The sequence below is a fragment of the Toxotes jaculatrix genome, chromosome 15 (assembly GCF_017976425.1).
Source record: "Toxotes jaculatrix isolate fToxJac2 chromosome 15, fToxJac2.pri, whole genome shotgun sequence".
Lineage (NCBI taxonomy): Eukaryota > Metazoa > Chordata > Actinopteri > Toxotidae > Toxotes > Toxotes jaculatrix.
Genome location: NC_054408.1, coordinates 25,359,077 through 25,502,598, shown reverse-complemented (window position 1 = coordinate 25,502,598; position 143,522 = coordinate 25,359,077). Strand labels below are relative to the sequence as shown.

Below are 143,522 nucleotides of genomic sequence, written 5' to 3'. Positions count from 1 at the left end.
ATTGAATTGTTGCAAAATATTCCATTTAAAGTTACACAGTTTAGATTCAGCACTCGCTATTGCAAGGACTGCAATATGTAAAGCAGGTAGAATCCAAGCCAAAAGCAGCAAAATACTCACAGTGGTTTGTCTCATGATAGTTGGATATTGCAGAGGTTTACATATAGACACATACCTATCATAGGCCATGGCTGACAACAGAAAGAATTGGAGGTGCCTGTAAAATAAACTACAAAAAACTGAAAGACACAAGCTGAATATGATACGATCCGTTTTTCTGACAAAACGTCAGTCAGAAGCTTTGGGTAAATATTAGTGCTGTAAAGGACACAGTTCAGTAACAAAGCTGCAATGAAAATGTACATCGGCTCATGGAGGTTTCTGTGAATCACAATAAGACACACAATAGTAGAATTACTGCAGATTATTAGAATATAAACTGTAAATATAATCAGAAAATAAATATATTTGTATTTGTTAACTTCCACATACCCATTAAGAGATATGTATGTAACATTTAACTCATCATCCATGAATGTTTTCTCAAACTAAAGTAATAAAACAGGCAGGCATGTAACCACTGTACATGAATAATGATCTGAAAAAGAGAAGTCTCACTGTAACAATCTGGAGTGTCTCATTCATTCACAGATACCAGACCTTGAAATGCATTTGATGAACGTTCATGTCCAAAGTTCACAAAGTCAACAGTTTGAGTCTGTGGAGAGTTTTTATTAGGTTGCTTCAGCCTCCATGGATCAAATTAAACACAACTGTAATATGTTAAACTTCATCAAACTCTGGAGGCCTGAAGTCACAGAATTATTTGACCTCTTTCTACTTTTAACACGTGCCCCATTACGCCATTGATTTAGCAACTGATTTAGTTTCAGTCTATTGAAAAATGTGTATTAGTTTCAGTCCAATTTTAGTCCCGTTTTTGTCAGTGACTTGTTCATATAATTTTGTTGTGATCAGCCCTAAAGGGCTCTGTTTTTTAACTGTTTTGGACTTTTAGATTACGTGGGACTATTGGTGGTTTCTTGATTTCTTTGGGCATTGTCAACCCTGCGTAAGCTGTGAATTCTTTCAGGCCTTTACGTTTATTACTTTATTAAGTTGGGGAAATTTATCTCTTTACCCACACCAAGTGAATGAAACACACACACACAAGCATGCACAAGCTGCTTAGTAAGGCTCCCAGGGAGCTGGGGTGGATCGGTGCTACCACCTGTATGCGTTGTGCTTGGTCAATGAATCGAACCAGCGGCCCTCCGATCTCCGGGTGGCCCAAAGTCCAAAGCCGAACTCATAATCTGCTGTGCAACGGCTGCCGCTTAAGTCTTTTTAGTACACCTTAAAAACAATAGTCCATTGTCTGTGTCAGCTCGAGGCTCAGAAAAGTATAAAAAAGTGAGAATACAGGGGGGTTTAGAGGTGAGAACCAAACTCCGAATACGAATGTATTACAGTACGAATGTATTACACATTCTTGTGAACCGTCCACACAAGAAACGATAGATCTGCCCCTTCCAACCAGTGCCTCCATTCCTCCAGAAACACTTTGATGGCTTCTAGCTCCTGGTCCCCAGCGTCACAGTTCCTCTTTGCTGGGAAAAGTTTACAGGACAAGTATGCACATGGGTGGAGTCTATTGTATTTTACTGACCTTTGCGACAACACTGTTCCCACACCCACGTCCGAAGCATCCACCTCAACCATGAACTGGAGCTTGGGGTCTGGGAGAGTCAGCACAGGTGCCAAAGTGAAGCTCTCCTTTAGCCTTCTGAAGGCATTGTCTGCTCCAGGAGAGCACCTAAAAGGATCCTTGGGGGAAGTTATCTCATGCTTAGGAGCAGCTACCACACTTAACTTTCTAATAAACTTCTTGTAAAAGTTTTATGGTTCATATAGATTATGAACCAAACCTCTGGTTTGGCAGGGAATCACCCATGATCCATGATCCATGATCCTCTTGTTGATTTTAATTGTGTCAATGATTGCAATGATTGAATTGTTGCAAAATATTCCATTTAAAGTTACACAGTTTAGATTCAGCACTCGCTATTGCAAGGACTGCAATATGTAAAGCAGGTAGAATCCAAGCCAAAAGCAGCAAAATACTCACAGTGGTTTGTCTCATGATAGTTGGATATTGCAGAGGTTTACATATAGACACATACCTGTCATAGGCCATGGCTGACAACAGTAAGAACTCTGAACCACCTAAAGAGTAATATATGAACCACTGAAAGAGACAGGCTGGATAAGATATGATCTCAGATAAAAAGAAAAGCTTTGGGTAATGAAAATGTACATAGGCTCATGGAGGCTTTTATGAATCCAGATCAGACACACAATGGTTGAATTACAGCAGATGATTAGAACATAAACTGCAAACATGATTAAAAAAATAAAGAGATCTGTTTTTGTTCACCTCTACACAGCAAAATCAGCAGTGTCAATTCAACTCTAATAGAGTTAAATTCAACACTTTAAAAGTGTCTATATTGGTCCACACTAAATCGAGTTAATGCGACACTTTTGAAATTGTTAAAATATTTTTACACTGTGAGAGTTGAAGCAACACTTTCAGTAGCTGAAATTTAACAGGTAGTGTTGAAGTTACACAACACTAGGGTATATTGTCAAAATTTAACTCTGTCAGTGTTCATTTTTAACACTAAATAGGGTCAAAACTATGTTAACACTATAGACAGTGTGAAATATAACTCAATATTTAACTCTTTGATATAGTATTTATTATATATAGTATTTATTTATTATATATAGTTATTTCTATTTTAAACAACACTCCTGGGAGTTCCTTAGTAATCCTAATTTCACTCCCCAAAACATTACGTACTGCTAAAAGTTATTAAAAAAAAAAAAAATACACAAAACTTTATAGTCTGAATCGACTTGTATTTCAAACAAGCACAACATATAAACAGCTCTACTTTTGCTATAATGTCCCAACAACAGAAGCACTCTAAAACAACAGGTTTCACAATATGACCATGTGGCACAATGTATGTTTTTTCATCCATCTCATTAGAAAACTGTTTGTCTTAGGGTCTGTAATCAATCAACTCCTTCATCGAAAAATCAGCAAATGAATCAGCCCTGTCCTCAACACATTATACATTGACGTGATCATCAAAATAAAGAGTGCCCACTCTGCAAGAGAAAATGAAAGTTTGATCATCATTTATAATGATGTTTGGGATCTTTCTGAAAATTGGAATTTCCATACTTGTTCTGATACAAACACAGGGTGTCCGCGGGTTTTTAAAAGTATTAAAAGGTGATAAATCAAAATTACCAAATTTAAGGCCATTAAAAGTGTTAAATGTGGTTTAGAGGTATTATTTTTTTATAAATAGGTATTATTTTTTCAGACTATGAGGTGTCCTATTCTGACTGAAATTCTACCTACAAAAGCTTGTGTTAGTCTCAATCGTTAGTCGTCTCAATCCTGAAGTCTCAACTTTGTATGATTGATGCCGACTGATGATGACGTCATATTCAGTGGTCGTTCAACATCTCAAATGCTGTGCGCGCTCAGCTCACCTGGGTAGTGAACTGGCCGGTTTATGTTTCTGACGAGTTTAGATATATCAATCAGCGTCCAGGCAACCATTGTCGTCGTTATGGGCAGATGCAAGTTTTCTGACAGCTGGGTGGAAGACCCAGCGTTTAAGGACTGGCTCAGGCCTGTAGTAGGGAATAACCGGCAGGCTTATTGTTCAGTTTGTAAAAAAAACCAGTGTAAATTGGATGAGAGCTAACGCACTTCGCTCGCATATGCAATCGACAAAACATAAAAATGTTTCTGTGCTGCTGCACCACCACCACCGCAAACTACTGCCACGGGACAAGCCAACGTTACGGCTCCAGCAACTACGTCTGACCTGCGGGTGACTATGGGCGCCACACCAACACTGCGCGCGGAGGCTCTGTGGTGTCCAAACACTGCAGTTAAACACCACTCGTTGAACTCCAACGAAGGAATTGCGGAGCTGTTTAAAGAAATGTTTCCCGACTCTGACATCGCGAAGTCATTCACGTGTGGTAAAGACAAAACCGGGTACATTATCAGATTTGGATTAGCATCGTTCTTCAAAAAACAACTTATTGATGGCATCAACAAGGCTGGGCCATTCGTGTTAATGTTTGATGAGAGCCTCAATCAGGCGTCAAGGAAAAAACAGCTTGACATCCATGTTCGATACTGGGAGGAACATTCCTGTGGCAGAGAGAGCAGTTGAAGTTTGGCCAGTGATTAAGATTAACTTTTGTCATTTAGTAGTACTACTACTGCTGCTACAATGTTTAGGCTGCTACTACTAATAAGAAGAAGAAGAAGAAGAAGAAAATAATAATAAGGAATAAGGATAAAAAAGTAAAACAGATTATTTTCCAAATCATTTGCAGTGAACATTCATTAATGTTCCTCATTTGTTAGGAACTTTAGACCACCAGTTCATTTAGTGGATGCCAGTTTGTGAAGTGATATCAGCAAGAGTTCATATAGCAGATGCCAGCTTGTAATGTGTCAGCAGTTCGTGCAGTGAATGCCTGCCTCATGGAACTGTACTCTTCATTGCACATTTTATGTAGTTTGTTTTATTTTTATTCACAAAGTGAAATAAATGTGTGCAATATGAAGTCAACATCAGTGAGTCTCTAAATCTATTCTGTTGTGAATAGTGTTATATATGTCAAAATCTGTGTCAATGTTAATAAGGACGCTGATTAACACTTGCAACTCAGTGTCGTGATGGTTTTAAAAGAAAATCCGAAGGTAGTAAAAAAGGTATTAAAAGATATTAAATTTAACTTAAGGATTGCTGTATATACCCTGAAACAAACATACCAATCAGATATTCTGTTCCATAGTTTTTTTACCCAATTAGTGGTTGACACACACAGAGTATATATTCACATTAAAAAGAGCACTTAAAATGTCACCACCCTCCAAGCTGTCAATGATTACCTTCTTCACTGGACCAAACTCAAATTTCTGAAAATTACAATTTTCCCAGTGGTAAGCTAACTCTTTGGTGTTGTTTCAACAATGCTTTTGTAATATTTTTGAAATTTTTCACAGATCTCTTAAAAAACATATGTTTGGCCTCAAACCTCATGCACCATACATGAAGGAGGGGACCTATTTTACAAATGCAGCGCGGATAATGTATCATAAAATGTTGCTTTGGAATCAACCTTTTCTGAGGAAATAAGATTTGAACCATCTTTCTCCATGTAATATCCTTCAATGCCTTGGTTTTGTAATATTCACCCAAAACATCTTGTCCCCCCGGCTTGGACTGGAGAGCATCTCTAACCATCTAAAAGAGAAAGAATCAGAAAGGTATAAATGAATTTTGCCTGTCCAACAACAAATCACATCTCATCTGCACAGTATCTGAGAATTAATAACCTGATATTCATTTAAAAAAGTGGAGGCAGTTACACACCTCTTTTGCAGATTCCCATTCAGCATGTGTTCTTTTTTCTCCGTTTGTCTGAACAATCACAGTTGCATCTGATGAATCAGAGGATAGGTGCAAAGAGGACGAGTCTGACACATTCAAGAATGAAATGTCTGACACAGGTGACTCTAACGAAGCCTTGTGAAAGACAACTGTAACACAGTTGAAAGAAATATATACACTCACAATGACTAAATAGTCCTCCACAATATTCACCATTAGTGATCCACTGTTTCCAGCGGATAGCAGATTTCCAGCAGATTTCAAAACGTCTATTGCAAAATGCGAATGTATTGAATGAAGTAGAGGAAATTTTCTTTAAAAGCAGAACAAAATGCTCTCAGACCCTTAATTGAAAAGGATGTTTTTGTCATACTTTCAACAGGGTTTGGTTTAATTTACCAACTGGCCAATTGCGTTAAGATGCATTTCAGTAGCGGCACGCGTTGATATGGCCTCTCATCAACCACTTTGCCTCAGGCAAACCTAACCTGAAGCACCTTGGCTAAAAATGGCTAAAAAATTTATCGTGACAGGAAGATCTAACAAGTTTGGATTATAAATCTATCAGGGTTTGATGTGGGGAAAAAGCACAGGTGAACACCTTGATAAATGCTGCATGCAATACATACTGTAAGTCTGTTTAAAACTGAAACTATATTTGCTTATTAACAAGTGCTTCCTGGGCATCAATCCTGTAAGAGGCTCAAAGACCAAGAAGCGGACAACAATGAACCCTCATTTGAGCACCGTTTTGAGGAAACTTATTGACATTGAGTGGGCATCATAGGTTTTTTTGCAGCAGTAGTTGTCAGGCTCAGTGAGTAGCCTAGTTCTTTTTGTAATTTTTTAAGACAACTTTGCACTACAAGAATTTTACACAATGCTGTTGCGTGTGGACTCATTATAATGTTTGAGACTGAGAGGAGCGCCTGACCCTTTTACGACATCCCTTCATCGCTCTTCCTCTCTTATCTTGCCGTGAAGGCCTCATTCCCATCCTGTCCATTACTGTTATTGTGACACAGCTAGTTGAATAGTTGAATTGTGAGACAGGTAGTTGAATTGCAAGTTTGCACAATTTCTCTGCATTTTCTGCATTTTAAGATGGCTTTTATGACTAGAAAGTTGAATTTCTTGAATTCTTGAAGTTCTTGGCATCTGCTGTACATATTGTACTGTACTGCTGTACAATATTTATTTGTTATCAAATATGCCATTGGGCTAACATTGACTAACATTACCTCAGAGTTGTTTGTTTGGTGGGGGTTAATTGTACAATGATTGTAAATTCACAGTAAATTATTGTCAACTTGTACATTACTTTCACAGTACACAATGTAAAAGTACAGGGCCTTGTTGTAATGATGTACAGCAAAAGGTTGTAATTCCCCAGTAATGTACTGTAATATCACAGTAATTGCTTTGTCATTTAAGCTGTAAAGTTACAGTATACAGTTGTGCTTTTACAACAATGCATTGTAATATCACAGATATAAAATTACAGTAAATTGCTGTGAGTATATTTCACAGTATATTGCTGTAATCCTTACTGTGAAAGTCCTGCAAAACTTATCCAATTATTTATTGTAAATTCACAACGAAAATTTTTGCAGTGTACCTGTTTAATGATGTACAGTATGTCCAAAAGGTTCTGGTTTGTAAAACACAGTGGAACCACAAGGCAGAACCTAGAGTCCAAAGCCTTTACTGTTATGGTCAGCAGATGACTACACAGGCAGAGGACGACCCACATGCAGATAGACAGGCAGGATAATGCAGGGAAGTAGATTAACATCCGGCGCTGCACGGAGTGGCAGCCTGTTACTGCAGCTCCGTCTTCATCATGTGATTTTTCTTTTGTGTACTTTTGTTACATTTAATTCTTTACACAAATCTCAGTACCTGGACACAACTATGGGTGTGCAAGTTACGAGATTGATTTTCTGGCTTTTTCTACTTTTGGACTGTTTTTATCGACATCAGGAGACCCATTCAGCCATGGCTCTATTGTGTACACCCGTGAACAGCTGCTTGCATTTGCTGGCACACTGGGCTACCCTATGTGGAGAGACCAGACATCCCCGTGGAGATCAGGAGAAGAAGAAGAAGGGGATGCAGTGCCGGAGTGAGGCGATGTGATAGGAGAAGTCAGTATAAACCATGTTCAGGTCAGGAAAACCTAAGATCTCTCCCTAACAAGTTGGAGGAGCTAACGTCGCTAACTCGGCTACACTTCGAATACCGGGAGAGTAGCATCATGTGCTTCACAGAGACTTGGCTGAATGAACTCACGGCAGATCAACACGTCTCCTTCAACGGATTTCACCTCGTGAGAGCGGACCAGACAGCAAGAGAGAGTGGTAAGAAGAAGAGAGGTGGAATAGCGATGTTTGTGAAAAATAAATGGTGCAACCCCGGACACATCAGTGTTAAGGTTCACGGGACATTGAACTGCTCGCCATCGGACTTTGGCCATATTCGACCAGTTCTTGCATGTCATTGCAATAACTATTTATATCCCCCCATCTGCTGATGCAGCGGTGGCCTGTAAACTCCTTCACACTGTAGTGTCCCAGCCACAGACATGATACCACCACTCTCTTCTTATGATCTCTGGAGATTTCAACCATGCCTCCCTGTCCTCCACTCTCCCAATCTTCACTCAGTATGTTACATGCCACACCAGAAACAACAAGACTTTAGACCTACTGTACACTGTAAGAATTTTCACTGTGAAATTACAGTAAATTATTGGTTAATAATTGCATTACTTTCACGGTAATTAAACATAAATATTTTCACAGCAGTTTACTGTAATTAATTCACAGCATGTTACTGTAATTATTTCACAGTAATTTATGTCAAAACAACAATACTTTACTGCAAATTCATGGTTGTCACACCCAAGGAATTACCGTGATATAGCAATAATTAGCTGTGACATAAATACAGTAAACTGCTGTGAAAATATTCACTTTGAATTACTGTAAAAGTAATGCAATTATTAACCAATAATTTACTGTAAATTTACAATTTAATTAGCAGAATAATATATTGTAAAATCCATTTTTAATTAGAAATTTACTGCACCCTCTCGCTTTATGCTCAAAAAAGAAAACAGAACAAAGATGATGATGATTTGTTTTCACTTTTTAATCAAGCTTATAAGTGCAAAGTACAATTACATTCAACAGCAACATTCATAGGCAGTTAAACATGCCCCCAACTTATTCAGAACAAATCGTAAATATTAAAAACAATAAATGAAATCAAAATGGCTGCAAATGGAAACAAGGGGTCATGACAAATGGGACACCCTTTACAAACAGCTTTAAAAATTAAAATTAAAATGTGCAAAAATGTACAACAGTACAACGATTCCAACTAATGTATGGATAGTTCAACTTTTTTTGGATACTCTCAAGTTGAAAAAATCCTACACTCCCTGCCACTCAAAATCTACCAGTTTGCGCATTAGAGTGCTTACATGTGCATTGATGCCTCCACGCTTCCTCTTTGTCTTGGATCCACTTTCTGGATTGATACCCAGGAAGCATCTGTAAATCAACAACAACAAAAAAAGCATTAATATCAGGTAATCTTTTATGTTACTTCAACCCTCTGAAATTTTCACTTGCTTTTGGCCATATTTTTTACTGAATCACTTTTAGCTGGCACTTTTAGCTTTATGTTACTCGTAAAAATATTTCACATTTCTTCCAAGGTCAGAAATATACTGTTTGCAAAAAATGCATAGTCTTGGATAAGTTAAAGATAATAAAACTAAACATGATGTGGATGTGAACCTGGATGAGGATGAGGAAAATGAGAGGTCAGAGTCTGAGTCAGACACAGAACCAGAGGAAGAGTCAGAGGAAGCAGGTAAAGGTGTTTGCTAGTCAGAGACTTGGAAAGGGTGTGTGTGTTAGGTTTATATTTTTGAGTGAAAGGGGTTGTCAACTGAGGATCCAATAAAATGTTAAGTTTGAAATTATTATACTGTACCTCTGAATAAACTCCAAAGTACAGGAACTCTCTTCAGGGTACTGAAGATTAAAATTGTAGAAGCTGGAAAAAAGCGCAGCCAACCCGTTTAACATGTTCCTGTGTGGTCCCATCACCACTTGTTCCTCGATCGACAACAGCCATGCCCTTGGCTTCATCAGGTCACCTGAAATGAGCAGATGTGTACTGTCATAACGATGTGGAATGCTGAATGTGTCATTGAGATTATGTTTCATTCAGAAAAGTTTAGAATCAGAAGAGATGGAAATAAGATTAACACTAAATTGAGCAAAACAATGTTCAACACATTTTTCTACAAAAACACTACGTTGTACAATCAAGCAGGGGGTGCTTGGCAGCTCCTGTGTCCTTTGCACATCCGCAGCAGTGGCACATGGCTGTAAAATAAGATATGTGTATCATACATCTGTTTACTGTTACTTGTGTAATGACAAAATGCTTATTTATCTGTTTTAACAACTTACATCGACCTCAAGTATGATGGATGTTTTGGGTTCTTTGAAGTACGCCATCAGGAGTAGAAGAACACATACAGCCTTGTTTGAGGTCTCTGGCTCGTAATCAGCTAGGATTTCTTCAATTTTGGGATGACGGCTGAGTTCCTGGCAAAACCGAATGATGGTACTGCCTTTGTTGTTCATGGCCTCTTGCATTTTAACAAGGATGGAGACATCTGTCAGTAGGCCGAAGTGGTTGTAAAGGCCTTTCTGTGAAAAAAGAAAAGGCCACTCCTTCTGAATCTCTGCAACTGCTGGTGCAGGGACACTGTTAAGGTACTGGCGTTGAATAACATATGTCTTCTCCATCAGAGGTTCTGCTGTCTCTTCCCCGCCAATTCCTTTCTCCGAATAGATGTTAGACAGTTGTTTTTTGATTTCATTCAAGCTCTCCATAGTTTCTCCAGATGGGAGTTCTGCAGGACTCCACCTCACACAGCCATACTGATCCACAGGGCCTCTTGCTGTTAGTCTGCCCCCCTCTACCACTGCAGTGCGTGGCCGTTTTTCTCTGCGACGCCGTGCAAGGGAATTTTTTCTGTTCTTGTATTCCACTCTTGCTTTAATTTGTTGGAGGAGAGAGTAACTGCCATCTCCAACAATGTCACCTTTCTTCCCAACATCAGCAAAACATTTAGGGTATTCCCGTACAATGCTCCGGGCGATGCTGTGACATATTGCTCTTGTTGGGTTGAGATCATGCTCAAACATCTGGTCAACAACTGCCCTTACCATGTCTTTTCTGTCCCCTGGTGATGGTCTTTTGTGATTTGACAATGCTCTTCGAATTGCTGCTGGCATCATGTTCCATCTGACCTGAAAGTCTGTATACCATGGCCTGCCAGCATGTGGAGATGAAGGCAAAGAGGGGCTTGAACTTGTTGCTGAACTCAAGGATTGGGGATCAGGAGTACTTGTGAGAGGTGAAGAGGGGACAGCTGCAAATTCCATTTCAACTACTGGAAGTGCTGGAAATGAGAGTACAACAAAATATCAATAAGTAAATGGAAAGCATGACAATATACTGCTGAAAAAGTAAATTGTAAATGTGCATTTACCTTCATTCTTAAGGCCATTCAGCAGCTTGCGGAACTGAATTGGTCGAAGACATCTCACCAGATCATTCTCTTGAAGAAAAATAAGGTCTGCTCTACTCTCAACACCAAGCCCTTCCAACACCTCCAGGAGGGATGTAAGAGTTTGAGCAGCCAGGTCAGGTAGATATGTTGAGATTGCTTCCTTTATGTCTTCACGATTCATGTTCTTTAACACAGGAGAGAGTGACAGACAAATTGATTACAGCAATGTACAGTCTTCAATTAATGGAGCTTGATTTATTATAACAGTGGGGACCCTAAGAGTGCCACCACTAAAACAATTCCCATCTTAGTCTGTTTCCAGTTGCACTACTATTCTATATTCTATTGCACTTCTATTAGGATGGCTGCTAAGTGCATTCCAAAAATTGTAAGTACAAGTCATATTAAATAAATGGCAACTTTGTAGTAAGTTCTGAATATACCAAAGAATAATTTAGTTTGATTCTCCACCAAATGTCTAACCAAATTATACACCATAAACCTATTTTTCCTCGCAACTTAAAAGTTATTTTTACCTCAGCAGCCTGGTCCAGAGTTGAGGTGTTCTGTCTGCTTTCATCACTTGCTTGTTTATACTGCCTCTGAAAAAGAATGGTGAAGAGCAATTAGTGACAGGTCAAACACTTCATAAGCTGGAAGAGGATAATAGTCAAGCAAATCATCATGCTTGATGCAAACATAATGCTCTTGGGCTTTGCCTAGCTCACAGTAGATTCCCATGTCTCTCAACTTTACATAGGTGTGCTTCTCTGTCACAAAGTGCACACACTCATGGCAAATAATGACTAGGTTTATTTCTCCAGCATAAAGTTCTTCATCACTGCTCCCAAGCAAAACAAACATTCCTTTTTTGTAAAGAGTACCTTTAACTGTGACACTGTTACAAGCCATGGCAGACTGTGATTCGAACTCGTAACTGGCAACAGATGACCTAATCTTGTCATTGTAATCATTTACATAAAACTCTGTGCCCTTCTCAACTTGTATAGGTGCAGGAAAAAGGTTGCCTGCACTCAAATATGCTTGCAGAAGTTGGTGTCTCTCTGCCATGGTCTTGCAAATACTTTTGAAGTTATGTAATTTTCTGACACATTGCTTGAAAAATGTGTGTTTGCTTTCAAATCTGAGAGTCCACAGGCGAATAAGTGGGCCAAATTGTATGATCAGCTCTGGATAGTGGCACAAATAATGGTGCTTAGGCTTCAGGGAATGACCAGGGAAGAGCTTCTTCCTGTGGAATATGTATTCTTCAATGATGACTTTCAGATAGGCTATTTGGCCTGCAGTAATGGCTGGTGCACAGACAAGCTCCACTATCTCTCTCAACTGCAAAACAAGCTGCCAAACATCATTGTTACAAGGATCCTTAATCCTGTCTCCCACCAAGAGAGGTAGCAATCGGAGCAGGCACCAGTTTTGAACTGCATGCCCACTTAATCTCTCACTTCCAGGGAGGACATCTGCTGGTTTGTCAAAGCCATCACTTCCTTGGTACTTGAACTGATTCTTGCACCGATTTAATTGCAGGTAAGTGAAATGCTTATCCTTGACTAAATTGCTGATGAACAATGCAAGGTCATAAGAGACAATGCCCTCAAATAAGTCATGGCCTAAACATGGTGGAAGGCCAGGCTGACAGACATGGAAATGAGCCAGCTGGTTAAAAGGAGAGTCACACTTTATGCCACATACTGAGTCAGTGACAGTAGTTGTTAGATGTTGCAAGTGACTTTGGTAAGATTGGGCTGTTCTGGGGGAACCACACAAGAGGGGTTCATTCAAAAATGTGGCTCTATCTACCTCACAGTAGCGACAGAAATTATCCGCCCGGCTGAAATTTTCTAAAAAGCCACCAATAGAATGGGATCCCAAGTTATCTCCTGAAATGGCAACCAATGTACCTTTTATAGCAGTACCATCACTTGTCACGATACCTCTCTCCTCAAGGACTTTAAGGTCCTTGATAAGTGGTTCCAAAACTTTGCTCATCCCAAAGTACTTGAAGTCCTGCTCCCTACATAGGAGGACAAGTTGCATTTGATTTAAACTGGATCTGTTGTGAGGCAAAATGTCAGTCAGAGTTGAGTATACAGCCAGCACTTTGTGTTTTTTTCTCCCAGAGCCAAGCGGATTGACCACTTCAAATGCATCTTGGTACAGTATCACGCCGACTGAGGACGGCTCAGTTTTCAACAGAAGATTACTTTTAACTACCTCTCCATCCCTAACATCCTGATAGACATTAACCGTGGAGGTTTGCATATGCGTTGTTGCATACTGTTCTTGCACAGACTCATTTGTAAATAGGGCAGCCAATGTCTCCTGTACCGGTACATATTGAGCAAAACATTCTTTACCATTTTCATCGTTTCCCAAGAATACGGGCACAGGCTCAACATAGTGGAAAGTCTTTTTAAAAGCATTCTTCCTCTTAAAATCTGTGCTCAAAACTCCTTTGTTATAGAGCTTAAGTAGATCCCCTTTGTTAATTTCATCAATAATGTTGCTTATTGTGGACTCAGGAATTTCAAGAACCTTCAATTTTTCTCTAAGAATGTTAAACATGTGTGAAAGGCCAATTTCATGAGCATTTTGAAAGTCCTCAATGATCGTTTGAATAGTGCTTGCTGGTAACAATAACTTGGCCTGTAATTTCAAGTAGAGAAGTGTTAGACTGTGTAGGAATAGGGCTTCATCAACAGCAAAAGAAATGTCTTGTTCATTTTGTTCATCAGAAACCTCTGAACATGAGGGCCCCGGCTCAGGCTCAGGCTCTGTGGGAACAGACTTGTGTAGAATCAAATCAATTAGATCCTCTACTTGTCTGCCTCTATGCTTCCTGGAAATGTGCGAGTCAAAACTAGATGAAACTGTGAAGCTGCAGTCACAGCCTCTGAATGGACATTTGATTTCCAATCCCTCTTTTGTGTGTGTCTTCAAATGCTGTATAAGAGAGGTTACAGTATCACACTTGAATGCACAAGGGTGAGCCACACACTTTAAGACTGTGTCCACTTTTTTGCATGGCAATCTAACTGATTTGTGCTCTCTATACATATGCGTTTGTAGAACAGGAGCTTTGAGGTACATTTGTGTGCAGTCAGGCGCACCACACTTATAGCGATAATTGTGAGTGTTACTGTGCAGCTTTATGTGCTTAATAAAGTGACTAACGTTATCAGACACATAAACACACCCACTAAATTTACAGTGGAACATTATTCCTCAATCAACAATCCAAAATACAGGCAATTAAAATAACTTGCTATGTAAAGAGGAAAATGTACCGCTGCCTATGCAAAATGTCGTTAACTGAAAAAACAGGACGACCAATTCACATCAAACGCTACAGCATATGAAGGGTTCATTTGCTAAAACATACGTCTCAAAGTTTGACCGAGTTTTCAACAGAAGATTTCGGTTATTGCACTACGTTTAATGCAACGGATTTGGGCGTTGAAAACAACGCAAGAAATGCTTGAAAAAAACACTTTATTTTAGCTTACGTGCTGCTCTACTGAGAATTTTACACATGAGAGAGAAACGTCAGCGTGGGTGTCTTCGACAGTGCTAAACCAACTATCTAACTTGCTAACGTTACCGCAGCATAGCCTCAAATCAAAATGTGGAGCAAATATTCATTCTACCGTGACACAACACGTCCTTTTAGCTCACACAAACAGTTAATAAAACCAACTGAACTAACCTGTGTGGTTTCCACTTCGGTGAGGTGGTGGGTGTCACTTGGTGTGACTGTAGAAATAAATGGTCAGAGAATAACAATGAATATGACAATCATCATGACAACACTTAAAATGTCAATATGGAGCGAATGCAAAGGGGAAAAAAGAGGGGAAATTACCTTCTCAGTGGTTTCTCTCTTGTTCTCCTGCGGGCGGGTAGTATTAAGTCCAGGTACTGCTAACGGTTGATATTTGAAATAACTGGCGGTAGCAGGTCCCACAATTCATTGCAAATCATGTAATTTGCTGTGTTGTTGCCTGTTGCCTGGGATACGACGCAAAGACACCAGGGTCTTCGATCTTGATGAAAATCCGTCGAAATCATGGAAAAAGTTGTCACCTTAGTCTGTTATATAATTTTCAGTATTCGTCGCCAAGAATCTGTGTTCATGGTTTCAACAAAGTCCTCCTAAATCATTTAATTATTCAGTATTTCCCCGATGATAGCCCACGTGAGCATACTTTAAAGAATTGGTGACATGGCTAGTTAGCTAACTAATAGCAGGCAGCTATCTGAAAAACGAATGCTTATATGGCAGTCTACGATAGTGTATTTGCCTCGATTATATTCATATCACGTCTAAACAACAATCTGTGTTGATGAACAAATTTCTGGTCAACAAGAAACGTTTTAATCGTGTAAGTGTTTTCACACTACTGACTCCGCTTATGACCGCCATGATGGCCAGACTTTGACTTCTCCCTCGCTGTATTGGAAACGGCCTGTTATACAGTATTTTGCGGTGAAATAACACAATAAAATACAGCGAAATCCTGGTAATAATTAAAACAGAAAATAATACCGTAGTTTAATGTGATGACACTGTTTTTATTGTAAACTTTGAAAGTGCAGTCTCATACTGTGGACATTACAGTTAAATCCTGTAAAGTAAAAATATGGCAATTTAGTGTGAAATTTTACAGCTGAATATTGTGAAATTGTGGTAATTATTTACAGTGTATGCAAATGTGAAGGATGCATACAGCTGCTCCCCCCTCCCTCAACTCGGCAACCTTATGCCTGTCTACAAACCTGTGGTTAAACAACATTCTCCAATTACAAGGTCTGTGAGGCGATGGACAGAGGAGGCCAGCAAAGAGCTGAGGAACTGCTTTGAGACCACCAACTGGGAGGTGCTGTGTGGACTCACATGAGGACATTGATAGCCTGACACACTGCATTACAGACTATATAAACTTTTGTTTCTCTAACAGTAAGCCAGGTGACTCCTGAGCTGAAAGCCCTGCTGAACTAGAAGAGGGCTTTTAGGTCAGGAGACAAAGAGGAGCTGAGGAACGTGCAGAGAGAACTCAAAAGGAAAATCAAAGAAGGCAAGGACACCTACAACACACAGGGCAACTACACCAGAGGAATGTAAGGGAGATCTGGAGAGGCCTGAAAACCCTCTCTGGACACAACACAGACAACGAAAGGGGCCCTGAACGAGGAAGCCAAGAGTGGGCAAATGAACTGAATCTGTTTTTCAACAGATTTGATTCAGGATCCAATCCCCCGACTACCACCCAGGCCCAAGTCAGGTCTGCAGCCCCAACATGTCTCTCTCAGTTTCTGCTCCCCACCTCCCAGTCAACGTCCATGCCATCCTCTGAACTGTTACCACCTCCCTCCCCCATGACGTTCACATTTCCCCCCACACCCCCCTTACACCACCCCACTTCCCATTGTTCACCCATCAGCACTCAAACCCCCCAACCCCACCCAGCCTCAACATAACAGTGGAACAGTGGTTCCTGTTCTGTGGAAAACTTACTGCGTGGTTCCGGTCCCAAAGACTGCACAGGCCAGGAGCCCAACCATCTCAGATCTGTGGCTTTAACATCTCACATAATGAATTGAATGGAATTGAATTGAAGACCATGGAGCGACTGATCCTGAACGACCTCCGACCCCTGGTGAGCCCCAACCTGCAGTTCGCATACCGGCCGGGTATTGGAGTGGATGACGCTGCCATCTACTTAATGAACAGATCTGGTAAGGCCAGATGAAAGTCCACAAGGCCTTTTTCCAGGATCCTCTTCTCATTAAGGAGTGAATTAAAGCTGTGATACCAGTAAATAGGGCCAACAAGAGTTGTGACCTCTTTAGTACTAATGAAATATGCTACTGCATTTATTCCATGGTCTGTACATTTATTTCTTATTGTTGGTGATTTGTTGCTTTTCCTTTGACTCTGACTGTTGGAGTCTGTTTCCCTCAGAGAGCTGGTTTAGTGTGTGTCCCACTGTGTTTGCTGAGCCCATGATAGTTGACTCTACATAAATAATAATAATAATAATAAAGTAAAAAACATCTGACAGCAACAATATGGTTTATTTCCTCTTTACTTTTCAAATTATGTGTTAAAACAATGTTTTGTTGAAGAAACCTGCCATTTTCCTCTGACATGACAATCATCACAGTTTCTGGAAAACCAACTACCACACAGACACACACACACACAAACAAAGTCTTTCTTCCCCCGTTTGCCCAAGCACACAGGATCTTTCAAGTATCAGCGTGAAGTCAAGAACAATCATTTTCTCTGGAGTCACAAAAACAGGGAACAGTAAATGTCATTGTTACTCAACATGTTTGGAGAAGAAAAAGAGACTTGGCAAGGTTGAAGAAGACAGAATAACTGCAGCAAAATAATCAGTCATGAACTATAAACAGGCTCAAGATCCTCTTTACTGTTTCCATAATGAACAGTGACAGTAAAGCGACTGTACATTATTCATATGTGTTAATACATCAGATGATTTTGGCTGAACAAAACAACCTTCGGAGGTGTTTGGAAATTTCTTTCATTTTCAGTCCGTATATCAGTGGATTAAACAAAGAAGGATAAACAATTGATTGTAGTGTCATTATTAAACGAGCAGTTTTTGTAAAGTTGGATTCCACTCGAGCTATAGTGATATCAAATACAGAAAAACAGGAGAACGTGATTAAAACCAACAGGTGAGGTAAACAGGTCTCTGCAGCTTTTTTCCTGACTTCTCTATAACTTCGATATGATATTATAAATATCTTTGTATATGTGAAAATTATGAAGAGCATAGGGAGGAGTGAAAGATCTAATAAACAAACCACCCCATATATAGTAATGAATCTTGACCTCACACATTGAAGCTGGTAAATTGAATTGTTGCAAAATATTCCATTTAAAGTAAAGTTACACAGTTTAGCTTCAGCACTCGCTATTGCAAGGACTGAAATATGTAAAGCAGGTAGAATCCAAGCTAAAAGGAGCAAAATACTCACAGTGGTTTTTCTCATGATAGTTGGATATTGCAGAGGTTTACATATAGACACATACCTGTCATAGGCCATGGCTGACAACAGTAAGAATTCTGAACTGCCTGAACAATAAAGTATAAAAAACTGAAAGACACAGGCTGAATATAATATGATCTGTTTTTCTGATAAAAAGTCAGTCAGAAGCTTTGGGTAAATATTAGTGCTGTAAAGGACACAGTTCAGTAGCAGAGCTGCAATGAAAATGTACATCGGCTCATGGAGGTTTCTGTGACTCGCGATAATGTACACTATAGTAGAATTACTGCCGATTATTAGAATATAAACTGTAAATATAATCAGAAAATAAACATATCTGTATTTGTTAACTTCCACATACCCGTTAAGAGATATGTATGTAACATTTAACTCATCATCCATGAATGTTTTCTCAAACTAAATGTTCAGTAATAAAACAGGCACGTATGTAACCACTGTACATGAATAATGATCTGAAAAAGAGAAGTCTCACTGTAACAATCTGGAGTGTCTCATTCATTCACAGATACCAGACCTTGAAATGCATTTGATGAACGTTCATGTCCAAAGTTCACAAAGTTAACAGTTTGAGTCAGTGGAGAGTTTTTATTAGGTTGCTTCAGCCTCCATGGATCTAATTAAACACTCCACCAAAATAAACTCTATGTTAAACTTCATCAAACTCTGAAGGCCTGAAGTCACAGAATGATTTGACCTCTCTCTAATTTAAACATGTGCCCCATTACGCCATTGATTTAGCAACTGATTTAATTTCAGTCTTTTGAAAAATGTGAATTAGTTTCAGTCAAATTTTAGTCTTTTGATTTCTGGTAGTTTTAGTCCAGTTTTGGTCAGTGACCTGTTGTAATTGTAATTTAACATGTAATTTTGTTGTGATCAGCCCTAAAGGGGTCTGGTTTTAGACTTTTAGATTAGGTGGGACGGTTGTGGTTTCTTGATTTCTTTGGGCATTGTCAACCCTACATACGTTTTGAATTCTCTTTGGGATATCTGTTAATATCGAAAATCTGTAGACTCTGGTTATAGTTTCTTTTAGGTGTTTTTCAGCAATTCCTGTTAAGTTAAAAGTCAGATTATTCTGTGTTTCTTGTTTGGTTCTCGAGCGTAGTAGACTTCTGGTTCATTATGTTGTTATGTACACCCGTTTTGATTCTTGAGGAACCAACTGCCAGTTTGGGTTTGGGAAGCAGACACCCTCTCTAATTTTAAAATTAAGCTTAAAACCTTTTTGTTTGACAAAGCTTATAATTAGTTGTAGTTACAGTCTTAGTTATTATGACTAAACCTCTAGTTAGTCACAATTATCTCTATTGATACTGTTACAGTTAAGAATATAGCACTTAGTAGGTCAGGCTCAGGCAACTAAACCATCCCTTAGTTATGTTGCTATAGGCCTAGGCTTCTCATGATCTTCTGCACACTTCTTTTCTCTCTTTCTCTCCTCAGACCCACTCTCACATGTATTTTTTTTTTCTCTCTTTTCATATTGTTGTATAGCTTTCTTTTTATATATTTTCGACTTGCACTAAACTTTCTGTCCTGTAGTCCTGTGCTTGTTTCTCTCTGGTCTCTCTTTCTTTCTTTTACCCAACCCGGCCATCGACAGGAGGCTCCCCCATTTGAGCCGGGTTCTACTCAAGGTTTCTTCCTGTTAAAAGGGAGTTTTTCCTTGCCACTGTTGCCTTACGTGCTTGCTCTGGGGTCAGGCTCTGGGTCTCTGTAAAACGCTTTGAGACAATTTTGATTGTGGAAGGCGCTATATAAATAAAACTGAATTGAATTGAAATGGAATTTAATATTCCTGGGTTTAGTCTTTAGTCCTTTTTTCTTGTCTTTTTTTCCTGGGTTTGCTCTGTATTTTCAGTATTGTTTAGAAAACCTTGTCACTCTTGTTTTGGTTTCTGAAGTTTGGTTTAGTATTTTCCTGCTTTATTTTAAAATCCTAGAACTTGTGTCCTAGCACTTTGTCTAGTTTCCCTCCTTTTGTAATTGTCACCATGGCTTGACAAAGTTGTCCTAGTCTGGCTATGAACCATGGCAAATTATTGTTGTATGTGCAACGGGTCTTGGTTGGCACATGTCTTCACAAAAGTTCATGTATCGTGTCCCAGTGTTAGTCAGTCCTTTCAGGTTTCTGTTGCAGCTTCAAGAACACTTCAGTCTATTCAGTCAAAACAGTCTTGCAGTTCCTGCTTTGCCTGACGGGTTTTTTCAGTGTTTTGACCACAGGCATTGCAGATTTTAGTTTCTGCCCGCAGGTTAGAATCAGATGAACTGAGCAGTGAGAGTGCCCCAAAACTGCCAAACCATCAGGTCAAAATTTCACTGTGTCCAGTCTTTTAGTTTTAACCAAGCTTTTTATCATTAGCATGCTAGCATTGTCTCTGTGAACTTGTTAGTATTCTGTTATTAGATGTTAGTTAAAGGACCTGTGTGTAGGATTTAGGTCACTGATCAGTGTTTTAGTGTTGTGCTGTGAATCAGGAGGAAGAGCAGGCTGTCCACTAATTGGAAGTAAGGTGGTTAGAGCCCTGGCTGCTCCAGTCCGTATGTCTAAGCGTTCGTGGCAAGAGGACCCTAATTTGCCCCTCATGGCTGTTCCCACAAGGTGTCTATGTTTTCCCACTATGACTAGTCAAAATGTGCACTGGGACTCTGTATTCCTTCGCCTCAGTCCAAACAACAGGCAGACAAAGCTAGCACCTGGCTAACAGTTAACTACTTGGAGCAATGCAAGTTGAAAAGTTTGGAGACCAGAACATTAAAGACTGAACTGAATCAGGTGTAAGTCAAAGCTTTTAAACTACACTACAGGAAACATGCAACAGCTAAAGCAATTTTCATAAACAGCAGAGATTCCCACACCTCTGCTGGATAATTGCGGTGACCAAAGTGCTCAAAAGCATCAGAAGCCTGAGTGGCGGCCATGTCTTCTATGCCTCCTGGAGCAGTCCATGTGTATAGCCTCTGTGGTTTACCTGAACAGGTGGGCCTGCATCATTTCCTGGACATTAGAAATTGCACCATTTTACATGCAGTGGTGTCTGCTGATCAACCCCACTTGCAGATCTTGGACAAACTCAGCAGAATATTATGGACAAGATGGGACAGAAGGACACTGACAACCAGAGGCAAAACCAAACACAGATGCAATCTTGTTCAGTGATAAGTAGAACATAGAAGGAACTGTGTAGGGGATGTAGCCCTTTTAACAAGTGCCTGACACATGCGATTCAAAAGCAATTGGACATTTGCTTGCTACATTTTTCTTGGTCATCTGTGTATCGTTTCAATGTCAGTTCATGCACATGACTGAGTTCATGGACAGTTGAAAGTTGCTCTTTAGATTGTGCTGGAGCTGTCTGTCAATATAAGGAGTAAAAAGGTAGAAGTGAAGACAAAACTAATGAGGCTGAAAAATGCAAGAACCTTTCAGAAAATATCAACAGCAATTAGTTTGCCATAATCAGCAGTTGGGTACTTTCTAAAAAAGCAGGTGCTCACAGGAATATTAAAAAATATCAAATGAACTGGTAGACCAAGGAAAGGAACACAAGTCTTCTGGGTCTAGAAAAAGCCATTTCCTTGACTCCACAGCAAGTCAAGAACGCTCTCCAGGTTGTTGGCATACATGTTTCCCTGTCAGCGATCAAAAGAAGACCTTGTGGCCATAATCTCAGAGGATCCATTTCTTAGAGTTTTATGTGTATGTATTGGAAAGGCTAAATAGAAGACATCACACTCCAGACTCTGTAAATGAGATTGTTCTTCTTGATACTTTCTTATGAGTTGATGAGAATCAACGGATCCTTTAGTTAGTTTCAGGCCTATAAGTTTGTTACTTTATTGAGTTGGGGAAGCTGGAGAAATTTATCTCTTTACCCACACCAAATGAATGAAACACACACAAACATGCACAAGCTGCTTAGTAAGGTGCCCGGGGAGCTGGGGTGGGTCAGTGCTCAGGAGCACTGGAGCCATGGTCGCAGAGGCTGGGGGGCGCGTCTCCTTCACCACCACCCATATCCGTTGTGCATACCCTTTGTGCTTAATCCAGGAATTGAACCAGCAACCCTCCAGTCTCCTGGCAGCCCAAAGTCCAAAGCTGAACTGTTAACTTGGTGCGATACGGCCGCCCCATAAGTCTTTTAAGTACACCTTAAAAACAATAGTCCATTGTCTGTGTCAGGTCAAGGCTCAGAAAAGGACTCAAATGCATGACTCCAGAACACAGGGATAGGAGGCAAAAACTGGTCTTTAATACAATGTCTGTACACAGGATGGCAGTCCAATATCCCTATGGAAGTCTGATGAGACAAGGGTCCAAAATATTGTTTGCCAAAACCCAAGACCTCTCTTCTGTGCCTTTCCCAGTCCACTAGATACTGAAACCCCTGCCCCTGATGTCACACCACCAATATGCGACGAACAGAGTAGACTCCATCGAGGATATGTGGGGGAGGAGGAGGTTTAGAAGTGGGAACCAAACAACTCTCCAGGGCCATGGCCAGACTCGATTGCCGGGTTTGTAGTTTGGGGCAGAGTTTCTGTGGCAATCTGCAGCCATTTTGCAGCAATCTGAATTCCTTAACAGCACCTGGTGAAGCAGGGCCCAGGTGTGTCTACATCAGCAAGCCAGAGCCTAGGCAGAAGGCACTTTGATCTCCTTCTCCATGGTTGGGAACAGGGGAGGATGGTAGCCATAGGCACACTGAAAGGGAGCCAAACCAGTGGAGAAGCAAGGCAGTGTGTTATGGGCATTTTCCACCCAAATGACATGCTTACTCCATGTAGTGGGGTTCTGGGAAGAGAAGCAACATAGTTCCTCTCTTCATCCCTAGTCCCTCGTCCCGTGAAATGAGGCCCCCTGTCAGAAACCTCATCCCTGGGAAAACCATGGATACAAAACACATGGCAAAGCACAGCCTCTGCCGTATCCTTGGCAGAAGGGAGTGAGCCTTGATGATTATGAACCCCAGAAATGTTGATCTTAATTGCCAGGGCAATGAGAGCATCCAGGTCACAGGGAAGCTCAAGCGGAGCCAACTGGTCTTTCATAGAACTGGAAAGTTGTGTAAGAATGTGTTGAAAAGCACTCACCTCTTTCCCTGACGGAGTCCAACTAGTGCAATGGCTGCCTCACACCCTGGAGTGATATGTTTAAATTTTATTTTTCATCTTATTATTAGTCTTATTATAATCATATTTTACTATTGTTATTGTTACCCTTATTATTAGTCCTGTCATTTTATTATTAGTCTTATTATTATTGAACCCTTTTGTTCAAGGTTTATACCTGTTAAAGGGAAATTTTCCCTAACACTGTTGACAAGTGTTGCTCACGTAATAGATGTTGAGTCTCTGTACATACTATTATGTAGAATTCAGTCTAAACCTGCTCTGTATGAAAAGTGCCCTGAAATAACTTCTGTTATTATTCAGTGTTATGTAAATAAAATTGACTATATAACTATTCAAGGACCTGTCCCTTGGTTCATAAAAAAGGCCCCAGGCTGCTGAACTACACTTGCTCAGAGTCTTTCTTCAAAGTCTTTCTCCCCCCGTTCGTCCAAGCACACAGGGTCATCAGCCTGAAGTGAACAAATTTTCTCTGGAGTCACAAAAAACAAAGAGTCAGACTTGACAAGGTTAAAGAAAAAGACAGAATAACTGCGGTAAACTAATCAGTCATCATAACCAGGCTAAAGATCCTCTTTACTGTTTCCATAATAAACAGTTACAGTAAAATGATTGTACATTATTCACCTTAAATCTAACCCGTCTTAAATTGCCCCCCCGGGAAAATAAAGTTCTCTGAATCTGAATCTTAATCTGTGTTAATACATCAGATGATTTTGGCTGAACACAACAACCTTCTGAGGTGTTTGGAAATTTCTTTCATTTTCAGTCCATATATCAGTGGATTAAACAAAGGATGATACAAAACCATTTGCAGTGTCATCATTAAACGAGCAGTTTTTGGGAAGTTCAGTTCTACACGAGCTATACTGACATCATATACAGTCAAAGAGGAGAAACTAATTAAAACCAACAGGTGAGGTAAACAGGTCTCTGCAGCTTTTTTCCTGACTTCCCTACAACTTCGATAGGATATTATAAATATCTTTGTATATGTGAAAACTATGAAGAGCATAGGGAGGATTACAAGATCTAATAAAGCGACCACACCAAATATAGTAATGAATCTTGATCTCACACATTGAAGCTGGTAAATTGAATTGTTGCAAAATATTCCATTTAAAGTAAAGTTACACAGTTTAGCTTCAGCACTCGCTATTGCAGGGACTGCAACATGTAAAGCAGGTACAATCCAAGCTAAAAGCAGCAAAATATTCACTGTGTTTTTTCTCATGATAGTTGGATATTGTAGAGGTTTACATATAGACACATACCTGTCATAGGCCATGGCTGACAACAGAAAGAATTCTGAACCAGCCAGAGAATAAAATACCAAAAACTGAAAGACACAGGCTGAATATAATATGATCTGTTTTTCTGACAAAAAGTCAATCAGAAGCTTTGGGTAAATATTAGTGCTGTAAAGGACACAGTTCAGTAGCAGAGCTGCAATGAAAATGTACATCGGTTCATGGAGATTTCTGTGAATCACGATAAGGTACACTATTGTAGAATTACTGCAGATTATTAGAATATAAACTGTAAATATAATCAGAAAATAAATATATCTGTATTTGTTAACTTCCACATACCCGTTAAGAGATATGTATGTAACATTTAACTCATCATCCATGAATGTTTTCTCAAACTAAATGTTCAGTAATAAAACAGGCAGGCATGTAACCACTGTACATGAATAATGATCTGAAAAAGAGAAGTCTCACTGTAACAATCTGGAGTGTCTCATTCATTCACAGATACCAGACCCTGAAATGCATTTGATGAACGTTCATGTCCAAAGTTCACAAAGTCAACAGTTTGAGTCTGTGGAGAGTTTTTATTAGGTTGCTTCAGCCTCCATGGATCTAATTAAACACTCCACCAAAATAAACTCTAATATGTTAAACTTCATCAAACTCTGGAGGCCTGAAGTCACAGAATTATTTGACCTCGCTCCACTTTGAGCACGTGCCCATAACGCAATCAATTCAGCAACTGATTAAGTTTCAGTCTTTTGAAAAACGTACATTAGTCAAATTTTAGTCATTTGATTTCTGGTAGTTTTAGTCCAGTTTTAGTCAGTGCCTTGTCCATGTAAATTTGTTGTGATCAGCCCTGAATGGGTGTTTTTTTTTTTTTTTTTAACTGTTTTGGACTTTTAGATTATGTGGGACTATTGTGGTTTCTTGATTTCTTTGATAGTTTTAGTCCAGTTCTGGTCAGTGACTTGTTCTTCTCATTTTCATCAAGCTTTGTTGTAAGTTTTATGTCTTCACTGCATTTTGTGGTGATAGCTGTCTCTGTCTTTGTGTACTCTCATCACGGTTTCAGATGTTTATTATTACTATCTTTAATGTATGTTGGGCGCATTCACATCTGTACTCAGAGCTGTTAATTCCAGGTGTGAACATGTCCAGATGCCTCTGGCCTGCTTGTGCAGGACTCTGTCCCCACTTCTGTAGGCAGCCTCCTTGGCTTGACGAAGCTATCTCAGTCTGGCTACGAACCATGGCATGTTATTGTTGTATGTTCAACAGGTCTTGGTTGGCATACATCTTCACAAAACTTCATGTATCATGTCCCAGGGTTGGTCAGTACTTCCAGGTTGCCAGTTGCAGCTTCAAGAACACTTCAGTCGGTTCAGTCAAAACAGTCTTGCAGTTCCTGCTTTGCCTCACAGGTTTTTTCAGCGTTTTCACCACAGGTTTTGCAGATTTTAGTTCCTGCTGGCAGGTTGGAATCAGATGAACTGAGCAGTGACCAGAGTGCCCCAAAACTACCCAACCATCAGGTCAAAATTCCACTGTGTCCAGTCCTTTCGCTTTAAACAAGCTGTTTATCATTAGCATGCTTGTATAGCTACTTTATTCATCCCCAAGGGAAATTCACAGTTCCAGCATTGTCCAAAAAATAGGCACCAACTTTTTGTGAGCAGAAAACAGTATAGAACTGTAATGAGTGTTCATGCAACTGATACGTTCGCCCCCCCCCCCCCCCCCCCCCCCCCCCCCCCCCAATTGGAGTTGACGAGCCACGTGGCATGTGGGAGGAGCGATCTCCTCAGTCTGTCAGTAGAGCAGGACAGTGACAGCAGCCTGCCTCTGAAAATACTCCTTTGCCTGGAGATGATACTGTGCAGTGGATGCAATTGTCCATGATTGTTTGTTCGCTCTTCCACAGATGTCAGGCTTCCCAGCTCTGTGCTCAAAACAGAGCCCACATTCCTCACCAGTTTGTCCAGACGTGAGGCATCCCTCTTCTTGATGCTGCCTCTCCGGCACACCACCGCATAGAAGAGGGTGCTCGCCATCACAGTCTGGTAGAACATCTGCAGAAGCTATTTGCAGATGTTGAAGGATGCCAGCCTTTTGAGGAAGTACAATCCTCTCCTGCACAGACCATCTGTGTTGGCAGTCCAATCCAGTTTGCCATACAGCTGCACTCCCAGTTGTTTGTAGGTCAGTACCACCTCCACACACCTTTGATGATCACTGGCCTGGGCCTGGTCCCTCGCCACATAGACAATGGCATCCTCCACTCCCATCTTCTCCTGGTATGCAAATTGCAGAGGGTCAAGGGTGTGGTGGACCTGTGGCCTCAGGTGGTGTAACAGCAGCCACTCCATGGTCTTCATCATGTGTGACGTCAGGGCGACCAGCCTGAAGTCATTCAGTTCTTCAGTGCATGGTTTCTTTGGTACTAGGACAATGCAGGATGCTACTTTAAATAAGTTTATCGCCTATGGACTCGTTAATCCAATCCTCTTACTGTAGTATATGACAACAATAGTTGGAGCTGACATCCATGTCTGTGTGTGTTTAGGTTTAGGTTAGCCTACCTGCTGCTTCCAACGCTGTTACAGCCTTTGTCAACTATGTGGATTAATTATGTGTAGCTTGTGCTTGCCACACATTTGACTGTCCTATATTTTGTTTATTGTCCATCACTAGCACTGCTTCTTGCTCCTACACCCGGACATCTTACATGTGCCTTGATAGAAATACATTCACTGTGGCTCCCATCAGAACTTTCGGTATGACAAATCCAAATCCATCCAAGTCATTCTGGTCCACTGCTCAATGTCCACTGAGAAACACCGGTCGCCGAGCTGATCGCAGTGTGCTAGCCCGCCTAGCTAGGTTGGCTAACACGGATGACAAACTCAGCAGCACTACTGTCAGCTTTGGTCTTCTCAACATCTACTCACTCACGAGTAAGGGCCATCTCGTGCAGGATCTCCTAGTTGACCATAAGCTTGACTTTTTATGTTTAACTGAAAAATGGCAGCAGCCAACTGACTTTACTTCACACAATGATGCTACTCCTCCAGGGTTTGTTTACATTTCTCAACCTCGTGATATTTCACCAAAGATTTAACATTCTGTTTGGACAGCTTTGGACTGCAGCAATATTCTAACTTTCCCACACATATTAAAGGACATATTTTGGATTTAATCTGCTGCTCAGGGGGAAAGCTGCTGCTCAGGGGAAAGCGATAGGACGTGAACTTGAAAGACTCTACAGAAAAACTGGTCTCACTGTGCATAAAGACATGTATTCAGACCATATTCTCTACTACAAAGACTGTATTTCTGAGGCTAAATCCATATACTATTCTGGTTTAATCAGTTCTAATGAAGGAAACTCTAAGGCCCTCTTCTCCTTCCTTACAAACATTACAAAACCCCCAGATTCACTTCCTCCTCACCTGTACTCTTCTGATTTCATATGGTATCATTTTTCTCTTCCAAAATTGAACATATTCACTGGCAACCCACCTCTGCTCCAAATTCACCTGCCCCAGTTCCATTTTCCCCCACACATTCACTCTCAACATTCACCGTACCCTCAGTCAATGAAATTTCCAAACTCATTTGAAAATCCAAATTCTCAACCTGCCAATTAGATCCCCTTCCTACTGCCCTTGTAAAGGCCACCCTCCCTTCTCTGTCCCCTCTCATCACAGACACTGTTCACTCTTCCCTTAAAACAGCCACTGTAACTCCAATACTCAAGAAACCTGGTTCAGATTCCAACAACCTCAATAATTTTTGTCCCATATCAAATGTTCCATTCATCTCCAAAATTCTTGAAAAAACAGTTGCCACTCAACTCCATACTCATCTATCCTGCAATAATTCATATGAACAATTCTTGTCTGGTTTCTGTCCGCGCCATAGCACTGAAACAGCACTTGCTTCACTAATGACCTCCTCCTTGCCACTGACTCCGGTTCACTGTCCATTCTCCTCCTGCTTGATCCAAGTGCGGCCTTTGACACAATTTCACACAACATCCTTCTGGAGAGACTCTCCTCTATTGTGTGAGTGTGCCCCAGGTGCCCCTGTTGTTCAGCATTTACCTTCTCCCCCTTGGTCACATTTTCCGCAAACATCATATTCTCTTTCACTGCTACGTGGATGACACCCAACTCTACCTTTCAAACAAACCAAACATTACACTCCCGCCTTCCTCCCTTACCAATTCCCTTCTTGAAATAAAATCCTGGTTCACCTCAAACTTCCTCAAATTAAAAAGCAATAACACAGAACTTCTTTTAATAGGCACAATCATCACAGATACCAGAAAACCAGCTACCACACACAGACACACACACACAAAGTCTTTCTTCCCCTGTTCGTTCAAGCACACAGGGTCTTTCAAGTAACAGCCTGAAGCGAAAAATAATCATTTGTCAGACTTAACAAGGTTGAATAAAAAGACAGAATAACTGCAGCAAACTAATCAGTCATGAACCATAACCAGGCTTAAGATCCACTTTACTGTTTCCATAATGAACAGTTACAGTAAAACAAATGTAAATTATTCACCTGTGTTAATACATCAGATGATTTTGGTTGAATACAACAACCTTCGGAGGTGTTTGGAAATTTCTTTCATTTTCAGTCCGTATATCAGTGGATTAAACAAAGGATGATACAAAATTATCTGTAGTGTCTCTGCAGCTTTCTTCCTGACTTCTCTACAACTTCGATAGGATATTATAAATATTTTTGTATATGTGAAAATTATGAAGACCATAGGGAGGATAGCAAGATCCAAAAAACCAACCACACCATATATAGTAATGAATCTTGATCTCTCTCTCTAATCAGAAAATAGACATATCTGTATTTGTTAACTTCCACATACCCGTTAAGAGATATGTATGTAACATTTAACTCATCATCCATGAATGTTTTCTCAAACTAAATGCTCAGTAATAAAACAGGCAGGCATGTAACCACTGTACATGAATAATGATCTGAAAAGGAGAAGTCTCACTGTAAAAATCTGGAGTGTCTCATTCATTCACAGATACCAGACCTTGAAATGCATTTGATGAACGTTCATGTCCAAAGTTCACAAAGTCAACAGTTTGAGTTTGTAGAGAGTTTTTATTTGGTTGTTTCAGCCTCCATGGATCTAATTAAACTCTAATATGTTAAACTTCATCAGACGCATGATTTGACCTCTGTCTAATTTGAACATGTGCCCCATTATGCCATTGATTTAACAACTGATTTAGTTTCAGTCTATTGAAAAATGTGCATTAGTTTCAGTCAAATTTTACTCATTTGATTTTTGGTAGTTTTAGTCCAGTTTTGGTTAGGGGTGTGCCATCTAGGTCACCTCACGATTCAATTTGATTATGATTCACAGTGCTATGATTCGACGATTCACCGATTATCGATGCATCTCGATTAATCTTTTTTTCCCCACACAGAATGTTTCTTTTCTCACTCTGTAGTTACTTGTGAAATAATGTATATTATCCATTCATTGAAGTAAAACACGTTTATCTCTATCTTTTCTTTATTATTAAATGAAAACATAGAAGGTGCCATTTTTCAACTTAAGCAATTTCCCAGCATTTAGAAAATATAAAACTTCTTTTAAACAAAATGTCTCCACACTGTCGCTTTTAAACCTGACGTGAACTGCACGCTGTGACACATTACACGCCGCCATCTCTTGGACTGAGGTCCGTCTCCTAATATTAGATGTTTATATTAGTTTATATTAGATGTTAATATAACATCCACAAGAAAGTATTAGTTTTCAACTCCTATGATAAAAGAAGAAAAAAACATTAGCTCGCACATGTAGTTCTAAATGTCCGTTTCATTTATTGATGTAGATTAAAAACTAATAATAATACTAAAATATATATTGTGTGGCTGTACTGACATGATTTTGATTTATTTTATTATGAGCATGTAAATTAAAAAAAGTATCTGTATTTGCTTACATTGTTTTGAAGGGGAAGGGGCTTAGTCTGTGGAAGGGGCTTGTTGTGCCACCCAGATTTGCTTCCCTGTGTGCAGTTTTCCCCAGACACACGTTCCTTTTCTACACGAAAACATCATTGCACTCAAATTCTGTGATATTCCACATAAGATAGATAGATTCCGTTTTAATCGGCCAATTCCGCGATTCCGATGATGATGATGATCGCGGAAATCATAGGGCCCTATAATATGTCTGGGGGGCAGGCACGCACAACTTTTTTTCGTTCCGACCACTGCACTTTCGTTCCACTATTAAAAGAATCGATTTTTGAACATTTATGAATCAATGCTGAATCGTCAAGTGTCGCATCACAATTAATCTATGAATCGATGAATCGGACACACCCCTAGTTTTGGTCAGTGACATGTTCATGTACTTTTGCTGTGATCAACCCTAAAGGGGTCTGGTTTTTAACTGTTTTGGACTTTTAAATTATGTCGGACTATTGGGCATTGTCAACCCGGCATAAGTTGTGAATTCTTTTTGGGATTTCAGTATTGTTTGATTTGTCACTCTTGTTTTGGTTTCTGAAGTTTGGTTTAGTATTTTCCTGATTTATTTTGAAATTCTAGCCCTTTATGTATCTTGTCTTACTCTACTTCCTGTAATTGTCTAGTTTCCCTCCTTTTGTGATTGTTTACCCTACCCTAATAGGTTTCCCCTTTTGCTTGCTACCCTTGTGTATTTAAGTCTTGTGATTCCCTCGTCCACCTGTCAGTTTGTTTGTGTCATACCTGTGTCTGTTCCTGAGTCTATTCATACCTGAGTCTTTCCCAGTGTTTATTCCGAGTCTGTTCCTACCTTGCTCCCCCCAGTGTACTCCCCATGTTTGTTCCTGTACTTGTGTCTTGTGTTTTCCCCCTCATGGACTTATCTTGGTTGCCTTTTGCTCTTAAGCCTAAAAGGAGTTTCCCTTTTGTTTAATGTTTCCTGCCTTTTTCCCCCCTCCTTCGTGGATGATTTTTACTTGCTTTTGTTCTCTGGCCCTGGACTCTTCAAGTGATTCTGAGTTTAATTAAAAGACTTTTTTAGTTTACTCATCTGTCCGTCCTGGGGTTTCTGCATTTGGGTCCTCTTCTTCCCCCTTCAGTTTGCATACCGTCCCAACCGTTCCACAGAGGATGCAATATCCACCACCCTGCACTCAGTCGTCGCTCACTTGGACCACAAAAACACCTACACCAGAATCATGTACATTGATTTCAGCTCAGCGTTTAACACCATCATCCCACAGACACTAGTGGAGAAACTCCTCCTACTCGGCCTGAACACCGCCACATGTCTCTGTATCCAGGACTTCCTGACTGAGAGACCACAGTCTGTACGAGTTGGAAAAAACATCTCTACCCATAACCCATAACGCTGAGCACCGGTTCTCCTCAAGGGTGTGTACTCAGTCCACTACTGTTTGCACTGCTGACACACGACTGTGCAGCCAGAAATGAGGGGAACCTGATCACAAAGTTTGCAGATGACACCACAGTGGTGGGACTCATCAGGGCAAACGACGAATCAATGTACAGGGAGGAAGTAGATCACCTAGTGGACTGGTGCAGACTGAATAACCTGATGCTGAACGTGGACAAGACCAAGGAAATGATCATTGACTTCCGGTGGACTCAGCCTGAGCACGCTCCCCTCAGCATCAGGGGACATCCCGTTGAGAGAGGGGAGAACATCAGATTCCTAGGAGTGCAGATCTCACAGGACCTGTGCTGGAAGAACAATACCTCAGCGATAACAAAGCGGGCCCAGCAGAGACTGCACTTCCTGAGGAGGCTGAAAAAAGCCTCTCTCCCCACTTGCATTCTCTGGAGCTTTTACAGAGGCGTGGTGGAGAACATGCTGTCATACTGCATGTCCACTTGGTACTCCAACTGCAGATTATTTGAACTGTTGTCTTCGTGCAAAAGATATCAAAGCATAAAAGGCAGAACCTCCAGACTCATCAACAGCTTCCTACCACAAGCTGTTAGATTACCGAACAGCTGAATCACAGTCATATACACCAAAGACAGCTTAAATGGGTGTTTTACCTGGTACTGGACACTTTTATGCACAGCACTGGCACTTTATTGACAGTTTGCTGCTGTGTTCGAGTGTGTTTGTTTTCTTGTCTTTTTCTTAGTACTTATTTAGTATTTATTATTGCAATTTTATTTTTTTTATGTTGACCTTCACTCTCCTGATCCCAGGAAACGCTGTCTCATTTTGTCTGCACTGCAGTTGTATGTACGGCAAAGTGACAATAAAGCCTGATTTGATTTGATTTCTCTTGTGTTCCTAGCTGCTCAGCACAGCACTACAACTAATTTTTGTCAAGTTTAATTTTAAGTTTTATGTCTTCACTTCATTTTGTGGTGACAGTTGTCGCCACTTTCATGAACAGTCACCATGGTTTCAGGTGTTTATTGCGAGGTGTCCTTGTCACTGTGGTCTGCAGTTGTACAGACTGGCTCCCTTCAGTAAACCCAGTTAGGATTTCCAGACTGTGTTTGAACATAACCATTAAGTCATTTCTTCTAACCAAGCATCACCTGTGCTGTTCACTAATTCAGAAACTGGTTTCAGCACTGACTGGGTCTTTTCCTTTGGTGTGTTCCAATAAAACCATATCAGCCAAGATGTTTGATGCACACACAATCTCGCTTTTAAAAACAATTTCAATGCCAGCTTATACGATTTGTACGACTTGCATTTTGTCTGTGAATGAGTACATACATCTATGCAGAGGACATTAGCTGAGTAGTTGATCCTTCAGCGTGGACCAGGACACATTCACAAATATGAGGCCCAGCCATCTCCAAATGTGATCTGAGTGATCAGATCTCAATGCGTCCTCAGTGTATCTTGGGTGCATTCACTGTACTCAGAGCTATTAATTCCAAGTGTGAACCAAGTGTTACATCCAGTAAGCCCCTGGCCTGCTTGTATAGGACTCTTGACAAAGCTGTTTCAGTCTGGCTATGAACCATGGCACGTTATTGCTGTATGTGCAATGGGTTCTTGGTTGGCACACATCTTCACAAAAGTTCATGCATCAAGTCCCAGTGTTAGTCAGTCCTTCCAGGTTGCCAGTTGCAGCTTCAAGAACACTTCAGTCAGTTCAGTCAAAACAGTCTTGCAGTTCCTGCTTTGCCTGACAGTTTTTTTCAGAGTTTTGACCACAGGCTTTGCAGATTTTAGTTTCTGCCGACAGGTTGGAATCAGATGATCCCCACTACCTCCTTCAGCATCTTTGCACATTTTCCCCTACCTCACTTCACCGTCTCTTTTTATGTTTTTTGCACTATAACCTGCACTATTTCTCTCAATAGCCTGAATATATATTTATAATAGTCTGAATATATATTTATATATATGTAAATAGTTATATAGTTATCTTCTGGAACAAATTGCACTACCCACATTCAGACTGTCCCATTGCACCATTAGTGTTCCGTCGGTTGTGTGTTGTTGTTGTTGTTGTTGTTTTTGTTGTTGTACCGCAGGAGAGGAAGAAAAACCGGAGTCAAATTCCTTGTTTGTATGTACAAACTTGTATGTACAAACTTGGCCAATAAATCTGATTCTGAGCAGTGACCAGAGCGCCTCAAACTGCCCAAACATCAGGTCAAAATTTCACAGTGTCCAGTCCTTTTGTTTTAACCAAGGTGTTTATTATTAGCATGCTAACATTGTCATTTTAAGCTTGTTCGCATGCTGATATTAGATATTAGTTAAAGGACCTGTGTGTAGGATTTAGGTCACTCATCAGTGTTTTAGTGTTGTGCTGTGAATCAGGAGGAAGGACAGGCTGTCCACAAATTCAGTGGTCCCCAACCCCCGGGCCGGGGACCGGCACCGGTCTGTGGGCCAATTGGTACTGGGCCGCACAGATATTTTATTTTGAAAAATTACCGGATTTTCTCCGCCACATCTGTCTATGATTCACTCTTGATGCATGTCAAGATGCTTGCCTCGATCACTTCTTACCTTAACTACCTTTTTAAAGGGGCTGCTCCGGCCAGTAACACATAATACATTACCACTAAATTGAAACCCCCATGCTAGCAAAATGAACAAAAAACAAATGTCTTTGGAAAGGGTAAAAGAGCCAGTGAGGAGACAGAAGAAGAGCCTACGACTTCAAAGAAAAAGAAAGCTGCATTTAACAGACAGTACCAGGAGTCCTACTTGAAATGTGGATTTATTGAGACAAGTTGTTCCCATGTACCAAGCCCACTCTGCATAATATGCGGCGACCTCTCTAATGAGGCAATGAAGCCTTCAAAACTGTTTCGCCACTTGGAGACCAAGAATTCGTTTATTATTATATTTAGAAATTACCAGTTTTTATGCTGGTCGTATCATTATATTTTGTTGTATTTATCCACCACACCTTAAAGGCCGGTCCGTGAAAATATTGTCTGACATTAAACCGGTCTGTGGAGCAAAAAAGGTTGCACTAATTGGAAGGGAGGTAGTTAAGGCTCTGGCTGTTCCAGTGTGTATGTCTAAACGTCCTTGGGCAAGATACTGAACCCCAGTTTACCCCTGATGGCTGTGCAATCAGTGATTGGGTGAATGTGGCATGTTTTGTAAAACACTTTTGGTCGTCAAGACAAGAAAAGCCCTGAGAGATTCTGATATACCATTTTAGTGTATAAAGATTCAGCATTGAGTGATTTCATATTTTAGCAAAGATTACTGCAGCAATGGGCAATAAATGTCAGTGCAGGGGAACATTTATGACAACATAGCTGTCTTACCAATGTGCAGAGTCAGTTGATAATCAGCTGTTGACATTGTGGTTCTTGGTTTGCACCGTAAACCCACTGGTCACATGGGCATCAGAGTTGTGGCTCTTTCTTTAATGTTTTGACTGGCATCGTTGCCAGAGCTCTTTGGTTTGGTTTGGAGAAAGAAGGTGAAAAAGCCATGTAATATAAACTGTCATAGACAAGCAACAGCAAACATACTACATTTAATAAAACAGTTCATTGTGCAGGTTATTTTTCATATAAAAGTCATCAGATGGTATTTGTGATTTATTTACTGTTCATTTAGGATTTTAAATATGATTTATATGATTTTAAATAAAACTAAATAAAAACGTTGGATATTTCAATACCTGCAGAAAATGTATCAATAATTCCATTTTTAAAGGTAGTGCCTCTTCTCACTGATTTTAGTCAGAGAAATAAATCCTCACATTAAACATCATCCAAGAATCGGACATCATCACCTCACATCTCATTATTTCACTACTATCACAATGGAAAAGTCTGTCAGTGAAGAAATCAGTGCTGATACATTAGTTCACTTTGGCCTGACAGAACAACTTTTTGAGGTGTTTGGAAATTTCTTTCATTTTCAAACCATATATGATTGGATTAAAGAGAGGATGATACATTACAATTTGCAAAGTCATGACAAAACGGGCAGTTTTTGGAAAATCTGATTCCAGTTTCACTATAATGACATCATACGTAAGCAAACAAGAATAGTTGATTAAAACCAGCAGGTGAGGTAAACAGGTCTGTGCAGCTTTTTTCCTGATTTCACCACAACTTCTATAGGAAATTATAAGAATCTTTGTATATGTAAAAACTATGAAGAACATAGGGAAAAGTGCAACATTAAGGAGAACAACTAGACCATATATAGATAGCGCTCCTGAAGTCACACAGTAAAGATAGTTGACTGAATTGTTGCAGAAAATTCCTTTCAAAGTAAAACTACAGTTTGTTATTAACATTTAGTGCAATTGGTACTGCAACCTGACACGCAGGCAGAAGCCAAGCTAAAATCAGCAAAATACTCACAGTGGTTTTTCTCATGATAGTTGGATATTGCAGAGGTTTACATATAGACACATACCTGTCATAGGCCATGGCTGCCAGCAGTAAGAACTCTGAACAGCTTAAAGAATAAAATGTAAAAACCTGAAAGAGACAGGCTGAATAAGATATGACCTGTTTCTCAGATATAAAGTCAATGAAAAGCTTTGGGTAGATATTAGTGCTGAACAGAACAGAGTTCAATAACAAAGCTGCAATGAAAATGTACATAGGCTCATGGAGGTTTTTATGAATCACGATCAGACACACAATAGTAGAATTACAGCAGAGTATTAGAATATAAGCTGTAAACATGATCACAAAATAAAGAGATCTGTATTGTTGCAGTTCCACATACCCATCAAGAGTTATATATGTAACATTTAATTCAACAGCCATTAATGTTATCAAAAGTAAATGTGACCAAATCAAACAGATAAGAAAACAGGTAAGGATGAACACAAATTATGTCCCACTCAGAAGACTGCAACAATCTATAACTTGCATGTGAAAATACATTTGGTGTGTGTTTGTGTTGAGAATCCAGAAATCCAACTGTCTGGGTGTGTGCAATGATTTTATAAGACTGTCTCTCCCCCTGTGGATCTCATTAAACTCTCCAGCTATGACGTTAACGTAGCATCAGACTCTGGAAGCATGAACCTACAGGTTTCAGAGGGCCCACAGCTGGACTCCGGTCCATCAACATGCCAGGAAATATAGCTGACATATTTACTTTATCATAAAAAAGAAGTGAAGGTGGTGATAGTGGGGCTCTTGCCCACAGGCGTCCATGTTTTCCCACTATGACTAGTCAAAATGTGCACTGGGACTCTGTATTCCTTCTCCTCAGTCCAAACAACAGGTAGACAAAGCTAGCACCTGGCTAACAGCTAGAAACGTGGAGCAACGCAAACTGAAAATTTTGGAGACCAGAACATTAAACACTGAACTGAATCAGGTGTAAGTCAAAGCTCTTAAACTACACTACAGGAAACATGCAACAGCTCAAGCAATTTTCATAAACAGCAGAGATTCCTCCACCTCTGCTGGATAACCACGGTGACCAAAGTATAGCCTCGATGTGGTTTACCTGAACAGGTGGGCCTGCATCATTTCCTGGACATTAGAAATTGCACCAGCTTACATGCAGTAGTGTCTGCTGGTCAACCCCACTTGCACAGCTTGGACAAAGAAGGCAGAATATTATGGACAAGAATGGGACAGAAGGACACTGACAACCAGCGGCAAAACCAAACTCATATGCCATCTTGTTCAGTGATAAGTAGAACATAGAAGGAACTGTGTAGGGGATGTAGCCCTTTTAACAAGTGCCTGACACATGCGATTCAAAAGCAATTGGATTTGCTTACTACATTTTTCTTGGTCATCTGTGTATTGTTTCAATGTCAGTTCATGCACATGACTGAGTTCATGGACAGTTGAGAGTTGCCCTTTAGATTGTGCTGGAGCTGGTGCTGTGTCTGTCAATATAAGGAGTAAAAAGGTAACTGTACAAGTGAAGACAATACTAATGAGGCTGAAAAATGCAAAAACCTTTCAGAAAATATCAACAGCAACTAGTTTGCCAAAATCAGCAGTTGGGTACTTTCTAAAAAAGCAGGCGTTCACAGGAAAATTAGAAAATATAAAACAAACTGGTAGACCAAGGAAAGGAGCACAAGTCTTGTGGGATGAGAAACAGCCATTTGCATGATGAAGGAAAACCTCTTCATGACTCCACAGCAAGTCAAGAACGCTCTCCAGGTTGTTGGCGTACACGTTTCCCTGTCAGTGATCAAAAGAAGACCCCGTGGCCATAATCTCCAATCCATTTCTTAGAGTCTTAAGTTTGTTTTGGGTTTTGCAAAGGCTAAAAAGAACTGGCTGACTGCTTGTGGGAATAAACAGCCATAACAAGCAGCCTGTGTCTCTTTTAGGGGGACAAAAGTATTTGGGATATACTACATGAGTTAGGTAAAATGTGAGTCATGGTCTTTCTTTCTATAATCCTTGAGAAAACTGAACTTTATTAATACACCCAAAGCCTGATGTGAAAGTTGCCACTCAGAAATAGGCTTTAATTTTGCTTATTAAATTCATGACAGTGAAACAAAATACAGAATAAAATTCAAACTTACAACCTTGAATAAAAAGACAGAATAACCTCAGCAAACTAATCAGTCATGAACCATAACCAGGCTCAAGATCGTTGTTACTGTTTCCATAATTAACAGTTAAAGTAAAGAACATTATTCACCTGTGAATACATCAGATGATTTTGGCTGAACACAACAACCTTCTGAGGTGTTTGGAAATTTCTTTCATTTTCAGTCCATATATCAGTGGATTAAACAAAGGATGATAGAAAACCATTTGTAGAGTCATTATTAAACGAACAGTTTTTGGAAAGTTGGATTCCACTCGAGCTATACTGACATCATACACAGTCAAAGAGGAGAAACTGATTAAAACCAGCAGGTGAGGCAAACAGGTCTCTGCAGCTTTTTTCCTGACTTCTCTACAACTTCGATAGGATATTATAAATATCTTTGTATATGTGAAAATTATGAAGACCATAGGGAGGATTACAATATCTAATAAAGTGAACACACCAAACATAGTGATTAATGTTGATCTCACACATTGAAGCTGGTAAATTGAATTGCTGCAAAATATTCCATTTAAAGTAAAGTTACACAGTTTAGCTTCAGCACTCGCTACTGTAAAGACTGCAATATGTAAAGCAGGTACAATCCAAGCTAAAAGCAGCAAAATACTCACAGTGGTTTTCCTCATGATAGTTGGATATTGCAGAGGTTTACATATAGACACATACCTGTCATAGGCCATGGCTGACAACAGTAAGAATTCTGAGGTGCCTAAAGAGTAATGTACAAAAAACTGAAAGACACAGGCTGAATATGATATGATCTGTTTTTCTGACAAAAGATCAATCAGAAGCTTTGGGTAAATATTAGTGCTGTAAAGAATAGAGTTGATTAACAAAGCTGCAATGAAAATGTACATCGGCTCATGGAGGTTTCTGTGAATCACGATAAGGTACACTATAGTAGAATTACTGCAGATTATTAGAATATAAACTGTAAACATTATCAGAAAATAAACATATCTGTATTTGTTAACTTCCACATACCCGTTAAGAGATATGTATGTAACATTTAACTCATCATCCATGAATGTTTTCTCAAACTAAATGTTCAGTAATAAAACAGGCAGGCATGTAACCACTGTACATGAATAATGATCTGAAAAAGAGAAGTCTCACTGTAACAATCTGGAGTGTCTCATTCATTCACAGATACCAGACCTTGAAATGCATTTGATGAAAGCTCATGTCCAAAGTTCACAAAGTCAACAGTTTGAGTCTGTGGAGAGTTTTTATTAGGTTGCTTCAGCCTCCATGGATCTAATTAAACACTCCACCAAAATAAACTCTAATATGTTAAACTTCATCGGACTCTGGAGGCCTGAAGTCCCAGAAGTATTTGACCTCTGTCTAAATTGAGTATGTGCCCCATTACACCATTGATTCAGCAACTGATTAAGTTTCAGTCCTTTGAACGTGAATTAGTTTCAGTCAGTTTTTAGTCATATTTGATTTCTGGTACTTTTAGTCCAGTCAACAAAAACTGGCGACATCTTAGTCCAGTTTTAGTCAGTAACACGTTCATCTCATTATCATCACACTTCACTTTGTCTTCACTTTATTTTGTGGTTACAGCTTGACTTGGATTCACTAAAATAGTCTTAATTTTCTGGATTCAGTTTGAGAGGAGACACTATATTGTCAAAATAACATCAGTTCCGTGAATTTTGTTGAGGGAACATCTAGAAAACGATTTCGATGGCCTGTCAACATTAATCCTGGTATTTCCTCACCGGTCCTTAAACAAAACTAGAGATGGCTGACTGAAAGTAATGTTAACATTATTTCCACAGCACGTGACAGTTACATTAGCTCACCTTTCTATGAATTTCAGCATGCTGCTTTCATGTTGTCATAGTTTGTCTCAGCTTGTCTCAGTTTCATTTGCTCACTAAGTTGCTTATGAACAGTCATATATATACATATATATACATATATGTATATATATATATATATATATATATATATATATATATATATATATATATATATATATATATACACACATATATGTATATATATGACAAAGATATATATATATATATATCCCCTTAACGACTCACAAATGCGACAAACCGTTTGACTCAATCAACCAGCCGAGATAGCGTCTGCATTCCCCCAATACCGGTTAATGCACATTTGCTACGGTCCTAGGAAACTTCTACAAGCACTTGTTTCTAGTGGGACCGCAAAGTGACGGACTTATTTACTTCTGACGCTCGAGGATTACTACGGTTGCGAAGCTATCGATATGAGTCGGGAAAGTTTGATCCTGAGGTGTATGTAAGGTAAGTTGTGCTAAGGTAAAAATACTCACCTGCTTATTGTGTGCTTATAGTGTGTGCTTATACACTCGAGGTAATGAGGTGAAATATGTGTGACAAGTATTTTTGAAGTTATTATAATATTTTGCTTTGTAGCATATTAGCGACAGTAGGCTATGAGCCTAATACTAACCGCTAACCAGCGCTATATAGAAAAATGAGGAGGAGGAATATATTCCCAAGCCAGGTCAATCAGGATTCAAAATTAGCACCAGCACCAGCCAATTGTTGGTAAATTTTGATGTTGGCTGGTAGATATTAGACTGAAAATGCTGATTTCCTATTGAATTTCACCAGTTTATCCATAGATTATCCATAGATTTTCACATTTCTAAAAGTTAATTTTCACCCCTGCAGGTGATGGTGAGAGCAGTTGCGACAGGAGCAGCAGGGAGGAGGAGGTTCAAGACCAAGATGCAAATTCCCCAAGTGCACGGGCCACACTGGCATCAAGTGTACAAAATGTGACGTTCACCTGTGCCTAAACAAGAACAAAAACTGCTTCTGTGCATTTCACGAATGAGAAAAAGAAAAAAAAACACATCGCTTTTTTTTTTTACATTATGTTACACTGTAATAATAATCAATAAATAAAATATTGTTTTTTACTGTTATACTACTGTGTTATTGTTATATTATTATGCCTGCTGTTGCAAATTTGCAACATACCCAAATTGACCATTATTGATCATTATGCCTATTGTCGCAAATTTGCAACATACCAAAATTCCTATATATTTTTTGTGCAAAAGTAAAATTAATAATCTCAACATTATTTACCATCTAATTAAAGGCAAAAACGCACATAAAACATTTTTTTATATACAGCTATATAAATTCAGGTGTTAATGGGTTAAAAAAAAAAATATATATATATATATATAAAGTTATTGAATATTAAAAGTGAAATTACAAAATGTGCCAGTTACTGCTACTATCAGTCCAGAGTTTCATCTGTCATACACAGATGGGGAGTTGTACAGTCTTATGTCTGTTCATTCATCCTGTTATGACTGAGTCTATTAACCAGGCCTGGACCCAAAAGTAGACAGGAGAAGAGTTAAACAGTTTAACCAGTTTACTATCAAAATCCAAAAAAAGTAAACGGAAAGAAAAAAGAACGGAGGAGGGATTCCGAAGCTGTGTCGGCTGGAGTGGCGTTCTGAGACACATGGAGATGAAAACTGCAAGTGGAGAGAGAGCACAGAGTTTAGTGGGAGTCAGGAGAGCAAAGTTCAAAAAGGTAAGTAAATCCAGAAAAGTGGTAAAAAAAATGGTAATGGTAATGAAGAGAAGAGCACAGAGATCTAGTCACCACAGGAGATGACAGAACAAACTGGTGAGGGTTGACAGGGACACCGAGCCTCTTATCCTTTGTGAAGGGACTGATTTCGCACAGGTGAGCGCAATCAGCCGCCCAGGAATCCACAGCCTGAAAACACACCCACACCAAAGAAACACACACTCACACATGCACACAGAGAGATAGAAAAAGAAAACAAAAACAATAACACATGCCTCATAACACATCCAGGTCATCATATCCTAAGGGTTGATTGAAGGCAACTGGACTTCTTGTTTGAAGCTCGAAGTCGTTTCACCAAACTTCAAACAAGAAGTCCAGTTGCAATCAATCAACCCTTAGGGGTACAGTCTTTTGGCTTGTGGTGGGAAAGATTTCCTGTAGCGTTCCTTAAGACAGTGAAGCTGTCGGAGCCTTTTGTGCTCCATTTTCTGTCCAGTACATGGTGGAGAGGGTGGTCAGGGTTATCCATGATCGATAACAGTTTGTTCAGTGTCCGCCTCTCCACCATTGCTTCAAAGGTCTCCAGTCTGCAGCCAATGACAGAGCCAGCCTTTCTAATCAGTTTATCAAGTCTGTTACTGGCTGCAGTGCTGCCGCCCCACCGGACCACAGAGGAGAAAAGAGTGCTGGCCACAACAGATTGGTAAAAGGTTTCCAGCATCTTGCTGCACACAGTGAAGGACCTCAGCTTCCTCAGGAAATAGAGTCTGCTGCACCCCCTCTTGTACACGGCTGTGCTGTTGGTTTTCCTGCTCAGTCTGTTGTTGATGGTCACTCCCAGGTACCTCCACTACCTCCACATTCCCACCAAGGATGCAGAGGGGCCGCAAAGCTGTTTCTTTCCACCTGAAATAAATCACCGTCTCTTTGGTCTTGTCCACATTAAGCAGAAGGTGACTTCTTTCAGCTCTCTCCACAAAACTGTCCACCAGCCTTCTGTACTCCTCCTCTCGTCCACCACTTATACACCCCACAACTGCAGAGTCATCAGAAAACTTCTGTAAGTGACATGATTCTGAGTTGTACTGAAAGTCAATGGTGTATAAGGTGAACAGGAATGGAAAATGCACATTGCCCTGTGGGGCTCCACTACCACTCACCACCACATCAGATAGGACACAACCCAGACAGATGAACTGTGGCATGTCTGTCAGGTAGTGAGGGATCCAGGAGACAATGGTCGTGCCGACACAGCAGCTGCAGCTTCTCACCAGAGGGTGGATGGTGTCGAAGGCACTGGAGTAATCAAACTATGTGATTCTCACCAAGCCACTACCACCATCGTGAGTGAACTCTCTGCAGCAGATAGATGACAGCGACAGGGTCACAACAAAAAGGGAGACAACACCATGTAACTGTTCAAATAAATACTTTATTTAACCAAATGAAACCAAGTAAGACCAAATTAAATAATCAAATTAGTGTTACAGGCTGTGTACTTGTAGCTGGTGTGTCTCTTTTTCTCTTTTTTTTTTCTCTTTTTCAGGTAGACTCCCATGAGGCACCTGTGATTATCTGCAGGTGTGGGCGGCCTATAAAAACCTGCCACACCTCCCCACTCTTTTGTTAACCCCTATTTTTGATTTAATAAATGCAGTAAACTTTATGTACTTTGGTGTACTCGTTGTGTTGCTTCCCTTTGAGCCAGGGTTTGTAACATAATGGGGGCTCGTCCAATTTTTCTGATTTTCTTGGTTCATAAGTGTTTGTTTTGTTACTTGGTGGAGTGTTACAGCTTTGTGGGTCCCTCATTGTTTTTGGCTTTCCTTTTGTTTGGTGAGTATGATTGTTTGACATGCTTTATTTTGATAAATTCAAGTATCGCTTTGGGCATCAATTTCTGAGCTCCCTGGTTAGAGAGGGTGAGTGTCCCAGCTGGACATTAGTCCTTCCAACGGTTCACTCTTTTGTTATTTTTCATTTTTTGTTTTCGAGGCTATCCCAGGTGGGGGCACGCTTCGAGGCTGTGGTGAGCTCTGTCTTTGGTTCACTATGGCACCTCGAGTTCAGCGTTTAAAGTTGCCTCGGGCCTGGTAACCTCAGAAGATAGTCAGGTTAAGTTTTGTTAGGCACGTTTCCAGGGCTTGCTCTCTTTGAATTTACATACATTTTTTTTATTTTTTTTTTGAGATGCGAGAGGAGCAGTTAACAATCATACTTACCATATATATATATATATATATATATATTTTTTTTTTTTTTTTTTTTTTTTCTTCTGGGAGGAGGGGAGAGTGAGCATTTGTGTAGGGTTAGGTGAGTGTTGTGGTTTTTTTTTTTCGGTACCGTGTTGGGTCCGTGATCCTAATCCTAGAGTTTAGTGGCTAGTGTGTTCTAGTGTGAACTTGTGTAGGTGAGAATTACCCTGAGTTTTCTTGGTGTTTTTGATTTAGCTTTGACTGCCAGCAGGTTGTGTCCTTGCTTGAGGGGCATGGTAGTCTTTTGGGTGTGGCTTTCATAGCCTGATGGGTAATAGCTTGCCTTTGTTAGTGTGTGGCATCACAGCCATTTTCTTTTGTGTCTAGCCACCTTTTGTGTCTGTTGGGTTTTTTACCTTGGACCCAGAGTGTGTGTGTTAAGTTAACTGAGCAGCAGTGGTTGTTTTGGTGCCCCATTTATTAGTTTTGCTTATTCACTTATCTTTTCACCAATTTTTTTTAAATTTGAAAATTTGTTGGAAACAATGGCAACACTTGATACTTTTCTTCAACAGCCTAGTGAAGAGCTGCTTGAAGAGTTTAGTAAAGAACAACTTCTTCAGCTTGCTTCTAACTATGAGATTGAGCTTTCTAGTGAGGTTAAGAAGTTAAAAATGAACATTAAGGACACTATTAAGCAGGTGCTTGTTGTTAGAGGGGTTTTAAAGCCACCCCCTCGTCCAGAGGTCGAATTTGTGATGCCTAAATCACCAGTGTTGTCGGACGCTGCTATCCATTTGAGACACAGGGAACTGGCTTTAAAGGAAAGGGAACTGGAGGAAAGACAGGATCAACTTAGGCTGAAGGAAAAGAAAATGTTGGAACATGAATGGCTTCTGAAAGAGATGGAATTAAAATATGCTTCTTTGTCATGTAAACCTGAGTTTGACGTAGCCAGTCACATACGACTAGGTCCTCCTTTTAGTGAAAAGGATGTTGAGCATTATTTTCCTCATTTTGAGCGAGTGGCCCTTACATCAAAGTGGCCTAAGCAGTCATGGACACTGCTTTTACAGAGTGTCCTTGTGGGAAAAGCTCAGGAGGCATATTCTGCCCTGAGTTTAGAACAGAGTTCTGATTATGACTTGGCTAAATAAGCTATACTTAAAGCATACGAACTGGTTCCAGAGGCTTATCGTCAGCTCTTCAGAAGCCATGTTAAATCTGATAAGCAAACCTATGTTGAGTTTGCTAGAGAGAAGGGAAATCTCTTTGATAGGTGGTGTACATCTCAGAAAGTTGACACAAAAGAACAACTCAGACAGCTGATTTTGCTTGAAGTGTCACACTCTGCTCCAGCCCATGGACTCAGTACTTTTCCACTGCCCTGCTTACACCACACCCACTGATCACCACACCCACTCTCAGTCACTGATCACACACCTGCTCTCACTTACTAATCACACACCTGCTCTCACTCACCAATCAGCTCACCTACCAGTATATATTCTCCAGCCTCACACTCACTCAGTGCCAGATTGTTCTCAGCGATGCAAGACTTTCCAGCGTTTACCTGCCTGTCTTCCCGGTACCGACCCTGCCTGAGTACGACCTGCCTGTTTTGCCTGACCCCCGGTAAATTACCTCTGCTTTCTGTTTTGACCACGAGCTCAGCCTGTCTCTCTCTGGACTGTTGGCCTGATTCTGCCTGCCTCCCTGTTACTGAACTTTTGCCTGCCTCGACCAAGCCCCCTGCCCAGCCCGTGAACTGTTTTGTGTGCCAGTTAATAAACCTATTAACTGATCATCAGTTCATTGCCTGTTTTGTACTGCACTTGGGTTCATACTATACTCGTCACATGAAGAGTTTAAGAACTGTGTGCCAGAAACTGTCTGTGTATTTAAATGAACAGAAGGTGACAACATTGGATCAAGCTGCTGTGTTTGCTGATGAGTTTGTCCTCACTCACAAAACCAGTTTTGTGGGCCAGACCCCCCAGAGTAGGGGGAGGAGCTCGCTTCCCAAGTTGCAGCCTTCAAAACAAACTCCTGTGCCAAGGTCAGGGTCCAAAAAGTCCTCTTTTGTTTCCACATCAGAGAGGCTTTGTTTCTATTGTAAAAATCGTGGGCATGTGATTGCTGATTGTGTTGCTCTGAGGAAGAAAGGGCAACCCCCCAACCTGTTGCCTTTGTAAAAACTATTAAAAATCAAACAGTGTCACCAGTTGATGTTTCTTCTGAGAAAGAGCTTCCTGGTTCCTCAGCATTCTTACTAAAAGGGTTTGTGTCGTTGAGTTCAGTTCCTGAGCATAAGTGCCCTATTAAAATCTGGCGGGATTCTGGAGCTTTTCAATCTGTGATGCTTCAGGGGGCACTCCCATTTACTGAGGAGTCTTTTCTCGGCTCCTATGCTTTGGTGAAGGGTTTTGGTCCAGGCTTTCTGAATCTACCATTACATAAAATTAAGTTAGACTCTGATTTAGTATCTGATGAAGTTGTTGTTGCTCTCTCTTCACAGCTCCCAATAGATGGCGTTTCAGTGCTCCTTGGGAATAATCTAGCTGGAGGTCAAGTTCATGCTGCTCCAAAAGTAAGGGTTGATCCTCATTTAGCTGATGCTCCAGATGAGTTGGCGCAAAAGTACCCAGACACTTTTCCTGTTTGTGCTGTCACTCGCGCCATGTCCAGGCAAGGAAATAAAAAGGTAAAAACGTCTGACTCAGAAATCAATCTTTCAGACACATTTCTGGCAAGCAGAAATTTATATCTCAGTGGATTTGGCACAATGATGCCCTCTCATGATCAGCTGGTACTAGAGCAAAGAGCTCACCCCACATTAAATGCTCTCCTTGAAGAGGCTGTTTCAGAGGATGACATTCCTGAGGTGGCCTGTTGCTATTTCCTCAGTAATGGAGTTCTGATGAGGAAGCGGACTCCTTCTAATATGTCAAGTGAGGATGATTGGAGCAGTGTGTACCAGATTGTGGTTCCAAACCGTTTTCGCACTGAAATTTTGTGTTTGGCTCATGACCACTGTCTTTCTGGACATTTAGGGGTCAGGAAGACTTGGGATCATGTGGTGAGACATTTTTATTGGCCTGGTGTTAAATCCGATGTCTCCCAATACTGTCGATCTTGCCACGTGTGCCAGATGGTTGGTAAACCAAATCAAAAGATCCCTGTTGCACCTCTCCATCCTATTCTTGTCGCTGGTGAACCATTTGAACGTGTCTTGGTTGACTGTGTCGGTCCTCTTCCACGTTGCAAGTCAGGTAATCAGTACCTTTTGACAATTATGTGCGCAGCAACCAGATTTCCAGAAGCCATCCCTTTGAGGAAGATAACAGCAACGGCTATCTCTAAAGCTTTGATTAAGTTTTTTACAGTGTTCGGACTCCCAAAGGTTGTTCAGTCTGATCAGGGCTCAAATTTTATGAGTCACACCTTTTCTCAAGTTCTTAAACAGTTGTCTATTCAGCATTGCACCTCTTCAGCATATCACCCAGAATCTCAAGGTGCCTTAGAGAGGTTCCATCAAACTCTCAAAACTATGCTGCGGACCTACTGCATGGAGTTCAAGAAGGACTGGGATGAGGGGGTCCCACTGTTACTTTTCGCGGTCAGAGAAGTGACCCAGGAGTCTGTTGGTTTCAGTCCAGCCGAGCTAGTGTTCGGGCATACTGTGAGAGGCCCTCGGAAACTCCTGAAGGAGAAATGGTTGGATTGGAAATCCAGTCCGGCAACCAACTTGCTAGATTATGTTAGTGACTTTCGATTCAAGCTTACTAGAGCCTGTGAGCTTGCAAAGCATGACTTAAATGTAGCCCAAGGGAAAATGAAGAACTGGTTTGACAGGAAGGCTAAGCAACGTGTGTTTTCCCCAGGAGACCAGCTTCTTGTGTTGTTACCTCTGCTGGGATCTGCCCTACAGGCTCAGTACAGTGGACCATATGTCTATATGTGTATATGTTCATATTGAACGACAGGTTGGCGAGTATGATTATTTGGTGACCGTAAACGCAAGACTCGTCTGTGCCATGTTAACCTTCTGAGGCCATATTTTGTGCGCAGTACTGATTTGCCTTCCAAGGTTAAGACAGTAGCAGTGCTAAGTGCAACCACTGCTCTGTGTAGTGATGTTCCTGGTGAATCAGCTGATTCCACTGACGACCTAGAGTTTCCCACCTCAGTAGAAGTCTACCAGGTTAGATTGCCAAACTCTCAGATATTGGCTGATCTTGACACCCATCTGTCTTACCTGAAGCTTCCTTTGCGGGCTGATATTATTAAGCTGATTGAACAGCACCTAGGCCTCTTTTCTGATGTGCCAACCTGCACCAATGTACTTCACCATGACATTGATGTAGGTGATGTTGCTCCTATCAAGCAGCACCCATATAGGGTGAATCCAGCTAAGCGCCAGATTCTGTGTAAAGAAGTGAAGTACATGCTTGAACATGGAATTGCTGAGCTCAGTTCCAGTGCCTGGAGTTCACCCTGCTTGCTTGTAGATAAGTCTGATGGTTCGCCACGTTTTTGCACCAACTTCCGAAAAGTAAACGCTGTAACCAAGCCAGATTCTTTTCCTCTTCCTCAGCTAGATGACTGTGTTGATCAGGTTGGGTCCTCTTGCTTTGTAACAAAGTTAGACCTCTTAAAAGGTTACTGGCAGGTGCCGTTGACCCCACGGGCTTCTGAGATCTCTGCCTTTGTCACCCCTGATCATTTTTGTCAGTCTAAGGTCATGGCATTTGGCATGCGTAATGCACCTGCAACTTTCCAGCGGCTGGTTAACAGGGTCCTGGAGGGAGTCGCAGGGTGAGCTGCATATTTGGATGACCTGGTCATTTACAGTGATAGTTGGGTCCAGCATGTTGCTCAACTTGAAGAGGTATTCAGGCGACTTGTAGCAGCAGCTTTGACTGTGAATCTTTCTAAGTGTGAGTTTGGTCAGGCCACAGTCTCATACTTGGGTAAAGTGGTTGGTTGTGGTGTTGTCAAGCCCATTAAGGCTAAAGTGGAGGCCATTTTGAGGTTCAGTACTCCATCTTCACGCAGGGAACTTAGAAGGTTTCTCGGCATGGCTGGCTATTACAGAGGGTTTTGTTGTAATTTTGCCACCATTGCTGCCCCCTTAACCAACCTGCTGAGCCCAAAGGTTCCTTTTGTGTGGGACATGAAGTGTCAAATTGCTTTTGAAAATCTAAAAGCACTTTTGACCTATGCACCTGTTCTCTTAGCTCCAGACTTCAACAAGCCCTTCAAATTAGCAGTGTATGCTAGTGATGTGGGAGCTGGAGCTGTTCTGTTGCAGGATGGTGCTGATGGGGTGGAACATCCCTTGTGCTACTTTTCCAAGAAGTTTGATGTCCACCAAAGGCGTTATTCCACGATTGAGAAGGAGGCCTTAGCACTCATTCTGGCCTTGAAGCATTTTGATGTTTATGTTTCAGGTACCTCACTGTTGGTTTACACCGACCATAACCCACTGGTGTTCATCAACAGTATGCACAGTTCCAATCAGCAACTGATGAGGTGGAGTTTGTTCTTGCAAGGGTATGACCTGAAGCTTTGCCACATTCGTGGCCAGGATAATGTCTTGGCGGATGCCCTTTCCAGGTCATAAGCAGTTTTATGTTGCATTGTTTACTATTGGGTTGGTTACCTCTGAGCAACCATTTTTAAGAGTGGGGGTGTTACAGGCTGTGTACTTGTAGCTGGTGTGTCTCTTTTTCTCTTTTTTTTTCTCTTTTTCAGGTAGACTCCCATGAGGCACCTGTGATTATCTGCAGGTGTGGGCGGCCTATAAAAACCTGCCTGCTGCTCACTCCACATTTTTTCTTTTGTTAACCCCTATTTTTGATTTAATAAATGTAGTAAACTTTATGTACTTTGGTGTACTCGTTGTGTTGCTTCCCTTTGAGCCAGGGTTTGTAACATTAGATAATCAAATTAGATATTTGCATTGTGGGTTGTGGAAAATCAGTGAAGTCAGTAGTGTAACGTGCATAAGTGAAGAGTGGGAGTATGCAGGTATTGAATGATGTAAAACAGAAGCAAAGGGTTAACTCAAAACAACATAACCAAACCAAACACATGGTGTGCCTGTGGACAGAGAGAGAGAGAAAGCAATTGATTGCAGTGGCTTAAATAGACTCTCTACCAGCGCCCAGGTGTGTTGAGCCACTCAAGACACCTGCAGGCAGGAGGAATAGACACACCCACAGGGTGTCACACATGAAGACAAGACACACCCAGAGGATGACACACATGGGCGCATCACTCCCCCCAAGACGGGGGCCCCAAAGGGATCCCTGAAACCCCCAATCCTGATGCAACAGGACCACACAAGAAAAACTCTAGAGGTAACTCACTAGACAGTGGCATTTCTACCCCACAGGTGCACATGAAAGGGCATCAGCCACCAGGCACAGAACCAATGGAGGCACCACCGTCCACACAAGGTTCCTCTGGGAGGGAGCTTCCCCTCTTGGATTAACTTAGAAATATCCGAGTCCAACTTCATCCTCTCAGTGTTCTGCTGTAACTGCTCCAACTCCAGCTTCTCTTCCCTATCCCACACTCCAGTATCCCAGTAATTTCTCCTGCTCAAAGTGCAATGCCAACAATTCCTTTTGTTGCTCAAAAGCAAACCAGCTGTCTGCATCACTGTTGGTGCAGCCTCTGACATGGGTGCCGGTTCCATCACAGACGATCTCACCTACGGCCTCAGGTGGGCCACCACCAACCTCTCCAACACCTTCATCACATGGGATGTGAGGGCAACTGGACGGTAATCACTGAAGCCAGATGGAGACGACTTCTTGGGCACAGGAACTAGGCAGGAGGTCTTCTAGTGAAGCAGCACCTTCTCCAGGCTGAGGCTCAGGTTGAAAAGATGCTGGAGATCAGCAGACAGCTGGCTGGCACAGTTCCTCAGTGTCCTGGGGCTGATGCTGCCAGGGCCTGCAACCTTACGTTGGTTTAGTCTCTTCAGCTGTCTCCTCACCTGGCCGGTCGTCACAGTCAAGTGGGTGTTGGTGGGGTGAGGTGTAGTGAGCTGTGGTAACATGGTCTAGTCCTGTGGGTTCACCACGGGGGGAGGAGGTCCTGTTCTGCTGAAGTTTGGCCTGCAGCTTCCTCCTGTAGAAGTCTTTACACTCCCTCTGCTTGTCCCACAGTTGGTGCTTCACACTGCTGTAGCTCCTCCTTGTCTCCAGACCTGAAGGCTCTCTTCTTGATCAGGAGAGTCTTCAGGTCGCTACTGATCCATGGCTTGTTGTTGAGGAAACACTGAAAAGTCCTGCTGGGGCGTCACAGTATCCTCACAGAATTTGATGTATTCTATGATGCAGTCCGTCATGCTGCTGATGTCCTCCCCATGAGGCTGGCAGAGTTCATCCCAGTCTGTGCACTCAAAGCAGTCCTGCAGGACATCCCCAGCCTCCTGTGTCCACCTCCTCACAGTTGCTGTGGACACAGGCTGCCGCTGGACAAGAGGGACATACTTTGGTGTGAGCAAAACAAGCTTGTGATCTGACCTGCCTGGGGGGGAGGGCAGTGGCACTGTATGCATCATGTGCATTTGTATAAAGCAGGTCCAGTGTTCTATTGTCACGAGTGTGTAGCAAGATGAGATGTTTCACCTTTCATCTCCCAGTGCGAGTTTGTGCAGTTTTGTTCATCTCGGTCTTCGTTAGCCTATCGCCACGTGAGGGCACTCTATAAAAGGGTGCTGTGGCCATCTTGACCCTCTCTTGCTCCTGGCTCCGAGGCCCACTTCCTGGTCACCCGCTTCCTTCCTCCCTGTCGTCGCTGTTGCAGGCCTTCCACCGACGTGCGCGGCTCGTGGGTTCATACCCAGTGCTGCAAATTAGCCGCAGGTTGCTGCTAGCCTCCACTGCCGCCGAGTGGACACGCGCTCGCTTCTCTCTTCCTCAGGTGATCACGCAGAGCCTGAGCGGTATGTACGCCTCGGTGTGTTTGATGCATTTAACCTGTTTGCGCCACGTAAATGTAGCTTGGTTAACTTTATTTCCTTTTTGCTAAATACAGAGGATTATTTGCCAGCTGCTTTGTCCTGCACGGAGCAAGAAATACTGCTTCTTGCTGCTTTGCCTTCTTCTGTCTTGTTCTGCCTTACCAGGGTGTTTCTGCCGCGCTTCTCCGCTGCGGTTCTGCCGGTCGCTCGGGTGCTCCAGTGTTGCTGCAACGCAATCACCCCTACCTACGCGAGTATTGAATGGGCAGTTTCGCCTTGGGCCTGGACTTTTAAAAATTGAATGAATGCACGGTGGGGTTGCTCTTTATTTAATGCCCCCATTTCCTTTGTTGCATTTAGTTAGTATGGGTTTTGGGTTATTGTTTTGATTATTTTGTTTTCTTTATAGCTTTGTTTCTATTAGGTTAGGTTATTTGGTTTATAAACTATTCTGTTTAACCAGGTTCTGTGCTGTTTGTTTGTTTTTTTTCTGTTTCTTTCTTTTCTTGTTTAATTTTTGATATTCTGTTATTCAATTAGCCCTGGTATTCATTTGGAATTTGTATTTTTTGGTTTTCTGACCGTTTGTTTCTTTTGTCTGTGACAACAATTTTGTGTTATGTTTAGTTATTGATATTCTTAGTGCTTTGGTTGATTTGTAAGCATTGGTTTATTGTTTTCTTTTGTTAGTATTTGTATATTGGTTATTTGTTTTCCTGTGTTGGGCGTGACCCCACTAATTTTATTTCCTTGTCCGCCTTTTTTTTCAGTGGCTGAGAGCTGAAGGTGGTGGCGGTCGTGGTGCCTGTGGTGGTTTCCCTCTCCTTCCTGTGTCCTGTGCTTCCCCTGGTCCTGGGTTCCTTTCACTATGTGTGTGTGGGTGTGTGTGGTTGTCACGTGTGGCTGGGGTGATAATTTTTGTATATTATTTGGGATCCCTCACCCCTCTCCTCGAGCTGGCCCCCTGGTAAGCCTCAGCCCTGATAAGGCCCCCCCTTTTCCTCACGTTCCCTATGTTTATAATGTTTATAATGTTTTAAGACAATTTTGAAATAAAGTATATTGATCATTACTCTGGAACTACGTCTATGCCCCTTGTAAAATGAACCTGGGTGCCTTGGAGTTGGTACAGTTGACCATAACTATTTCCTTGGGCAAAATTCCCAAGGTGGCGTTGTCTGGCTTCGTAGGTTGTTCTTAGTTGGGTGTTGTAGTGACCGACACCATCTGCTATCTGCTACCAACCCCATCATATCTATCTCATCTCCCTCACTCGCCACAACTGGAACAGTCCACATACTGGTTAAAGTTTGTGAGTGTTCTGTCCAAAGTAAAATGATTAAAGTCCCCAGTGATCACCATGAAGGTATTTGGCTGCTGCATCTGCAGACGGGAGACGGTGGTGTTGATAATGTCAGCAGCTGCTTTGGCATCAGCTGATGGGGGGATGTAGACCATGATCACTATGATGGAGGTAAACTCTCTTTGCAAATAATAGAGACTTTGGGCTACAGAGACGTTCCTTCACACAGTCATGTCCGGGATTGCACCACCGCTCACTCACATACAACACAATCCTGCCTCCTTTCTTCTTACTGCTGTCAGTCACGTGTCTGTTCGCCCACAGTCACAAAGCCGGGTGCTGCCACTCTGTGGTCCGGGATGTGCGAGTGCAGCCATGTCTCCGTAAAACTCAATAAGCTCAATAACCGCGGAACTCCCTCTGAGTGTTCAGCTTCTGTTAATGCTCTGAATTCACAGCCTCCACTTCCACCTACAACCCTTCGTGCCCTCTGGCTGACATTACCATCCACACTCCTGACTCACTTTTATTAAGCCTCAGATGAACTAAGATAGACCAGCTTGGCATCGCTCCTTCCATGTTTCTAAATTCTTTTCTGAGTTCTTTTAAAAATGATATTGACTCTAGTTCACAAGGCCTTATTCCAGGATTCTCTTCTCATTAGGGAGTGAATTAAAGCTGTGATGCCAGTAAATAGGGCCAACAAGAGTCGTGACCTCTCTAGTACTGATGAAATATGCCCATGATTTTATTTCTAGGATTTATTCTCTTTTAACCAGACTGCATTTAATCCATGGTCCATACATTTACTTCTTATTGTTGGTGATTTGTTGGTTTTCCTTTGACTCTGGCTGTTGGAGTATGTTTCCCTCAGAGAGCTGGTTCAGTGAGTGTCCCACTGTTTTTGCTGAGCCCATGATAGTTGACTCTAAATGAATAATTTTCATATACTTTTATAATAATTTTCTGCCATTTTCATCTGACATGACAGTCATCACAGTTACTGGAAACTGGAAAACTAACTACCACACACACACACACACACACACACACACACAAAGTCTTTCTTCCCCCGTTCGTTCAAGCACACAGGGTCTTTCCAGCATCAGCCTGAAGTTAAAAATAATCATTTTCTCTGGAGTCACAGAAAACAGGGAACAGTAAATATCATTGTTACTCAACATGTTTGGAGAACAAAGTCAGACTTGACAAAGTTGAATAAAAACTGCAGCAAACTAATCAGCCATGAACCATAACCAGGCTCAAGATCATCTTTACTGTTTCCATAATGAACAGTGACAGTAAAATGACTGTACATTATTCACAGTGTTAATACATCAGATGATTTTGGCTGAACACAACAACCTTCTGAGGTGTTTGGAAATTTCTTTCATTTTCAGTCCATATGTCAGTGGATTAAACAAAGGATGATAGCAAACTGTTTGTAGCGTCATTATTAAACGAGCAGTTTTTGGAAAGTTGGATTCCACTCGAGCTATACTGGCATCATATAGACTTAAAATGGAGAAAGTGATTAAAACCAACAGGTGAGGTAAACAGGTCTCTGCAGCTTTTTTCCTGACTTCTCTACAACTTCGATAGGATATTATAAATATCTTTGTATATGTGAAAATTATGAAGAGCATTGGGAGGATTACAAGATCCAATAAAATTACCACACCAAACATAGTAATGAATGTTGATCTCACACATTGAAGCTGGTAAATTGAATTGTTGCAAAATATTCCATTTAAAGTAAAGTTACACAGTTTAGCTTCAGCACTCGCTATTGCAGGGACTGCAACATGTAAAGCAGGTAGAATCCAAGCTAAAAGCAGCAAAATACTCACAGTGGTTTTTCTCATGATAGTTGGATATTGCAGAGGTTTACATATAGACACATACCTGTCATAGGCCATGGCTGACAACAGTAAGAACTCTGAACTGCCCGAATAATAAAATATAAACAACTGAAAGATACAGGCTGAATATGATATGATCTGTTTTTCTGACAAAAGATCAATCAGAAGCTTTGGGTAAATAGTCGTGCTGAAAAGGAGACAGTTCAGTAGCAAAGCTGCAATGAAAATGTACATCGGCTCATGGAGGTTTCTGTGAATCACGATAAGGTACACTATAGTAGAATTACTGCAGATTATTAAAATATAAACTGTAAACATGATGAAAAAATAAACATATCTGTATTTGTTAACTTCCACATACCCGTTAAGAGATATGTATGTAACATTTAACTCATCATCCATGAATGATTTCTCAAACTAAATGTTCAGTAATAAAACAGGCATGCATGTAACCACTGTACATGAATAATGATCTAAAAAAAGTCTCACTGTAACAATCTGGAGTGTCTCATTCATTCACAGATACCAGACCCTGAAATGCATTTGATGAACGTTCATGTCCAAAGTTCAGAAAGTCAACAGTCTGAGTCTGTGGAGAGTTTTTATTAGGTTGCTTCAGCCTCCATGGATCTAATTAAATACCAAAATATACTCTAATATGTTTAACTTCATCAGACTCTGGAGGCCTGAAGTCACAGAATGATTTGACCTCTGTCTAATTTGAACATGTTCCCCATTACGCCATTGATTTAGCAGCTGATTAAGTTTCAGTCTTTTGAAAAATGTGAATTAGTTTCAGTCAAATTTTAGTCTTTTGATTTCTGGTAGTTTTAGTCCAGTTTTGGTCAGTGTCATGTTCTTCTAATTATCACCTGTTCACTAAAATACTTTTTTCATTTTCTGGGTTCAGTTTGAGAGGAGACCAAGTGGAAACCCAAGGTGACTTCATGTGTTGGTTTGCGAACTGCTGGGGGAGACTGAGAGTTTATTTATTTTGTGTGAGTGTTCAACAGTCTTATGACCAGGGGGAAGAAACCGCCTCTGAATCTGGATGTCGTACTGCAGATGCTGCAGCACCTCCTGCCAGAGATCAGCATGGTGGGGGTGGGTGGGTCAGCGTAGATTTGTTGGGCTCTGGTTAGGCCCTTGGTTACACTTATGCTCAATATCTCAGATGGAGGGGAGCAGGGACCCAATGATTCTCTCTGCTGTCCTCACCACTTTCTGCAGAGACTTCCAGTCAGAGGCCTTGCAGGCCCCAAACCAGACAGAGATGCAGCTGGTCAGCAGACTCGATTGATGGTGCCTCTGTAGAAGGTAATCAGGATGGGAGGGGGGAGGGAGGCTCTCCTCATCCAGTGAAGGAAGTGCAGGAGCAGTGCGCTGCTGTGCCTTTTTTGCCAGGGAGGTGGTGTTGAGGGACCAGGTTAGATTGTCTTTGATTTGCAGCCCCATGTACTTTGTGCTACTGACGATCTCTACCACAGTTTAATTGATGAGGAGTGGTGTATGACTGGGCCGAGATTTCCTGAAGTCAACAATAATCTCTTTTGTCTCGTCAGCAATGAGGTTGTTGACTTTACACCATTCCACTAGGTGTTTCACCTCATCCCTGTAGGCCAGTTCGTTGTCGCCCTGGATGAAACCTACTACAGCCGTGTCATCCGCAAACTTCACGAAGTAGAGCCGAATCTTGGGAGGTAGTGGAGGTAGAGTGTAGGTCATCAGGGTGAACAGCAGGGTGCTGAGAACACTACCCTGGGGGGAACCGGTGTTCAGAGAGATGTTATTGTTCACACATACAGACTGGGTTCTGTTGGTGAGAAAGTCCAGTAGCCATTTGCATAAAGGGGTGCCGAGGCCCAAGTGACCCAGTTTGCACACCAGATGCTGGGGGATGATTGTGTTGAACGCTGAGCTGAAGTCCAGAAACAGCATCCGCACATGGGTGTTCTTATCCTCCAGGTGTTCCAGGCTCAGATGGAAAACAGAGGAGATGGCATCCTCTGTGGAGCAAACTGGAATGGGTTGAGTGATGGTGGGAGTTTGGTAATGATGTGGGTCTTCACCACCCTCTCGAAGCACTTCATAATGATCGGAGTCAGCACTATGGGGTGGAGGTCACTCAGGTTTCTGGTGTTAGATTTCTTAGGCACTGGTATGGCAGCTTTGAAGCATGCTGGTACAACTGCCTGGATCAACAAGGTGTTGAAGATGTCAGTGAGGATGCAGGCCAGCTGGTCAGCACATTCCCTGACAACCCATCCTGGAATGTTATCGGGGCCTGCTGCTTTCCGTGCATTGACTTTCCTTAGGGTCCTCCGTACATCCGCTATTTCAAGTCTGAGTGCCTGCTTGTCTGGGTGAGGGATAGCTTTCCTTGTGGGGGTGGTATTTAATTACACAAACCGTCCAAAGAACTGATTCAGTTCGTTGAGGAAGCTGATGTTGCCCCAACAGCTGGATGGGGCGGCCTTGTAACCAATTCAATTCAATTTTATTTATATAGCGCCTTCCACAATCAAAATTGTCTCAAAGCGCTTTACAGAGACCCAGAGCCTGACCCCAGAGCAAGCACTTAAGGCGACAGTGGCAAGGAAAACTCCCTTTTAACAGGAAGAAACCTTGAGCAGAACCTGGCTCAGATGGGGGACCCTCCTGCCGATGGCCGGGCTGGGTGAAAGGAGGAAAAGGAGGAAGATAGGACAGCTAGGAATGGAGGAGAGGGGGAGAAGGACATGCAGCATAATACAGACAATGTGGGTCAGTATTTACATTACAGTTAGTGAACAGTTATTGGATAATGTGTGCTCAGCAGATTAGAATTATGAAACAGAGCACAGAGGCAAAAAGCTGTCATGACTGGTAATTATTTACATTACAGTTTGCAAAGAATATTAATCAAATATTTATCTGTAGCAGAACGGAACATTAAACATGTTAGAAATAGATCATTGTAAACAATAAACAGCAGCAGGTGGGTGGAGCCAGGACCATAGGACATGCAGCTCCGGAGCCAGAGGTACCTGCAGTAAGGTACAGAGAAAGAGAGACCAGAGAGAAACAAACACAGGACTACGGGACAGAGAGGACACAGTTAATGACATGTAATAAAGGCTAATAAATTTGAGAGTGGGTCTGAGGAGAGAAAGAGAAAGAAGAAGAAGTGCGCAGTAAATCATGGGATGTCCCCCAGCAGCCTAGGCCTATAGCAGCATAACTAGGGGATGATTCAGTTGCCTGAGCCAGCCCTACTAAGGGCTATATCCTTAACTGTAACAGTGTCTATAGAGATAATTGTGATAATTGTGATAAGTTTAATTGTGATAAGTTTAACTGTTTAACTGTAACTACAACTAATTATAAGCTTTATCAAACAAGAAGGTTTTAAGCTTCGTTTTAAAATTAGAGAGGGTGTCTGCTTCCCGAACCCAAACTGGCAGTTGGTTCCATAGGAGAGGGGCCTGATAGCTAAAGGCTCGGCCTCCCATTCTACTTTTAGAGATTTTGGGAACCATAAGCAAACCTGCATTCTGGGAACGAAGCAATCTGTTAGGATGATACGGTACTATCAGCTCTTTGAGATATGAAGGAGCCTGGCCATTGAGGGCCTTATATGTAAAGAGAAGGATTTTAAAATCAATTCTGGATTTTACAGGAAGCCAATGAAGAGAAGTTAGTACAGGAGTAATATGATCTCTCTTGCTAATTCCAGTCAGTACTCTCGCTGCAGCATTTTGGATCAGCTGGATGCTTTTTAGAGAGTTAACTGGACATCCTGATAATAGGGAATTACAGTAGTCCAGCCTAGAAGTAACAAAAGCATGGACTAATTTTTCAGCATCACTCTGCGACAGAATGTTCCTAATCTTACTGATATTGCGCAGGTGAAAGAAGGCGGTCCTAGAGACTTGTTTTATATGTGAGTTAAAGGACAGATCCTGATCAAAAATAACTCCAAGGTTCCTCACAGTCGTACTGGAGGCTAAATTAATGCCATCCAGAGTAACTATATGATTAGATAAACTGTTTCTGAGGTGTTTGGGACCAAACAAAATAACCTCAGTTTTGTCTGATTTCAGAAGAAGAAAGTTACAGGTCATCCAGGCCTTTATGTCTTTAAGACATGCCTGAAGTATGGCTAACTGATCTGTTTCGTATTATAATTATATTATATAAAGATAATTATAGCTGGGTATCATCCGCATAGCAATGGAAATTTATTCTATGCTTCCTGATAATATTGCCTAGGGGAAGCATGTATAAGGTGAACAGTATCGGTCCAAGCACAGAACCCTGTGGAACTCCATGACTTACTCTGGTATAAATGGAGGGATCATCATTAACATGAACAAACTTGTATCTATCTGATAGATATGATTTAAACCAGCCTAGTGCTGTTCCTTTAATCTCAATAACATGTTCCAATCTTTCCAATAGGATATTATGATCATGCAGCACTAAGATCTAGCAGGACAAGTATAGAGACGAGTCCATTATCTGATGCTATAAGAAGGTCGTTGGTAACTTTCACCAGTGCTGTCTCTGTGCTATGATGAACTCTAAATCCTGACTGAAAAACTTCAAACAAACCGTTCCTATTTAGATGATCACACAACTGAGTTGCAACAGCCTTTTCAAGAATTTTAGAATTAAAGGGGAGATTGGATATAGGTCTATAGTTTGCCAAAATGAGTGTGCCAATCAAAGGCAGCACATCTTTAAGAAGTCTGGTCGGGATAGGATCCAAAAGACATGTTGATGATTTAGATTTAGAAACTATTGAAGTCAATTCAGCTAGCTCTATGGGAGAGAAACAGTCTAACGACAAATCAGGACTGGCAGACATTTCTAAAGATGCTGTTCTAGACATACCTACATCATTAACAGTTGTAGGCAGGATGAGATGGATTCTGTCTCTAATGTCTACTATTTTGTTGCTAAAGAAGCTCATAAAGTCATTACTAGTGAGAGCTAGAGGGATGGATGGTACAACAGAGCTATGGCTCTTTGTCAGCCTGGCTACAGTGCTGAAAAGAAACCTAGGGTTGTTCTTGTTTTCCTCTATTAATGATGAGTAATAGGCAGTTCTTGCCTTACGAAGGGCTTTTTTATACATTATAAAGCTGTCTTTCCAGGCTAGGCGGAATTCCTCTAAATTAGTGGATAACCATTTCCTTTCCAGCTTTCTTGATATCTGCTTTAAAGTACGTATTTGTGAATTGTACCATGGAGCTAGCTTCCTCTGATTACTGACCTTCTTTTTCAAAGGGGCAACAGAGTCAAGGGTTGAAATGAAGCAATGAAGCAGTAGTATTATCAACTAGATAGTCTATATCTGCTGGAGTAACGTTTAGGCCATTGCCCTCTGTAAAACTGGCACATGGCAGCGGAGATAATAAAGATGGAATAGCTTCCTTATATTTGATAACAGCATTATCAGACAGAAATCTACAGTAGTTAATTTTTTTCCCCAGATGCTGTGCAGTTCATTATTGTAAATTCAAATGTTACTAAAGAATGATCAGATAAAACAGGGTTCTGAGGGAATACTGTCAAATATTCAGCTTCTATGCCATAGGTCAGTACAAGATCAAGGGTGTGATTAAAACAGTGAGTTGGTTTGTTAACATTTTGTAAAAAGCCAATTGAGTCTAATACTGAATAGAAAGCAGTCTTAAGGCTGTCATTGTGGGTATCGACATGAATATTAAAGTCGCCCACTATAATTGCTCTATCCGTACTAAGCACTAAATCAGATAAAAATTCAGTGAATTCAGACAAAAACTCTGAGTAAGCAGCAGGTGGACGATACACCACAGCAAATAGTACTGGTTTTTCTGTCTTCCAATTTGGATGTGAGAGGCTGAGGATAAGGCTTTCAAATGTACTATATTTCGGCTTAGGTCTGGGATTAATTAATAAACTTGAGTGGTAGATTGCTGCCACTCCTCCTCACCGTTATTCACCGCCGACGTGAATAACGATCTTACCAAATCTACGTTTATCCTTAGCCAGCAGTTTTAAATACGATTCAACGTCGCCCGCTCTGGCCCCAGGAATGCATTTAACTATGGTCGCTGGAGTCTCTAACTTCACATTTCGCAAAATGGAGCTGCCAATAACCAGAGTTTTTTCCTCAGCGGGTGTGTCGCTGATTGGGGAAAATCTGTTTGAAACATGAAGCGGTTGATGGTGAACCACGGGCCGTTGTTTCATGCTATGTTTCCTTCGGACTGCCACCCAGCCGCCCTGGCTGGGAACGGCTGACAGGAGCTAACGTAGGACGGCTAGCTGTAGCTAATTTAGGCTGGTCCGCATCAGCTACAGGGGACTGACTAGCTAGCGCTGCTGCGGGGTGATTATCTATGGTGCGGAGCCGAGCCTCTACTTCCCTAAGTCTCGCCTCCAATGCTACAAAAATGCTACATTCATTACACATACCATTATCGCTAAAGGAGGCAGAGGAGTAACTGAACATTTCACACACCGTGCAAGAGAGAGGAGAGACAGCAGGAGAGACAGCAGGAGAAAGAGAAGCCATTGCTAACAGCTAAGCTAGCGGACCAGAGATAGAGTGATTAGAGTGTAGTGTTAAATCCCGAGGGACACGTGCACCACAGATGTTTAACTAAAGCAATATACGTGTACAGGAATTCAGAGATTGACCACAGAACACGGCAAAGTAAGAGTTGATTAATAAGCTAGGATAACACTCGTAACACCACAGTGCAGAAGCAGCAAACAGGAAGTGACACAATACGTTACCACCACGTCAGCCACGTCAGTGGTCAGTTTCTCAGTGATGGACTGGATGCCCTGCCACAGGAGTCTAGTGTTACGTGGGTCCTGGAAAAAAACATGAATCTGCTGACCTTGGGTGCCGTTTGCTGCCTTGGTACAGTTCAGGTTTTCTGCTTGCTTCTCTGAGAGCCCCAGCATCGCCAGATCTGAATGCGACATCACACTCTCTCAGCGCTGCTCATACTTCCTTGGTCATCCATGGTTTGTCATGGGCCCGAGTTACAACAGTCTTGGTAGCAGCGACATCTTCCGTGCACTTCCGAATGTATGCACAGGTGGTTGAAGCATACTCCTCCATGTCCATGTGTTCATTGTCAGTTGCAGCCTCTTTGAACATGTCCCAGTCAGTACTCTCAAAACAGTCCTGCAGCGCTGACATAGCTCCTACAGGCCACACTTTAACTTGTTTCAGTGTGGGCTTACCTCTTGTGAGCAGGGTCTTGTATGCTGGAAACAACATAACAGAGAGGTGGTCTGAGGAGCCAAGGTGGGGAGAGGGGGCTGCTTTGAAAGCCTTCTCTATGTTGGTGTATACCAAGTCCAATGTGTTCATTCCCCTGGTGGCAAAGTCCACATGCTGGTAGAAATTAGGAAGGACAGTCTTCATGTTGGTTTGATTAAAGTCCTAATACGACAAAAATGCCCTCCGGGTGTGAGGTTTGTAGGTTGCTGATGGCGTTGTAGAAAACACACATGGCTTCCCTGGTATATGCACTGGGAGGGATGTACAGGCAGAAGTCAACCTGATCTTGAAATTGAACTGGTCGACATAGCTTATAAAGACGTATGGGTGTCTAAGTTCCAGAGCCTCACAACTGATGTTGAAGATGTTGCCCATCAGAAGGCCATTCTTGTTCGGAATCACAAATGGAGCAATCAAAAACCTCCCAAAACCAAACAAACTTGAGTTTGAAACATGGAATGCCATTCCCGACACATGGACATGGAAAAGTATGCATTTGGAGCCCTGTCCACATACCTATGCGAGCAGGTTTTTTTCAGCATGAACTACATACACATCCTGTGTGAAGATGAAAGTCACATCTTACAGCCCTGATATAGATAAGCTCTGCAGTGATATTCAGGAAAAGAAATCACATTAGGTGAAAAAGCCATAATTTACATTGGACCCTGAACTGATGTAGTTATGAAGCTTAGCGAAAGTTCAGTCAGGAAGACTACATCTTTGTGCATGCCTTCTTAGTCAAGTTCAGTGTCCCGCTAATTCCAAGTGCCACCACCTCTCTCCTGCCCTCATCCAATGACAAACTGACATGCTCACCTCTAGCCAATCACTTATCTGTCAAACTTTAAATGTGCTCTCCTTCTCTGCTGTCATTCAGCTGTTCGTTCAGCAATGCTATGCTCATCAACCCGCCTCCACCTCAACGTCAGGTGCTGGCCATCTCCAATCAAACGCTCCACTCCGCAGCCCATTGTCATCACCACCCGTGTCTGGGCTCCAGAGAGGAGGGACCAAATCATCAAGATCGCATCTCATGGGGATCTGCTTCCTGCCGGGGTCTAAGCACCAAAAGTCTTTTCTACCTATATTCAATAAATCCTTTTAAACTTTCTCATTCCTTTTGTTCCTTGTAGTCTCTTCTGATTGAAATGTTTTATGTTCAGGCTCTACGGTTGATAGCTGTACATGACTGAGAAAAAAAAAGAGGAGGATGATGGGACACATAAACTGGCTGATTTTTATGTTTGCTCTTTCTAATATGCTGCTGCTATATTAGAAAGAGCTGCTATATATATGCTATATTTATTGTTTTTGTTTTTTTTTTACAGTGTGATGCTCTTTATTTTATTAATTTCACACAAATAAGGCACATAAGACATGCCCATGCTTTCTTTTTTTTATTGTTTATAACTGTTTGGTGTTTTCCTTTGTCACAAACAGCAACTGTGTATTGTTTTCTTTCTTTCTATAATTTCATAAATGCAAGAAACTACAATTCTTTTATATCTAGCATAACTGGATATAAACCTTTATATGCCACCTATATCTATCTTCATTTTAGGGGTCAAATAGGTTTTATTGCTCCATGTGAATTTTATTCGGTGGGAAAGGAGCCAAAATGGCTCTTGATTCTGGCTCTGATGTTGAAGGTTACAGACCCCTGGTCCAAGAACACAAGGTCTTTAAGTATCAAAAATAATCATTTTCTCTGGAGCCACAAAAACAGGGAACTGTAAATATGAGTTACTCAACATGATTGGAGAGCAAACTCAGACTTGACAAGGTTGAAGAAAAAGATAGAATAACTGCAGCAAACTAATCAGTCATGAACCATAAGCAGGCTCAAGATCCTCTTTACTGTTTCCATAATGAACAGTGACAGTAAAATGACTGTACATTATTCATCTGTGTTAATACATCAGATGATTTTGGCTGAACACAGCAACCTTCTGAGGTGTTTGGAAATTTTTTTTCATTTTCAGTCAGTGAATTAAACAAAGGATGATACAAAATTATTAGTAGCGTCATTATTAAACAAGCAGTTTTTGGAAAGTTGGATTCAACTCGAGCTATACTGGCACCATATAGACTTAAAAAGAAGAAACTGCTTAAAACAAACACACCAAACATAATAATGAATGTTGATCTCACACATTGAAGCTGGTAAATTGAATTGTTGCAAAATATTAAAGTAAAGTAAATAAAGTAAATAAAGTAAATTTAAACAGTTTAGCTTCAGCACACACTATTGCAGGGACTGAAATATGTAAAGCAGGTAGAGTCCAAGCTAAAAGCAGCAAAATAGTCACAGTGGTTTTTCTCATGATAGTTGGATATTGCAGAGGTTTACATATAGACACATACCTGTCATAGGCCATGGCTGACAACAGTAAGAATTCTGAGGTGCCTAAATAATAAATTACAAGCAACTGAAAGATACAGGCTGAATATGATATGATCTGTTTTTCTGACAAAAAGTCAGTCAGAAGCTTTGGGTAAATATTAGTGCTGTAAAGGACACAGTTCAGTAGCAAAGCTGCAATGAAAATGTACATCGGCTCATGGAGGTTTCTGTGAATCACGATAAGGTACACTATAGTAGAATTACTGCAGATTATTAGAATATAAACTGTAAATATAATCAGAAAATAAACATATCTGTATTTGTTAACTTCCACATACCCCATGTATGTAAAATTTAACTCATCATCCATGAATGTTTTCTCAAACTAAATGTTCAGTAATAAAACAGGGAGTTTTGAATTCTTTTTGGGATATGTGTTATATATTATATTATGGAATGTCTGGTTATAGTTTCTTTTGGGTGTTTTTCAGCAAAAGTTGAAAGTCAGATTATTCTGTTTCTTGTTTGGTTCTAAAGCTCTATAGTAGACTTCTGGTTCATTTTGTTGTTGTGTACACCTGTTTTGATTCTTGAGGATTTTAGTATTCCTGGGTTTAGTTTTTAGTCCTTTTTTTCCTGGGTTTGCTCTTTATTTTCAGTATTGTTTGGGAAGCCTTGTCACTCTTTTTTTGGTTTCTGAAGTTTGGTTTAGTATTTTCCTGCTTTATTTCTGACAAATCCTAGCCCTTGTGTATCTTGTCTTGCTCTACTTCCTGTCATTGTCTAGTTTCTCTCCTTTTGTGATTATCCGCCCCGCCCTAATTGGTTTCACCTTTTGCTTGCTACCCTTGTGTATCTAAGTCTTGTGATTCCCTTGTCCACCTGTCAGTTCATCTGTTTCGGTACTTGTGTCTGTTTCTGAGGTTGCACCTGAGTGTGTGTGTCCGTTCCTGAGTCTTCATCTGAGTCTGTTTGTACCCAAGTCTGTCCCAGTATTTGTTCCGAGTCTGTTCCTGCCTTGCTCCCCCTAGTCTACTCCCCATGTTCTTTCCTGTACCTGTGCCTTGTGTTTTCCCCCTCATAGACTTACCTTGGTTACCTTTTTCTCTTAAGGACTTTTGGAGTTTCCCTTGTGTTTTATGTTTCCTGCCTTTTTTCCCTCCTTTGTGGATGATTTTTATTTGTTTGAGTTTTGTTCTCTGGCCCTGGACTCTTCCAGTGATTCTGTGTTTAATTAAAAGACTTTGGTAACACTTTATCAATCATTCATAAGACATTTATAAGCTATTAGTAGATATTAGTAGATAGTTAACTAATCATGAACAAAACACATATAATTTGTAAATGATTATTAAATCATTTATTACTTAAGTTACAAGACGTTTATAAGGTATTAGTAGATATTGAACTAATCATAAATAAACCATTTGCGCACACAGGCCAAGGAAAAAGATGATGCACAATCCAGAAAAATAGAGGAGTTGACCTAAGCAAAGGAGGCCCTGTTGGCAGAACAAACAAACAATTTTTAATCTGTATTTGTGTTTTGAATGTGAGGGCTGTTGAAAAGCATTTCATTGTTATTGCTATATGTGATGAAAAAGTCTACAAATCTTTACCAAACATTATTAGATATTTGTTAATGATGAATATGGTTCACTTTAGATTAAGGGACATAAGAACATCTGCAAATGATTTATAGATGTTTTATGAATGTCTAATAAATAATTTGTTTCAATATGAAAGGACAAGTTAGTAATTGCTTCGTATCTGTATTTATTAAAGCCAGTACGACTGTGAGGAACCTTGGAGTTATTTTTGATCAGGATTTGTCCTTTAACTCACACATAAAACAAGTCTCTAGGACTGCCTTCCTTCACCTGCGCAATATCAGTAAGATTAGGAACATTCTGTCGCAGAGTGATGCTGAAAAATTAGTCCATGCTTTTGTTACTTCTGGGCTGGACTACTGTAATTCCCTATTATCAGGATGTCCAGTTAACTCTCTAAAAAGCCTCCAGTTGATCCAAAATGCTGCAGCGAGAGTACTGACTGGAATTAGCAAGAGAGATCATACTACTCCTGTATTTACTTCTCTTCATTGGCTTCCTGTAAAATCCAGTGTTACGTGCCAGGCTAGATTGTTTGTGTGTGTGTTCTTTTTTCTTTCCTGGTTTTCCTTCTCTATCCTGGTTTTTCTCTCCTCCCCTGTTTGTTTTCTAGGTGCCGCCTAGGTGATTCGTGTCCACCTGTGATTGGCTGCCTTCGTCCAGGACCTTGGAATAAAAGGACCAGGCTCGCAGAGTATCACCATCACCTCTCTTTGTTTTCTCCCTGCTGCCTGTATGCTGAAGTAGGGAACTTTGATTTACTGTTTCTTATAAAGAGGTATGTGGAGGGAGGTTGAGAACATTAGGTGAATTGGGGTACCCTCTACATTATTTCACACACCTAGATTCCTTTAGCGGTTGGTGCCACCCCCTGTATTGGTTTTGGTTAAATCCCCTTTTATTTAGAGAAGCTAGTTAGACCTTTTTTTTGGATCTGCTTTTTAGAGGTAGGGGTAGTTAGGCCTGGTTTTGTTTTATTGGTTTCATTTATTTGGCACAACCTCATTTTGCTCATCCTCCCCCACAGTGTTGTAACCCCTCTGTGATGTGAGAGCGAATTGGATTAAAAATAATTTTGCATTGTTCACTGCTCTGACTCTCTCAGTTTTCGTTGTTCTGTTGTGGCCATCCTACTTCCCCTTGGGGACGTAACATCCAGAATTGATTTTAAAATCCTTCTCCTTACATGCCCTCAATGGCCAGGCTCCTTCATATCTCAAAGAGCTGATAGTACCATATTATCCCAACAGATTGCTTCGTTCCCAGAATGCAGGTTTGCTTATGGTTCCCAAAATCTCTAAAAGTAGAATGGGAGGCCGAGCCTTTAGCAATCAGGCCCCTCTCCTGTGGAACCAACTGCCAGTTTGGGTTCGGGAAGCAGACACCCTCTCTAATTTTAAAACGAAGCTTAAAACCTTTTTATTTGACAAAGCCTATAATTAGTTTTAGTTACAGTCCTAGTTATTATAACTAAACTTATAGTTAGTCACAATTATCTCTATAGACACTTACATTTAAGGATATAGCCCTTAGTAGGGCTGGCTCAGGCAACTGAGTCATCCCCTAGTTATGCTGCTATAGGCCTAGGCTGCTGGGGGACATCCCATGATCTACTGCGCACTTCTTCTTTCTCTTTCTCTCCTCAGACCCACTCTCACATTAATTAGCCTTTATTACATGTCATTAACTCTGTGTCCTCTCTGTCCCGTAGTCCTGTGTTTGTTTCTCTCTGGTCTCTCTTTCTCTGTACCTTTCTGCAGGTATCTCTGGCTCCAGAGCTGCATGTTCTATGGTCCTGGCTCCACCCACCTGCTGCTGTTTATTGTTTACAATGATCCATTTCACATTTCACCAACACATGTTTAATGTTCCATTCTGCTACAGATAAATATTGGATTAATATTCTTTGCAGACTGTAATGTAAATAATTACCAGTCATGACAGCTTTTTGCCTCTGTGCTCTGTTTCCTATCATAACTGTAATCTGATGAGCATACATTATCCACTAACTGTTCACTAACTGTAATGTAAACGCTGACCCTCTAACATTGTCCATTGTTTATATTATGCTGCATGTCCTTCTCCTCCTCTCCTCCATTCCTAGCTGTCCTGTCTTCCTCCTTTTCCTCCTTTCACCCAGCCTGGCCATCAGCAGGAGGGTCCCCCATATGAGCCAGGTTCTGCTCAAGGTTTCTTCCTGTTAAAAGGGAGTTTTTCCTTGCCACTGTCGCCTTAAGTGCTTGCTCTGGGGTCAGGCTCTGGGTCTCTGTAAAGCGCTTTGAGACAATTTTGATTGTGGAAGGCTCTATATAAATAAAATTGAATTGAATTGAATTAAATAAGAGGTGAGTAAAAGGTCCACAAATCATTTATAAACATTAACAGACATTTGTAAATAATGAATAGTATTCACTTTATATTAAGGGACATCTGCAAATGATTTATAGATTTTTTTTTTTTAATGAATGTCTCACAAATCATCTGTTAAACATGAATAAACAAATGGTAGTACAGTGGGTTTTTTAACACATCTACACTATTTCACCAATAATTTACAAATAAGGTTGATCATATTGAAAATTAGTTGATGATGAATAAATCATGTATAAACAATGTTGACACCGCATTTTTAATAATGTCTAAATCATATATAAATGTTGTACAAATTTAGTTATAAATGGTTTTATAATATTTACAAATGTCTATAAATGATTTATTCATTAGTTCAATATCTACTAATAGCTTATCAATGTCTTGTAACCTAAGTAATAAATGATTTAATAATCATTTTTCAAATTATATAAGTGTTTTTTCATGATTAGTTAACTATCTACTAATAGCTTATAAATGTCTTATAAATGATTGTTATTCTGAAGTGTTACCAAGACTTTTAGTTTACTCATCTGTTTGTCCTGGGGTTTCTGCATTTGGGTGCAGAAACCCCATGACGGCAATAAACCAATCTTGCCACCTTATTTTGCTCGCCTCTGTTTTAGTGGGAACAATGAGTCTGTGTTTTTGATGCGCACAGGCGGTTGATGCGCGGATTCACTGTGGAAAGGAATAAACGCAGATCATCCTCTACCCGCAGCCGTGACCGGTACTTGCTTTTAATTATTGTCAATGCGGAAAACCCGCACTCACACAAGTAAGTGGAGGTGAAGGGGATGAACACCTTTACAGCCTTTTTGGTGAGGTGAGGGAACTCGGTCTCCACAGACAGCCAGAAGTGTGCAAGTGACACCTCACTCATCTTTTGTTTCAAGTCCATATTAGCCCTGTGAGACCTGAACTATGAAAGAATGGTCAGAAAATTCTAATTTTTCAAATATGAACTCTTTATTTGTCCCTTTGACAAAATGTAAAAAAAAAAAATTAAAAAAAAAAAATTCTAAGTATATTTTTTGTTTGTATCACACATGTCAAAACATTTAGAAAAGTGAGGAGTGTCTACCAGGAGTCAGTATACGAGCATAAGAGTTCATCTAAAAGGGTTAAATGCAAAGTTTATGCTTGATGGTGATGCAATGAGTCCCAGAAATGTGGGTATCATATATGATACGTACGGGCTCACAGGGTTAGAGTTCAGCTCGACAAGGGCCTCCTCCTCTTGCAAGGTCAGTCCATCACGGGGTGTCACTGGGAAAGAAAACGGATTTCTCACCCACTGATTTGCCAAGGTCTCCTCCCCAAAATAGTCTCCAAACTGCTCACGCAACCCCTTCAAATGTTCAATGACCACTTGTTGCACACAGTCCAGTTGCAGTCCTGTCTTCTCCACAACATCCTCCAAGGTTGGGAACATTTCCACCGAGCCCCGTTCAACACGAGCACACCACAGATCCAACTTTTTCCTGAATGCAGAGACTTGATCATGTGCCAAAAAGACATGGCACTCTTTGCCTTGCAAAGAGGTGTTTAGTGTGTTTATCCGGTCGAAGATATCCGACAGATAGGCCAGCATTGCAACCCACTTTGCGTCCTCCATATGCTTCACCAGTGGGGAGTTGATTTCGGCGAGGAACATGTGGACTTCCTCGCGCAGATCACACAAGCTGGTGAGGACCTTGCCCCGCGACAGCCACCGGACCTTGGAGTGTAGGAGCAGCTGATGGAAGTGAGCGCCCATCTCATTGCAGAGGGTGGAGAAGAGACGGGCATTCATAGCACGTGATTTAATTAGGTTGACAATTTTTACTGCCTCATCCAGGACCGCACGCAGCTCTTTGGGCATCCTCTTGGTCGCCAAAGCCTGGCGATGGATGATACAGTGCGAGCGGGTGCAACCGCTTGCACCTGTTTCACCAGACCGCTGTGGCGGCCTGTCATTGCCCTTGCGCCATCAGTACATATTCCACAACAGCGGCTCCAGTCAATATGATTTTCCTGAATGAAGTCATTCAAAGCCTTGAAAATTTCTGCGGCTGTAGTGCGAGCCGGCAGAGGATGGCAAAATAGAAACTCCTCCTGGACACCGAGCTCTTTAATAAAGCGTACATACACCATTAGCTGTGCACAGTTAGCAACATCAGTGGACTCGTCCAGTTGAATGGAGAAGAAAGGGCTCTCACGGATAGCGTCCAGCACCTGTTCTTTCACATCAGCTGCCATGTCAGAGATGCGGCGCTGGATGGTGTTGTCAGACATCGGGATGGCATCCAGCTTGGCAGCAGTAGCTTCACCCATTAGTGCCGAACACATATCTTTAGCAGCAGGGAGGAGCAATGTCTCACCAATGTTGTGGGCTTTCACCGCCTTCGCAATGCGTAACGCTACGCGGTACGATGCTTCAGTTGCCTTGGTAGTCACAGTGCCAAACGCCTCAATGACTTTCTTCTGTGACCGCAATTCATTAAGTTTTCGATCAAAAAACTCCCGCGGCTTGGTCGTTAAACTTTGGTGCTTTGTTTCGATATGACGCCGGAGTTTACATGGTCGCATACTGTCGTTAGCTAGCACCTCTTTGCAGATAACACACTGTGGCAGCGGAGCATCGTCAGGACCAATATACGAAAAGCCAAACTTTAAATAATCAGGGTCATACTTTCTCCGTTTTCTGCTCGCCCCAGACTCTGTGCCCTCTCTCACTTTCACTTGAGAGACTAAAAATCGATCCATTTTGCCCCTCGATGTTTACACTCTTTTTCTGTCTTTTCAGGTTTATTTTTTCCCTCGCCGCGCCTCCCCTGAATCCCTCTGGCGTCCCCCAGGGGACACTCACACTTTGAAAACCGCTGGCCTAAATAACTGGAACTGAAAGAGGAAATTCTGAGAAATCCTTCCTCTGCAGACAGCTCGACTGTCCATGACTGACAAACAAAGCAGCAACTGATAAAAAACTGAAAAAAAAAAACTACATTGTTCAAACTGAAATGCTAACAAATATCTTTACACCATAGGAAAGAAATACTTATATTTAACATCTTCACAATATAAGAAGGTGATATTCTTATATTAAAATAATCATTATTGTACCATTATTATTACAGAAAAAAGTAAATTAGCATCACTAACACCGCTGTTACTGTAGCATCACTTTGAATAAATTAGATGACTTTGGTTTGACAGAACAACCTCTTCAGGTGTTTAGATATTTCTTTCATTTTTAGTCCATATATAATCGGATTGAAGAGAGGATGATACAGATTCGTCTGTAAAGTTATAATTAAATGTGCAGTTTTTGGAAAATCAGACCCCAGTCGAACTATAATAACATATGCACATAAACAGAAGAAGCTGATTAAAACCATCAGGTGAGGTAAAACAGTTAAAGTCTGTGGAAAAGTTCTTATTAGGCTACTTTAGCCTCCATGGATCTCATTAAACTCTCCACTAAAATAGATTCTATTGTGTAAAGAACTTCCTCAAACCCTGGAGGCCTGAAGTCACAGCATTGTTTGACCTCTTTTACTTTTATTTACTTTACTTTTATTTGCCTCGTTATACAACACTACACTTTATTACACTAAACTGCATCACTATGGTAATAAGTTTATATTTTTTCTACCAACTGCTGTTCTCTTTTGTTGAAAATAATGTAAACTATAGAAACAGTAACTACGTCCACGTCAAATGAACAATATCAAATGGACAATACATGCGTCCAGCTTTTCTCAAGGTCAAATAGGATTGTTCCCAAAGAAACCAGAAGATGGCAAACTCTTTCAATCCATGAACTAAATAGATTGTTGTGGCGAGTCCAACAGCGTGCACAAAGACTAGAAGAGCACTTTTTCACATAGAGAATCATTCCGACACATTTTGTAGTTTATTTGACACAATGAGAGAGAGGACCTTAGGTAACAAACCTGCAAATATCTGCATCTGCGAAATGTTGAGGATAAGACAAAGAGTTTCAGAACTTCTCTCCATTGTGATCCTTGATCAAGTACAGCAACAAATGGGTGGTGTGTAGCATGGCCCATGATCATCCACAAAAAACAAACCCAAATTCTGGCATCTAATGGTTGGTATGGCCACCTCACACAGATAAATACCAGGACTGTTCTGCACAATAATCCTCACTTTGACATTAAGAAGCTCATCAGATGAACAGAGACTCTCAAGCATCATCATGTCGCAGAGTCATGTTGCTGGTAACCAAGTTGACGTGAACAGTAGGTATATTTCTTTGAAATATCACATCATTGTTCATTGATTCTTTCTGTGTTACCATTATTTCCTTAATTCTCAACCAACAGTCACAAGATCTTAAGCCCAGAGTTTCCCCTCTTCCTGCTGATGAAAGTGCCGTGCAGTCCACACAGGTGAGGTGCTGAAGCAGCATGTTCAGCTTCAGGACAACATGATTCACACTCCAAAACCAGAGCTAATGCCACCAGGGATTAAAACATGGGGTCGTTGCTGCACTGGGTGAAAATTTTAATTGGTAATTTTAACTGCTATGACTATGGAAACATGAAAAGGTCATGTCAGCTACAACCACTACACATTTCAGTGGACTGATTCACATGAGTGAGAGAGAAAGCACCTGATCTATGCTAAAATCTGCACATGTAAAGGTGACTGAATTAACTGCCACTTGTGCAGCTAATTTCATCAGTAAAAGTGCTCAGGAAACTGGAACATCTCTACCCGAACAAATGTTCCTTCTAGTTCAGTCTCCATATGGGATGCATTTTGCTTCTGACAGCTTTATTGGCCTTTTACAGAGGGACATATCTGTCTCAAGAAATAGTCCCTGCTCGTATCCCAAATGAAATGGTACCAATTGATGCAGTATGAGCAAGAAGCTAAGTGAGAGTAAGAATTGATGCAAAAACAGATCTAAGTGCAACAGTGGATTCAGGCCTCCAGAGTTTGATAAAGATGTTTACATGTTCCTCACTTGAAGTGGAAAGTTTAATGAGATCCATGGAGGATGACACTGTCTGATAAAAACATTTCAAAGGCTCCCACTGTTAACTCTGTGAATTTTAGACATGAGTGTACATTGAGAGCTTTTCAAGGTCAGGTAACTGTGAATAATGGATACCACTACAGGAGACATGTTACTGCAATCTTCAAAGTGACACCTTTCTTCAGGTTTTATTCACATATTCCTGTTATATTATCAGACTATTTCAATAATCAGTTTTCCATATCTGACTTTCTTAATGGATGAAGAATTAAATGTAACATATATAACTCTTGGTGGGCTTGTGGAGGTTCACAAACACAGATACCTTTATTTTATGATTATTTTTATAGCATATGTTCTAATAATCTGCAGTAATACTACTATTGTGTACCTGATCTGGATTCACCAAAACCTCCATGAGCCTATGTATATTTTCATTGCAGCTTTGTTAATTAACTCTGTTCTTTACAGCACTAATATCTACCCAAAGCTTCTGATGGACATTTTATCTGAAAAACAGATCATATCTTATCAAGCTTGTCTTTGTCAGTATTATATGTTTTACTCTTTAGGCGGTTCAGAGTTCTCACTGTTGTCAGCCATGGCCTATGACAGGTATGTGTCTATATTTAAACCTCTGCAATATCCAACTATCATGAGAAAAACCACTGTCTGTATCATTCTGGCTTTAGCTTGGCTTTTTCCTGCTTGTCATTTTGTGTCAACAGTAACAATGAGCGCTAATCAAAAGCTCTGTCACTTTACTTTGAGAGTAATTCTTTGTAATAACGCAATTTACAAACTTCACTGTGTGAGCTCAAGAGCAATATATATATTTGGTGTGTTCAATTTGCTAAATGTTGCACTTATTCCTGTGCTCTTTATAATTTTTACATACACAAAAATATTTATTATAACCTATCGAAGCAGCAAAGAAGTCAGGAAAAAAGCTGCAGAGACCTGTTTACCTCACCTGCTGGTTGTAATTAACTATTCCTTACTGTCCACTTACAATGTTATTATTGTTCGACTAGAATCTGATATTCCCACAATTGCTCTTTTAATAATGACTTTACAAGGAGTTATATATAATCCTCTCTTTAATCCAATCATATACGGACTTAAAATGAGAGAAATCTCTAAACACCTCAAGCGTTTGTTAAGTCGAGACACAATGAACTGATGTCATGAAGATTGATGAGTTCCTCTGTAATAACAACAAAGAGATGTGATTTCTCTGATCTGATCCTTAGAAAGTATTGAATGTTAGGATGTCCTCTTATAACTGACATGCAACTTGACATGACTACTATCTTTATATGCAGCATTCAAGTTTGACATAACATCCACAATCAGTCATAATGAGAGTTTTTGTCATGACTAGCCCCTAAGGGGGCTGATTTTGGAACTCTAGTTTAAGCTTTGGTTATAGTTCCTGTTTTATTTTGAAATTTCTGCCCTTGTGTATCTGGTCTTGTTGTACTTCCTGTCTTTGTCTTGTTTCCCGCTTTTGTCATTGTTTTCCCCGCCCTAATTGGTTCCACCTGTCCCCCTTACCTGTGTGTGTATATATAGTCTGCGTTTCCCTTTGTCCAGTGTCAGTTCGTTTTTGTCTCATGTTTCGTCCCATGCTTTTGTCTCATACCTTTGCCACGTCTCGTTCCTCGTCTTGCCTCTCGTATTGTTTCCCCAGTCAGGTTGTGTATTTATTTGTTACTTTGTTTCTTGTTTTGTTCCTGGTTTAGTCATTTTCCTCGTAAGAGAGATTTTGTGTTCTAGTTTTGGTAACTTTTGTTTTAGTGCCTTTTTCCCCTTAATGGGTGATCTTTTGTTTGTTACTTTGTCCAGTTAGTCTTCCTCCTCCTCAGTGAGTGATTTTCTGTTTGTTACTTTGTTTGAATAAATAACTGTTATTTTTGATCTGAGGGGTCTTGCATTTGGGTCCAAGTCCTTGCCTTCCTAAAGCCGTGACAGTTTTGTGAGAACTAGCATAACATGAAGGATAGGAACATTCAAAGGACCTCTTTGTGGAGGGAGTCTCTTTGGGACCTAACTATTCTCAAGCAAGAAAGTTTTTTTTTGACTTGTGGATTTATGATCTCAACTCTAAAGTAGAAATCTACATATTTATGCACACATAGTACACGAATCTGTGAGGTAACTGTAGTACTGCTGCATTCGTTTGTAGGACAGTCGTCATCATTGCAAGGTAGTTGACCCTTACAGCCATTAACCAACTCATAGCCCATCATAGCTATGAGTCATCTGTGCATTTCCGCATTTCGAATCACCTAACTGTCACTGCTGTGAGTGACCTGAATCCCCAATCACCAGCCAAGTGATTCCAGACCACAGCTCCCAGCTGTGTGCAGCTGATAAACCAGTACCATCAGACAGCTGTCTGTTGACTTCTGATCTGGACTTTGATGCTGATACTGCTGATGCTGGAGTGATCTGAATATGGACATATGGATGAATTATGCATCCTATTGCCATGGATCAATCACATCAGGTTTACAAAAGTATCAGGAAAGTCATTGATTAGCTTTGCCCCTTGGGTTTTCGCATCTTAGTGACTGTTTCCTCGTGTCCTTGTGATGCCCGACTGCCAGGAAAGCTCCATGAAGTCTTTTATTACAAAGGTGCCAACTTCACATGTAGAACCACAGCAGATCAGATCCATTAAGGCTGCCTGAAGCATCACTCTAGGAGCTGGAATGGTCAGACAGTCCAATGTAGCAGGCCCTGATCCCATTACTCCCAGATGTCTATTGTAGGAGTGGTGAGATTCAGCCCTACCACATATGGCCTACCCAGAGGCTGAAGACATAAGGGCATTGTCCATACCAAAAAGACGAGGTTTGTGATTTAAGATTAGTTACTCATTTCGGTTCAGTTTGTCCTGCACTGTTCTTGCCTGTTTTTGTCTTCTTTGGTACTCAAAGCTGCTTCGTAATTCAGTGACCACATAATAAAAACATCTTTTATGAATTTTGGTGGACTGGACATTGCTTCAGAATTCTAACTGGACCTTCTGTAGCTGCTGTTGGCCAGCAACTGACTTAATACTTTAGTCAGAAGTAACAATACAGAATAATGTTACAATGAAAGCTTTGTGTGAAACAGCATCTATTCAGCCCATTTCTACAGTTGTTAAGTGCCAATATCGGTATCAGTCTGGGGAAACTGTCTTATGCTATATGACACAGCATGAGGAAAAGACCAGATGAAACAAAGTCAGCTTCTATAGCTATAAACACTGAATAAAATTACATTGCTTTGCCATCATGGTTTAGGCACAGACAGAGAAGATGGAAAAAAATACTTTTGGTTTCAGGCCTCCAGAGTTGGACAAAGTTGTTGTCTTTTTGGGTGAAGGGTTTAATGAGATCCACAGAGGGTGAAGCTGTCCCATAAAAACATTTCACAGGCTCAATCTGTGAGAGATGAACACACACCAAGGTCATTTCAAAGTCAGGTAACTGCGAACGAATGAGACATTCAAATATAGTTTATAAATCTGTCTTCAAACTGAGACTTCTGTTATATCACTGTATCTTTTTAAAACACTGTCATACAATGGATGAAGAAAGAAATGTAACATATATAACTCTAAGTGGGTATTTACAAGTTGAAAAATACAGATATGTGTATTGTGTTATTATTTTTACAATATATGTTCTAATAATTTTCTGTAATTGCACCATTGTGAGCCTCATTGTGATTCACCAAAACCTCCATGAGCCTATGTACATTTTCATTGCAGCTTTGTGGCTGAACTCTGTTCTGTTCAGCACTGCGATTTACCCAAAGCTTTTGATTGACTTTTTATCTGAGCAACAGATCATATCACATCCACTGTGTCACGTTCAGTATTTTATATTTTACTCTTTAGGCGGGTCAGAGTTCTTACTGTTGTCAGCCATGGCCTATGACAGATATGTGTCTATATGTAAACCTCTGCAATATCCAACTATCATGAGAAAAACTACCATCAGTATTTTCTTGGTTTTGTCGTGGCTTGTTCCTGCTTGTCAGGTTGCAGGATCAACTATACTGAGTGCAAACAGAAAACTCTGTAACTTCACTTTGAAAGGAATTTTTTGCAACAATTCAATTCACAAACTTCACTGTGTGACTTCAAGAGCTCTGTCTGTGTATGGTGTGATTGTTTTGCTTAATATTGGGTTTTTTCCTATGCTCTACATAGTTTTTACATATATAAAGATATTTATTATATCCTATCAGAGTTGTAGAGAAGCCAAGACAAAAGCTGCACAGACCTGTTTGACCTGACTGAAAATGAAAGAAATCTCTAAACACATCAAGAGGTTGTTCTGTCATGTAAAATTATCTGTTGTAATAACACTGACAAGCAAAGATGTGATGAAAAATATTCTCAGTGGTTTCTTTTGATCATTGTTGGCCTGAACAAAGTAATGACTGAGTTATTAAAAAGACAGTTTTTATTCTCTCAGGTAATCACAAGGTTTTAATTTTCCATTCAATTAACCGTAACAAAACAGTACCTTGTCACTAGCAATGACATTCATATAAGTCTCATTATCTCTGGTTTTATTGATGAAGTTCATAATTTAACAAATAAATGTTGAAAAAAAAAGTTTAAACAATGGATTAATGTGTGGTTATTATTTAAACTTTTTACACTTGAACACAAAAATACTGATGTGCTGCCCTCCCTTACATCTTAATTTCCACCCTGCCAACAGTCTCAGTGCATTTAATATTATGTTTGCACAGTGTTCCAGTCCTCACAAATCTGACTTTAAAGTTAGAGAGTTGAAGTATGTAAACTCTTATGTCAGAATGCTTCAGCATGAATCGTGAAAACGAATCCTGGACTGTGGTGAGATGTGAAGTGCACTATACAAGTATGCCCCCCCCCAAAAAAAAATACGTTTTAAACAATTACATAACACGTCAGATTATTTTCTAAAAAAGATCAAACTGAAGTTTTGCCTCTGACACTGATGTTGTGAACTCAAGTTGTAAAAAGCAGCTTTGTGCTGCACTCTGCTGATAGCACCTTGTTAAATTAGCTTTTTTTCATGGGTTTTTATAATTCTGCTTACAGCTGGGTCAGAGTCTGTCTTCAAGTCTCCAGCTTGTTAAGGATGAGTTTACACTAGATGTAAACAATATTTATTTTCCAACTCAGTAGTCCTGTCACACACAAACATAAAATGAAAATGCCTATCATTGAATGAATGAATGTATGATGTTCAAATACAGCAAAGATGGACTGCAGCAATGTATTTTGGTTCTGATGCAATCAGGTACCAGCTCTTTGTATTCAATTCAATTCAATTCAATTTTATTTATATAGCGCCTTCCACAATCAAAATTGTCTCAAAGCGCTGTATCCACCCCCACCCAGGTCTAATCACTCCAAACACAAAATTGCACTCCCCAGGACGTTTTGTTACTTACACCTTTATCATTCTCCTTAGCACACAGAGCTCAGTCAGAGCTCTGAGTCTTTAATGTAATATGAAAAGAAACTGTAATGCATGCAGGTAAATCCAGTTACAGAGACATCCAAAACTAATATTCAACATGGTGAAATGTAAACAAAATGATCACATGACTAGAACAGAAAAAAAACAATAGAAATAATTTACAATTGATAAAGTCAGACTGAGGATATACTGTAAATAACAACAAGAATTATTATGAAGTTTGTCCCTGTAATAGTGACAAATTATTTTGAACATGTTCGTAGTGATCGCAGGGGATTTCAATCATACTAGCTTAAAGACTGTGCTCCCCAAGTTCAAACAATGTGTGGACTTCTGGACTCAGTCAGGCCACTGTTCCCACATGCTTTAAAACATCCACCATAGTACCAGTGGCAAAGAAACCAGTCGTCTCGTGCCTGAATGGCTACCGCCCCGTCTCACTAACACGATTGTGATGAAGTGCTTTGAACGGCTCGTCAAACCACACATCACAGCCAGCCTCCCTGCATCATTGGACCCCCTCCAGTTTGCATACCGTCCCAACCGTTCAACAGAGGATGCAATATCCACCACCCTGCACTCAGTCGTCACTCACTTGGACCACAAAAACACCTACGCCAGAATCCTGTACATTGATTTCAGCTCAGTGTTTAACACCATCATCCCACAGACACTAGTGGAGAAACTCCTCCTACTCGACCTGAACACCGCCACATGTCTCTGGATCCAGGACTTCCTGACTGAGAGATCACAGTCTGTACGGGTTGGAAAAAACATCTCTAAACCCGTAACGCTGAGCACCGGTTCTCCTCAAGGGTGTGTACTCAGTCCACTGCTGTTTACACTGCTGACACACGATTGTGCAGCTAGAAATGGGGCGAACCTGATCACAAAGTTTGCAGATGACACCACAGTGGTGGGACTCATCAGGGTAAACAACAAATTAATGTACAGGGAGGAAGTGGATCACCTGGTGGACTAGTGCAGACTGAATAACCTGGTGCTGAACGTGGACAAAACCAAGGAAATGATCATTGACTTCCCTAGGACTCAGCCTGGACACTTTTATGGGACAGCACTGTGGTGCAGTGGTTAGCACTGTCGCCTCACAGCAAGAGGGTTCCAGGTTCAAACCCCAGGAGTTTGCATGTTCTCCCTGTGTCTGCGTGGGTTCTCTCTGGGTACTCCAGCTTCCTCCCACAATCCCATGAGTATGTTTGTATCCCTTTATATTGACCTTCACTCTCCTGATCCCAGGAAACGCTGTCTCATTTTGTCTGCACTGCAGTTGTATGTATTGCAAAGTGACAATAAAGCCTGATTTGATTTGAAGACATGTTTGGCAAAGCAGAGAAAGGAGGAGAGAAGGAGTTAATGTCTGATAAGTTCAGTCTGACTGAGATGTTCATTTGTGATGAGATGAAATATTGATTAGTGTTATGGTGTGTGTTCATTAAAGGACAACAACAGTTTGAGGACTTCATGATCAGTGCAGATGAGAAAATGAGCTCCAGGTGGCATCAAACATCAGTAACTCTCTTCTGGTTACAGAGGAGTTTCTTTTGGCTTTACTCAGGCTGTATATGTAACCACTCTCACCCAGTCTGGCATTCTTTGAGCAAGTGCAGATCTAATTTCATGGACTCAGGCTTTGGTGTGAAGTATAGACTGTCTCTGAGGATCAGAGGTCAGACCAGATCAGACTGGGGCAGAGCAGAGGGCTGTTATCAGTGCCTCAAAGTCAATCTGTTGTTCTGGTTCCCACTGGAAGGTATTGCCTTCCTGCAGGAGAGAGATGGGGAGGACTGCCATGTCTGCAAATCCAGCAACAAACTTCTTCAAACGTCTTGGAGTATTGGCCAATCATGTACCCAGGCTTTTATGTTTTTTTAAGCCTTCTGCCCCTCACAGCTTAGTTTGTGGCCAAGGAACAATACCTCACATTGCATCAGGTGGCCTCTCTCTGAGGGCAGAAAAGGGAGCAGCACAAGAGGTTTTACAACCAAAGGACTGATGAAGAAGGTCAGGCTTTGTTTCTGCAAATGGTATGAAAGGTGACTGTCGTGCCTCACATCAGGTTTTGGCCCTGCTGTGGAAATGTAAGTCACAATGAGCTGGAGAAACGTCAGCTCCTGGGAAAGTTTCTGGACATTAGCTCCTCGAAACCTTTGGTTGGAAAACACCTTGTAAGAGTTATAACTCTAGGATTACTAAGTGATGCAGTTTGAGAAAGAGAATAATAATACTTTTCTTGACTTTACTTGCTGCGCCACAGCCGCTCTGCGACCAAGGCTGTGGTGCCCTTGAGCAAGGCACTGATCCACCCCAGCTGCCAGGGCACCCTAGTAGGCAGCCCTCTGCCCCAGAGTCTCTAATGCATGTGCATGATTTGTGTCTGTGTTTGGTTCACTTGGTCATTTTAACTGTTGAGGGACAAGAAAGGAATACATTTAAACTTAAACTTAACTTAATACAGAATAACAGTGAGATCAAAACAAAAAAAAACAAAAAAAACAAACACCATTACACCATTTCATAGCAATGGTCACTAAAATGCAATAGTATAAGACTGTCATTTAATGGGGGAAAAAGCAGCGAAAGGGGCCTGACAACACCTATGGGTTCAGGCCTCCAGAGTGTGATGTTGTTTATGTGGCAGTATCTCTTCGTGTGAAGTTTAATGAGCTCCATGGAGGGTCAGCAAGCCTGGTGAAAACTACAAAAACTGTCAGACTGTAGATGAACACACTTTCAGTGCATCTGAAAATCAGGTAGCTGTGAATGGATGAGACAGCTGAATACAGGCTGCGCGTTATTGCAGAGCTCAAAGTGAGACTTTTCTCAGGTACAATCCATTAACCTCTGCCTCTGTCTACCTGTTTTATTCATTATTGTTTATTTTCTGACAGTATTAATGGATGATGAATTAAATGTATCATATATAAGTCTTGATGGGCATGTAGAATTACATAAATTCAGATACCTTTATTTTGTGATCATGTTAACAGTGTATATTTTAATCATCTGCTGTAATTCCACCATTGTATGTCTGATCTGGATTCATAAAAACCTCCATGAGCCTATGTACATTTTCATTGCAGCTTTGTCACTGAACTCTGTTCTTTACAGCACTAATATCTACCCAAAGCTTTTGATTGACATTTTATTTGAAAAACAGATTATCTCTTTTCAAGCCTGTCTCTTTCAGTGGTTTATATATTACTCTCTGGCCACTTCAGATTTCTTACTGTTGTCAGCCATGGCCTATGACAGATATGTGTCTATATGTAACCCTCTGCACTATCCAACTATCATGAGAAAAACTACCATCAAAGTCTTTCTGGTTACAGCTTGGCTTGTTCCTGCTTGTGAGTTCGCAGTGGCAGTTGCATTGTATGCTAATATAAAACTCTGTCACTTTAATTTGAAAGGGCTGTTCTGTAACTCTTCAATTTACACACTTCAGTGTGTTCACTCAGTGGCACTGTCCATTTATGGTGTGTTTGTATTGCTGAATATTGGTCTTTTCCCTATGCTCTTCATACTTTTTACATACACCAGGATACTTATCATATCCTACAGAAGTTGTAAAAAAGTCCGTAGAAAAGCTGCACAGACCTGTTTACCTCACCTGCTGGTTTTAATCAGCTTTTCCTGTTTTATTACTTATGACGTCATTGTAGTTCGACTGGAATCAGATTTGCCAAAACTTGCCCGTTTAATAATGACTTTACAAATGATTTTGTATCATCCTCTCTTTAATCCAATTATATACGGACTGAAAATGAAAGAAATCTCTAAACACCTCAAGAGCTTCTTGTTTCATGTCAAATCACACTGATATACTGTCACTGTTAACTGATGTGATGTAGTTTCACCTGTAGTCATAAACTACTGATGTTATTTTTGTCAATTATGGATTTGTTTTTATGACTGATGGGTACAGAGTATCATCAGCTTTCATGTTAGATATTCATAGGACATTCACATTAGTATCATAGTCTCTAGTTGTATTGATGAAGTTGGTAAGATAGAAATTTTAAATGTTAAAAACCTGAACAATGTCAAGTGTTGATGGTTGATGTTTTAAGTACTAACAGCTTTGACTTTTTGTTACAGATGAAAATTCAGCTCTGTGTCATTTAAATTAATAAAATCATTTAAAAAAAGACATTAGCAGTGTTTTGTGTTCCACATCCTTGCTTGTAATGGTACAATTAATATTTTTACACATTGTAAAAATGTAAAAAATTGGCAAAAATTCAAAAGGTTTCACAGGTGTTTTTATTAAAAAAGTTTCACTTGATTTCACATCTTGCCTAATGTACTGTACTGTAATGTAATTTATAATTTTACATCTTTACAGCTTGGTATTTTTCTCTTTGGTGAATGTATTTGCTGAAGACTGACAAAGTACAGCTGTAGCTTGATTTTCACAAAGTTCAGTTGGAGAAAATCAATTAAAGGAGAAAATCCACCAATTTTGTTTAAATGCCATGATTTGTCCTACTTAGCCTGTGATAACAGTTCAATTCAATTCAATTCAATTTTATTTATATAGCGCCTTCCACAATCAAAATTGTCTCAAAGCGCTTTACAGAGACCCAGAGCCTGACCCCAGAGCAAGCACTTAAGGCGACAGTGGCAAGGAAAACTCCCTTTTAACAGGAAGAAACCTTGAGCAGAACCTGGCTCATATGGGGGACCCTCCTGCTGATGGCCAGGCTGGGTGAAAGGAGGAAAAGGAGGAAGATAGGACAGCTAGGAATGGAGGAGAGGGGGAGAAGGACATGAAGCATAATACAGACAATATGGGTCAGCATTTACATTACAGTTAGTGAACAGATTGGATAATGTGTGCTCAGCAGATTAGAATTATGAAACAGAGCACGGAGGCAAAAAGCTGTCATGACTGGTAATTATTTACATTACAGTTTGCAAAGAATATTAATCAAATATTTATCTGTAGCAGAATGGAACATTAAACATGTTAGAAATAGATGATTGTAAACAATAAACAGCAGCAGGTGGGTGGAGTCAGGACCATAGGACATGCAGCTCCGGAGCCAGAGATACGTGCAGAAAGGTACAGAGAAAGAGAGACCAGAGAGAAACAAACACAGGACTACGGGACAGAGAGGACACAGAGTTAATGACATGTAATAAAGGCTAATAAATTTGAGAGTGGGTCTGAGGAGAGAAAGAGAAAGAAGAAGAAGTGCGCAGTAAATCATGGGATGTCCCCCAGCAGCCTAGGGCTATAGCAGCATAACTAGGGGATGATTCAGTTGCCTGAGCCAGCCCTACTAAGGGCTATATCCTTAACTGTAACAGTGTCTATAGATATAATTGTGACTAACTATAAGTTTAATAAATAACTAGGACTGTAGCTACAACTAATTATAAGCTTTATCAAACAAGAAGGTTTTAAGCTTCGTTTTAAAATTAGAGAAGGTGTCTGCTTCCTGAACCCAAACTGGCAGTTGGTTCCATAGGAGAGGGGCCTGATAGCTAAAGGCTCGGCCTCCCATTCTACTTTTAGAGATTTTGGGAACCATAAGCAAACCTGCATTCTGGGAACGAAGCAATCTGTTAGGATGATATGGTACTATCAGCTCTTTGAGATATGAAGGAGCCTGGTCATTGAGGGCCTTATATGTAAGGAGAAGGATTTTAAAATCAATTCTGGATTTTACAGGAAGCCAATGAAGAGAAGTGAGTACAGGAGTAATATGATCTCTCTTGCTAATTCCAGTCAGTACTCTCGCTGCAGCATTTTGGATCAGCTGGATGCTTTTTAGAGAGTTAACTGGACATCCTGATAATAGGGAATTACAGTAGTCCAGCCTAGAAGTAACAAAAGCATGGACTAATTTTTCAGCATCACTCTGCGACAGAATGTTCCTAATCTTACTGATATTGCGCAGGTGAAAGAAGGCGGTCCTAGAGACTTGTTTTATATGTGAGTTAAAGGACAAATCCTGATCAAAAATAACTCCAAGGTTCCTCACAGTCATACTGGAGGCTAAATTAATGCCATCCAGAGTAACTATATGATTAGATAAACTGTTTCTGAGGTGTTTGGGACCAAACAAAATAACCTCAGTTTTGTCTGAATTCAGAAGAAGAAAGTTACAGGTCATCCAGGCCTTTATGTCTTTAAGACATGCCTGAAGTATGGTTAACTGATCTGTTTCGTCTGGCTTCATAGATAAATATAGCTGGGTATCATCCGCATAGCAATGGAAATTTATTCCATGCTTCCTGATAATATTGCCTAGGGGAAGCATGTATAAGGTGAACAGTATCGGTCCAAGCACAGAACCCTGTGGAACTCCATGACTTACTCTAGTATATATGGAGGGATCATCATTAACATGAACAAACTGGTATCTATCTGATAGATATGATTTAAACCAGCCTAGTGCTGTTCCTTTAATCCCAATAACATGTTCCAATCTTTCCAATAGGATATTATGATCAATGGTGTCAAATGCAGCACTAAGATCTAGCAGGACAAGTATAGAGACGAGTCCATTATCTGATGCTATAAGAAGGTCGTTGGTAACTTTCACCAGTGCTGTTTCTGTGCTATGATGAACTCTAAATCCTGACTGAAAAACTTCAAACAAACCGTTCCTATGTAGATGGTCACACAACTGAGTTGCAACAGCCTTTTCAATAATTTTAGAATTAAAGGGGAGATTGGATATAGGTCTATAGTTTGCCAAAATGTCAGAGTCCAGAGAAGGCTTTTTAAGTAAAGGTTTGATAACTGCAACCTTAAAAGCCTGTGGAACATATTGTCACATCCAGCTCCTGAGCCATGTCCTGTTTTACCTTGAAAATGCTAACCCCCTGTCTTTTGTTTTGTAGATTCACTTCCTGTCCTCCTGTGTTCCCACCTCAGTGATTACCTGCCCTGCCCCTAATGTGCTAGACCTGTGCCTCATTGTGTTCCCGCCTTCCAGTGTATTTAAGTCCTGCCCTCTCCTTTGTTCTCTGCCAGATCATCTTTGTTCAGTCAAGCGTTCCAGCATTCATTCCTAGTGTTTTCTCCTGTGTGTTATGACCTGGTTAGTTTCTTACGGTTTTTCCCTTTGCCTCGCGACTTTGATACCTCTGCCTGTGTTTGGACTGCCTCTCTGTGTACCGACCCTGTTTGGATTAAAGACCTGTGTTTTGCCTTTCATACCTGTGTGCTCGAGTCGTGCATTTGAGTCCTCGTCAGAGCCCTCATCATTTTGTCACATATCCTGTAACCAACGAGAGATTTATCTGATCTAATATGTCAGCTGAACAACATCTTTATATCTCCCTGAAGTAAATATGAGCATAACTTGTTCTATGGTTTGCCTGAAGATTTCAAAGAAATTCAAACAAAGAAATAAACATCAATGAAAATCTTGACAAGACATTTGTCGTCTGTCCACGTAACAGCAGAATCCAGTGTCTTACACTGCGTGGAAGTAGATGCTCTTTCTCATAGCTGCAGCAAAACAAAGCTTATAATGTAAAACATCATCACACAAACATCCTCACAAACACTGTATTCACACAACAGAGTAAGAATTAGTGAGTGTTGGATGTTTAGATGCCAATCTACAGTGAGCAAAAAGAGGACCATAGGTTTGTAGCTACGCTAACAAAGAAGGTCCCGTTACCTGACATAGCATTTCAAATTATACTTCCCTCAAAAAAAATTTACTGGTCAAGCAAACTTGTGTTTTTAGGTCCTTGTGGTTATAAAAGCTTTTGCACATTGTTTGGACAAATACCACAATATATAGCACACAACCAGACTCTAAACTGTGGCTACAGTTACTGCTGCAAAGCTACCATGCAGAGAGATCATGACGGTTACTCAGATCCAGCACACCAGTTGCAGACCGTGATACTCAACTCTCCTGCAACTACAGCTAACTTCACACAACCAAACTAGACAAAGTAGAAACTAAACTGAATGTCCATGGACAAGTAATTTAATGTTAGTGGACAAACAAATGTGACACCGGTACCTATTTATTACATAACCAGTTGGGGCTGGCTTTCACAAACATTAACAAATGGGACAGAACAGTACTGACCTATTAGATCTATGAAACATAGCAAAACTAATGTTACCCACCTAACAAGCACAAGCTGAGCAACCTCTGCATTCCTTTGACCTTTGGACTCTCAGAGGTCTCTCCACCATAGTGGAACTATATGGGAATACAACACGACATGCTCAGAAACACAGATTTCAAAACACAACAGAGTAAAAATAAGTGGGTGTTTGTTGTTTACATTGTTTTTGCCAAACTACAGTGAGCAAAAAGAGGACTATATGCCATGATCAGGACGTAACAGGACTGTTTTTTCCACTCTTTTAGTTGGTTTTGGAAGTCTTTGTGGACTGGATTTCTGTTAAACTCTTTATAGCCTCTTCTGGACTTTTTGGGACTCTTGCTCAGTTTCTGCTGTTTTGTTTTAGTATGTCCTTGCTTGGGTTTGAAGTATGTTATTCTCATTTGATTTCTTGAGTGTTTCAGAGTATTTCCTGTTTTATTTTGAAGTCTTGTCCTTGTGTATCTGTTCTTAGTCCACTTCCTGTCTTTGTCTGGTTTCCCTCCTTTATTGATTGTTTGCCCCATCCTAATTGGTTTCACCTGTTGCTCATTACCCCTGTGTATATAAGTCTTGTTGTTTGCTTGTTTCCTTGTCAGTTTGTCTGTGTTCCTACCTGTGTTTGTACCTGCTCTTCATGCTGTGGAGTCTCTGTTTTCCTTGTTTCCCTGCCTGTGTTACCTCCTGGATTTGTCTTCTGTTCCCTTGTGGATATCCCTGTTACTTTGTTTCACCCACCAGTAAGATCATTGAGTTTTGGACTGAGTTTCTGATGTTTTCTCTGTTAGGGATGATTTTTTTATCACTTGAGTTGCTTTGGTTTTGTTTCCTGGCCAAGAACTCTGCCAGTGGTTTTGAGTTTGATAAAGGACACTATCATAATCTGTCTTTCTTGGGTGTCTGCATTTGGGTCCTCTTCCTCGTGTTCCTGATTTGAAACTTAGTTAACAAAGAAAGTCAGTTTGCCTGGCATAGCGTTTCAAATTATGCATCCCACGAACAAAAAATGTGACACCAGTACCTACTTACAACCTAACCACTTGGGATTAGCTTTGACAAACGCTAGTAAATGACACAAAAGAATTCTGACCTATTAGATCTGTGAAACACAGATCCCACCTGACAAGTACAAGCAGAGCAACCTCTGCATTGTTTGTTTTTTTTTCATGAACAGGATTTGAAGACAGCGCCACTGAGTGGACATTATCTATTTTGGGAACCTTAGACTTGCTTCTCTGCTCTTTGCAGATGATGTGGTTCTTTTGGATTCATGAAACAGTGATCTTCAGCATCTCTGGGGAGGTTTGCAGTAAAACGTGAGAGTCAGTGCTTCCATGTCTGAGGCCACGGCTCTCTACAGGAAGATGGTCATATTGACAGGTTGATTGGTGAGACATCAGCAGTAATGCAGACGTTGTTCCGGGCCATTGTGGTGAAAAGAGAACTGAGCGGAGAGGAAAAGTTTTGATTTACCACTCCATCTACATTTCAACCCGCACCTAGGGTTAAGACTTCTGGGCAATGACTGAAAGAATGAAACAACAGAACCACAGAGATACAAGGGACCAAAGTGAGATTCTTCTGTAAGGTGACTGAGCTCACCATTTGAAAAATGTTTAGGAGCTCAGAGTTGGAGAACAGCTGCTGTTTCTTCATGTATGAGGGAGTCGGTTCAGGTGGTTCAGGCATCCGATCAGGATCCTTCTGGGCACCTTCCATTGGTGGTTAACAGGGCACAGTGTAGACCCAGGACATGCTGGAGAGATTATATACTTCATCTGGCATGTAGACACCTCAGGAGCGTCCAGGAGGAACAAGAACATGTGTCAGACAAGGGATGGATTAGTTTTAGCATATCACTCATACAAAATGAAGAAGAGAGTAAGGCAAACTAGTGATGGCTAAAGAAACTGTCATGTTGATCCGATGTACATCGTACCATAATACCATGTAGCAACATGATAAATCAGTGAGATGAGAAAATTGTAATGGGGGATCGCCACCCAGGAGAGAGGTCTACAGTGACATAACCTGTGGGTTCAGGAATCTTGAGTGTTCTGGAGTTGTTTACATGTTAGTGGAGAGGTTAATGAGATCCATGGAGAGTGAAGCAGTCTGATAAAAACATTCCACAGAGTCAAGCTCTTCACTTTCTATAATCTCGGTATCTGTGAAGGATGAGACAGTCTAATACAGGCCATATGTTGCTGCAATCCTCAGCGTGAGACTTGTTTTGTCAGTTATTATTTTATAAGAGAGTCTGTTACATGATCTGCCTGAGTTACTCTTTAAGATTTTGGCTTTGAGAACCTTGATGGAAGCTCAATTAAATGTAACATATATAAGTCTTGGTGGGTATTTAGAAGTGCAGAAATACAGATATGTTTATTTTGTGATCATGTTTACAGTGTATATTTTAATCATCTGCTGTAATTCCACCATTGTGTGTCTGATCTGGATTCAGAAAAACCTCCATGAGCCTATGTACATTTTCATTGCAGCGTTGTTACTGAACTCTGTTCTGTTCAGCACTGTTACCTACCCAAAGCTTTTGATTGATGTTTTATCTGAGAAACAGATTATTTCATTTCAAGCCTGTCTCTTTCAGTGGTTCATATATTCCTGTCTGGTCACTTCAGATTTCTTACTGTTGTCAGCCATGGCCTATGACAGATATGTGTCTATATGTAACCCTCTGCACTATCCAACTATCATGAGAAAAACTACCATCAAAGTCTTTCTGGTTACAGCTTGGCTTGTTCCTGTTTGTGAGATTGCAGGGGCAGTTGTATTGTATGCTAATATAAAACTCTGTCACTTTAGTTTGAAAGGACTGTTTTGTAACTCTTCAATTTACACACTTCAGTGTGTTCACTCAGCAGCACTGTTCATTTATGGTGTGTTTGTATTGCTAAACATTGGTCTTTTCCCTATGCTCTTCATACTTTTTACATACACCAGGATACTTATCATATCCTACAGAAGTTGTAAAAAAGTCCGCAGAAAAGCTGCACAGACCTGTTTACCTCACCTGCTGGTTTTAATCAGCTTTTCCTGTTTTGTTACTTATGACATCATTGTAGTTCGACTGGAATCAGATTTGCCAAAACTTGCCCGTTTAATAATGACTTTACAAATGATTTTGTATCATCCTCTCTTTAATCCTATCATATATGGACTGAAAATGAAAGAAATCTCTAAACACCTCAAGAGCTTGTTGTTTCATGTCAAATCACACTGATATACTGTCACTGTTAACTGATGTGATGTAGTTTCACCTGTAGTCATAAACTACTGATGTTATTTTTGTCAATTATGGATTTGTTTTTATGACTGATGGGTACAGAGTATCATCAGCTTTCATGTTAGATATTCATAGGACATTCACATTAGTATCATAGTCTCTAGTTGTATTGATGAAGTTGGTAAGATAGAAATTTTAAATGTTAAAAACCTGAACAATGTCAAGTGTTGATGGTTGATGTTTTAAGTACTAACAGCTTTAACTGCATTTCACAGATTGTTCTTTCTTTCATTGTTTGTTACAGATGAAAATTCAGCTCTGTGTCATTTAAATTAATAAAATCACAAAAAAAAGACATTAGCAGTGTTTTGTGTTCCACATCCCTGCTTGTAATGCTACAGTTAATTTTTTTACACATTGTAAAAATGTTAAAAATTGAGACAAATTCAAAAGGTTTCACAGGTTTTTTTATTTAAAAAGTTTCACTTGATTTCAGGTCTTGCCTAACGTACTGTACTGTAATGTAATTTATAATTTTACATCTTCACAGCTTGGTATTTTTCTCTTTGATGAATGTATTTGCTGAAGACTGACAAACTACAGCTGTAGCTTGATTTTCACAAAGTTCAGTTGGAGACACAATCTCAAAAAACATGTACATTAGGTTAATTGTCTGCTTTACATTGCCCATAGGTGTGTGTGGTTGTCTGTCACAATGAGGAAACGGTTCAGTGATATATAAATATACATTTATTTATTTATTTGTGTAATCCTTATTTAATCATGTAGTTTCACTACTTGAACCCCCTTTTTTAAGAAAGATCTGAGAACAAGAAAACACACAATCAGCAAACAGAAATAACAAAGCTAAGACAATTGACACAACAACTACATGAGTCATAAGAACAACCATCAGACAATAAAGTTGTAAAGTTTCCACAGGTATGAGGGACTGTAGTTTGAGGGCAGTTTAAGATGATGAATCAGGTACAGATTAGTTTTTATTTTGTAAAGGACAGATTTTATTTCAGTACAGGAACTTTGATTTTTAATTTGAACCTTAAACTGACACTGCTGTCAGTGTTTTTATGGCTCAGGAAGAGTAACGTGGGATTCATTCGAGGTTTTAATGGACAGATAATCAGAATCACTGGTGGAGGTGGAGAACACTATATACTTGGTCTTTTCAGCATTCAATAGACATTGATGATGTGATTAAGAAGTGATAATTGGAAGCCAGAACCTGATCGGCTGGATTGGACTCAACTCTGCTAACCTAACATTTCCTGCTGCTGCTGTTTCACTTTAAAAGACTTCAGCTGCTGAAACAGAGGGTGGCTTTGTTTTATCATGAGTTACAGTTACAGGAAACATAATGACTTTGTCACTGAGGTTAACACAGACAAGTTGTCAGTGGGGAATCAAGAAAGAAGTCAGGCTCTGACTTTCTACCCTTCTATATGAGGTCAGAGAGGTCACAGCGGTGCATCCTAAAAGTGATGATAAAAGTATTGTTTAGGTGTGTGTGTGTGTGTGTGTGTGTGTGTGTGTGTGTGTCAGCAAGGAATGAATGAAAAAGCAATTTCCAAATAGTATGATGCAATTTTCTAAGGTAACAGCAACACAGTAGCCCAGAGCTCATTACTGTTATGAGTGTCATTAGTGTCCTTTACTGTGACCTCCCACGAGCATCACCTGCACTGTGCCGAACAGCAGGCCAGGCCTCTGGGGAGTGGCCTGATTACAGCCAGTCTGGAAACTGCTAATTATCACCCTGTGGTCACAGAGAGCCGCATCAGGGGACGGTCTGCTGAGCAAATACCTTTTACCTCTGTGACCAGAAAGAAGAGACAAAATGGAAAAGGTAGTTGCTTGTGTAACAAGCAGCTAAGTTGAGTGAAGTAATTATCACAATAATTATGTTGTTATGATAGAGGTGGTCAACAGGTCATTATCTCTTCTGTCCTCTGAGAGCAATTAAGCACATGACCACAACTTCACAACACACACCACCTTTAACCAGTACACTTAAAAACAGCAATATAATTAATACATTACACTATAATATAATACTAATTCCACTTGAATTTAATTTGAGTATTTCTATTTATTGTTATTTTTATACTTACTTTATACAAACTACGGTTGTTTAATAAATTAAGACAGAGGTCTTCAACAGGCAGTCCGCAGAGGTACTGCAGGGGGGGTCGTGAAATTTTGGGGGGCAAGGCAAGTTTTTATATATGTATATTTTATTTTTCCCCCATTTTTTCCCACAAATTTAAATGTCTTTCAAAACACATTAACATGAATCCAACATATTAGCGAATGGATAAATGGAGGCAGAAGATGTTATCTTAGATAGAAACCTTGTCACTGCCACCCTACTCACTGTACCTTGCACGTTTAAAAAAAAACATTTATATGAACCTGTGTATTATTTGAATAGCTTAGTAATGGCTGCACAATAACATATGTTGTACGTATGTTTATACATTGTCAGGACTAGGAGGCAAAGACTAGGACCCAAATGCACGACCCCTCAGACATAGTCAAAAAATAGTAATTGTATTCTAATAAAGTAGCAACAGAAAATTACTCATGAAGGAAGAAGGCAACCCAACTGGACAAAGTAACAAGGATCACCCATAAAGGGGAAAAAAGCAAAATACAAAAAACAAAAATACAAAACGTGAACTCAAAATCACTCTTAGGAAAAAGACTGAACAACCTGAGAAACCAAATCCAAACAAGAAACAAAGTAACAAGTGATACACAACCTGACTTGAAACACGATGACTTGATCACTGACTGGCAAAAGACAAGACATGAGACGAGAGACAAGAGCATGAGACCAAAACGAACTGACAAGAACATGGGGAAACGACGAGACTTAATTACACAAGGCAAGGGGCAACAGGTGAAACCAATTAGGGCGGGGCAGACAATCACAAATGGAGGGAAACAAGACAAAGACAGGAAGTAGAACAAGACAAGATACACAAGGGCCATGGTTTCAAAATAAAACAGGAACTACTAACAAAATTTAACAACCTAAACAAGAGTCCAAGAGTCCACAAAGGGGTTCAAAACATAAAAGTGTTCAGAAAACAGCCCCCTTAGGGGCAAGTCATGACATACATATGTAAAACATATGTTTATACATGGCACTAGGCTCAGTTCAATATAAAACACAATTTTATAAAATATATAGTAGGGGGTCCCTGCACCATCTCTCCATCAGTTTCGGGGTCCTTAGCCTGAAAAAGATTGAAGACCCCTGAATTAAGAGTTTATGACATAAAATATATGATGGGATTTTAAAATCAGGCACTTTGTTATAGAATAAACCATTCAACTGTATCAGTGTTGAACGCACATTTTAAGCAACATCCTAATAATGGCCACATTAACAATCAATAGCTGTTAATCCTGAATAATTTATGAAGTTAAATGTTCCTCTTCCACCCTTTTTAACCACTGATGTGGCCTGTGTTTGAGCAAATAAGGAATTTAAAGAAGACATAAAGAAAGTTATTTTAATTATGAATTAAATGAACACAACTCCTGTCTGTTACTACTTGGTGAAAAAATTTCCAAACTATTAAAAATAGCAAACAATGCTGCACAGGCTTCTTAGGCTTAGTGTTGAGCCCGTCAAACAGTTCAAAGTCTGGCCCATTTTTCCTTTATCATAAGGCTTCAGCAATAAATAACCTGCAACCATTTCACTGGTTTTATATACTGACACCGGTTCCTTCCTCCCTCTGCTCTCATGGATTCACCAGATGTTGGAAACCTTCCTCTGAGCTTCTGCTCCATGTCGACATGATTCATCACATCCTTCATGCCGCCAGTGTCCTGAGGGTCAGTGAAGTCCTCTGAACTCAGTGTCAGGTTCACAAAACCAGTTTGAGACAACAACAACCAGCCAATGATCAATGTCACTAAGATGAACAGCTGCAGCTCCTGACCTGTATCTGCAGGATTTTCAAAATCAGAAAAACGTTATTAATCCCCGTAGGGAAATTCTTTGGTTGCAGACCAACTCCCAATTGAAAATGACGAACATTTTTGAAAATTGCACAGAGAAAGTGTGCACACAGAGAAAAGACGTATGTAAGTTTATGTAAGTTTAATGTGAAAAAATAAAAATATAAAAAATAAAAAATTTAAAAATATGATGAAAATAAAAATATACATACATACAACATACAGCGAGTTTAAAAAAGGGTATTTTCTGCTTTTCTCCAAAAATCCTCTGCTGGATTTACATTGGAGTCAATGGAGAGGTTGAGAGCTCCTTTTGTCGCTAAAAGGCATGCCAAAGAAAGTCTGTAAACCCTACAGAAAAAGTGAACACATTGTGAGAAAGAGGACAAGTGTGGCTACAACACTGGTGAATTTCACTGCTGTAGAGTAAAATTTGTGGCTGTAGTCGTCGTGTAAAAAAAAAAAAAATCAGAGAGTTTTTTTAAAGCCTCTCCACTCTAAGCTCCCACTCTAGCCTGGAGCATTCTACAATACACACTCATTGAAGAAGAAGAAAAAGAAGAACCGGAAGAACAATAGTGTGCATGCTTTGCATTGCACACTAGGTACCGCTATAGCTGTGCTATAGAGGTGCCTAGTGTGCATGCAAAGCAATGCACCACTAATTACCAGGTTACTCATTAAACTGTAGGTTTTATGTCATTATGTTATTCCATGGCTTTATCATGTTGTACTTTTTCTCTTCAGATAACAATAGAAGCCTTCCATAGCTGTGCACTCTACTCCAGCAGACCCGTTAAGAGCTACGATGGGCAAACATGTCAACAAAGTCCACATTTTCACTACTTTAGTCCCATCTTAGATTGTCCTTATTCCAAATCATACAGTGAAGTGGAAAACTACAATGTGCATTTTACATTTCACAGTAATTGTAAGGTGTGCAGTCTGTAATATAATGTGTTATACTGTGAGGTCAATTACAGGCTAAAAACATCAGAGCTGTAGACCTGAGACTGGACAGCTGACCTGGTCTTGACTCACGTTAGACATGACGTGGGCAACTCAGTGGTGACTTGGTTACATTTTACTCAGCAATAATTCTAAATAAATGTGCAGGTGGCAGAGTTTGTAGCTACACAGTCCCATAAGCCAGTGAGCCTGAAAATGACTGAACAGATGAAACAAAGACTTTTTTTCCAAGCATTCAAGATCATAATTGATGAAATTTACTCTGAAAATATTCAAGGTTCCAGAGTTGGCGGAAGTGCGGAGAAGCACTTTGTGAGCATCCTTCCACACTCGTCTGCAGCGTTGTATGTGGGCCTGGACAGACGGCACAGTGATGTTGTTTTCCTCCTAAGGGAAGAGGGGTGGCTGATAGCCCAGGGAGCATTTGAAAGGGGACAAACCAGTTGCTGATGAAACCAGAGGGATGTGGGCGTACTCGATCCAGGGGAGATGTGAAGGTGGAGGGATTGTGACAGGAGAGGCAACAAAGTGCGGCTTCCAACTCCTTATTAGCCCCTTCAATTTGTCCATTGGACTGGGATGGAAACCAGAAGTGAGGCTGGAAGGCACCTAGGGAGCTGCAGAAAGCTTTCCAAACTTGAGAGGTAAATTGCAGGCCTTTGTCTGAGACTATATCAGATGGGAGTCTGAATACCTGTGAAACCAGGGAGTCAGCAGTCTCTCAAGCAGAGGGGGGTTTTGGTAGGGGAATGAAATGGGCTGATTTGGAGAAATGATCGATTACTGTAAGGATGGTGGTGTGACCATTGGAGGGAGGTAAACCAGTGACAAAGTCTATTGCAATATGGGATCATGGGTGTTGAGGGACTGAGAGGGGTAGGAGTTCTCCAGCTGGGGACCGATGGGAGAACTTGTTCCTGGAACATGTGAGGCACGCTGCTATATAGTCCCAGGTATCAGCTTCCAGAGGTGGCCACCAGAAGTGGCTACGGAGAAGAGCGAGGGTCCTCTTTATACCTGGATGGCAGAACAATTTGGAGTCGTGCCCCCACTGGAGGACAGAGGAGCGGACAGCCTTGGGAACATAGTGTTTGCTGGGAGGACCAATGCCAGGGTCAGACTCATCCAACAGAGCAGAACGCAACTCTGTCTCAAATGGCCAAGTCAAGGCTCCTATCACGCAGGAAGTTGGCAGAATGGTATCAGGAGTGGGCAGATTGGGATCAGCTCCAAACTGAGGGGAGAGGGTGTCTGGTTTAACATTTTTCGAGCCTGGCCAATAAGTGATGGTGAACCTGAAGTGACCAAAGAAAAGCACACGCAGAGCCTGTCGAGAATTCAATCTCTTTGCAGACTGTAGGTACGCTAAGTTTTTATGGTCTGTCCACACTATAAAAGGCTGCTCAGCCCTGTCCAACCAGTGCCACCACTCCTCCAAAGCCAACTTCACTGGCAGGAGTTCTCTGTTGCCTACATCATAGTTGCGCTTTGCCAGGGAGAGGTGTTGGGAAAAGAAGGCACAGGGATGCAGTTTCTGCGGAGGACCTTTGGGAGAGGGCGGCCCCCACGCCCACATCAGAGGTGTCCACCTCAACCACGAACTGACATTATCCCTTAAACCCTTAAACTGACATTATCCTTCGTGGATAATGTCAGTTTAAGGTTCGTGGTTGAGGTGGACTGGAGAGCTGGGTCAGGTTGGGTCAGGATAGGAGCAGAGGTGAACCACCTCTGCCTCAGAAGTCCACTGAAATGGGATAGAGGTAGAGGTTAGACTGGTTAAAGGGGCTGCGAGAACCTCTGAAGTTGTTTGCGGTTGGGTCGAGTGGGCCACTCTGGAGCATTGGTTAGGCCGGAGGGCAAATTTGGCACATGCTAAAGGATAATGTCAGTTTAAGGGTTACCAGGGAAGCAGTCAGAGCAGTCTACCCTTCTGTTGCTTTGAGACCGTGTAGAAGAGAGACTGGTGGCAATGTTAAGGTGAGTGCATGGAGGGAATGTCTGCCAGCAGTGGAGTGACAGTGTGCATGTGCTGTGTTGCTCCACAACACAGTCACATTGTAAAGAAAGACAGGGGAGGGCCAGAAGAACGAAAAGTGCTATGATGAGATTGAGATGATGAGATAAGGACATTTTTCACATTCACTGTTACATGTGATCCACTTCAAATGATCTGCTATTGCTGTCACCCAGAGCTACTACTTCATTCAGAAATCTGTATCCTATCCTTTCCATTTCATTAGATTATACTCATTACTTTATTTACTCATGTAATTCCTGGTCATATTATTCAATAATTGCTCTTAATGCTGCTCATTTGAAATAATTCTAATAATTATTAACAATAATAATAATTCTAATAAGAGTCATTATGAATCTGTTTTTGCTGTCTCCTGTGCATCAGTTAACTGACAAAAGAACTTGTGGCTGACTTATTTTAAGGTTATTGTAAGTGGGTGGTACCTTAAATTTGTGTACAATTTATATTTATGCTTTTATTTTGTTATTTTGGAGAATGTATCCTGCCACATGATCCACAGGCAGGTGGCAGGTGGAAATCCTGGTGTACACCTCCTGACTCAGGAGAAATAAGTAAGTAATCTACCATTAAGTTACTTACTTCCTCTTTTGTATATGGCTGCCGAACACATCTATCTTGTTGGTGCTCCACTTATTAAATTCTGCTTGTCTTGCCTTCCAGACAGCTACTCCATGTTGTTCCAGGCAGTCAGCAGTGATATCCTGCAATATGGTGTTTACAGCAACTCACACATTTACAGCCAATCAGCTGAACAAAGATGAATAGCTGTCCCTCTGACTGAATCTGTCCCCTTGGTGGTGAGATCTGTCTGATTCAGACTGGTTAGCCTGTACGAATCGCTGCTCCATTTTACTCATTGCTTCTCATTGGCTTATTTTCTTGTTTGAAACTTTTGTACTTGTTTTTATGTCTCTGTCCTGTTTGTTACTGCTTTGATTTTAGCCCTGTGCTCTTGTGTTGTTTGTTATCACTGCTGTTTTTCATATTGATTTTTTAATTCAATTTTATTTTTGTAGTGACTTCCACGATCAAAGTGCTTTACAGAGACCCAGAGCCTGACCCCAGAGCAAGCACTTAAGGCGACAGTGGCAAGGAAAAACTCCCTTTTAACAGGAAGAAACCTTGAGTAGAACCCGGCTCAAATGGGGACCCTCCTGCCGATGGCCGGGTTGGGTAAAAGAAAGAAAGAGAGACCAGAGAGAAACAAGCACAGGACTACAGGACAGAAAGTTTAGTGCAAGTCGAAAATATATAAAAAGAAAGCTATACAACAATATGAAAAGAGAGTTTAAAAAAAAACAACAACAACCTGGCTCATATGGGGGACCCTCCTGCTGATGGCCGGGCTGGATGAAAGTAGGAAAAGGAGGAAGATAGCACAGATGGGAATGGTAGGAAAGGAGGAGGAGGACATATTCTGTTGCTTGATCAGTTAATCATTTGTTGGAAGGTTGATGAATGATGTACTGATGTGAAATTCACGTTTGTACTATTCCTGTCTATCATTAATAGCTCTGTTTGGTTTATATGTTATTTTATTTCATGCTTAATGGGCCATGGTTGAAGTCAGATGTGTGAAGTAAGGGAGAAGACTTGTACTGCCTCTGAGACCTTTACCCTCTTCATCACATTGCTCGTTTCATCAGCTGCTAGTTACCATTCTTCACTTGATCCACTCTAAACCCATCTGTTTATGTGTGTTCCTTTGAAGTACACACCAGAGATGAACTGAATGGAGAAGTCACAGCGTCTGATATTAGACTGATTCAAATCTGTTCCCTTCATACAAGAAGGTGGAGCTGCTCTGAACGAGTGCATATCAGTATTACAAAACTAATTTTGCCATAAGAGCTAAACGAATCAACATTTCACTGCTAATCTAACATCAGTGTGTCAGACTTGAGAACAATCGACCTCTGCAGCCAACAGCATGCCACTGACCAGCTACTGCAGATAAAAACTGTCTGGGAATAAATAAACTGTGAGCTGACTGGTCATAGGCTGTAAACGGTGCATTAATATGAGAATCAGTGTGTGAGAAAACTCTGTCTAGACTTCCATGTTGAGGAGAGTGGACGGGAAGACGTGAATAAGACATTGGACAGGTCTACCTGTTAAGGGGAGTTTTTTCTCTCCAGTGTCACCAAGTGGAGGAACTGTTGGGTCTCTGTAGATATTATAAAAGAGTATGGTGTAGACGTACTCTACACACATTCTATACACTAAACAAATAGAAAACTACTGAATGGATAAGTTTACAATTTTTGAGTCTGTGTTAAAACAATAGACAGCTTCCCAAAAGTACTTAGAAACTGTTGGACAGAAAGACGACTATGGATTTTATCCTTCATCTATTCCACTGAAGGCATGTTAGGAAGGGATGAACAGGAGGAGAACACATGTGGACATTACTGTTTTCAGACAGACCATATATCCTGTAAGTTTTACTAACATTTCTGGCTAAATAAAATTTCTTCATATTCAACAAAGTCTCAAGTATTCTATATCAAACTAAGTCAGGCACAAACTGAACATTTGATGAAACTGGAAAAACTGGAACGAGTAACTTTATTCAAACATCAAGTCACTCGAAGAGGCAAAGCACAACACTGATTATCAGCTAAACATAAAAAATACCTCTATGTCTCCAAAACAGGATTTGTTATAATCAGTCTATTATTAAAAAGTTCACAAAGAGGATCGCATCTGTATCTCCAGTCTGCCGGCGTGGGAAGTTAGAAAAAGTCTGCTGCCAAAGGTCGTCGCTTAGGCGTGCTCTTTGGAGTATTCGAGCTGGTCTTTGCTTTGCCATTGGGGGTCTTTTTGATGGTGACCGCAGACTTCAAGACCCCAAACTTGGGTTTCTGCTCTGGGTCAAAGGGCACTCGTGATGACCCGTCTGGACTCACCAGAAGGCTGCGATCAGTCTTCCTAAACTCTGCACAATGACGTTGGAAAAAAAATGTTACACAAGCTGTGACATCTGTAACATTTTCTGCCACAATCACTCTGGGCTTATTACACTTGCAAAGTCTCAGCAGGCAACTGAAACGCACTTCAGTCTTGACCTTTGAACCAGAAAATGAGAATATAGTCTCTGTACAGGGTGTATTTAGATTTCAAAAGTGGAGAAAAGTGGGAAAAAATGGAAATCTGAAATTCTCCAATCCATTTACACTAGATCCATATCAGTTTAAAAGCTTCAGAGGTCATTCAACTGCTGCTGATCTCAGTCTCATCCTGATCTCAGTCTGCTGCTGACCTCAGTCTGATCCTGATTTGGTTTTTGTTCCAACCAAGCAGCAGCACATCAGACTTGACTCACAAAAACCTGCTGCCACATGGCCCTTTGTGGAACAGTTTGGACACCTCTGCTTTACAGTAAATTGTTTCTTAAAATTTGACGTTGAACACATATTATTTCTTATAAATATCTTACCAGCTGTTTTATTATTCTTGAGCCCAAAGGTCACCTTCTTGGATTCGGATTTGGGAGTTTGAATCTTCTGTGGAATAAAAACACAAAAAGTAGAAGGCACAGTTATATATGGTACGCCAGAGTTCCCCCTGTAGGGTGCACTGTATGGGAAAACATGAGATACTGTGCCCTATATGACGCCCTCAGGATGGAGTAACCAGCCCATTATGGTGGGAATGAACTGACCATTAGGAAACTAAAGCATCCTTAACAGATTCTCTAGTTGTTGCAGCTGACATTTTTCCATTCAGTTCATTTTGGTACAATGCTACTCACTAGTTTGCCCCTTCAGATTGTTCTATTGCCTCTATTGTAGATTCAACGCTTGTATTCTCTCCCAGAAGACCAGAAAGCATCACATTAAGATTCAGAGACAGTCAGGTAATCAGCTTTTAACAAAGTGCTTCACCAATTGTCCATTCTAATATCTAATAACATTGTTAAAACCTGATGACCAAAGAACAGAATAAAAAACAGGGACTGAGACCAACAGTCCTGCTGCTGGCTCAGAGTGTCTGTGTGTCTCCCTTACTCCCAAAAAAGGGAGCAAGGGAGCGTGTCTCCAACACGTGTACCCTCTATGTGTCTGGGTGAGCTTCTGAACTGACTGTTCATCCTCTCATGACAGGATACTAGTAGTATTTCAAAAATTCATTAGCAGAGCAGCTTAGCAGTGTGATTCTGAGCAGCTTAGGGGAAAAACATCCTTCAAGTGCACTGAAATCATTGTACTCCATATCTTGGCTCTACCTTAGCTCTCGTGGTATCGAACCATAAGGACAGTTTATGTTTTATTAGTCCAGGTTTTGTGAAACACCTTTAAAAGTTTTCTCGTAATCTGTGTGAACAGACCTTTTGAGGCTTAGTTCTGACTGTAGTTGTGACTGCATCACTTTTACCTTCAGTGGGGTGCTGGGACTTCCCTTTGTCTTGAAGAAGAGTGGTGTTGGGGCAACAGTGTTGCTCTGAAAAGTGATGAAGTCAGACACTGCCTGTGAGGGGGTCTTCACCTTCTTTTGTGACTTCTTAGCACTCAGAGGTGTGGATGGCCCTTCAGCATCCTGAGGTGGGAAATCATTTCAGAGAACAATTATGTCCCAGTGTAAGAAGACAGTGTGTCACTTCAGTCACTTCACCTCATCTGAACCATTTAACCTCATCACATACTTACAGTTCCCAGCTTAGTCTTCTTGGCACCAGTCTCTCCTTCTGCAGGGTCACTGATCAGTGCAGCCGCCTCCAGCTCATCAGCCTCATACTCAAACTCCACAGGGATCTTCCTCTTCTTCTTGGTGGGTTTCCTGGAAGAAGAAACCATCTCAGTTTCATCCAATGGGAGCTCTGCATCCGTACTGCCAACCACCTGCAGATGGCTTTCATCTTTCATCTCAGTGGTCTGGCTTGCTGCCAGCTTTGGTGTCTTCATCTTCTTCTTTGCTGGCGTTGTCATGGTGATCTCAAAAAGCAGCTTCTCAGCATTCACCACCTGAGCGGTCTCCTCTGCAGTCATAGCTTCTTTTTGATTCTTCCTCCTCTTGTTCTTCAGTGGTGTTACTGTGCTTTCATCTGCAGCAGGTGAAGCTTCAAGTGTCTGTTCATGCTTGTCCTTTTTCTTTGTCTTCTTTTTAAGTGGCGTTGCTGTGCTATGTTGTGATGCTTCACATGTGATCTCACTGTCGGTGTGTTTTCCTTCTACCTCAACCTGTGCATCTGCCTTGAGGCTCTTTTTCTTACTCTTCTTCTTCTTGGCAGGAGTTATAGCATCAGTTGGCTTCTCAGCCCTGATGACTGTGTCACCATCTGCTGAATCCTCACAGTGTACTGATGTGTCTGAAATCACACCGTGGATCTGTGATTCGCCCTCGCTCCCCTCAGGTTTCCTCTCAGCTTTCGTACCTTTCTTCTTCTTCATGGCAGGCATTGTAGCTTCGGTCTCCAGTGCTGTTGTTGCATTGTTTTCCTCTGAAGCCTCACAGCTTATTGATGTGATCTGTGCCTCAGTCCCACCTGTTAGTAATTCTGCTTTCAGGCTCTTCTTCTTCTTCTTCTTTGTCTTCTTTGAAAAGGTTTCAGATTGGTCCTTGTCAGTGGTGCAGGGCTCCACAGAGAGGAGCAGAGTCTCTGACTGACCCTGTGGAGAAGCTGCCTCTGTGACTTTTACAGATGAGCTGGAGTTCTGCAACTCAGCTTCCTTTTCTAAATCTTCAGCTTGTGAACACGTCAGATGTCCTCCAGTCTCTTTAACTGTACTTTGAGCTTGAGCCATAGTTTGACCCTGTTGAGGTCTCTCCGAATTCTCTTCTGAGCCTAAACTTCCACCCTGCACTGCTTTCTTCTTCTTTTTCTTCTTCTTTTTCTTTTTGTTTTCATCTGCTTGTCCACAGCCATCTTTTCCCAAGTCCTGGTTTTGTTTGTTGAGAGTGGATGCCTCCTTTTTCTTCCCTGAAGTAGCAGAGACACAGACCAATTACTCTTCACACTTCAAAGCAACATGTGCCATTCACCCAAAATTAATGGAAAGCATTGCACAGGCAATATTTAGTGTAAGAGAAAAGCAGTTCTTCATCTCTGATTCAGGCAGAGCTCTTTTTCTGTTTCAAACAGCACTGTGCTGAGGAGGAGGTAAGAATCAGTAAGAATTCAACTTTAACTGATGAAAAATGACCCAGAAAAATACACATGCAGGCTTAGGCTATACTTAAAATCTTCAGTTGCCATAGGTCTATATGCCACACCTTGACACAATGCTGTAACACATGCAATCCACCTGATTATTATGCTTTGCAATTTTGTGCTTTTGAAAGGTTTGATTTCAAATGGCAGGTCCTCAGTGACCTCTGAGCTTCTACCGTCTCCAGCTGCCAATACAGCTTAATGTGACGGGATAAAACCCGCCATAAAACAGAATGTCCTTGTACTCAGTCAGAATGCTTTCTTTCTGTTTTTGGTTTTGCGAAAAAAAAAAAAATAAATCAAGTGCAGGTGGCTTATACCACAAGCTAAATTCAGGGAATGCATGCGTTATGTTACTGGCATTGATTTTAGCACCACCTGCTGGTGGATGTGCATCACTTTTGGCATCTGACGTGCACCATTCTAACGTTGCCCCTGAAAATTTCACCTACACAAATTTTACAGTTTATGCTGCTGGACCACTGTGACCAACTGAAGAACAAAAATGTAAAAATAAGAAGAATCAGACAAAAACCCTCATGAGCTAAAATTTTGATTTTTTGTAATAAGCCTGGTCCACTTTAATCAATCATTACCAAATATTTATGTATCGACTGAGTCATGACTCTGTAGCATGTACCGAATGTCATACGAATTTAACCAGTCTATTACAAGATAAACTTTTAGCATTTGTGGCGCCCCCTAGAGCTGAAGTGTGATGCAATTCAAGAATAAAAAAACAACAAAAAAAGGTTCCCCAGCCTCCTCGGGCTTGGAGCCCTAAAAACACATTTTTCCTCCTTTTTTTCTACTTTTTCTTACTTGCTCTTCACAGAATTTAAACTGACTCAACATAGAAAATGAATATCCCCAACATTTAAATTAAGTGTAGGCCTATGTGTTAATAAATGTCATCCAGGCTATAGAGGCATCAGTGTTACCTTTACTTTTCTTTGCTGCTATTGTCCCCTCCTCATCCTCCTCCATGTGATCTCCTCCTTGTCTCTTCATCCTCTTCCTGCTGGCAAACATTTCATCATCCTCATCTGTGGAGACCTCCTCTGGATACTCATCCTGAGGAAAGACGCCTGAGAGGAGAAAGACACCAGAGTAAGACAAGGTCAGATATTGTTTTTACAATTTGTAGCTCACATTTCTCTCTGTTGAGTTCACTGTCTGGTAAATTGTTTGTTAATGTTTGTACCAGAGCACTCTATCACTCCATCACTCAACATCTGTCTCCCAATGAGAAACCTCACTCAGAAAACACTGACCTAAAAACACTAATAAATACATTTACTGCTATTTTTCGTCAAGTAATTCTAAGTGCACATAAAATGAAACTAAAGTGATTCCAGTGATGCAGTACAATACTGTACATACTTACTATACATGCAGTACAAATATACAGCTACAGATATAGAAATACAACAGTGTTGGTCAATCTGGCCACAAGTTCTCATTCAAATCTTATCTTATATCCTCCTTCAATAAACCTGACAAAGAATCTTTCTACAGCCTGATCCATCCCTGACAATATTCTGCAGGTATGTTCAGTGTGTCCAAGAAGGGCATCTGACCATGGAGGGGACCATGGAGTGTCACTGCCAAATGACACTTTGACATACAGAATGGAAGAGCCAGGGATCAAACCACTGACTTTCTGATTATGGGACAGCCTGCTCTTGCTCCTGAGCCGCAGCAATCAGATCAAGAATTTAACAGTTTTTCTAAGAGTGTGAAAAAATAAGGTGCGATCACCAGCTCCTACCTTCACCAAGGTCACGCAGTCTGAGATCCAACACAAGGTGAGGGAGAAGAACAAAATGCATTAGATTCAAGCAAATGTCATTCATTGGTGCAGTATAAATATCACAGGAGGTCAGGAGTTAATCCACGACTAAACAAACTAAAAATCAAAAGTCAATAACTTTCTTTAGGTGCAGCAGTTGGGACATCAGCAGAGGGGAGAACCAGCTTTTAACAACCTTTACACATCACCATTCATATTGAATGCTGATTGGCTGGTGTAGAGAGGAGCTCTGAAAGGGTATCAAACACTTCAGTAAGGTGGTGTGATCATTCCTTTGTCATCTTTTTTGCCAGCTTTGGTAACTCACACTCCTTCCAGCTCTGTTTTCTGCTATCTGCTGCTGTAATGAACATGTTTGATTTTACTTTAGGCTGTTCAGCCTTATGGTTGGTGTGCAGGTTGGTTTTTCTCCTGTCCAGAAAGTAATGGGTGTGAAATGTTGCACACACACCCTGTGTGTTTGTTTTGTACGTGACACTTGAAATGGCAAATTAAGTTAGCTTCTACTGTGTTCAACAGGGTAGTATAAACCTGCCGGAAGTTAATTTAGCAGAGCATCTGTCATGCTGTGAAAGGCTTGTTCATTTTACTCTGCAAAGCATCCACTTAAAATTTAATATCCTTAATCCTGATATTTCTAGTTATATTAGTGCAAAATGTAGTATTTTTTTAATAATTAAATGATAACAGAAGTATTGATCTCTATGCAGTTATAAATGTTTTATAACAGGTCTTATAGTCTGATTACTGCTGGAATGAACCAGAATTCAAAGTTAGGTCACTGACACAAACTGACCTCCACTAACCTGACTCCTCAGAGGTGCAGACTGGAACAGATGGGCACAGTTTTCAATACCTCTTAGGTCTCATTTCAGATTCAGTCATCAAGTTTGGCTTTTTTTCCATTAACCACACAGACAGGAATCATGGTCTAGTACAACTTATTTTCTTAGCCATCATTCATATCAGTTATGATAACACTGGACTCCACAAGTTTGTTAATGGGCCAATTAATGATAATAAAATGTCCATCTGGATCTATGATAGTGCTGCACAATTTGATGAAAATGTGCGATTGCGATTATTGTGGACAATATTGCGATTGCGATTACGATATTATAAATTAATGGTGTCATGAGTCACCACCTTAATGCTTGCTTGAATATCAAGGACAACACATAGAATAATGAGACAAAAAAAAATACAAAACCTGAAGATTATAGACTGTTTGTTCCAAATAACTTAATATCAAAAATTTAAAAATAAATAAAACATTTTCAAAATGTATCCGTGATTGTACGTTGTAGTTCTTTCAGGCGGTTTTCAGTTTTATCTTTCACGTTACATGGTTGGGCTTTTATTTGCATGCGCTCGTCGAATTATTCTCTGTGTTGTCTCAAATGTTGATAGAGATTGGTCGTATTACCTCGGGACGTAGCGACTTTAGCTTTGCAGGTTTTACACTGCACGTCTTGCCGTTCAGGGTCGCCTAATACTATTAATATCATTCCTGGACAAGTGGGTAAGCAAATCGAGCGCCTGAAAAACTTGGTTTACCCATTTATTCTTAAGCTTCAGATGTTCTGATGTCTGATATATTTATTGCAGAAGCCGAATAGATACTTGAATAGAGCAGAGTCATCATTAATGCCATTAATGTGCAGTTCCTACTATAAGTCAAAATGTCTGCTGTGAAAATGCCGATCAGATCAAACACAGTGAAAACGTTATACTTTGAATCACACACACACACACACACACACACACACACACACACACACACACACACACACACACACACACACACACTGAATATAGTGTGAGAGGTGGTACTCACACTTTGATGATTTTGTAGAGTCTCTGTCTGTTTGAGCTGGGTGTACTGCTCCGACTGGCTAACTCCAACAGCTTGTCTGCCAGGGCCACATAGTCAAACTACAACACACACACACAGCCCATTGGAACAAAACTCATTCATCACCGTCCTATCACATATACCCACTATCTGACTCAAACTGATGAGGAACAATAACACATATGTTCAAATTATTTTTCAGAGCAGAAAGAAATTCTGATCTGCGAAAGAAAATCAGAGCCTGTGAATGAACGACAGGGAATGAATGACAGTAATCAGCCCTAATTTGGCTGCTACGCTTTCCAGCTATTTCTGCATATTTCACCAATAGAATACTTTGCATTACTGGAAGTCATTTTCAATTTTTTTTTTCCTTCAAGCAGAAATTTTCAATTCTTTTGAGTTTGCAAAGACTTGTAATAGGTAGTTCTCCAGCTTTATATTTTTTTAAAGGTTCTATTAACACTGTTCAATCATACAGCTAAGAGGAGAAACTGGATTTAACTCTGATCCTGTGTTCAAGGACAATGTGACACTCCAGAGAGCCTGTTTCCAAACACAAGCCTTACAAAGCACAAAACCACTACACAGATTAACAGATTAGATCTCAAAATGAAAAAAAAACAAAAAAACGTGAAGCTTCACCTGTAGGACTGGACCGATGTCTTCATCACCTGGCACCTCTGGGTCAGAGTCATCCAAGTGAAGAAGGTCATCCTCATCCTGCTCTTCTTCTTCTTCCTCATCATTTGATTTCCTACCTAAAACCAAACATGACAGGTGAACTTAAGTTCTCATTAAAAATATTAAAACTACAAGTACACTAAAACAAGCAAACATTTTAAAGCACTTTACATTTACTAACACACACACACACAACACTGCAAGAATAAATAACAAAAGGTGACTAATAATATTATCGTTAAATTCATGTGGGCTGAAGGCAGCTCAAAGCAGCTAGCAGCTCTCCTACGAGAGACTGTCTGCTGTGAATTTTGTAACTTCTTCACATGATTTATTAATTTGAAAACATGGATCAGTAATTTATTCTCAAAAATAATTTGGTTCTTCCATGAGACCTACCAGCCTCAGAGGTTTTCCATAACCTTGCAGTTTCCAAAACATCTTAGTTATAGAATTTGTATCTGAAAATAACAATCACTTTCGAGAGAAATGTATTAATCTTCTAATCAACAAAATTCCAGTCCTGGTTAGAATTTTTATAATTTTTTTCAAGATGTACCATTGATCTGCTTCCATGTCCATTTCTCGCTGAGTGGTTTGCTCTTTTGCTCTTTTATGTGGTCTTCATAGTCCTCTTCAGAGGCCTGTCCTGAGTCTGAGTCCTCATTCGCTTTCACCTCCCTCATCAAATCTTCAATGGCGAAGGGAGCCTGGTCAATAATACTGCTGAAGATGCTGTTGCAGATGGCGCTGAAGAGAGTCCGACTGACGAGACGGATGGCAAGAGAAGAAGACAGAGACAGCAGAATGAGCAGATGGAAAGCAAGCTGTTAGCAATATCTCATATCATCAAGCTGTTTCAGGTTCACTGCATGTGGATCAGTTCAGACCTGGATAAACAGTCAGTCAACAGGTAACTCTGAAATACAACATCAGTTACATGAAGATTTATATTACAATCATGCCTCTGTGGTCCACAGCCCAGTGTCAAGGTTTCCACTGATCCCAATCAAAAACTACACAGAGAGTTTGAAATGCAAATCCATAAAAGCATTCCACAGGTGCTTTGGAACATAATCAAAGAAAGATGTCAGGTTTTAGGTAAATTTATGTTTCAACCATGAAATACAAAACTGCAAAAGCTCCACCTGCACTAGCATCAAATACAGACAGCCATCAACTTCTATGCATCTATTCGCCGTAAAAAAAAATCAAAAACATACACAAAAACATACATCAAAAGAAACAGCATTACAATGAATCAAGCAGAGAAAGCTGAGGTGATGTGGACTTACTCTTTGGTTTTGGCTGCTGTTTTGCAGAACGGCTCGATGAACATCAGGTTCTGATCAGCAGTGAGCTGTGAGAAAAGAAAAAGACCATGTCAGGATAACCGTAGGAGAAATGTATTTGCTCATGATGGAGAGCTGGAACAACTGCTTATTCATTTATTAGCAAATCAGCAGAAAATTCCGACAGCGATTTAGATAAACTGTTTTCTTCCTTGAGTTCCGAGACACAAGTAAAGCATCATCATGGCCTAAAAACAATCAGCAGAGGATCAACATCATTCTCACCTTACAAACAGAGAGAAAGGTTACAAGAGGAGACATTGGAGGAGCTGGTTAACACACTGGCTTTATCATTTTCCCCTAACCCTTAACAGAGAACTACACCTTTGTCACAGATTGATGTGTGTTATGCTAGTGGTGGCTAATGTAGCTTCAAGCAGAGACGATGAGCAGGTGATCTTGTAAGCTCCCTTCTGAGCTCAATCAGAACAGCTAACAATTAAAATTAAATTAAAATCAATTAAACCAGTGCACGCATATAACATGTAGAGCAGATCTACATGTTACTGAGACATGGCACAAATGCAAAGATCAGTCTCAGGATTTTAAGAATCAGCGTTGTTTCTTTACAAATAAAAATCTAAAATTCTAAAAAAAAAAAATTAATTGGAAATGGGATTTATTTTAACCCAGCAGTGGTACGCTTCACTTCATGCAGGAACGGAGCCTCTGCTACAGTACACTGCAACTTTAGTATTTCTTGTGATTTTACCACCCTGATGTGTTATGTATTAAAATATAAATCGCCAGTTCCTGTTTATCATCGATTTCCCCCAGAGTCAATGACAAACAACAGCAACGCTGGACTTCCAGTCTGCTTCAAATCAACTCACACACACACAGCAGGAGCTCAGTAACACAAGTGTGTAACTCAGCAACCTCAATAACCCGTTATTTCTTAAAAACAGTAACAGTGTTGTACCTCTGCTGAACCCACAGCTGCCAGTTCAGTCATGTAAAGGTCCAGGATGTGGAACTGCAGCCCGCTGGGCGCTGCGCTTCCACTCTGCAGAAGCTGAGCCGTTAATAGCTCCAGAAACCTGGAAACCACACTGAGGAGACAAAGTAAACAGTTATTCACGTCAAAAGTATGACGCAAACATGACCATAAAGGTTTTACAGAAGACATTTTATGTTAATACATTACCTGCTCTCCCAGTTTTTCCTCTTCAGCAACTCAAAGGTTTGTCTGAACATGAAGCGAACTAGCTGTGAGAGAAACAAAAAATAAGAGGAAAGTAAACGTTAATTCAAAGAGATTCATTTTCAAACCACAACTTAGAGCAGTACACTGTGTTGTGCAGTCACACAATGATTGTTTTCTATCGGCTGAACCAAAGCACAGAAATGAACTTTCTTGCATTATTTCTGTATTTGGTTCATTTATTCACGCTGCCCAGTCACCAAATCAAGCAGGCTGTGTACCACAGTTTAGGGAACCTGTCAGTATGGTCAGGCTGAAGATGTTGATGGTGGAGTGACTCCAGGCTCTGTAACTGAGGTTCAGCTCACTGGGTGTCGTTTGTGCTCATTGCTGTTTACTTATTTACTATGTCAGGTTATATCTTGTTATTCTGTGTTAACAACAAGTAGTCTCTGCTGACTACAAATGTGAACATGTCTTTGCAGGGCTTGAAGTTAACAACCACCAAATAAGAGTAAAAACAGATTGGACAGGTCAGTTATTTGTCCCAATAAGTCCTAACAGTGTGACAGTGAGCCAGCATGCAGTTTGCAGGACACTCAAACCGAAGCAGCTAAACAGGACAGGGTATTGTTCAAGATATTTTTATTCCAGTGTTTCTGTACTGATACCAAAATGATTTCAGTGCTTTACTTTGAAAATTCTCAACATGATTTTCTACACTTTAATGTTAAATCATTTAACAAATGTTAAATGTTATTTAAAGACAAACACGCATACAAGAACCTAATTAAATATAGTCCAACATTAGCAACATTTTCATCTAAATCAGGAAAATCAGTGCTTAACTGACAGATTTCAACACACGATGTTAGTGGCAAATTTAGGCTGATGTGAAAACAGCCACAGGTTTTACACAGCAGCATGTCTGTCCAAGTGCTGGGGAGTACTACTGCACATATGAAAAAGATGGGTTAAGCTTTTAGTGTCTGTGTGGAGTCTGATATTTGAGGCAAATAACATCACTTGACTCAGCGCCCGCTGGGGCTGAAAACCACATGGCTGAAAAGTAAAAGAACAGGGGGTGTGGAGTTAGAAAGCACTGAGCTTATCAGAGTTGCACTGTGGGTAACACGATTTTGACAAGGAAGAAGGTGTGGAAGACAATGTCTTACGGAAGTTTTTATGTGACTCTGTCACCCACAAAAGACAATCCACAAATGTGTAATTGAATTCAACACAAAATTTTATACCAGAAGTGATGACGTGCTTTAAATGCATTCACTGCTGTCCTTTCACATTCTCAGTCCACTAAAGTGTTTTTTTATATTTACATGTCAACATCTGAGGATGAGTCAACCCTGCACAAGCGCCAGGCAGGGTTTTATTGTTGTTGACAACTTATGATCAAATTTTTCTACTGTGGACAAACTCCACTGTCTCCAAATAAATATCAACACCATCACAGTCTGAGTGTTGGAAGGGATTTATTGCCACCCTGAGTGCTCGGGGGGTTGTCACTTTCTAGCAGACTAAGTCCAAATCAGGCATGTGTAGATGATCACTGTCCTCCCAGTCTCTGGCAAATTTGAGTGGACAGTGAGCTCAGGTGAAATTACACTACAGAACAAAAAAAATACAGTGGTCATAGTGAAACATTCTCTAAAACTGAAGTTACATTAACACAACGTGTGTGTTGATAGGTTGTTATGAAGGACTCTGAGGTGTAGTATTAACAGTTGTAGTAGTAATAGTTGTAGTAGTGCTAGGGACAGTATTAGTATCTGCAGTAGCAGTAATAGAAGTAGTAGAGGTCACAGAGACTAGGCCATGGTTTCAAAAGAAGTGTGTCACATGATCACAGTTTAATGCCCATGAGGTGGAAATACTGTGGTGTTGGAAGACCACAAATGTCTAAAGCTAAATAAAGTTAGCTTAGCTTCATTTTCTCCCATTTCACCTCAGGATTGTTTTACAGTTTACAGTTACAGCATCTATTGCTGCTATTCATGCCTCACAGACATGCCTCCTTCTGCCTGAACTAAATGATCAACGTGAGCTGGCTTGTATACAACTTCCACAGCTAACACAAAGAAGTAAACAAGAACGGCACTGCACGCTCATCTGGAGATGACAGTGATGAACCCTATCCTGAATCACAGCCACTACGTTAAAAAAAACATGCTGTCCTCCTGACTGAAGCCAGGCTGCTGTCCTCCTCCTCGTTGTCCATATAGACTGTAGATCTCATATGAGGCAATGTCACCACCTGCTGGTGTAACTAGTAACTGCACCTCACATTGGAGGATTTTCTTCTACACATCGGCTTGGGTACAAATTAAGAATACGCAAAGAAATACGAGGGAAGTCACGGATGTCACATGGTCCACAAATGGACAGGAAGCGATTGATAAATGTGCAAAACCCTGTGGTTTAATGGATCTATGGCGTAGATGTTTACTAAGAAAGCTATGTGTATTTGCAAATCACTGCACATTTTTGTGGATATGATTTTACACAACACAAATTAAAAAGTAAATGTTTGTGGATAGTGAGATATTTGTGGATTGTTGTCTTCTGTGGGTTACAAATATTAAACTCCCATTAAAAACTTCCATAATATGGCTGGCCCTACTCCATTGGCTTTGATCCTTTTTCTTTTAAATGGTCAATTGTGAGTGTGACAGTGTTGTAGAAGCAGAATGCTAGTACTTTTTTTTTAGTGTAAACAATTCTAAAGTCAGTGTTTGGTAGACTAAGTGTCTGTCAAGTTGTCATTGTCACAGTAAATTCTTCTTATTTGCTTAACCAGATAAAAAGCAGTTTATTAAAAGCCTCTTCACTTCTTCTTTCACTAAAATATTTCTTTTATGAGGTTTTGGTTGAGTAGGTGATAGTTTAGATCACATTATATAGCATATGACTATGTTTGAAATCTTTTTTACAACTAATATACCTTGTTACAAGTATTCTGATTTCATCATATGAAAATTTTCTATCAACTTGCCATTGGCGGTCATGTAGGGAGGTCATGAAACTACACCACATACCTTTTTATTTTACCCAAAGACTTCAGTTATTCAACAGTGAAGCACCTCACTTCAACAGCTGCCTTAAAGAAGGTAAAACTCATTTAACATTGTCCCCACACTAACCTGGAAGAATTTGTCCATCCGCAACCTGTCGATTCCAGTCCACTCTCGTTTGAAGGTCTGCAGGAAGCTCTCCAGGTATAAAAGCTCTGCAGGGAACAGCACATTGTCATGAAAAGTCCAGGGCTGTTCTCAGGTGCCATGACCTGATTTTACTTGCTCTTATGAAATCACATGCGGACAACTTACGTCCATCAATATCGTGGAAGCTGTGGATCAGGGTGGAGATCTGGTTTGACAGCTCCTCCTTATAAGCCAAAAAGTGAAGTGAGTGAATGTACATTTCAAATCAGGAACACATTGACTAAACACATTCATTGTCACATTTCACAGTTTATGACAGGCACAGATGTAAATGTCTCTGGTTTGGGCTTTGAGTAGGTTTTCCTTTCCCATCAAGATGATGAGAAAAGCACAAGCCTCAAGACGCCAGTGGCAAGTCCGCAATCTTTTAGCTGATATTTGTTTTTTTTTTTACAAAAACACTGAACGGCATCATTTTTGCTCACTATACAATGCTCACTATAGAGTTGACCACTTAATTAAATCAACCAACACAGGCTTGCAGTTTTTCTGTGTTTTTGATTATTCGTATGAATATTTAAAGGTTTTGAAATCTTGAAAATCTGAATGTCACTTTGGACCATCAGAACATTTTACAAGCACATTTCACTATTTTGTGAACTTTAAATAGATTAAACATTTCAAAACTGCCGGCTTAAATGGCCTATAATGCTCAAACTTGTTAGAAAGCTGTGACAGACACAAGGCTACAACCAATGTTTGACCTATTATCAGTTTATTTCCAGATTGTTTTTCTTTTCAATTAATCCATGAATTGTTAAATAAAATTATGGAACCCCTAATCCTAAACTCCATTGATATTAGTACAGAGCCCACAGAAATGTCTTCAATGTGCCCTTTCTGTCCAAGCAAAACATACAAATGTCTAATTTAGTGTCATATAACAAAGAAAAACAGCCAAAGCCCATTTTTGAGAAGCTGGAAGATTTTTCCTTAAAAGAAATGGCTGAAATAATTAATCAGTTTATAAAGTAACTGCCAATTCTCAACTGAGCAACAAACTTAACCATTAAAATGACTGTATAATTATTAGCAGTAAATAATTTGATAATAAAAACAAAAGCAATTAAATAAAGAAAAATTACAAATACAATTTACACCAGAAGAAAAGTATGGGTGAAAAATACACAAAATGCAACGAAGAAAACATTTATCTAATAAAGGTTCCATCTGCAAACATATATGCAGGTACCAACATACCAGATCTATCAAATACTGACCATTAATACGAGACACATGGCCTATGAATGCCAAACAGAAGAGTTTCTGTTTCTGCAGCTCTTTGCACCTGTGCCCAGTGTTACCAGATAAAACACTACTGACTTCATTTATGTGCTGGAGTCTTTTGAGCAGAAATACTCTGTAAAGGCTTCTGACAGTCACTGCTACAGAACTACAGGGAGCTGGAAAATGCTGATATCCAAAAAGACACAGGCTTTTGTGAGAGACAAGCCTTAATTAATGACCACTGTGAGCAGAAGGGACATTCGCAGTGAATTAACTGATCCACTTTCTGATCCATTTCAGAGATCAACTTGGGAATCACATTCATATTTTCTCACATGCTGAAACATTTTGATGAATATTTATCATAACATAACTGGGAAACACAGGGAAGGAGATTACAGTGACAGTATGAGCTTTTTCTTGAATTCTTTTTTCCCGGCACTACTCTGGCTTATTAAACACATTGTTTCTTTATGCATAAGAAATGTCAATTAAGATAATACTCTGATTTAATCTCTCTGATTGTAATCAACCTTTTGCTGCTGTAGCCTTTCTATTAATCTGACAGTAATCTATTCAGATTTGAGCTGAGATAAAGGTGTTACTAGTAAACCTACCAATGTGAATTTTGCGGAAAATTGACTTAGTGCTTAATCCAACACAAGGTCGACATGTAAAACTACCATCACATTTGAAAACTGAAGTGCGTACACAAGCGACAACACAAAAAAAACAACACAAGAAGCAGATACCTGGAGCAGTGGTTTGTCCTGCATCCACAGGCAGTAGAAAAGACCCTTCCAAAGCTTGAGCAGTTCATCACCTGTGAATCCACCTACACAGAAGAGGGAAGATTTCATGTGTGACACATTTCCTGAGTCCAGAATGCAAGTTAGCTATACACAAAAACTGTAAACTAAAGTGATCATTAATTATTTTAGTTTTTGACAGCTGACATCATCTTCAGTCACTGGTCTCATTGACTGCATATTTCAGAATATTATGTTGCAATAAGTGAATTAACAAGGATAATAATCTGATTATCATTGCTGCCCTACAGTTAACTGACGGCCAGCTGCAACATTAGCTAACTACAGACACTGACTTACCTCCACACGTGTGCACCAGCTACCATGTATTTTAACATCAATGGAATATGAACCAGTCTGGCACTAGTTACCTTTCAAACAGTGGGTTTTAATTACTAATGTGTCTTTATTTTCAAACCAAAGCTGATGCTAGTTTAGTGTTTACCCTGTACTTAAGCTGTTGAAGCAAGCCGAAGCTAGCTGGCTAGCAAACACAGGCTAGCTTACCTGTCGCTTTCTGTGACCTGACATTTATGTATTTCCTCAGTTTCTTTATGGCCTTGGTCCGGATGGGCTTCTCGTTGGAGGCTAATTTCTGCGCGAACTGGACCTCGGGCTCCTGAATGGACGCCATGCTCACACCTCTTCACGTGGGGACACTTCTCTCGCCCCCACTACTTTGCTCTGTCTTCTTCGTCCCACGTTTCCTCGTACGGCGCGAACTGATGGCGTCACCAGAGCTCTGCATGTTGCACTTACGCACGAGAGCATCGAAGCGTTTGAAAGCCGCTCATCCGGTTGCCTTTCTTCTTCTTCTTCTGTTTATCGTCAGCTGGCATCCAAATAGCTGCAGTACTGCCATCTCCTGGAGTCAGTCTGCTCCTACATTATCCCGATTACTAAACTTTGTCCATCAGAGCCTGCCAGGCAAAAGGTGTTTTTTTATGAAAGCAAAGTCTGAAGAACACATTCATCATTTCCATTAAAATCATTATTTCTGACTCCGACAATGTCAGCATGTCCTGTTCATTTGTTATATTTCCTAATCAGACTAATTTAATGTGTGTTTCCATGTAAAACAAGAAAATTTCCAAGTGATCCCAAACTTTTGAGCAGTAGTGTATATTTTAACAAAGACTTAATCCTGCAACTTGAATTGTTTAATTACAGGAGGACCTCAGTTTAAATAAATAAAAATAAACAGTGCAGCGCCATTAGCAACCTGGCTTACTATGATCTGTCTGCCAGCAGGAGAAATACCTTGATTATTACAGTGGTCAGAATTAACACAGGTCATGTCCCTGCACTGACTTCTTTGATCTAAATCAGATCACTGTTAAATATATGTACCCTTTGCTTTTACCTTTGAATACCTGGTAATGCCTTTTGGTTTTAACCAGTGCTCCTGCTGTGCTCCAAGCTCTTGTAAATGACGTGCTGAGAGATTTCCTCAATCACTTTGTGGTTTCATCCAACCTGAAATGTCAGTTTATTGTGAAAGTTGTGGAGATCGGACATTGGTGTGGGAGTTGTTCTGTTGCAGTCTTTGAGTCCTGATCAGAGCCTGTGTGTTCTTCTCTCGTTGGCTTACTCCTATGGAAAGTAATTATGATTTTGGCAATATGGAGCTTTTGACTGAGAAATAGGCGCTTGAAGAATCGAGACACTGGTTGGAGGGTTTTGAACTACCTTTGTGGACTTGTGTTGTGGACTGATCATAAATACCTGGCCTGCATTCAGTCTGCCAAGTTCTTGGAGCTCTCTGGGCTCTACATGGCAGTCCAGACACCATTCCTCCTTCCATTTGTATGGCAGCAACAGTGACCTGGAAGCAGTAATAAGGGAGGACCAGCAGACATAGCCTGATCCAGGTAACAGTCGACCTGTTTGTCCCTGATTCTGCTCGCTCACAGGTTCTCCAGCTTGTCTGTCAGTTCTGCTGAACACAGTTTTGCTCTGCCTGCCCCGCTCCACTGTCTGCCCTGGCTCCTTTCTCACATCCTCACCAACTCCCATCCACAATAAACCTGTTTTTGATCTGCTGGACACTATGTGTCTGAGTTCTGAGGTTGAGTCCAGATTTTTACTAACCCTAACATAAAAAGACTCACCTGTGCTTAATTTCTAGTGTTAACATGGTCTGAATTAACCATTGAATGAAGGTTTTACTGCTTAAAAAGTATATTCTACTCTTGTATAGCAAACTTGACATGTTGGTGGAAGTTTGCTAAGCAGAGGGAGGGAAAGCAATGCATGACATGGAACCAATAAGGAAGAGAACACTCTACCTACTAAAATATGGTGGAGGTTCTGTCATGCTGTGGGGCTTCCTCTGGTACTGGAGCCACTAAGTCTATCAAATGAATGATGAAATCACAAGGCTACCAAGGTATTTTAGAGCAAAGTGTGTCACCCAGTGTCAGAAAACTTGGTTTGAGGTGAAGGTCTTGAGTCTTGAGACCATGATCCAAAGCACACACCCAGCAGCACAAAAGAAGGGTTGAAAAGGAACTGATGGAGCCTTTTAAACTGGGCAGCTATGAGTCTTGACCTAATCCCATTGAAAACTTTTGGAGTGCTGGAATCTGCCACTACAAAAAGAATTCCTGCAAACCTACAAGTCTGAACGCACGGCAGTGGAGGAGAGACAGAAACTACCAGCAGACAGTGCAAGAAGCTTCGAGATGGCTTCAAGAAAAGTTTAGAGGTTGTCACTGTTGCCAAAGGTTCTGCAGCCAAATATTAGCGAAGGGAGCCAACAACTGTGTCTGGACTACATTTTGTGCTCGTATTATTTCACTAATACACAAGTTTGGTTTTCTTTTAACCCTGGACATTTTATTAAAATACTTTAGTTATACAAAACTGGTATATTTGCAGATAATCTAAATTATGTAGTTGAAATTCAGGACCGATAGTCATTTATATAGTGAATCTAGGCAGCCTTGATGAACATGGGGCCTCATCCCAACCATGTTTTCGTCTAACATTTGAGTAAAATGTATGGACAGAACACCACCAAAACCAAATTTGTTAAGTGGCGAATAAATTTGTGTTTCAGGAAATTTAAGGCCATACACAAGTGTAAAAACTAAATAAAGACACGTTTATTAATGAGGTCACGATAAACCAATAAACCCAGAGGCACTCTAATATAGTTATTAGCCCGTCTCTTTGACATGAAGCCAGACCGGATCAAACAACCAGCTGAACGGCAGCAGAAGTCAGGGATGACGTCAGAGCCGTGGAGAGGAGCGTGCGCCGCGGCCAGTCCAGCTGTGTGTGCGTGCGTGTGTGAGTGGCTTTGAGGTGACAGTCGCTAGCTCTCACACAACAAGGAAGTGCAAGATATGTCGCTCAAGTGAAGGCGCAAACTCGCTCAAACCGTCGACTTTTCCGTGCGAGGTAAGCCCATCAGGAGGAATGGCGTGTTTGTGTTGTTGTGAATTTTGCACTGGTACGAGACTGACCGACGGTCGGTGGTTAAACGTGTGTTTCAGCCGCGGTGTGGTCTAGCTAGCTGTCGTTAAAGTGAAGAGGAGGCTTGGCTTTAGCCCGCGATTGAACCACCTCATAGTTACCGGGGAAATATAGTTTAGCCGCGTTCAAGGCTACTCTGTTAGTAAGCCTTCCTTCTTTTGGTTTTGTTGATACATTATTAATAACTGGAGGTCTTTTGAATAATGGTTAAGTGAAAATAAGCTAAGAGAAAATGTCGCTGAACCGTCCAAACAGTCAACTCGGATACTGTCCACGTCTGAAGCTAGAGATGCTGTTCTCAGCCTCAACACGGCAATCTTGTTGGATAAAAAGAGTGATTTTAAGTCTGTAATCTCACCAAATCCAGTGCTTCGGTGAGGTTACAGCTGTACCGTCATAGAGCAATAGAGTTAACATAAAACGAATCTTAGGAAACTGTGCATGGAAGCCGAGTAAGCCACATGAGATTTACAACCGAGTCAGGAAGCTGTGATTATAATAGTCTACTGCTCAGGACTGAAACGCGTAGATCTTGTGGTTGTAACGTGGCCACGTTACCCGGTGTCCACTGTAGCAGACAGAGGAGGATTCATGCAGGCTAATGCAATTTCTAGCTCTTAATGTTTCCCTCCATGTAGCATGTGGTACTCCCCACACTGTGCTGGCTCTCAAAGGAGAATGGTTCTTCAGAGCTCATCCTCAGCTGGTGTACAGAGCAAATCTGAGGCCAAACCCCAGGAACGGCTGGTGGTGGTGGTGGTGGGGGGGGGGGGGGGGCAGGCAGGTGCCTTGTGACAGTGGATTGGTTTACTGATGGAGAAATATTTAGGAAACTATTTTAGATATATTTAAGAAAAATTCAGTGAAATACCAAATATTTGCTGTTTAGTGCTTCAGAAATTCTTCACTTTCCTCCTTTCTATAGTCTTATGAATTGATTACTTATAATTACTAATTAATAAAAGGAATGCAATTCATAAAAAATTTTAAAAAATCACCTAGTACAAACGCCTATACAGACACAAAGCTAAGACAATTGCAATAAGTACATTAATTTTACAGTATAATTCATAAAAAGCATTTTAGATGCAACGGTGAATAAATGTGTGTTCCTGTACATTGGTAAGATCAGGTATCCTGTTAGAAAATCCACTTACGGTGTTACAGAAACTTTAACATGTAATTGTATGTTCAAGTAGTATTTTATATGTCAGGAAATAGTTAAAAATGCCTATCACAGCTTCCCAGATCCAAAGGTGACAACTTCAAATGAAACTCCAAAGGTGACAGTTTCAGTGTAGCTGAAGCTTCGTGCACATTAGTGTCCTGGTTTTGACAGACTTTCACTTCTCATTTCAGCTCCATTTCGCTGTCTCCTTCTTAGGCCCTGTTGAGACCTGGTGCGTGCGCCTCAAGTGATCTGATCACAGGTGGACAGCTCTAAATACAGGAGTAAAAGCACCCAAGATGCATTGAAGACGCATTTACAGGTGGTTCCAGTGCTTCCCGTGTCAGCCATGCATCCTCTCGCTGCCGATTTCCCAGCAGCTTCCTCTAAACTGGAGATTAGCCAGGCCACCATGTCAGCATGTCCCCCATCAGTCTCTTCAGCTTGAGCTCACATCAGCTGCCCATCACTGTGAGTGTCGGTACTTCTGTCCAAACATGGCACCTGTTCCTCCTGGGATCCGCATGTTGGTTTCCTTCAACAGGGACCAGTGGTAAGTTTGAATTAGACTCTGACTTTTGTACGTGTGTGTGTGTGAGTGTGAGTGTACTTGTAAATCTTTCTTTTTTGAGGAAACTTTTCAGCATAGACCTTATGAAGTAGGGACATTTTGGGAAGGTGATAACATTTTGGTGGGTCCTCACAACTTTAAAGGGCTGTCTGAGGGTTAATACCTGGTTTTAAGATTCATGTTAGAATTAGGCTTAGGTTAGTGTGTTTGTGTTTGTTTGTGTGTGTGTATGTCTCTAAGGGGAAGTAGTCTGTTTATATGCTTTCCTCTGAATTTTAACTCACTGCTTAATTGCTCATGGTCTGATATATTTCATTGAGTTTTCATTTCTGACTGGCCATTTGCCAATGATGTGAAAATGTGAAATGGTTGCGAACTGTTTCAGTTCATGACAATCAGTGTGTTTGAAGTGATTTGTCGAACTTTACAGCATCCAAGACTATTTCTACAAGTGAGTTATTTGAATACTTCTTTCTGCAGAGGGCTTTTGGGTTACAGAACACACCCTTTAGTAGTCATACTGGTGGTGTAAAACTCTGCTCATGATAGCAGAAGCCACACTATTGTACTGGGTGACAAAATAAGAATAATCTATTTATAGAGTACTTTTCAAAGTCAATGGTAGAAAGTGTGTCACACACTGATTTGTCTGTGTAGTGGTAATACTCTTTAAAACACACACACACACACACACACAAACACACACACACACAATATAGATTTACTTAGATTCAGTCCTGTATACACTGTCCTTCTTCAAGGATGAACTGATTAGAAGTTTGTTGTCAAAGTTCAAAGGTCAAGTTTCCTGTGACCTCACAAAACATGTTTTTTGGCCTTAACCAAAAATTCATTATGATAAAATAAAGTGAGGTATGAAATAGAGTGTGGTTTGGCATATTAACTAAAGCTCAGGTTTTACATTAGCATTAGTATTGAAGGCTAGTGCAAAACGATTTGTGATAGTGTGATTAGAAAAGAAAATGCTAACAGTAAAATGTTGTTGCTTTGCCACGTTAACCCACTGAACAGTTACTGTTGCTAGATAAAACATAACATTGCCATTTACATCTGCACTTCACAGTATTTTTCAGTTTCTGGGTCTCTATGATGGTGCCACAAGTGGCTGTGGGGAAATTTGAGACATAAAATTCATACGTACATTTGTCTCTATACTGCATCCTGTCATCACTTGGTTAGGCTCTATCCCTGTGTCAATATTTGTCAACCCCTCGTCGACTATTAGTCTTTGTACATCAGCCTGCAAGGTGGAGTAAGTACAACAGTCAACACTTGCCTGTGACGCTGAGTTCCTGCATCCGTGAGGTAGCAGTGTCAAATACCTGATCCATTGTTTAAACCAGATGTTCAGGTTCTTTATGACGGATAGAATGTCACAGACATACCAGTGTGCCGAGATGTCTGACATTCCCAATTTTCACAGGACATCTGCAGGTGTTGAAAACGTTGAATTCAGTTCCCTTAAAAGGTATTAAAAATTCCTAAAGGTCTTGGATATTTTTTTCTTGCATACACACATTTTGGCTGTGAGAAGACATTTGTTAGGAAGGTCATCAACTCATGATGAACAAGTGATGATTTCAGCAAAAACTTCAATTAACAAATTTATTATTTAATTTTTGGGAATCCATCTATCAATTTCCTGTCACTTTCCAGGCTTGGTTGGATTATGAGGCAATGGGCTCTTGGTCATAGACAAGTAAAAATTCCCCCTGCCTCTTCGAAAAAGGACCCTCAGACTGAATTAGTCACGCAGTGTTATGATTTCTAGATCCTTGTGTGTCTCTTTGGTCACTTTAAGTTTCTTCATGGTTGTTTTGCAAGTCTCTGCCACACCATTGCTCAAAGACGCAAGTTGTCCTTACGTGCAAATGGCACTGAGTTAGTTGGTGCAAGATGAGGAGAATGACAGTGAAAAGACTTCTCACCATTTACTCCTGTTAGCAAATACCCTGTTATTATTTGGATTCTTTTGTAGAATCTGGAAATCTCTTGCTATTTTCCCTTTGTGAAAGGATGCCTCAGTCTGTTAGAACAAATTGGAGTATTTATATTTTACATGCTGCAGAGCAACCTAAATTGCTTTCAGCTGTCCTTAACATTTAAATTCATTTGTTCATGTAAGTAAGATAACACTTTTTCGACTACCTGCATGTATAGCGAGGCTCATGGAAACTGGTACTTGGTAAATTACCTAACATTTAAATTTGTCCAGGTAAAGTCCTTTTGCCAGAGGGTAAATGTCACCTTGAGTGAGATGTGTGCCTCTAGTGCCCTGTGCATGACAAAGCACTCTTATATGTAATCTTCCTGCAGCTCATACCATACCCATTACAGAAATAATTGCATATCAAAGAGCAGACCTCACAGGCCAGAGATAAGAATAATGAATAGTGCCTCTATGTGCAGGATGGTTCTATGGATTAGTGTGCTTTTATGGGAAACCAACCGTGTACCATGATTGCGCAGATGCAAATTCTGCTCAGTCTTTGCCATCTCAGTCATTCGCATTTTTTTAGATCCCGGGGTTTCAGATGCATAACGATGGCCTATTTCCAAAACATAAATTCATAATTTTCCGCTTTTATTTCTGAAACTGTCCTGTAATTACAATTTCAGGATTTGTTAAAAAAAAATCTCATTTTATCTCATTCTAGCGGCATGTTTTCTATTTTTTTCCCTATTTTTTCTGTCTTTTTTTTGGTTTGTTTCTTATTTCATTTCAAATTTGACTCTGATGTATGACTGTCCAGCTGTTGTGGTTCTTACGTCTGTCCAATGAAAAACCAGGACCAGCCATTTAGACTAATATCTGCAAGATCTGTGTTAAATGTGTGTGTATGTGCTGTAGATCTGCCTGTGTATGTGGTGAATGCACAGCGAGACTGGCAGTCTTGCATTACAGTGCTACTAAGAAATATGGTTTTATTGCCTTGGAGATCAAAGGGCAGTGAACACATCACCACTGTCTCTGTGAGCTCTAAGCAACACATTCTGAATCATCAAAATAAATTCACGTGTTTTCCATCCAAATGTAACACAAATGTTTAGCTGAATTTTGAGGAAATCTGCAAAAAAAAATGCAATCTGATCAGACCTCTTCTCAGGTCTGTGTGTGTATATGATTGATATCTCCGTCACTCTACGGTTACACCTGTTAGGATGGGACAAAGTCCACATTTATCATTCCAGTGTACCCTTTTCACAGCGGACATTTTCACCTGGTAAAGGAGTAAAGGCACAGGTGCAAGTAATAACATTAACAATGGCTCCATTTTATTGAGTGTCCCAGTAAGCCATGTGAGTGAGTGGGCAAGCACAAAAGCAAAGCCCTGGAACTGGCTCACCTATGACTAACCTTAGACTAATTTATCAGTCACACAGTTGATTGGAACTTAACATATCATTAAAGAGACTTGTTGCACAATTTGAATTCATACCTACAATCAACAAATGTAAAACACACTGTGCCCCTGTAACTGTAAAATCCATCTACTGTCAGCTGTCAGTGATTCATTGACTGTCTACACCTTAGTAAACTTGGTGGCAATGCTTGTGATATTAATGATATTAATTGAGAAGTTGTTAACTAACTTTAACTTCTTATTACTTGAAGACATTAATGATGCCATTCAGATTGCGGGTCTTTGATTTTGGAAGTTGCACTGATTCAAATGACAATTTTGAAATAAAAAACTAGTTTTACAGTCCTTATTATCATGCATATTCTCAGTTAGTCAGTCTTGGTTTGAACTCTTGAGTGCTTCTCTGCTTGAGGTGTCCTGTTATACCATTTGAACAGACCCCTGCCAAACTGCAGAATATAATGTGAATGATGATGAAATCTCACAATGAAATCTCACAAAGCTGGGATGCAGCGGTGTCTTGCCAGCTGTCTAGCTGTTGTTTTTAGAAAGCCTTCTATAGTCAGGACACACGCTGACACACTGGGACATGCTCACAGCCTACTGACCAGCTGTTCCTCAAGAATGTGCCCAGTTCCTCTCCTGCTCCTCTGTCCTTCTCCTGTGTCTGCTGCAGGGCCTGAGTAATGGCCTGGGCTATAGGACAGATGAGAGGCAGATTTCTGGCTCAGCCTCAGCTGTGCTCTTCAGCCAGCTCATCATTGCTGTCCACATTCTCATTACCACTTAACACACAAGCACACATCAGGATGGCCAAAAAGCCCTCAAGTTTCATTTCACCAGGATAATGATATCAGGACAGATAAAATCAGACTGCATCATAAAAAAAACACAGCATAAAGATAAGTATAAACATGGCTGAGATGAAAAAACACTATACAAATTAAAAGAGCACATTCAAGGTTATTCTGCATCATGAAACTGTAGAAGGGTCTTCCAGTGTGAAGTGATGAATGATAAAATGATGTGTTATGTGACCTTGCCAGGAATACAGACGCCTCTGTCACTTTTCTTTTACGGTTTCTGTGTTGGCACCATTGTGGCTACAGGCTACAGCAGCAGACCTGCTCTCCTTTATGAACTCACTCTTCCTACTGCTTAATGTGGACCGCCCTCAAACTCAGTTGCCTCTTACAATTTATTTGGTTATCTTATTTTTACAAGCAACATGTCTGCAGTCTCGTCTAATAGTCTGGTCACATATATAATGTGTCATTCAAACCTTGCCTGTCTGTTAAATCGATTGCTCTTTGTATGCCCAAATATTTCACAACCGTTTTCCCTGTTGTCTGACGTGTGTTGTAATAGTGGTCAGCCGCCCATAAGAGGTCAGATCAGTTGTAAAGTGCGTTGCACTTTTTTATAATGTTGCTTGTTACACAACAGGGACAGGAAAAGGCACAATTTCAGCCACATACCTTTGTGTGTCTGTTAGTGTTACACAAATAAGGCTCAAAAAAAAATCTTTTCTCTTTGACTGCAGTTGCTAATGCTAGCATGGACAGTGAAGAAGATAAGCAAGCTTGTAAAAAACTTGAAAATGTAACCTGGGTCCTGTCACCCCTCACTTCAAATTAAAATAGCACTCACCAGTTTCATGCAGTTCACCTGTGAATTTGTTCTGTGGTCCCTCACTTCTCAGTGCTTCCCTCTTGTGTTTCCTCTCTGCAGGTACAGAGCTCTCACCTTTATCCTCACCTTCCTGCTTTATACCAGTTTTCACCTCTCAAGGAAACCTATTAGCATCGTCAAGGTAACTTTTTCTCTTTCTTCTAGAAAAACCTGTAGATCACATTCATGATCTCACATACATCTACATGCACGCACACAGTAACACTCCCTGAGCCAGTGTCCCAGGCAGTGATACACCCCAGTCTAAGACTAAATGCAAAGTTCAGACCACAAGCAAATGGTTCAGTGTTTTTATGATTTATTGTGCTACATCAGTCATTCAAACTTTATTTGTAGTTTCACCTAGTAAAATTGTAATGAAGTAACAATTTTTTCTGATCAAACAAAGATACAATCTCTAGTTTTCTGCCATGTTGTAGATTTGACCTCCAAACTGTTTTCATGGGTTAAAATCTGCTGATCAGAGCGCAGTGAATGGAATGTTTACATCTAAGCCACATTGTTTTTTTTGCTCACAGTCTGTGCCTGTTACACATGTTTTTTTCTGGTTAACTGAATGATGCACTTATTGTCTTGTATTAACAGAGTGAGCTCCATAAGAACTGCTCATCTGTCAGTGAGCTAGCCACCATTGCTTCCAGTAGCAGCAGCAGCAGCACCGACAACCAGCATCCCTCCTTGCCATCCCTCCACACAGACATGGACTGTAGCTGGAAGCCTTTTGGTTTGTATCTGCTTGACTCTACATTTCAAGGTTTTTAGTGGATTTCACAGAGTGAGAGTCAAAGGTTTTTGGTGTACTAGATGTACTGAAATCATCTTAGTATTTTAGAAGCAAGATAATACTGTTGTACTGAAATACTGTCCCTTTAGTACATACAAGTTTGCTGATACTGATGTTATATTAATTACATAGTTTATTACATAGGAATAAAATGTAATGTGCAAAGCAAGTAGCAGAACACTGCTGCTTTTTCAGCCTGTTTTCTGTGTCTTTTCTGCCAAGGAAGAGCCTGGCAGCCCAGTTTACAGTTGAAGATGAGCTTAACCTTGAGGCACTGTCCTGAACTAAACAGTTTTTCATGATATTCTCAGATAAAAGCAACTACAAACAGCTGCTGGGAGCCATGGACTACTCCTTCCTCTGTGCCTATGCTATAGGAATGTACCTCAGGTGAGTTGACGAGAAGAGGAGGACAGTTTTATTTATAGCAGAGGTGCATTGAATCAGTCTGAGGAAAAGAGTAGACGGTACCAAAGTATATTCATGTAAGTAAGTTAGAAGCTCATTGTCTGTCAGTTGTCTGTCAGTTGTCAATTTGTCGGTTAAAACATAAAACATTCAGGGACTTGAGCAAACAGACAGAAGTACATAAAATGTTAAAAAAAAACCTGAGGGTAAAAGGCTAAGTGCAACACCATCAGCCCCACTTTGGTTCCAAATCCCTTTGTAACCACTGAAGTCAGGACCACTTGTAAAATCACAAATGCCCTTGATAATAGCTGATGAGAGTTATTGTGGTTAATACGATGTCACCACTACGTGCCCATGCAGCGGCATTATCGGGGAGCGTCTGCCCATTCGACTGTACCTGACTGTGGGCATGCTGACCAGCGGCCTGTTCACCTGCCTGTTTGGACTGGGTTATGTCTACAACATCCACAGCCTGGGCTTCTATATATTTGTCCAGGTGAGACACATCATAATGCATTAGTAAATCATGAAACACCTTTTTGCTTAAAAAAGTTGAAGTAGAGACCATGAGGATCAATGAGTCATCTTGTGTAGCTTACATTTACCATAGCACTGCCAAGAAAATCGAGTCTCTGGTCACACACACGGTAAACGCATGACACAGACACACACAAATTTTTTTAAGCTGTCTGCTTGGGGCTCAGCGCCAGCAAACTATTGTGTCATTGCTGAATCCTGATAGGATGAAATATCTTCTCTATCTTAAGGACATTCAGGAATGTATTACTCATAAAGAGCATCTAAACATACATAATCAGAAGTTTATGCACCCATGCATTTACACACGGTCACACTAATAATATGTACACAATCAACCAATAGAGTGGCCAGATAACTGTGTTTCTAATATCTCACTTAAAAATGAATGCTGTCTTGTCATGCATCCTCCAATGATTTCAGGTGGCTAACGGCTTGGTCCAAACCACTGGCTGGCCCAGTGTGGTGACCTGCATCGGCAACTGGTTTGGAAAGGGAAGGTAAGATTTAATTATTCTTCGACTGACTGTAGCAGAGAACAAACTAAAATATGGATTTGTCTAGGCTTCATTCAAGTACATTTGATGAAGAGTTTGGGTGTTTTAATATGACTTTAGACGTTAGATGATTTAGTGGCAGTCACTCATTGTAACTCAATGTGACCGAAAGCTATATGACTGTACCATAAGAAGCTGTTAAAGAGTAATATGTGGTCTAATATAATTTAATAAAGATTTCATTAAAGTGTGCAAATCAGGAGAATCTTCAGAATTCCAGTCAGTGCAGGTGTGATGATAGCTGTAAAAGGAATGAAATGACCCACTTTAGCACACAGGACGATATATAGACTTACCCAGCAACAAGGAGACTCAAGGAGACTAACACCCTGGTGTTTCTGCGTTGGTGCTGCCCTGTCCTCCTGTCAGGCGTGGACTCATCATGGGACTGTGGAACTCCCACACTTCAGTGGGCAACATCCTGGGCTCTCTGATTGCGGGCTACTGGGTCTCCTCCAACTGGGGCCTGTCCTTCATCGTACCAGGGCTCATCATCGCATTCATGGGCATCGTCTGCTTCCTCTTCCTCATTGAGCGTGAGTGCAGCCTCCTCATTGGCTAGTGGGCTAAAATATGATAGTAATTTGCTGATTTGCTTGTTTTTTTTCCCTCACAGTGTATGGAGGATTTCACTTGTACATTTGCTGCACTTTCTTAAAGTGCACACAATAAAGGGGTTAATCTCTTTCACCTCAGTAATGTGAGTTTCTATGTAAAAGTGGTTTGTACAAAGATCTTTGACTTCCTGAAAGAAGAACTCATTAATTACATGAAGGAAGAACTGTAATTAAGTGTGAGAGTAGTCAGCTAAAACAGACTGCTTTGTGTGGCTGTTGTTTTTTCTGGGTCACTGAAGAAAAGAAGCAGCTCTTAGCAGGACATAGCAGCTGTAAATGGAAGAGTATCATATTAACCTTATGGCATCTTCTTCCCTCCTCAGATCCAAATGACCTAAAAAGCATGTATGCTCAAAATTCTTCCCCAGGCAAGAGTGTGAGTACAGAGATGTTTTTTGTTTGTCTTTTTAGTCAATGGAAACACATTCTTCTTCTCTCTGTCCATGCGAATCATTCCTGTATGCGTGTATGTCATGTGTCAGTATGTATTAATGAATGTATTACAGCTCAGCTCAAGCAATGTTTTAAGCTAGGAACATAATATATTGTTTGTGCTGTGTATTTTTGTACTTTGTACTGTGTATCATCCTGTATGCTGTGTTGACTTACACTGTATTACCCTTAATACACAGTCAGTATGGTCCATTTAGAGCAGAGGTGTCAAACCTGATTGGTCGGAACAAAAACCTGCAGCCACATGGCCCTTTGTGGAACAGGTTTGACACCTCTGATTTAGAGCGAATCTTTTTGATTTTCCATTTGGAGATTGAGAGGAGAAGTTCTAAAGCTAGTCCTGGCTCACATTGCAGACGTACTGACTGAAAGGCATGTTTAGTCCACAGTGTAAACACAGCATTAGTGACAGACACAGGGAGAGCACTCAGCGTGGTGTATGACAATAGTCACCATAGTGACAGTCTCCACCTCTGTGACCCTCTCAAGCAGCAGCTGTAGCTTCACACACACACACACACACACACACAGCCTCTTAGAGTCATACACACAGTTGGCATGAACAGACAGTTTCCCTTGATCTTGAACCCTGAATTTCAGTGATTCACAAGGCTTTTGTGGATATGCAATATCCCAGAATAAAATTAAACTATATATTTGTGAACACCTCAGTGGGAACCAGTGGGTTTGGAGCTTAGTGTCACAGAGAGGTTAGGGAAGTTAGAGTACTGAGAAACTAACATGTTGGCTTTGGTCTTTTCATGAACTTTTCTGTTAGCAGCAAGAAAAATATAGAATAATGCCAGTCTCCTTTAATCCTTTAATGTCTAAAAAAAATTCAGTGAAAGAGTTGTGAATATTAACGTGATTTACTGTCCCCTGACGCAGGTTCCAACCAAGAGTTGGAATGGAGTAAATGGACATACTGAGGTGTTTCTGCAATACAAGGACAACAAAACCCAGGTGTGTGTCACTGTGTGTGTGTGTGTGTATGCTAATGAATTATGTATTGTACATGCTACTCTGTGTATATATCGACAGCCCCTGAAAACACATGATTCTTTTTTTCTCTAAAGCATTAAATGTTCACATCATAAACAACAATCAAAGTTACAAATGATATAAGTGTTTATTAAGAATTAAACTCTCGAAAACTCAGTTAATCTTCTTCATCAGTGACTGTGTCCTTGATCAGATTTGATTCAAAGTGACCAAACCATGCAACAACTGTCAAAATATTCAGATTCAAATGTTTTCTAAATCCTGATTGCTGCAATCAAGTATGTGACACCACCTTTTAGGGTGGACCAAGGTCGGCCGGCCAAGCGTTGGAGTTTCCACATTGGTCCATGCTCTTTCAAACTGAATTGGTGCAAACAGTTTCTGTTGCTTCATTAGGGGGTGTTCACAGACAGTGTTACCAACTTCACCTCTGTAGTTAGATTTACAGACTTTTCAGACCCATCAGCAACTTTTTCAAAACAGTGAGAAGGGCACAGAGAAAGAAAGAAATGCAGAAATCCATAAGGAGAACTAAAACAGTTTGAAGTATTTTCTGCTTTCAAAAAGTTTGACAGCAGAAAATAATACTGTTTGTGTCAGAGCCCAGCTCTTCTGGTAAGAAGCTGTTATAGAAAATGTGTTTTCAGGGGCTTTAACAGAAAAATCCACCTAGAAACACTTTTATCTTTTTAAAAGTTGCATCTGTTGTTGTTGATCTTAGTCCAACATACATACATATATACAGATAGCATAATTTTTAGGTATTCTAAAATGTGCCCCGTAAATGTCACATTTTGGATTCAGTTGAAGAGATACCATACTGACACTGAACAGTGCGGCTTGAGAAACAACTAAACAATAGTCCAGTAATGGAATGCTTTAGATTGTATGGGTCTGTCTAATTAAGTGGTAACTGTGTAAATCAGTGACATTAAACAGCATGGCAGTATCAGAGGGTGGATTTTCTTGCCAAATACTGTTTTACTTTAACGTGTCATTGTAATTCATTCAGGCATACTACTATTACGAGGATAGTATTCAAAACAGGAAGGTCAGTTCCTTCGGTGCTTCAAGGTCTTTCATGGTGTCTTGGGCAGCAGTCAGATCTGCCAGGTTTTGTGGGATGCTGGGTGAACCCTTAAATATCATTCTCACACTGATTCCAAATGTCCACCCCCTGGGCCTTTATGGACATCAGTCATACATAACATGACATGCTCACCATCATCACATCAAGTCAGTGACGGAAAGCATGGACGTCCCCTTGCAGACTTGATGAATTGTGGATTTTTTAAATTTGGTCTCGTCTCCCCTAGGGAGCTGGAACATTTGGATTCAGCCTCAGAGTTTCTTGAACTTTTTTGGAATGATCATTGAGTTGGATGTACTATGTGTAGTTGCTCTTTCCAGACTTCAAAATGACAGTTTGATCTTTGGCCCCTTGATGCAATGGTCTATATAGCAAACCCTAACCATCTATTACATCCATTCGGTTAAAACAATCCTAGATTAAAGCTGAAATTAATACTATTTGGGATTTTTCAATCAATCAATCAATCAAGAACTTTATTTGTTTTTTGGGTGTGTGTTGTGTAATATTCCTTGTTTCTCAGAATGAACGGGGCAGTGTTGTAATTGGTTATTTAATCTTTAATTTCTCTTCAAATCACAGGTTGGCAAAGTTACCTCTGTTCCTTTGTTTCATTTATTGCCCCTCAATTTGCAAGGAGTCCTCCTTCAAATTATCTTAAATTTGCTGCATGACCTCAGCTGATCAAAATTTAAAATCACTGAAACATAAAATAAATCCAGAAGTAGTGTGAATGATTGGCCCATGGTCTGGGTGCATGTGACAGGCATCTTCTCATCACTGTCTTGTTTTTCCCTCTCTTCTCCTCTTCTTCAGAGCTACGACACAGAGCTGTTGTTGCCCAGGGACAGTGTGCGCGTCCCCGTGCAACCTGTTGTGGTGGTGAAGAGCGAATCGGAGCTGTCCGCCATCAGCTTCATGGGAGCCCTACGAATACCAGTTAGTTACACACATACACACAAATCAGTCATCAAAAATCCATCATAAAGCTTTTTATTTCTACATCATAGAGATGGCATTACTTTAAAGATGACACAATGACATGATGAACTAGCATTTCTGTCAATAGATGCAATGATTTCTTCCACTTTTTGAGAGATATTTTCGGCTGTGAATAAATTAGATCTATTTTTGATAGGATAATTCTGGTATACAACATGGATCTGATATTCATAGTTTTGGCCATTGGTTCCATCCCTTATGATAGCATTGTAAATCCAGGTTAGTTGCATGGAACATGGTAGCTACATAAAGAAACAATAAAGGTCAAGAAACATGAGGAGTCAGGTGATCAGATTTGTAAACAAAAGAAAATGAAGGTTGAATCATTACCTAAACTGTCTGTTGTAAACATCCATCAAAGTTTCTGACTTCCTGCTTCAGCTTTAACCCACCTGACTTGCTGTAGATTGTGAATATGCTATTTTTTTTGCACATTTTTTGTACTTGAATTGCATACACACTTATTGTTTTTCTGCACTTTTTTTTTTTTTTTACTGTTTTTCTTGTGAGCCGCCTAACAAGTAAATTTCCCCGCTGTGGGATCAATAAAGTCTTATCTCTTATCTTATATGCACAGTTTTCCTGTTTAAAGGGAAATAGAAGTGGATAGGGAATTTCTAGCAAAACTGTTGGCTTGTTTCCAACCTGTCTGAATGTCTTAACTGCTTGTGTTGCTTGGCCAGTTGGATGTTGTGAAGCAATGTCACAATATTCTCAGATTCCAGCAATTAATAGGCTCAAGGGTTTGACCAATATGGGCATAAGCATTGACACTGGTATTAGAGATGAAGCTGAGCTGTTGTTCCATGTTTATAACTGAGTGTTTTAACACCTGTGTCAATGCTTATGCCCATATTGGTCAAACCCTTGAGTCTATTAATCTGCTGTTTTCAGTGGCAGTGGCTTTGAGGTGCTTTAAAATAATGTATCCTGACAGATTTTCAGCATTTCTCTATATTATACTGGGTCCCTTAGGTCAAGAGGTAATTATATTACAATGTCAGGACAGTTGAGCCATACAGGAATCATCCAGAAACAGAAAAGCTACTATACTAACAACTCTGTATGAAGTGTATGGTCTTTGTCTCGCCAGGGAGTGATCGAGTTCTCTCTGTGTCTGCTGTTTGCCAAGCTGGTCAGTTACACCTTCCTCTTCTGGCTGCCGCTCTACATCACTAAGGCAGGTGAGAACAGAACTCCATTTTTAATCTTCAAATAATTAGGACTATTATTATTAAAGGTCCCAGCACCACAGGTTTTGGACCCCTGGTTATCATTTGGGCTAAGCTATAAACTAGCCTGCTGGTCAGATTATTACTGTGTTTTTCAACCTCTTTTGCCCCAAGTTACTCCAGGATTGGAAACTGACTGGTGTGATATAAGAGGAGTGTCCTCAGCAGCTTTAAACAGGCTCTTTCACAATGTTCTCTAGTTTACAGAGGTGATTAATGATAGAGAAAACACATTTACTAAAGTGATCTACAGTGAGGAACAAATTTCTCTCTCTGTCTCTGTCCCGCTTTCTCTTTCTCTCACCTTGTAATGTTGCGGCCTTTATGTTCATCTCTTCAGACTTGATCAGTCAGTCAGATTAATGTAAAGGGGCGCAAGGCTGAAGGCCAGTGTAGAGACTGAAAGGCTTTTCACTGGGCACAGAGCACTGTAACATCTGCAATCTGATCGCCAAGCTGATACATTATCTCATCCTGGCGGCTTTTTGACTATCTGAATAAAGCCACATTGTTATTGTGCTGTTGTAGAGTGTGTAAGCAGATCAGCCTGTTCAGTTTTATTACCACCACTCATGTGTCAGACAAAAGACTATGCCAGGAAGAGACTTGAAATAACAGGTCTCTTCCTGGCTGTTGTGGGGCCTGTCCAACATCATAGGCCCCACAACATCATAGCTATTTGAGGGTTCAGATTTGGTTTTAGGGTTCAGGATAGAATAAGATCTAGGTTAGGTTGAGGTTAGGCATTCAGCTGTCATGGTTAGTGAGGGGTTAGGGAATGCATATGTCAACAAGTGTCCTCATGACCAACATAAGACAAGTGTGTGTGTTTCAGCTCACCTGGATGCCAAGAGGGCTGGAGATCTCTCCACTCTGTTTGATGTAGGAGGAATTGTGGGTAGGTGCTATTTGTTCACATTTTCCTCTTATTATTGTGCTTTTATCTTGAGAGAGAGAGAGAGACGCTGTCAATATTTACCTACCACTGTGAATTATGGTTAGTATTAAAGATGATGGTAGTTTCCTAGCTCACTGCTTCTCTCTTTTGTATGTGTGTATCTGTGTGCGTGTGTATGTGTGTGTCTGCGTGCATGTGGTGGGGGGTACATACATGCATAGGGGGGATCCTGGCAGGAGTGATCTCTGATAAACTGGGGAAGAGAGCCACCACCTGTGCAGTCATGTTGCTGCTGGCTGCTCCTACAGTAAGTTTCCACTGCACAGTTACACTCACCCAGAAAATATCTAATACCAGATTTTGTAGTTAAATGAAACCAGTACATATTCCCTAAAGTCACAGTCAGCAGAAGCTACCTCTGTCAGCATCTGGCTCCCCCTGCTGTGTTGCACTAAAAGCAGGCATACTGTAGTGTGTTTGGTGACAATGGAGCATTAGACATTTCACAGTCTTTTGTGCAGTGCAAAAATTTTAGGTACTAAGCATAAAGTGAGGATGCTTTCAGAAAGAATGTTATGAATAGTTTTTTATCAATTAACTTCACGCAAAGTGCAATAAAGACAAAAAAACAAACAAACTTCAGTTTGACATCACCGGTTCTACTCATCCTCCTCCCACAGAGTTTTTCAAGTACTTGGCAGGTAGGCTGTTCCTACATCTTGAGAACTTGTCCACAGTTCTTCTGTGGATTTCATCTGTCTCAGTGTTTTCTGTGTCTTCATGTGATCCCACACTAAGTCCATGATGTTTAGATCAGAGCTCTGAGGGAGCTCTGGAGATAGCTCTTTTTGATTCTGGCTCTATGTTTAGACTCATTTTCATGCTGCAGAATGAATTTGGAACCAACCCGAAGCCTTCCTGATGATACTGTGCCTTGGATAAGAATCAAAACATCTTTTTAACAGCACTGTACTATAATGTATGGCACAGTGTTGACAAATCCTCCTTACATTTGAGCTGCATGTAACATTGGGATGCTGCTCATGTTTTCATACGAGTGAGTTATGAATGATGACTGAAGATGTGAGTGTTTTGACCATCATGCTTTGTCCTTGTCTTCGTCTTTGTCTTACAGCTGTATGGCTTCTCCATGATCAGTGAGTTCGGTCTGGGGCCAACCATCGGTAAGAGCCACATCTCACTCCTCAGCTTAGTCAGAGCCAGCGTCAAACGATTAGCTGATTAATTCTTCAGTGTTACAGTTTTGAGAAGCATGAATTATTCATGGTAAAATCTACCAAACATTTTCTGGTCCCAGTCTCTCAGATGTTCAGATTAGCCTGCGTTTCTTCATGTCATATCATTCTATACTGAGTAGCTCTGGGTGTTTGGACGATCAGACAAATTAACAAGTAATCCCTTTGCACCTGAGGACTGTGTGACGGCCTTTTGCTGTTATTTTGGTCATTTTATAAACTAAATGCGTAAACATGTATTACAGAAAATAGAGTGATAAACCATTTCAATTTCTCGTAGTAGCAGACCTAGTCAAAGCTTAAGTTTGAGATTTTCATTTTATTAAGTGTAGGTAAAAATGTTCTGAACATGTGTAGTGGATGTTTTTTTTTTTTTTTTGTTTGGTGAAGAATAATAGCCAGACATGATTTAACCAGCATCTGCTCCAGTGGTTTTTTTTTCTGATCTGTTGTATATTCTGCAATATACAACAACCTGAATGATTGGGATTTAAAGGTAATTTTATTTGTGAAATAATTTCAGTACCATCAGTCGCAACTAATGTGAAATTAGCCTCCAGTCATGAAAACTGGTTGAAATGGAAAACAAAAAGGAAACAAAGAAACTATATCGGAGCATGTATGAAAGTCTACATCAGTGGAAACATTGATCACACAACACTTACTCTGGTCAACTGTCAAATTCATCCAAACAAATAGGGGGCAGCATATTACTAGAAAGCTGTGGCATCCACCCCATCATAAGAAACAAGGAAATGCAATGTTTGCAATCTAAGCTGATGTGATGCAGCTGTGACACGTGTTAAAGTTAGCCTGAGCTGTTTTATACACAAGTCTTAAATTCTACTTTTTGTAAGACAGTCTTATTTGCATTATGACAATTTAACACCATTTATGAAAGGTTTTAAACATCCCTGGCAAGATGGAGGTTTCTGAAACAAACCTTTCCTTAAATGTGTGTTTGTGAGATTAATAAGGTCACATGGCCTGGCTAAATTTATTAGATCTTATCTGCACTGATTGGTTGATTGACTGAGCTTTAGTGATCATCAGTGGTTCACTGAATGCAGACGCTGTGGCTCAACTGATGACTCTTATTCATTCACACTGAGCTCATGATGGTCACAGCTGCTGCTCATTATCCTCAGAATATGCCGAAGGAAATCCGTAAGTGTCATTATGGGATACAGTGTAATGCAACAGAGGATGATGTGCAGCTGCAGAGCTACAACAGCAACTCTGATGGAGTATAATTGACAGATTCAAGGAACAGATTTCTGTGGCTGCAGAAACTCTGGGACTAAAACACATGTAAAATCTATGTTTCCCAGGCATGCTGCTAGTGTGTGGAGGTCTAGTCAATGGACCATACGCTCTCATCACAACTGCAGTGTCTGCTGATTTAGTAAGCACATTCAACTCATATCTAATGACAGTTTAACTGAGTTTTTAATGGAACAGGTCCACTCACTCTTCTCTCTACACTTCTCTCTCCCTCCTCCTTTTACCTCTGATCCTAGGGAACCCATAAGAGCCTGAAAGGCAACGCTAGAGCTTTGTCTACTGTCACTGCCATCATCGATGGCACAGGATCTGTAGGTCAGTACCAGTGATAGTCAGACATTTGGGAGTCTATACTGAAATTTATATATATATATATATATATATATATATATATATATATATATATATATATATATATATATATATATATATATATATATATATATATATATGTACTCAAACATATGACTGTCCTCATGTTTATACTGTCAGGTGCAGCACTAGGCCCCCTGCTGGCTGGCCTTTTGTCTGCAGGAGGCTGGGATCAGGTCTTCTACATGCTGATGACTGCTGACTTCCTTGCTCTGTTGGTGAGTGCTTTGTAAACCATAAGCAACAGAAGCAGCTGTTAATGATCACTGCTTTTATATTAACATTGGTTTAAATTACCGTGTCGCTTTGTAGCCTTTTTTTAGTTCAGTGTCTTGATTTTCCAGCTTGTGGCTTAACTGTGTTGGTTCACTGTCATCGTCTTCAGTAACAGCAGGCAACAGTTTCCAGTGGAAAAAAACTTTTTAGCTGCATTTAGCAGCTAAAGAGCCAGATATTTCTCTCTGGAGTTGGTAGAGACCAAAAACAGAACTTAATGACAGTAAATGTTGGGCTTAAATTGATGGGGTGGAAATAAACATCACTCCAAATGAACGTTGATGTCACAATAACAACTTTTTAACAACATGCCAGATGTGTTTTCATTTTGTTTCTGCTTCTCCCAAATGGCCAGAAATCAATTAATAACGCTTTAAATGTGGTTTTGATGCCAGCACCAAAAAACAAAATTATGTTTTAAATTGCTGAGAAACTGAAAGCTGTAGTAAGATAAATGAAGGACTGTGATAATTGACTGAGAATGTGTTGACAGCTTTTGCTACGACTTGTGACCAAGGAACTTGCCTCACCTAAATCCCGTCCCATCTCCACTGTAGAGTAAGTCCTGCTTTTCTGCTGTTAATTGTTTTGCTTACTTCATTTACACCCTCTCTACTTCAATTCAAAAGCAACTGGCCAGTAATCAGCAGGGAACATTTGTGACTTAATTTGAACTGTGCTAGTTTAGTTTAGTTTAGTTTAGTTTGATTTATTTACCTGGCCATGTTTTTTAAGGAGCAGTGCCCCCTCATGAACAGAGTTCACATTTCACTGAGCTGAGTATAAAACTTAATGACACCTAACTTAACAATGTGGTGCTGATGTTTGTCTCTGCTTCACAGGTTGAAGGAGCATTGAGCACTTTGATTGCACTGTCTACACACACACACACACACGCACACACACAGAGTGCATTGGAACCACTTGTATAAGCCTGAAATGGACTGTGACTCTGACAATAACTGGGCTGCATGTATGTGTGCCCACACACAGACACGCACACACACACACACACACACACAATGTGTTTGCTGTAAACCAGAGGACGAGCTGAAGCTGAATCTCTGTCTGATGAACCAAACAGAACAGCAGCAGATTATGACCTGGAGAGTTCATCTGCACATAAGGAACTTACACAAAGAGGTTCACTGACTCAGCCGTGTCTTTTTCTCACCTCTGCTTTGACCTGTTTCCTACGGTTGCCAATTTGAACTTGAACACATCACCTGCTCAGTCTACTCAAACGATTGGCAGATATATGAAACTAGCCTTACTTTGACATGTAGGTAGGTATCAGTCTTTCAAACAGCAGCTTCCACGACTGTGCTCCAATGGATCCTACTGTAGTTATGGACAGACACCTCCTATTCTTATCCCTATGAGCTCCCCAGGCTCTGACCTCACCCTGACATCTGCAACCCTCCCAGTCAAGTTAATATCTGAACTTAACCATCTTGACTATTACTTCTATGGGACCATTTTTCATTTTGTAAAAAACCCAGCCTTCCATGGTGACATCTGCCCTGGTGTTTGAATCCCTGCCCACATGTCCAGTAACTCATCCAGGTGTACTTAAGCCAATCAGAACGTTCATCCCAGAGGAGGGATTAAGAAGGGGGTCATCAGAATTGGGTTCCTGTGTTGCAAGATAGGGAAGTGTGCAGGTTGTTGTAAGTGGTCTTACAGAACAAAGAACAACTCATAAACTAGTTTCTTCAGGTCTTCCATAAAAAAGATGACGTCATGAGAGCAGCTGCTACAGCAGCTTCCATGCGGCAAAAAAACAAAACAAGCAACTGTAGTGGGACAGAGGCACTCTAATGATTGATTAGGGCCAAATAAATCCCCTCCTGAATGATGAGGAGTGTGTTCATGAGGATCAGTGGGATCCATCATGTTGTGCTTGAATTTAGTTTGGCTCTCAGATTAGTCTGATTCAAGTCAGACTGTTTCGCCAAATTAAAGAGGTAAGGTGGTAAGGTGGCTATTAAAGTTAGCCACCTTACCTCAGGCTAGCTCAGGACAAAGACTCATTCCCACGGCAACAGTTTGTGACATCTGCTGCCCAGTTACAACAAATAGAAGATATCTTATAATGTGTGGTTAGTTAACAGTGTTGCTTAGCGAGTGATGAGGAGCGAGAGAGTGGTCAGAGAGTAACCTGTAACCACAGTAACCTGTTGGAAATATAAAGCATTGAGGACATCAGTTGTTCAGAGTCCTGCCACATGAAGACACCACAGCAGCTCAGGGATGAACTGCACCGACATCTGATCTGAGATCTGATGCTGCTGAGCCTTTCCTGTATGGTTCCACTTTCACATTAAAATGTCCTCTTACCTGTCCAATTCTTCCAGAACGCTGAGAGCTTTGACTCAGTTGCTTGGATCAGTCATGTTTTTCAGTTCGGAAAAAGGTCTTCATTGACCCAGAATCCATTGCAAATTGGTCCTAGTCAAGAACCAGAAAGCTTTGAGCAGTAGATGAATTTCGATGTGTGTCTGAAGTCTGAGTGTTTGTGTGATCTAAGCCATAGTCTCTGTAAAACCAGCCCTAATGTGAACCTGAATCCCTGTGGACTGTTGCCATCCATTTGTTCCTGATATTTCTTCAGTGGGCTGTCTGTGAAATTACGTTGTGTCAGATATGGTCTGTCACAGTCCTCTGCACTTTAGCCCCAGAACAGCGAGAAAGGTCACTATGAAAAATCCATCTTTTGTAGCCTCTTTCATACATAAAGCTAGGAAGTGCCAGTTCAACCAGATTATGATAAATCTCACTCGCATCTAATTGTATGGAGACTGTTTATGTACGTGTGTGTTTTTATTCAAACATTTTAATTTTGAGCAGCGGGAACACATTTCTGTTGTATTAGAGGTGGAGGACCAACTTTAGATCATGTGTGAATGGGGGCACACGCCAAGACCACTACAACCCTCTGCTCTGTGGAAGTTGCTGTTTTAGTGTCACCTTTGCCTTATTTAACCAAAGAGATTATGGGATCACGTTGTAATTTATATAAGAGAAGATGTATTTAGATGGTAATTTAACTTATTTCTGTCTGTTTTGTGGTGGTTTCTGTTGTTTTTTGCTCTGAAATTAAGGCACCAAAGTTGTATTTTTATACAAAATCTCCAGATAATGTATCCTGTGGGTGAGTGATGGGGGGGTTCTTGAATGTAAGGTTCTTGTTAAGTTACACGACTAACTTGTGGATATATTTTGCAGTGCAATGTTGATCAATAAGGTTATTGTTTAAAATAGTTGTTCATAGTGACTGAATTTGATCTCAGACTAAAATTAAACAGTGAATCAGTGAATTTAACACTTCTTTCAACATTTGAACATCCTCAATGAAAATGGTAAAGCTTAGACACAAAAAGCTCATTTTTTTCTTCCAGATTTGTTTGCATTTATAATCACAGTCTGTTGACTTATTGTTGTTCACTATATGAGATTAAAGTCCACAGAATACAAACACTTGTTAATGGGAAAGAAATGTTTATGTGAAACTCTGGGATCACTTCCTTTCATGCTGGTAACTTTGAGACTACATTATGCCTTCCTTAGAACAGGACAACATGTTGTGTATATTTATTATGTCAGTGGTAGATCTAGTACCTAAAACATTGTGTGCCTTGTTTGTTGTCCTTTTGCTTGACAGTAGATTTTGTAAAACATATCTGATTGCTCCCAGCGACTGTGGTTGGGGGTTGCGTCCCTCCTAGAGCATTCTGGGGAAAAAAAATAAAGCATTTTGTTCTTCACTTTAAGTCTCGGGGTCATGTTTTTGATGGCTCTCTTTGCAGCTAACTACTACAGGCTGGCTAAATTGGTCCAATTCATGGCATGGAGTGGCCTTAAGACTCAGCTGGAGGTGGCAGGTGTCACCCAAAATGGTAAGCTCCTGACAGACAGAACCCCACTCAGTGACACAGGCAGACTAGAAATCACACACACATGCACTCACACACACATGCACTTACACACGGACTGGGCAGGGGTAGGGTATAGGCATATTGATCCACTGAATGCCACTAAATCCAAACTTCACCTTCTACTTTCACTTTTAATACTTAAAGTTTTTTTGTGTAAAGAAACAGTTTGAGTTACGGTTGGCCAGCAGCCAGAGTGGCTTAAAGGAACAGTTCAACATTTTGGGAGAATGCCTGTCCTCTTCCATGGTGAGAGAACTGTAGGATGGACAGGTTGATATCAGTCTAATTTCTGTGCATTAAATGATGACTTCAGATGTTTCATGTCTGTCTTAATGTTTCTCTCATGTTCTCATTTGTAGGGTGAAAGAGTTACTGAGTTATTGTTCTGGCCCAGAAGTGGTCTGATCCCTAAGTGACTCCAAACCACAGCCTGAAGTGAATCTGAGGCTCCAGCAGTCTGATTCAGTCTGAATCAAATTTAGTCTTTTTAGAATGAACTTCCCTCTTTGTGTGTCCTCACAGTGTTTCCTTGCTTAGCTGCAGCTGCAGCTTCAGATCAGTTAAGCCTCATTTTAGCTTTGGATGAACTTGACTTCAGATTTTTGTCCTCCACCTCTTTCACAGTTGTCCTGCTAGGGAGGGATCATTTCAGGGCCAGTATGGAGAGGAGGAATTTCTTTTTCAATGTACATAAGGGAATGAGAGCTCTCACTTTTTAAAATCAAAGTTTGAACAACTTTGAACTAGAACTTAATTCCCTCAGTGTGGTGATTTTGGTTGCTAACATCCTCCTCCATTTGTATTTATTAGCTGATCGTGAAATTCAAGAGTGTCCTCTGCTGGATTATGATTTCTTGATAAAAAAGTGACAGGCCTAGTGAGCACTGACATATTCCAGGAGGCCATTATCTTAGCATAAAGCTTGGGAGTGCTAGCCTACCCCACTCCATATGTCAAAAAATATGCTGTAAAACACTTCTAAAGCCTGTGACCATTTAATCTAACTTTCCAACAACAACAACTGGACATTTCTGTCCTCTTCACAGTGTTACTCTCCAGCTGTGTTCACTTCTCTCTAACTCTTTTTTTTTCATTTGTTACACAACTGTTTGTGGCACTTTTCGTGTGAACAACCAAATGCAAAACTACGAATATTTTATGAATATTTTAACATGGATTAACACGGTCTGTGTCTGATGTTGGGGGGCCAGGACATGCTGATGAGAAGTGGACTACTTAAACAAGACTCACATGGAACTGAACTGAGAATAATGAACTGATGAACTGATACTGTGACAGAAGGCCTGGGGAGACAGGTCACATGC

The 143,522-nt window shown here is 40.5% G+C and overlaps 11 protein-coding genes, 1 long non-coding RNA gene and 1 pseudogene across 14 annotated transcripts; 5 read left to right on the top strand and 8 right to left on the bottom strand.

The window, feature by feature from the left end:
- Nucleotides 1–8,642: 8,642 nt before the first annotated feature.
- Nucleotides 8,643–11,284, bottom strand: si:dkey-15h8.17 (uncharacterized protein LOC100034454 homolog). Its single transcript, XM_041057683.1, has 5 exons — nucleotides 11,083–11,284; nucleotides 9,992–10,992; nucleotides 9,835–9,904; nucleotides 9,507–9,672; nucleotides 8,643–9,058 (listed from the first exon to the last, which is right to left on the bottom strand). Exons 1-5 carry the CDS (start codon nucleotides 11,282–11,284, stop codon nucleotides 8,938–8,940), a joined length of 1,560 nt encoding a protein of 519 aa, XP_040913617.1. The 3' UTR covers nucleotides 8,643–8,937.
- A 2,444-nt stretch (nucleotides 11,285–13,728) lies between these two features.
- On the bottom strand, nucleotides 13,729–15,068 carry LOC121194710. Its single transcript, XR_005895405.1, has 3 exons — nucleotides 14,987–15,068; nucleotides 14,831–14,877; nucleotides 13,729–13,770 (listed from the first exon to the last, which is right to left on the bottom strand). It is a non-coding gene; the product is annotated as an uncharacterized LOC121194710 (long non-coding RNA).
- Nucleotides 15,069–17,619: 2,551 nt separating this feature from the next.
- On the bottom strand, nucleotides 17,620–18,546 carry LOC121194847 (olfactory receptor 11A1-like). The gene has a single exon (XM_041057930.1). It carries the CDS (start codon nucleotides 18,544–18,546, stop codon nucleotides 17,620–17,622), a length of 927 nt encoding a protein of 308 aa, XP_040913864.1.
- A 5,464-nt stretch (nucleotides 18,547–24,010) lies between these two features.
- LOC121194554 (olfactory receptor 11H2-like) lies at nucleotides 24,011–24,937 on the bottom strand. The gene has a single exon (XM_041057490.1). The coding sequence runs from the start codon at nucleotides 24,935–24,937 to the stop codon at nucleotides 24,011–24,013; it is 927 nt and encodes a 308-aa protein (XP_040913424.1).
- A 10,956-nt stretch (nucleotides 24,938–35,893) lies between these two features.
- On the bottom strand, nucleotides 35,894–36,818 carry LOC121194570 (annotated as a pseudogene).
- A 1,872-nt stretch (nucleotides 36,819–38,690) lies between these two features.
- LOC121194572 (olfactory receptor 11H2-like) lies at nucleotides 38,691–39,617 on the bottom strand. The gene has a single exon (XM_041057511.1). It carries the CDS (start codon nucleotides 39,615–39,617, stop codon nucleotides 38,691–38,693), a length of 927 nt encoding a protein of 308 aa, XP_040913445.1.
- A 15,358-nt stretch (nucleotides 39,618–54,975) lies between these two features.
- On the bottom strand, nucleotides 54,976–55,902 carry LOC121194606 (olfactory receptor 142-like). The gene has a single exon (XM_041057558.1). It carries the CDS (start codon nucleotides 55,900–55,902, stop codon nucleotides 54,976–54,978), a length of 927 nt encoding a protein of 308 aa, XP_040913492.1.
- Nucleotides 55,903–74,340: 18,438 nt separating this feature from the next.
- On the top strand, nucleotides 74,341–75,267 carry LOC121193938 (olfactory receptor 4D6-like). The gene has a single exon (XM_041056368.1). It carries the CDS (start codon nucleotides 74,341–74,343, stop codon nucleotides 75,265–75,267), a length of 927 nt encoding a protein of 308 aa, XP_040912302.1.
- Nucleotides 75,268–77,831: 2,564 nt separating this feature from the next.
- LOC121193937 (olfactory receptor 4N2-like) lies at nucleotides 77,832–78,380 on the top strand. Its single transcript, XM_041056366.1, has one exon. It carries the CDS (start codon nucleotides 77,832–77,834, stop codon nucleotides 78,378–78,380), a length of 549 nt encoding a protein of 182 aa, XP_040912300.1.
- A 4,083-nt stretch (nucleotides 78,381–82,463) lies between these two features.
- Nucleotides 82,464–83,405, top strand: LOC121194598 (olfactory receptor 11A1-like). The gene has a single exon (XM_041057547.1). The coding sequence runs from the start codon at nucleotides 82,479–82,481 to the stop codon at nucleotides 83,403–83,405; it is 927 nt and encodes a 308-aa protein (XP_040913481.1). The 5' UTR covers nucleotides 82,464–82,478.
- A 6,582-nt stretch (nucleotides 83,406–89,987) lies between these two features.
- LOC121194706 (olfactory receptor 6N2-like) lies at nucleotides 89,988–90,914 on the top strand. The gene has a single exon (XM_041057694.1). The coding sequence runs from the start codon at nucleotides 89,988–89,990 to the stop codon at nucleotides 90,912–90,914; it is 927 nt and encodes a 308-aa protein (XP_040913628.1).
- Nucleotides 90,915–100,471: 9,557 nt separating this feature from the next.
- On the bottom strand, nucleotides 100,472–116,904 carry LOC121194764 (ribosomal RNA processing protein 1 homolog B-like). The gene is made up of 16 exons (XM_041057778.1): nucleotides 116,699–116,904; nucleotides 116,135–116,217; nucleotides 114,261–114,318; nucleotides 114,075–114,160; nucleotides 110,923–110,984; nucleotides 110,698–110,827; nucleotides 109,719–109,783; nucleotides 108,983–109,188; nucleotides 108,385–108,500; nucleotides 107,722–107,819; nucleotides 105,843–105,862; nucleotides 105,013–105,159; nucleotides 102,570–103,840; nucleotides 102,298–102,459; nucleotides 101,360–101,426; nucleotides 100,472–100,858 (listed from the first exon to the last, which is right to left on the bottom strand). The coding sequence occupies exons 1-16, from the start codon at nucleotides 116,823–116,825 to the stop codon at nucleotides 100,656–100,658; spliced, it is 2,901 nt and encodes a 966-aa protein (XP_040913712.1). The 5' UTR covers nucleotides 116,826–116,904; the 3' UTR covers nucleotides 100,472–100,655.
- Nucleotides 116,905–119,471: 2,567 nt separating this feature from the next.
- Nucleotides 119,472–142,026, top strand: slc37a1 (solute carrier family 37 member 1). 3 transcript variants are annotated; one of them, XM_041057095.1, is made up of 21 exons: nucleotides 119,472–119,596; nucleotides 121,056–121,392; nucleotides 126,528–126,609; nucleotides 127,074–127,212; nucleotides 127,584–127,662; nucleotides 128,044–128,179; nucleotides 128,644–128,720; nucleotides 129,147–129,313; nucleotides 129,718–129,770; nucleotides 130,736–130,810; nucleotides 131,862–131,900; nucleotides 132,756–132,878; nucleotides 134,035–134,125; nucleotides 135,009–135,071; nucleotides 135,293–135,378; nucleotides 136,207–136,255; nucleotides 137,659–137,732; nucleotides 137,848–137,926; nucleotides 138,104–138,201; nucleotides 138,753–138,817; nucleotides 139,102–142,026. In XM_041057095.1, the coding sequence occupies exons 2-21, from the start codon at nucleotides 121,337–121,339 to the stop codon at nucleotides 139,115–139,117; spliced, it is 1,647 nt and encodes a 548-aa protein (XP_040913029.1). In that variant the 5' UTR covers nucleotides 119,472–119,596; nucleotides 121,056–121,336; the 3' UTR covers nucleotides 139,118–142,026. The 3 variants fall into 3 exon arrangements, with proteins under 3 accessions (XP_040913029.1, XP_040913028.1, XP_040913031.1); XM_041057094.1 differs by having other exon boundaries at nucleotides 119,480–119,596; nucleotides 121,031–121,392; XM_041057097.1 differs by lacking the exon at nucleotides 131,862–131,900 and having other exon boundaries at nucleotides 119,480–119,596; nucleotides 121,031–121,392.
- Nucleotides 142,027–143,522: the final 1,496 nt, after the last annotated feature.

Excerpts from the sequence above, each read along its gene's own strand:
- LOC121194764 (XM_041057778.1), bottom strand. The coding sequence starts at position 116,825 with ATGGCGTCCATTCAGGAGCCCGAGGTCCAGTTCGCGCAGAAATTAGCC. Across the intron at positions 109,189-109,718 it reads ACAGCAGCCAAAACCAAAGA|TCGGACTCTCTTCAGCGCCA; the intron begins GTAAGTCCACAT and ends CCGTCTCGTCAG. Across the intron at positions 101,427-102,297 it reads GTCCCAGCACCCCACTGAAG|AAGATTCAAACTCCCAAATC; the intron begins GTAAAAGTGATG and ends TTTATTCCACAG.
- LOC121193937 (XM_041056366.1), top strand. The coding sequence starts at position 77,832 with ATGTACATTTTCATTGCAGCTTTGTGGCTGAACTCTGTTCTGTTCAGC.
- LOC121194598 (XM_041057547.1), top strand. The coding sequence starts at position 82,479 with ATGGATGATGAATTAAATGTATCATATATAAGTCTTGATGGGCATGTA.
- si:dkey-15h8.17 (XM_041057683.1), bottom strand. The coding sequence starts at position 11,284 with ATGAATCGTGAAGACATAAAGGAAGCAATCTCAACATATCTACCTGAC. Across the intron at positions 9,905-9,991 it reads CCATCATACTTGAGGTCGAT|CCATGTGCCACTGCTGCGGA; the intron begins GTAAGTTGTTAA and ends CTTATTTTACAG. Across the intron at positions 9,059-9,506 it reads ACTTTGGAGTTTATTCAGAG|ATGCTTCCTGGGTATCAATC; the intron begins GTACAGTATAAT and ends GTTGATTTACAG.
- LOC121194554 (XM_041057490.1), bottom strand. The coding sequence starts at position 24,937 with ATGGATGATGAGTTAAATGTTACATACATATCTCTTAACGGGTATGTG.
- LOC121194706 (XM_041057694.1), top strand. The coding sequence starts at position 89,988 with ATGGAAGCTCAATTAAATGTAACATATATAAGTCTTGGTGGGTATTTA.
- LOC121193938 (XM_041056368.1), top strand. The coding sequence starts at position 74,341 with ATGGATGAAGAATTAAATGTAACATATATAACTCTTGGTGGGCTTGTG.
- LOC121194572 (XM_041057511.1), bottom strand. The coding sequence starts at position 39,617 with ATGGATGATGAGTTAAATGTTACATACATATCTCTTAACGGGTATGTG.
- LOC121194847 (XM_041057930.1), bottom strand. The coding sequence starts at position 18,546 with ATGGATGATGAGTTAAATGTTACATACATATCTCTTAACGGGTATGTG.
- LOC121194606 (XM_041057558.1), bottom strand. The coding sequence starts at position 55,902 with ATGGATGATGAGTTAAATGTTACATACATATCTCTTAACGGGTATGTG.
- slc37a1 (XM_041057095.1), top strand. The coding sequence starts at position 121,337 with ATGGCACCTGTTCCTCCTGGGATCCGCATGTTGGTTTCCTTCAACAGG. Across the intron at positions 128,180-128,643 it reads GCTTCTATATATTTGTCCAG|GTGGCTAACGGCTTGGTCCA; the intron begins GTGAGACACATC and ends CAATGATTTCAG. Across the intron at positions 137,927-138,103 it reads CGATGGCACAGGATCTGTAG|GTGCAGCACTAGGCCCCCTG; the intron begins GTCAGTACCAGT and ends TTATACTGTCAG.